This window comes from Miscanthus floridulus, chromosome 10, assembly GCF_019320115.1.
Source record: "Miscanthus floridulus cultivar M001 chromosome 10, ASM1932011v1, whole genome shotgun sequence".
In the NCBI taxonomy this organism is placed as follows: domain Eukaryota; kingdom Viridiplantae; phylum Streptophyta; class Magnoliopsida; order Poales; family Poaceae; genus Miscanthus; species Miscanthus floridulus.
This window is the reverse complement of record NC_089589.1, coordinates 123,168,369-123,309,373: the sequence shown is the minus strand read 5'-3', so window position 1 is coordinate 123,309,373 and position 141,005 is coordinate 123,168,369. Positions and strand designations below refer to the sequence as shown.

At 46.3% G+C, this 141,005-nt stretch overlaps 10 protein-coding genes, 1 long non-coding RNA gene, 1 other non-coding gene and 2 pseudogenes across 12 annotated transcripts; 7 read left to right on the top strand and 7 right to left on the bottom strand.

Annotated features, from left to right (window-relative positions):
* Nucleotides 1-1,973: 1,973 nt before the first annotated feature.
* LOC136485570 (uncharacterized) lies at nucleotides 1,974-3,532 on the bottom strand. The gene is made up of 2 exons (XM_066482422.1): nucleotides 3,419-3,532; nucleotides 1,974-3,178 (listed from the first exon to the last, which is right to left on the bottom strand). Exon 2 carries the CDS (start codon nucleotides 3,117-3,119, stop codon nucleotides 2,592-2,594), a length of 528 nt encoding a protein of 175 aa, XP_066338519.1. The 5' UTR covers nucleotides 3,120-3,178; nucleotides 3,419-3,532; the 3' UTR covers nucleotides 1,974-2,591.
* An 18,323-nt stretch (nucleotides 3,533-21,855) lies between these two features.
* Nucleotides 21,856-22,806, bottom strand: LOC136489495 (ribonuclease 3-like protein 3; annotated as a pseudogene).
* Nucleotides 22,807-23,603: 797 nt separating this feature from the next.
* Nucleotides 23,604-30,475, bottom strand: LOC136487101 (uncharacterized). The gene is made up of 8 exons (XM_066484234.1): nucleotides 29,933-30,475; nucleotides 27,246-27,965; nucleotides 26,942-27,037; nucleotides 26,778-26,865; nucleotides 25,033-25,263; nucleotides 24,796-24,956; nucleotides 24,234-24,515; nucleotides 23,604-24,100 (listed from the first exon to the last, which is right to left on the bottom strand). The coding sequence occupies exons 1-8, from the start codon at nucleotides 30,389-30,391 to the stop codon at nucleotides 24,041-24,043; spliced, it is 2,097 nt and encodes a 698-aa protein (XP_066340331.1). The 5' UTR covers nucleotides 30,392-30,475; the 3' UTR covers nucleotides 23,604-24,040.
* A 3,686-nt stretch (nucleotides 30,476-34,161) lies between these two features.
* LOC136487100 (uncharacterized) lies at nucleotides 34,162-41,549 on the top strand. The gene is made up of 11 exons (XM_066484233.1): nucleotides 34,162-34,401; nucleotides 34,847-34,914; nucleotides 37,186-37,267; nucleotides 37,370-37,453; nucleotides 38,885-38,924; nucleotides 39,449-39,494; nucleotides 39,934-39,992; nucleotides 40,113-40,180; nucleotides 40,376-40,480; nucleotides 40,555-40,619; nucleotides 41,120-41,549. The coding sequence occupies exons 1-11, from the start codon at nucleotides 34,346-34,348 to the stop codon at nucleotides 41,203-41,205; spliced, it is 759 nt and encodes a 252-aa protein (XP_066340330.1). The 5' UTR covers nucleotides 34,162-34,345; the 3' UTR covers nucleotides 41,206-41,549.
* A 208-nt stretch (nucleotides 41,550-41,757) lies between these two features.
* On the bottom strand, nucleotides 41,758-44,551 carry LOC136485569 (uncharacterized). The gene has a single exon (XM_066482421.1). The coding sequence runs from the start codon at nucleotides 44,131-44,133 to the stop codon at nucleotides 42,067-42,069; it is 2,067 nt and encodes a 688-aa protein (XP_066338518.1). The 5' UTR covers nucleotides 44,134-44,551; the 3' UTR covers nucleotides 41,758-42,066.
* Nucleotides 44,552-49,696: 5,145 nt separating this feature from the next.
* TRNAL-UAA (transfer RNA leucine (anticodon UAA)) lies at nucleotides 49,697-49,779 on the bottom strand. The gene has a single exon. It is a non-coding gene; the product is annotated as a tRNA-Leu (tRNA).
* Nucleotides 49,780-64,759: 14,980 nt separating this feature from the next.
* LOC136487097 (F-box/LRR-repeat protein 4-like) lies at nucleotides 64,760-69,845 on the top strand. The gene is made up of 8 exons (XM_066484229.1): nucleotides 64,760-65,236; nucleotides 65,630-65,896; nucleotides 66,307-66,713; nucleotides 67,204-67,389; nucleotides 67,758-67,950; nucleotides 68,102-68,178; nucleotides 68,281-68,431; nucleotides 69,300-69,845. The coding sequence occupies exons 1-8, from the start codon at nucleotides 64,907-64,909 to the stop codon at nucleotides 69,594-69,596; spliced, it is 1,908 nt and encodes a 635-aa protein (XP_066340326.1). The 5' UTR covers nucleotides 64,760-64,906; the 3' UTR covers nucleotides 69,597-69,845.
* A 79-nt stretch (nucleotides 69,846-69,924) lies between these two features.
* LOC136487098 (uncharacterized) lies at nucleotides 69,925-71,190 on the top strand. The gene has a single exon (XM_066484230.1). It carries the CDS (start codon nucleotides 70,267-70,269, stop codon nucleotides 70,993-70,995), a length of 729 nt encoding a protein of 242 aa, XP_066340327.1. The 5' UTR covers nucleotides 69,925-70,266; the 3' UTR covers nucleotides 70,996-71,190.
* Nucleotides 71,191-86,277: 15,087 nt separating this feature from the next.
* On the top strand, nucleotides 86,278-88,244 carry LOC136485568 (flavonol 3-O-glucosyltransferase UGT89B1-like). Its single transcript, XM_066482420.1, has one exon. It carries the CDS (start codon nucleotides 86,514-86,516, stop codon nucleotides 87,954-87,956), a length of 1,443 nt encoding a protein of 480 aa, XP_066338517.1. The 5' UTR covers nucleotides 86,278-86,513; the 3' UTR covers nucleotides 87,957-88,244.
* A 2,552-nt stretch (nucleotides 88,245-90,796) lies between these two features.
* On the bottom strand, nucleotides 90,797-93,631 carry LOC136487104 (laccase-15-like). Its single transcript, XM_066484237.1, has 5 exons — nucleotides 93,515-93,631; nucleotides 93,253-93,404; nucleotides 92,767-93,014; nucleotides 91,453-92,628; nucleotides 90,797-91,159 (listed from the first exon to the last, which is right to left on the bottom strand). Exons 1-5 carry the CDS (start codon nucleotides 93,608-93,610, stop codon nucleotides 90,942-90,944), a joined length of 1,890 nt encoding a protein of 629 aa, XP_066340334.1. The 5' UTR covers nucleotides 93,611-93,631; the 3' UTR covers nucleotides 90,797-90,941.
* Nucleotides 93,632-110,238: 16,607 nt separating this feature from the next.
* LOC136489494 (tryptophan decarboxylase 1-like) lies at nucleotides 110,239-111,846 on the top strand. Its single transcript, XM_066486112.1, has one exon. It carries the CDS (start codon nucleotides 110,239-110,241, stop codon nucleotides 111,844-111,846), a length of 1,608 nt encoding a protein of 535 aa, XP_066342209.1.
* Nucleotides 111,847-120,532: 8,686 nt separating this feature from the next.
* LOC136489492 (alcohol acyl transferase 1 allele RGa-like) lies at nucleotides 120,533-121,713 on the top strand. The gene is made up of 3 exons (XM_066486111.1): nucleotides 120,533-120,781; nucleotides 121,153-121,494; nucleotides 121,708-121,713. The coding sequence occupies exons 1-3, from the start codon at nucleotides 120,533-120,535 to the stop codon at nucleotides 121,711-121,713; spliced, it is 597 nt and encodes a 198-aa protein (XP_066342208.1).
* Nucleotides 121,714-121,973: 260 nt separating this feature from the next.
* On the top strand, nucleotides 121,974-133,514 carry LOC136487108 (uncharacterized). Its single transcript, XR_010767136.1, has 3 exons — nucleotides 121,974-122,187; nucleotides 133,002-133,167; nucleotides 133,263-133,514. It is a non-coding gene; the product is annotated as an uncharacterized lncRNA (long non-coding RNA).
* LOC136487248 (FHA domain-containing protein FHA2-like) lies at nucleotides 122,700-124,988 on the bottom strand (annotated as a pseudogene).
* Nucleotides 133,515-141,005: the final 7,491 nt, after the last annotated feature.

Here is a 141,005-nt window from a genome sequence, read left to right as displayed (position 1 = left end):
TAATTTTGAACTGCGACCTGGATATTTGGTACCAAGACATCTTACCTGGTGACATCTACGAATCTGCTGACAAGTGTGCTGGCCAGCTTTATTTTCTGGTAAAGAATTAAGGATAGCCTGATTTGATTTGGCGATCGATATTACAGTGTGGCTTGCAGGATCCTGAAATGGTGCTCTGTCAGAACAAACAATATCGCATAACCTGAGTTTAACTAAGCTGAAAGTCGTTCATGGAGGTTATCTATGGCTAACATTTGTGAGGGCCATGTACATTCTAGAAAAGGTGTAGCAGCAACAATACAATTTTTCTTCCTGAAAGGACTACAGCAATGTAAATCAATCAGCTAATATCTGTAACAGCTTGAACAGTACGGATAAATCAATAAGGAAAAGAGGGAAAATGGGATGGCTGCCGTTTGTGCAGGAGCTTAAACAAACCAGAGAAATGGAAAAGTCCATCTGCACATGACCTACAACACATTGAACTGCAAAAATAAAATCATTAGATGCACTGAATTATACTCCCAGGATGCAACACGTGACTTCAGATACAACCAGCTGTCTAACGACTCTAACCACAGATATAATAGACAGAAATAACAATTTATAGAAAAAACTACAGCTAGATTTTAACCCCAAGCTATATACATTATGAAGACCAGACAATGAATCTGATCCTATTCATTCAAAACTGGATGAAAATCTGGGACATATATGTTGCTACATATCCTACTACCATTCTCCAAGTCCTATATATGATTTGTATATCCCTTGCTTGCTGTATAAAAAGTAGTAATGCTGATTTGTTGATCTAATGACTACTAAATAAAGAAACCAAGCCACTTAATACCTGCAGAAAGGTGAAGATAACTGGTAGATACACATCAGATAGTTCCTTTAGAAAACAAAGTCATCGTCAGTCCTTTACCTGAAGAAAAAGTCTTCTCCAATTCCCTCTCAACTCCAGTCAAATTCGGCATTCTTTTTCTTGCTTGCCTGCATCAAATTGTTTTTTTTTTCTCGAACACGCAGGAGAGCTGCGTATCATTATATTGAGAAGAAAAAAAACGGGGGTTTAGAAACCCCTTACACCACCTTACACACCCCAGCCTGCATCAAATTGTTGGGAAAAAAAAGATCCAACCCACAGACAATTCACAATGTATAGGGATTCAATTGGGCGATGTGCTCGAAGAGCATAGGCCTGATGTCGAGTTGTCGACCTCACCCTTGCTTGCGGCACCATTGACAAACGCTGCATGGATGTCCATGTCGTTTTGACAGAGGTGACCTGATCCTAAATAGACGATGCAGAGGAGCAGATCACCTCATCAGAGGATTGGGCCTGGAGGAGAAGGATGCCGGTTTCGCGAGCATCACAAAACCGCCACTGTTGCAGAAGAGCTTCTCCTCATCGTCAGCCTTCACCTGCGAGGGAGGGGCGCTAGACAAAGGGTGGTGATGTGGCTGAGGCACAAGTAGGGGCGTCGACAACAGGCTGGGACCAGTTCGAGAAAAGGAAGTAGAGGCCGCAGCAGATGCGATTTGAGAAAATTGCGTTTGGGGGTGCGGCCATGCATATGGTGGGCTGTTCGATGAAAACCTCAAGCATTGTTTAGTTGAAAAGAAATAAGAAACACAGCTTATACCAGCACAAAAGACAAGAGTTTTACTTAACATAGATGGCAAATGCACATGAATAATGTCCTTAGCATAGGGAAGGAAGTACTGGAGAAGCAACAGTACCAGGAGGTTTGAGGGGAGAGGGAAGGTAGGAAAAAAAGTTGGCAGAAGGCGCTGATAGAAAACCTACAACCCCACACAACAAACAGTACAAATAATATTTCTGACTGCTGCACTGGGCAAACTTGTCCGGGTTTAAATATAATTGAGGCTCTAAATTCTGGAGGTCCAGCAAACCTTTTTCTAGCACTCTGAGAAAAAAGCATATACTATTAATGGCATAACAGGAAACACTGACGGTGAAACATAATTCATTGCAATTATAACTCAGGGAACAATTCATAGAGGTGCAAACCATCAAACCTACAATAGCATTGACCACAAAGACTAAGGTTTATACACTGCTGAAGTAAGTTCAACAAATATTTCTTTGATCACAAGACCATAGGACACAGCATAGTAGAGGTATAAAACAAACACCAAAAAAAAATATTGCCTAAGTGTCAAAACTTGTGAAAAGAACAGGAGACAAAATTTCTGAAAAATCTCAAACTAAGGTACCTGATGCAGAGGAGGTATGCTTTATAACTTTGGGGTAATTTATGGATAAATGTTATTCAACTGCATCTGTAAGATTCTTTTTTTGTTAAAAAAAAGTTCAATGCCGACGGCTAGGCCTAGGCACGAACCCAACCTCTTTCATGTTTGTGAAAGACAGTTCAGTTTTACTAAACTAAGATTCATTTGTAAGACTATGTGTCTTCTCATACCTTAAAAGAGAAATTAAACTTTATTTTATCTTGAAATTTTGCAAGGCCATAGAGCAAAACCTCCCCTAGCATTTGGTTTGAGAAATTTCAAAAACTTTGTCACCTGGTTTTCAGCTGTTTTGAACACTTGTTACAGGCTCAGTTTAGTCTTTTGACCGCTCCCCCTCTGCCGCTCTTGGTGACCCCAGGGCGGCGCCTCCGCCGTCCACCACCACCTCGAAACCTTTGATGTACCACATCCTCTTCTTCCTCCTCGTCGTCGTCCGTGGCTTTGTATGTAACATAACCTTTGGTCTCATACTCGTGCCTAGCCTTCTCCTGGCATGACCTCATGAAGTCATGATGATGCCTGGTAAATGTATCACAAACCATGAACAAGGTTCTCAGATCCTTGTACTTCTCCTTGTCCTCCTCCTCTAGCAACTCAAGGCCTTTGTGCTCATCTAAAGGTCTGCACTTGTAGTTGAGGATCATCTGCACCTTATGTGGTGGCATCACGCAGAGCTTCTTCTTCTTCTTCTCTTCCTTTTCCTCCCTCTCCTCCATTTTCTTGATATACTCTTCTGCTTGGGTGCAGTAAAACTTGCATTCGTCCGGGATCCGGGCGTAAAGGTCGTCTAGGTCAGCCATAGCTTTCTCCATCTCCTCAGCCGTACACTCTGCCATTGCAATTGCTCTCCCTTGCCTACAGCCAAACTTTTGATCCCTGGATCTCTCGCGAGACCCTGCAAATCAATTAAATCGATTCAAGGTTCAGCGAAAAGTCAGGACCCATCGGGGGATATATATAGCTCCCAGCCTGCACCGAGCTGGAAGATTGATTTTGACGCGAACTCCGCATCGGAGTCGAATCCATGACGCGATAGGAAGGAAACCGACCCGGAAATCGACCTTAATCGACGACTGTGCAAAAAGATATCGGAAATTACTTACATATACTGGTAAAACAAGGAGTATTAACGTACCTGCTGCCCTCGCCGCCGGCGAGTGTGGATGACCTAGCAAAGGGGAAGAGGAAGAGGCGGCGCACTGCGGAGTCCCGAGAGGCCGCCGGCTGCGGTGCCCATCAGATGGACCGGATCCTGTGCCTAGCTGAGGCCCATCATAAGAAAAGGCCCACTTGGTGGCCCTGGCTCGGTTGGCAACCTACGTTGTGAGGCCCTTCCTGTCTTTCCGATGGTCTCCAGCCATCAGAGTTCTGGAATTGCATGAGCCTTCCTTTTCCCTGCTTGAGCAAGAAATGCAGTTCAGTATTCCATTAGGCTGCTACTGCAATACTGATATTATAATTTTAATCTATACAATTGTTTATATCAATATTGTTTGTATCCGTCTAATACCGATAGGTATGCCTCTGTATTGTTTAGTTTTTATCCTCACAGTTATAGCTCGGTCCAGTTTTCCGAGACTGGGGATATTTATATGAAATGGTCATTATCTGTAAATCTGTTGGTCTTGCATGTGCCTATGACAGCTCTCTTTCAAAGTTTATTAATATTCAAGTTTTTCAAGTCTTACATTTTGTTTGTCTCCTTTTATTTTCTTTTTTCCCTTTCCGATGCTGGCGAGGAGTATAAATACCTACCATTTGCTTAGAGGTTTGTAGGTTTTTTACTGTTTATTTCTTACAGGACTATAGGCGCACGCCATGTGAATTCCTTGTTTCGATGTGTGTGTAACCAACAGAATAGCCTCCACGCTACCTTCAAGTGAGTTCTTTCTTTACCTACATGCTTACTTAAGCAAGTATATAGTGATTTGGTTGTCAGTTTACATAATACGTGTAGCTGTTGCATGGTTACCTTTCCTGGTTATACTTCGACTGTGTCTATATGGGGGAAGAGAACTGCCTGGGCAGGCGGCAAAGCTGTTGCAAAAGACAACAAAGAGAATAGAAAGTGCCCCATGTTGTTGACATATGAGTAGTTGGGATATGGGCTCTGTGCGTGGAGTTTTAGCTGAATCTGCAATGTAAATGAAGAATATATTTGGCTTTTGATTGACCTGAATGTTCTCCTCAGGAAACTCGAATATGAGAACATAATTCAAATGATTACCTTGTGCTTTCTCATCGTTGATTGTTTTCAATTGATTTGGGTTGTCCAACTTCAGTGAAAATGCACGAAGAATTTTTTTTTTTTTGAGGTGCTTGATGACAATAAATGCCTTGCCAAAATAACAGGTTCAGGCTATTGCCAAGCATCTGGTATGCACTACACTCTATTTTTCTTTTCCGCTCATCATGTGTCGCTCTGTTTTGCTTTGCCTGCCCCCATCTTTAGCCTTATGCTTTCATGATGCTTCAATCTTTTTGAGTGACATTTGAGCATGCCTTGTATTATGCTTCCGATTGCTTGTCTGGAACCTTGGATTTTTTCTTGCATGCTGATCTTTGAACATGCCTTTTTTGCTGTCTAATTGCATGACTATTTCAGATGCCTGAAGTTTTCATTTGGTGAACCACATACCTTTTTCTTAATTAATTTTCACTATACAGAAGCTTTAAAGTAACGTGTCCCTTAGATGCTGTTGCTAATCTATTGTCAAATTGTCAATTATTTATAATGTATCTCCAAGATGTTGCTGATGCTAATATATTTTCAATTTATTACATTCCATGATTCAATGCAGTTTGTTAATTCCATCTGTTATGTTTCTTACATTGTGATGTTAACTAGATGTGGCGTCTCTTATTTTCTCATTGATGCTGTACAGTTTTTCTCAAACAAATTCTTGGATATGCATTTGATGGCAACTTGCTTATAATTATACTGCATCTTTGGTCAATTTTCCTTTGATCTTTCTCCGAGGTGGTCTGTTTTTCTCAATCTGAGCTACCGATAAATAAGAACCGATGTCATTTATCGACAGTGGCTTATCATTATCTGGATGTAAATTTGGTAATGAAGCTAGATCTTTTTCCCCCCAAACTTCGTTATATATCTGAGCGCTCTGACCTATGATACAAACATGTGGGAAGGGGCTCTAGCTTTACTTTGCCATGTCTGCCTGCATATATACATAAAACATGCAATCTGCTACTCATGTGTGTATCTTGTAATATCCATTGGAATGGATGTGTGAAATGTGCCAATCAAACAATATAGTGAATGTGCCGAGTCCCAACTTGTGTTATAAAAACTATAGGAGGAAGTATGTCTACTAGGTAAAGTTTTTTTTTTTAATTACGGAGAGCACCGTTAACAACGATGGCATGACATGCATGCACGTGTTTGCTCAATACTTTTTTTGTTCCCACTTGCAGTAAACTTATGATTCTGTGAATCACTATTTAAAGCCTGTGTAATGAAAATATCATTTTTCTGTTAACATCAATAGCTTGAAAAAATAATTTATCTTGTTATTCACGTTTCTGTGGTCTATTGTAGTTAATCATCTATCAATGTTCCTGTAAATGACCCTGCATCGTGATAACTGTGGCATGACTCAAGCAAAGCCACCCATCCTCATGCTTTTGCATCAGGTATGCAACATCTTGACAGTTTTCCTTTCAGCAGACATGCATTGCAGGCCACATGCACGGTGGTCTGCCAGAACTTGCCCTGTATTTACACTTCTGTATTTTGTGTGGCCTCTTGCATTCTTGTTAGTGTATATACCTTGCTAAAATGAGGAATGTTATTTATCTATGGACGTGGAAATCTGTTGAACTTCATACTAAAAGATTTTCCTGAAAGTTTGTGTCCCCAATTCCCCATCTTTGGCGAGCGCCTCATTTTCTCGGTTGAGAAGGGTTTGGGGTGATGGATAAGTTTCATGTGTGGCTGGTCTTTGTGGGGCTATGATGCTCACATGGTCATGGTTCTTGTGGCTATTTTCTGTTTTTAGGACAGCATCTTAGACTAGAGGACAGCATCTTAGAGGACAGCATCTTAGACTAGAGGACAGCATCTTAGCTAGGACAGCATATTAGCATCTTAGACTAGCATCTTGGCATATGCTTGGCTGGCTAGCAGCCTATAAATATGTAACCCCAACCCCTTGGGTTGGCATGGCATTTGTGTGAGCTTGTGTGAGAAATAGATAAGAAAATTGCCCCAACTCCTAGTGTCATCCTCTCTCGATGAGAGTAAGAATTCTCCTACTACCAAGAGTGAGAATTCAGCGACTAACAACTGGTATCAGAGCCGTATTATCCTGTAGCCTGAGCATCTCTTGCTCATCTTCTCTCCCAGCCCCACAACAGCCCCAGCTGTTGGCAGCAGCAGCTCCTCCGGCCGCTCCTGTTCACTCCTCTCCTAGCTCGTCTGAAGCAGCCCTCTCCCCACACAGCAGCCCCCCGGTAGCGCGTCATGTCCGCAGGGCAGTCTCAGCGCTCGGTCGCCTCGAGCACGCGGCGTCGGCAGGAGGCCGAACTTGCCGCGGCAGAGGAACGCGAGCGAGCGGCGACAGAGACCGCTGCGGCGGCGGTAAGGGCGTCGAGGCTGGCAGCGGCGGAGCTGGCAGCAGCCAGAGCGGAGGCGGAGGCAGCGGCGGCGGCGAATGCAGCGCGTGCGGCGGCAGCGGATGTCGAGGCTCTGCGCGGCAGCATCGGCAGCTCCATTTCCGCTGACGACACCGCCGACGCGGACCTCGAGCTGCTAGGGAGGGAGGCAGCGCGAGCGCGGGCGGCGCAGTGGGCAGCCGCGCACGTCCACGAGCGTGGCGGTAGCCCAGACAGGCGTGGACGCACCGGCGGCGCTCCTGGAGGAGGCGCGCACGGCGGTGGCGCTCCTGGGGCAGCCGCGCACGCCCACGAGCGCGGCGGCAGCCCAGACAGGCGCGGACGCGCCGGTGGCGCTCCTGGAGGAGGCGCGCACAGCGGCGGCGCTCCTAGAGGAGGCGCGCACGGCAACGGTGGCGGACGGGTCGATGGAGAGCGCGGCCTTCACAGGCAGCGTGGCTCTCTCTCCCCGGATCGGTACCGACGGGTCGATGGAGAGCGCGGCCTTCACAGGCAGCGTGGCTCTCTCTCCCCGGATCGGTACCGTGGTTACCACGGGCTCCAGGCTGTTGTCAGGGACGTCGGTTCCGACGGTGGGTGGCCTACCCTCACCAAGACCAACTACGTCGAGTGGGCTGCGGTGATGAGGGTAAAGCTCCAGGTGCGGCACATGTGGGAGGCAGTCTGGTATGGCGACGTCGACTACGACCTAGATCGACGGGCGCTGGATGCTCTCATCGCTGCAGTCCCGCCCGAGATGCAGTTCTCGCTTACCAGCAAGCGGACTGCCACGGAGGCTTGGGACGCCATTGCTGCGGCACGCATCGGCAGCGACCGCGCCCGCAAGTCCACACTGCAGGCACTTCGCAAGGAGTGGGAGAACCTGGCCTTCAAGCCAGGTGAGGACGTTGATGACTTTGCTCTCCGTTTCAACACTCTGTTGCAGAAGATGGTGCAGTTCGGCGACGACACTTACGGCGAGGAGAGAGCTGTCGAAAAGCTCTTCCGCTGCGTCCCCGAGAAGTACAAGCAGATGGCTCGCTCGATCGAGTCTCTACTGGATCTCTCCACGATGTCGATCGAGGAGGCGATAGGTCGCCTCAAGGTCGTCGACAGCGATGAGCCACAGTCCCTCTCGGGGTCCATCACCACTGGCGGGAAGCTCCTCCTCACTCGGGAGCCGTGGCTTGCCAGCCAAGGTGACCGGAGGAAGGGGGAGCCTTCTTCCACGACAGGCGGCCGCAAGCGTGGCAAGCCACGCAAGACGCGCAGAGACGCCCAGGCCGGGGCGCGAGGACGTGCCGAGGGTGATGCCCGCGGAGGCGCCCAGGGCGGCGCCGCCGGCAGGCACAAGCCGGCACGAGACGACGCCTGCCGCAACTGCGGCCAGCTTGGCCATTGGGCCAAGGACTGTCGACAGCCACGACGCGGCCAGGCCCACGTCGCACAGGCGGAGGAGGAGGAGCCGGCTCTGTTCATGGCACATGCCAGCATTGAGCTACCTCCAGCGGCACCGGCCGCAGCGGCTCTCCTCCACCTTGACGAGCCAAAAGCACACGCCCTCCTCGGCGACAGCTCCGGCAACGACAAGACTGACGGGTGGTGCCTCGACACCGACGCCACCCATCACATGACCGGTCGATGGGAGTTCTTCACCAAGCTTGACTCTAGCGTCCGAGGCTCCGTCAAGTTTGGGGATGCCTCCGGCGTGGAGATCAAGGGCGTCGGCTCCATCATCTTCACCGCCGTGTCTAGTGAGCACAGGCTGCTCACCGGAGTCTACTACATCCCCGCGTTGAGGAACTCCATCATCAGCTTGGGACAGCTGGATGAGAACGGTTTGCGTGTGGTGGTTGAGGACGGAGTCATGAGGATTTGGGATTGTCGTCGTCGCCTTCTTGCCAAGGTATCCAGAAGCGCAAATCGACTCTACGTCCTTAACGCGCAGGTGGCACAACCCCTCTGTCTCGCTGCTCGTCGGGACGACGAGGCGTGGCAGTGGCACGAGCGTTTCGGGCACCTTCACTTTGAGGCCCTAAAGCGTCTCAATGCCACGGAGATGGTGCGAGGCCTGCCGTGCCTTGACCATGTGGAGCAGCTCTGCGACGTCTGCGTGTTGACGAAGCAGAGGCGACTCCCTTTTCCCCAGCGGGCGAGCTTTCGAGCCAAGGAGAGGCTCGAGCTCGTGCACGGGGACTTGTGTGGCCCGGTGACACCGGCCACACCGGGAGGACGACGCTACTTCCTGCTGCTCGTCGACGACCTCTCCCACTACATGTGGGTGATGGTCCTCGGCAGCAAGGGAGAGGCTGCGGACGCCATCAGACGTGCGTAGGCTGCTGCGGAGGCGGAGTGCGGCCACAAGCTGCGCGTGCTGCGCACCGACAACGGCGGCGAATTCACGGTAGCTGAATTCGCGTCGTACTGCGCTGACGAGGGCATTCAGCGCCACTACTCCGCGCCGTACAACCCGCAGCAGAACGGCGTCGTCGAGCGGCGCAACCAGACGGTTGTGGGGATGGCTCGGGCCCTCCTCAAGCAGAGGGGGATGCCAGCTGTCTTCTGGGGAGAGGCGGTGGTGACGGCCGTCTACATCCTCAACCGCTCGCCTACCAAGGCACTCGACGGCAGGACGCCGTACGAGGCTTGGCATGGGCGCAAGCCGGCGGTCTCCCACTTGCGGGTCTTCGGCTGCCTCGCGTTCGCCAAGGAGCTTGGCCACATCAGCAAGCTCGACGACAGGAGCACTCCGGGAGTGTTCATCGGCTACGCGGAGGGCTCGAAGGCCTACCGCATCCTCGACCCGAAGACACAGCGTGTGCGCACGGCGCGCGACGTTCTGTTCGACGAAGGGCGAGGATGGGCGTGGGACAAGGCAGTGGACGACGGCTCGGCTCCGACGTACGACGACTTCACTGTCGAGTACGTCCACTTCGAGGGAGCTGGGGGAGTAGGCAGTTCTTCTTCGGCGAGCGCGTCTACCCTAGTCTCCGAGCCTCCACCGACCTCGGCACCTGCTACTCCGACAGCACCACGCTCTCCAGCCAGGACCTCGGCTGCGATGAGCTCTTCGCCGGCTCCACCACAGCCGGCAACGCCACGCACTCCAGCACCGACAGGCACCACTCCGGGCACGTCTACACCACCAGCTCGTGTCGAGCACGGCCCAGTTGAGCTCGCTACTCCGCTCTCTCACGATGAGGAGCGCGTCGACGCGTACCACGACGGTGAGCCGTTGCAATACCGTACGGTGGAGAACCTTCTCGGCGACCAGCCGGTGCCGGGACCGGTGCCTCACGACCTGGAGGCGCAGTTGCACCTTGCGTGTGACGACGGCGAGCCTCAGTCGTTTGCAGAGGCCGAGAGACACGCGGCATGGCGCGCCGCGATGCAGTTGGAGATGGATGCGGTTGAGAAGAACCGCACCTGGGAGCTTGCTGACCTTCCTCGTGGTCACCGCGCGATCACCCTTAAGTGGGTGTACAAGTTGAAGAGGGATGAAGCCGGCGCCATCGTCAAGCACAAGGCTCGCTTGGTGGCACGAGGTTTCGTGCAGCAGGAGGGGGTCGACTTCAACGACGCCTTTGCTCCCGTGGCACGGATGGAGTCCGTGCGACTCCTCCTTGCGCTAGCTGCCCAGGAGGGCTGGCGTATTCATCACATGGACGTCAAGCCGGCGTTCCTTAACGGCGACTTGAAGGAGGAGGTCTACGTGCACCAGCCGCCGGGATTTGCGATCCCCGGCAAGGAGGGCAAGGTGCTCCGCCTGCGCAAGGCCCTCTATGGCTTGCGACAGGCACCGAGGGCGTGGAATGCCAAGCTGGATTCCACGCTAAAGGGGATGGGCTTCGAGCAAAGCCCGCACGAGGCGGCCATCTACCGACGGGGCAATGGAGGTAATGCCCTGCTGGTGGGTGTCTACGTCGACGACTTGGTGATCACCGGCACCAAGGATGCGGAGGTGGCGGCATTCAAGGAAGAGATGAAGGCCACCTTCCAGATGAGTGACCTGGGGCCTCTCTCCTTCTACCTGGGAATCGAGGTACACCAGGATGACTCTGGGATCACGCTTCGACAGACCGCCTATGCCAAGCGCGTCGTTGAGCTAGCTAGGCTCACCGACTGCAACCCAGCTCTCACTTCGATGGAGGAGAGGCTGAAACTGAGCCGCGACAGCACGACGGAGGAGGTGGACGCTACGCAGTACCGGCGTCTTGTGGGGAGCCTTCGCTACCTCGCCCACACACGGCCGGACTTGGCATTCTCCGTCGGCTACGTTAGTCGGTTCATGCAACGACCGACGACGGAGCACCAGCAGGCTGTGAAGAGGATCATCCGCTACGTTGCGGGGACTCTCGACCACGGCCTCTACTACCCAAGGTGCCCTGGGGCGGCACACTTCGTCGGGTACAGCGACAGCGACCACGCCGGCGACATCGACACCAGCAAGAGCACGAGCGGGATCCTCTTCTTCCTCGGCAAGTGCCTCGTTAGCTGGCAGTCGGTCAAGCAGCAGGTGGTGGCCCTGTCCAGCTGCGAGGCCGAGTACATAGCGGCCTCCACCGCTTCGACTCAGGCGCTCTGGCTCGCTCGACTGCTTGGTGATCTCCTCGGCAGAGACACTAGAGCGGTAGAGCTCAGGGTGGACAGTAAGTCCGCTCTGGCCCTGGCAAAGAACCCCGTGTTCCACGAACGCAGCAAGCACATCCGGGTGAGGTACCACTTCATCCGAGGCTGTTTGGAGGAAGGGAGCATCAAGGCGAGCTACATCAACACCAAGGACCAGCTTGCGGATCTGCTCACCAAGCCCCTTGGGAGGATCAAGTTCCTTGAGCTCTGCTCCAGGACCGGGATGGTTCAACTCTCCCACAAGACGACGCACAAGACTTAGGGGGAGAATGATGGATAAGTTTCATGTGTGGCTGGTCTTTGTGGGGCTATGATGCTCACATGGTCATGGTCCTTGTGGCTATTTTCTGTTTTTAGGACAGCATCTTAGACTAGAGGACAGCATCTTAGAGGACAGCATCTTAGACTAGAGGACAGCATCTTAGCTAGGACAGCATATTAGCATCTTAGACTAGCATCTTGGCATATGCTTGGCTGGCTAGCAGCCTATAAATATGTAACCCCAACCCCTTGGGTTGGCATGGCATTTGTGTGAGCTTGTGTGAGAAATAGACAAGAAAATTGCCCCAACTCCTAGTGTCATCCTCTCTCGATGAGAGTAAGAATTCTCCTACTACCAAGAGTGAGAATTCAGCGACTAACATGGGGTAAGGGTTTGGGCGTGGAGCTCCCAAGCTCCAGGTAGAGGTAGATTGTGTAGCTTATGTATCCCAAGTTTATTAGAGCATGTCCAATAATGAAGCTCATCACTACCTATTAGTTCTTTCTGTGTCATTCAGAACAAATACTGAAGTAAGTAAACATAAAGAGGTGACTCACCTATTCTTTCCATGCTTTTTTTTCTCTCCAATAACTATCACCCTCTTAGAGCACGTGTAAGGATGAGTTAAAATATGTGCGACACAGTCAGACAACAATCTTAACACCTAGGCTTTTATGGCCTGATGATAGCCTGCCAACTTCCCAAAAGAAAAGGTTGAAGCCCTAATGAATTCCATAAACAAGGGAGGTCACATTGTCAAGGCTGAAGCCCACTTTAGCAGCAACTCATTGGTCCCGTTGCTAAAAATTTTGCAAGAACTGCTTACTTAACAAGTCTGTAGGCAGGCCCATTTGCATTGCAAGAAATGCTAGCTTATCAGGCTGTAGCCCAGTTTAGGAGGAACTCCAAGATTTTATTCATGTTTAACTGCTCGAGTATTTCATGTGATCTTACTGATAATCTTAGTGCTGTTCCTTCCAATGTGCGCGTACTTCACTGATTGTTAGGATGTTGAATACAGGGCTTTGATCCAGTGAAAAGGGTAACATAAAAAAGTGCATTTGAGTATCTTATCCGCTATGATCATCATGTCTGTATGCTGATCAAAAGAGAAGCAGGGTAGAGGAGATTTGAGTGTTGTTCCGAGTACAACTGCTATTTGAGTGCTAGAGACTGCAAATGGGTCAAACCAGATGCTCTCTGATCTCTATCCTTTCGGTGTACAATGAGGAAAGGCTTCATTCTCTCAACTCTTGACTTAAAATCTTTGTGCCTTTTCTTTTCTACTCCATACATCCTTAAATAAATGAACATGTAGAGTTATCTTTAGTCGAACTTTCCATTGTGTGACTGAATTTATAGAAATGAGCATAAATATTTAGGACACCAAATGAGCATAACATAAAAATATATTTTATGGTATATCTAATCTAATATACTAATTTGGTGTTTATAGATCTTGGTGTTTTCTCTATAAATTCGGCCAACTTGAAAAAGTTTTTTTTGACTTAAAAGATAACTTTATTCAAAGAGTATATATATACCGATGTGGTTTTACCTGGGGTCCATCAGCGCCATCCGCGTCGGAGCTGGCGGCCTATTACAAGCTCTTCGGCGGCGACCTGACTGCGTCCGAAGCCGAAGCGCTGGACGAGCTCTTTTCTGCTGTTCGGTCCAGGCAGCCGCGAGGACGCAAGGCCACCTCCTAGGTCGCACCGTTGTGTCGGTATTGGTTGTTTTCTTTAATGTAATATCGAATCTAGCGGTCTCTTGCTTGGATGGTCCAGCTACGGCTGTGTTAGATTGACCTCCTTCGATGCTCGATACAAGCGCATTATATGTTTGTCTAAACTCTTCTACTTAATATAATGATAAGCAAAGCTTTTGCGTATTCGAGAAAAACATACCAATGTGGTGACGCGGAGGGTATGCTCGGAGAGCTTCTGCAGTCTGCAGATAGGTGGCAGGTGATACTATCTTTGTTGCAGCTATTATTTTGGATTATAGCATCATAAGTATTTGATTGTTATAAGCATGCATAATAATGGCGCTGATGTCTTAGAAAATGCAGGCTTATGCCAGAGCTTACAATATACAGATCATACTGCTGGAGGCAGCTTCCATCTGTGATGATAGTTGATAGAGACAAGGCAAGTCCAACTCTTTTGCCTTTTGTGTGCACAGCATGTAGCCATTTAGGAGTACACACCTTTATATTAGTTTCAAAATAGATGGCGTTTTAGCTATGAATCTAGATAAATATTTATCAAGATTTATAGCTAAAATGTTATCTATTTTAGGAGGGAGGGGTTATCAAGATTTATAGCTAAAATGTTATCTATTTTAGGAGGGAGGGAGTACGTGGCAGATTTACTGATTTTATAAGCAGTCTTTTAGACACCGGCAGTGTGCAGTAGCTGGGAGGGGACTGAGGAAGTGGAAGGAGAAAACCTCACGTGGTAGCTGTAGCCACTCTCTGGCGGGGTCCACCAGGCAGTGGCTCCTCCTCCGGGGTTGGTCTCCTCCCGCTCCTGCTCTGGCTTTTCCCGTGCCTTGCCCTGCTTGGATGCAGATACCCTGCTCGGGGCTCACTGGCTCAGGAGTCAGGACGCAAGGGTCAAGGGGCTGGCGCAAAGCACGGGGCGCGGCTCACGAAACTGCAAGCAACACGCTGGCGCAATCCCCGGGATGGCGCAATCCCTCTGTCCACAGCTTCACTTCAGCTTCCGTCCTCCTCCTCCCACAGATCCATGGCCAACCCTCCACGTCGAGCTGAGCCCAAAATCAGCTCCAAGATCAGACTTCCTAATCGTGTGTCCGTATGGGTTCGCCGGCAAGGTTTGGGAGAAGTCATCCGCACCAAGGAAAGCCAGAGGCAACGCCGGCCGCTGGCATCCGAAGCGTTTCTCGCCCCCATTCAATATCAATTTCTCGGCTTCTCGCCTCCCACAGGATTCACTGGACCGGTTGGCATCTCGCGAGTGCCGGTTAGATCCCGGCTTCGCTCCCCCTCATTTAAACCCTAAGGATAAGGACAGTCCCAACGACTAGTAATTTATATAACATGGGATACCGCACCAAAAAAGTACTACTTTTCAACCCATGATTTCTATGAATAATAATTATTTTCTCTTTCTCTCTCCCAACTCTATCTTCTTCCTCTAATGGGAGTGCGGCACGAGCCCCCTAGAAACTAGTGGTTTCTCCCAATGGCGATTTCATGGTTTCTTGGTGCATTGGGTTAAGAGAAGACCTGATTTCTTCATGAAGAAATCATTTCTAGGATTTTTGCTCTCTTTCTTCATTAATTACATTGCCATATCAACGTTTTGTCTACGTGGCAAGTCATTTAATGAGGATAGAAACCATCATCAATACATCATTGGGACTGCCCTAAGACCTACTTTGGCAGCCATAGGGTAATTAACTCTGGCAAGTAACGGGAGTGGAGGAATTTTTTTTTACACTAGAAACCCCGTCCAACCTAGGGGAGATATCCACGCCATGTGGGAGTTTCCCTGTCGCCCTTTCGCAGGAGGTTGGCCGTAGTCCAGAGTGCCTTTGCGTTGATGTTATAATTCACATATTGATGCCGGCTTTGCAATAGGTTTGCAATGATGTCTTAGAAAATCAAGAAAAAAATAGAATTTTGTGAATAATACGAGGAATCCACCACAGATCAATGTCAACCACAACATTTTCATAAAAATAATGCATGGAAAATCACAAGACCAAAATAATACAAATAATTGAATAACATGAGAAGCCCGCATCAAGAATATGGAATGATAAATTTTTTGACATAGTTCGATACATAGAAAATTTAATTCAAGTGGCAAATCCAACCTAGCTAATCCATTCATCACCAAATCACTGATCAAATCCATCCAGATATCAAGACATATAATCAAAAAAAATTATGGTTCAACTCCTTTCATAAGCAGTGTTCGAGAGAAAAAAAAGAACTCCTTTGCATAAGCTTCTCACATAGGCACTGCAGCTAGTAAAAACAATTTTCTTCTCAAATCATGTATTTGCTTCCACACCAAGAACCCTGCAGGTAAACAAGGAAAAACATTAGTAGCTACAAACATACCTAAAGTAAAATAATCTAGTGCTGCTAGGATACATCAACTTGAACCAAGGGTAACATGTGGCATGCCACAGCAAGCAAATTACAAATGTGGAAAAGTTGTTAAGTTTTGGTGTAGCTATAGGTTAGTCATCTAAGCTCCACAAGACCAGTCACAAAATGCATAAACAAATTCAATCAGACCTACATAGAACAGGACTGACAACAAAAACGACAGCCAAATTATCTATTTTAAAGCCAAAGAAATATGACCTACTATGCTTAACAATGCCAGACGCAGATGCAACACAAATCAATCTGATTCTAGAGTATATGCCTGCAACACAAATCAATCTGATTTTAGAGTACTTGTCATCCACTGAACTCAAACAACAACCCATTTTCATAATTGAGAAGGGCAGATTCAAATAATATACCTGCATACAATGACTGCAGCTGCGTTTTTCTTCTCAATTCAAGCATTGCCTCCACCAACATTGCCTCCACTAATAGCACTACAAGTAAACACAAGGAAAAGCATTAGCAACTAAGACATACCAAAGTAAACTAATTCAGTGGCACCTAAGCATTACCTAATCTGTTGTTTGAGCCAAATCAAGCGAACATTTTTGTTTTTTATTTTCATGAATACCTCCCTGTCTATCTCAGATTTGAAGATATTCATAGCATACGCCTTCTCCACATCAGTAAGTTCCATTGCATCCACTTCATCGAGACACTTATGGATTGAAAATTCTTCATCTTGTTTCTTCTTTTCATTGAGAGCTTCCATGATTTTGCTTGTTTGCATCTTCTTATACTGCACAAAATCCTCAATAGCAGAACCAATATGACTTTGCTTACGCTTTCTCCCACCCCTCGCTCCTTGCACATAATCTTAATTGGAAGGTGCAGATTGAGCTTCATTGCGTGCACTTGAGACGTCTAGCCCATCAAAAGTAGGAAATAGACTTGTGCTATCAGAGACTGCAACGGGAGCAACTGGAGCAGCGGGAGCAGCTGGAGCAGCAATAGGAACAAGAGGAGCAGGTTGCAAGTGCTCGGTTGACGTGAACTTTAGATCTCCTGTAGCAACACTTCCTATGCAAAAAAATAGTACACAATCATACTTCAAGTGCAGGCATACTATAACTTAGACTGAAAGCACTGCACAGTCATACTATCAAGTTAGATGGTGCTTTACTCTCAAGTAGAACAATAAGGCTACATAACCTTAGGGAGAAGTTTCAAATAGCATACCAGCATACAATGACGTACAGTCTTCATATAAAGGAAACGGCTTCTTCTGGAACCTAGCCATTTTTCCATTATCCTATTTAATACCAAGACAACAGCATAGTTAGTTCTTGTAACCAGAATATGGCAGCAATTTTTTGGTTCAGTGAAAAATTCTTACAATGATCAGTTTCTTCTATTTTTCCGGTTCCGCAATGACCATGGCCAATGAGTCATTCCAACCAACACCACTTTCCTGTCTCGCTACATGTATCGCCTTCCAACTGCCCTTTAACTCCTTTTCCTTCTCTTGTAGCTGTTGCTTTGTGAAGTGTGCAAAAGGAAACATCTGGTTTAACTTTTCTGAGATACTTCTCCAACCATCTCCAGTCCATCCATTCTGACCCTGAACATTGGGATGTTCACGTGGTCTCTCATAGTGTCAACAAGCCCTTTCTCATATCTCCAGTTCCATGTAGCCCTTTCCTTTGACATTGCTACAAGAAATAATTCAGGATTGTGAGAATACAGGATAGGGTGTATGTGTTCCAAAACATGATAGAAGATAACATAAATATTTTTTGAGCATGATAACACAAATATTGTAAGCAAGTCGAATCTAATTTTACAAGGTGAAAGTAGCACAACATTTAGGCCTCATCATCAAGACAAAGTATTACAGAAATACTTTGTTATTACAAAAATACATAACTCATAACTCATAAATCAGAAACAAAGTATTACAGAAATACATGACTCATAAAGAGATACAAAGTATTATTAAATTGCATTCCAAACACTACTATCCTACACATTGTAGGTAGCCCACATCTGATGGGCTATCTGGTCTCATAGGGTATTTCCATCGTTTGATTCCATCTCACTTGGGTAAGTTAGTGTCTCCCTCTGGCATGTTGACATAATTTGATGGGTTGATATTATTAGGTAGGATGTCTAGCCACTCTTCACTCCCATTCAACCCTCTAATGATATTGTGAAACACAGCAACAACAGCTGGAATCTTAACTTGACATTCAATTGGGTAATGTGTCCCCACTTTCAGAATTAGAAACCGCTTTTTGAGAACCCCGAAGGCCCTCTCAATGTGGTTTCGAAGAATCGCATGCCGATGATTGAACAATTCCTTGTAGTTGGCATATGCATTTCCCCTCTGGCCTCGTCTCCTGAACTCACTAAGATGATACTTAACTCCTTGGTAGGGAGCAAGGAATGATGGTGTGTTTGCATATCCACCGTCTACAAGATAGAATTTGCCTACCGGCATAGGAATACCTTGCCAAGAGCAGACCGCAACACTCCTACATCAGATGCGGATCCTTCCCAACCAGATGAGATGAAAGTGAACTTCAGGTCGAAGTCATAGGCAAACATTACATTCTGCTATAGTGTCCCTTTCCTATTTCTATATGGACTGGCATTGTCTTGTCCAATTGTGATAGGGACGTGCGTACCATCAATAGCACCGATGCAGTTCTGCAGGTAAGAAAAATTACTAAAGTTTTGGATTGTATTTAGGAATGGTATTAAGGAAAATGTACTGTATGTATGAACTGACCTGAAAGAACGGCATAAACCTAGAGTCACATGTAATCTTCACGTGTGTGTGGCTTGGATTCAGAAGTCTGATGAATTTTTGGGTTAATGTTGGAATGATATTGAAGACCTCATTTTATTTTCCTATGCACTATCTCACCACTATGTTGAACTCCTTCTTTAGCCTATCTGTGCTTGCATTATGAGAGAGCATGAACATAAAAAGACCAAGTTGCTCCTCAATCTTCATACCACGTGTGTCACGTAGCAAGTTCTCAGTCCTGAGAAAGTTTGCTATAGTTCTAAATATTTCAGCCTCCATCCTAAATTCTTCCTTGCACCAATTCTCGTGTCCTTAGAGGATCTCTTTAACCTTTTTAGCACCAGAAAAAGAAAAGGTATGCTCAGGTGTTTTCTCTTCGTCGAGAAAGGGCATTACAGTAGGGAGAAGAACAAAGAATAGCTCCTCATCTTCTTCTTCCTCTTCTAACAAAAAAATTCCTAGCAAGCTCTTCCCAAGAGCCATCTAGTGTTACATATATGAAATTATATTATTACATTTACATATATAAACCAATAGAGAAAACAAGTATTAAAAGTCTAAAGAAGTCAGAAGTACCTAATCATTTTCTATAACATTCTACGGCAGCACCTAATCATATTTATAGCATTCTACAGTAGCACCTAATCATCCAAGCAGCACCTACAGCAGCACCTACTCATCCAGGCATGTATGCATTATTTTTTTATAACAGAAGGACTGACAAGAAAAACTACAACCAAATTTAGACATAGTTTTGTATCTATATATATGCCTGCCACACAAATCAATCTGATTCACAAATTTAGACATAGTTTTGTATCTATATATATGCCTACCACACAAATCAATCTGATTCTAGAGTATTGGTCATCCACTAAACTCAAACAACAGCCCCTTTTCAGAACTGTCCCTACACAAGATGGAAAGAAATTATTGCTTCCTCTAAAAAAAGGAAAACTATTGCTTCCTCTAAAAAAAGGAAATTATTGTTGAACAGCCAATCAACACTATTTGGGAGAACGAGGACCAATCATTCAAAGTTCAGCCTTAATTTGTTTAGTAAAAGCTCATACTTTTCATAGCTATAATTAAACACTCCAATGGTGCTAAAGCAATGCACAAATTAGGTGCATTAACAATTTCCATGCGCAAGTCAGGAACTGAAGTCATAGTCAGACCTCAGCAACCTCCACGAAATGTGTAAATTCAGTGTTGCTGGATTGTCTAAAGATACCAATCTATTAAATTGCAATTATTATGTACAGTAAGTTGTCAGCTCAAGAGCATCACTTGGCCTCTGCATCATATTACTGAAGCTAGTAGCAACAAGTGCATTCATGAACCAGTAAATTGGATCTACCAGAACCAGTTAGTTCTAGAAACAAGAAATCCAAGAAACAAGACAGCACACTACCAGAACCAGTAAACCTGAGAATCAATAATCTACCGAAACCCTAGATCGACTATATTTGGGCACCTGTGAATCAACAATTTAGTGAACCCTAGATCAACCAGATCGAAGCAAGCAAAGTGGTTCAACCATGAAACAAGCACATCACATATGAGGACAACAATCCGAGTGGGTGCATACCAGATCGAGACTGCCTTCCTTCGTTCGGAGGGAAGACAAATCCGAGAATAACTAGAGTGGATCTTGGAGCCCACCTTTTAGCTGCTGCGGCGGTCATGTCTCACCCGCGAGGGGACGAAGCCAATGTGGAGGCGGGGACTGTGGCTGGGACGGTGATGGGGATGGAAGAGGAGAGTCGAGGTGAGGGTGGAGGGGCGGCAGCGGAGGAGAGTCGAGGCGAGTCGCGAGAAAGAGAGGAGAGACGAGTCGAGTCGGCGGGGAATGCCGCCCGATGTGACGAGGCCGGACAGGTTTCCCCGTCAAAATCCGGCTCCTGCGGGGCGGAGACCCCTGATTCGCGTGCTTCCAAACAAGTCGGAGTGCCGGTGCGTGGAAATTTTCCGCGGGGACTTCCTCCACGGGGAAACGACCGGGAACCCTCCGGGATCCCTGCTGCCAAAGTAGGCCTAACACATCCAGGCCAATCGGCTCTCACTGCCACCGCTGCCTACCGAACGAATGCATCCACTCGACGATGCAGAAACCTTCGTCGCGTTCGTCCGTGAGCTAGAAGCGGAGATGCTCTGGATAACTAACAAGTGGAAGCGGGTGTGTTGAATAATCTTATTCAACACACAGAACCAGTATGTAGTTTATAAACTTATATTAACATGGCATCTTGTTTTTGGTTTGTAGTATAATATTATTTGTTCTTGCAGGTGTGTTGAATAATCTTATTTATCTTGCTTGGTTGCTCGTAATTCTGTATGAATTACTAATTACAGATGGATAAATATTGACTGCATGGTCTCTGTTTTCTTATGCTTGCTCTTCATTCTGTATGAGTTACTAATTACATATGGATGAATACTGACTGCATGGTCTCTGTTTTCTCATGGTTGCTCTTCATTTTGTATGAATTACTAATTACAGATGGATGAATACTGACTGCATGGTCTCTGTTTTCTTATGGTTGCTCTTCATTTTGTATGAATTTCTAATTACAGATGGTTGAATACTGACTGTTACAGGTCTCTGTTTTCTTATGACTATGTTGTCTTTGCTATTCTAAACGAAAGAACAACTATATATGTCCTTTTGATTTGCTGCTAGTCAATGAATGACCACAACTGTTCTGTTAAAAAAAATCAATCTCTCAACTACTAATTGTACTGTTAAAAAATTCAATCTCTCAGTATATTATTATTTGTTCGTGCTGCATGCATCTTTATATCTTCATTTGGCGTGTTGAATAGTGTTATTTATCTTGCTTGGTTGCCCTTCATTCTGTATGAATTACTAATTACAAATTACAAATGGATGAATACTGACTGCGCATGGTCTCTGTTTTCTTATGCTTGCTCTTCATTCTGTATGAATTACTGATGCGCTTCAAACTTGTCACCTAAATTGCTGGTAACGACAGTGTTTGAATATCGATAATTACATATCAACATAGAAATTCAATGAAAATGGACCAACCTAGTGTTTCTATGCTTCACCATTTCACTAGGACTTAATTGTTAAAATGGTGAAGCATAGAAGCACATAACAGAACATGCCATTCATTGCACCTATGATGCATCTGTATGTCACTGACATTTTAGTGTTCCAGCTATGTCTAGTTCGTTCAATGCCTCAGAAACATCTGCTGATGCTGATTCACTTTGGGTCTATCCAAGTGTTTCCTTTAGCTTATCCAGAGCAGCCTTGGCAGCACGGTTCTGAGCTATCTCCTTCTTTTGACCATAAGTAGCACTTGCAACTAGCTCACCATCAGTCAACACGTCAACCTTCAGACTCTTATCCCATTCATCTTTCACAAATTTCACCCCTCGCCGAGTCTTTTGGCAAAACTAAAAAAAGCTCGGTTACCAGGTGCTTGCCTAATGTCTCTGAGCCAATAAGTGGATCAACCAAAGTTCGAAAGACCTAACATAAGAAACTGAAATATCAGCAAAGTGTTGACTCAAAAGCAATGATTAAGGTTTCTCAGTTTAGAGAAATATATACCCGCCAAACCTCCTTGGTCGAAGATGGAGTCCCAGTATATGGCACCAATAAGAGATTCCACAAGAGGATCCAATAGTCCATTTGAGTGAACTGGATATTTGCGAATTTCTTCTATGAAAGAACAGATCTGTAAACGCCAGAACATGAAGGATAAATAAAAAAGTTATCACTCAAAACAGAACAGAACTACAAATTACAGATGGATGAATACTGACTGTATGATCTCTGTTTTCTTATGACTAACTATGTTGTCTTTGCTATTCTAAACAAAAGAACAATTGTATATGTCCTTTTAATTTGCTGCTAGTCAACGAATGGCCACAACTGTTCTGTTAAAAAAAATCAATCTCTCAACTACTAATTGTACTGTTAAAAAAATTCAATCTATCGACTACTAATTGTAGTATATCTGAACTTTTGCGTAACTGCTTGCTAATTGTATCCTTTGACAGGTTGTTTGGAAATAGAGCTAATTGTATCCTTTGACAGGTTGTCTGTGAGGGGAAATTCTCAATTCCAATGAATGCCATCACTGGTAACAAGGCTGTTGAATCAAGCACTTGCTGAGACTTATACCCTGATCTCAAGGATGCTCCAGGGCAAGGTTGAGAAGATACTGGTGTCTGGGTTTATGAAATCTGATGCTGCCAAAGAAGAGGGTCGCGAGGCTTCGTACTGCTGGCTTTCTTCTGCGCCGTGAGGTAAAGCTGTTGGGCGGGGTGCCCTTGGGTGAGCCGCTGGCGTACTGGCGTTTCAAGTACCCAATCGTTGCCTTTTAGTTTTAGTGTTTTGTTTCTGGATGTTAGTTGTGGATGAACCAAGTTTTTCGTTTCTGGATGTTCAGTCGTGGGTGAACCTGATACGTGGATGAACTGAATCTGATATGTGGATGAATTGAATCTGATATGTGGTTGTGCGAAATGTTGAATCTGACTTCCGCTTTAGTTTTAATCGGAGTTTTTAATCTGGTTTTACTTGTTCTGTCGTCCAACGACACCGATGCAGCGAACACAACTACACAAGCCCAGCCACCGTCTTTATCCAAGGTCCACACATTTGAAGTCATGGCAACCTACGCAAGCTCCACCGCCGGCTCCGTGAGCTAATAGAACCAAAATGGCGTCCTGCCAATTCAATCGAAGTAGCAAACTTGAGTCCTTCAAATTAAGCACGTCACCAGCGTTCTCTCCACCTACCAATGTCCTCGCTCTCTCCAGTCTCCACCAATGTTCCCCTCCCCTGTACTTTGAGAGGACGTATCTCTGGATATATATCACCGGACGAGCATGCCTGGAAGAATATGGTAGGGGAAAGACACGTAGGTGCATGTAAAAAGGCCTTATTATTGCAACAGAAATACAAATTTTGTACAACAGCAACAGCAGTCCCTCAATTATACACTCAACATCGCAAAAGCATGCACCAGGTTCGGCAGGCACTGGGAAACATGGGATTCCTGGATCTAGCGCCTAAAGCCTTTTCAGTGTGCGAGCAGGCAGCTCGAGTTTTCCAGACAAGGTAATGGACAATATGCACAACAGGTACCGGTTGTCAGGTTCTCATGGTGCAAAAATGACAGTTGGCTCTTGCCCACCTGGAGAGATCAGCAAAAGCACACTGATTTCTTCCTCTTTCCTGATCCGAATATGGTGCCCATGTTCCACTGTTCAGGGCATATATTGGATCTGAAGTGCACTGATTTCCTCTTTCCTGATCTGAATATGGTTCCATAAACTTTGTTTGCCAAGATCAAATACTGGTTGCTCACATGAAACAATCGTCTGCGTTGTCCACGCAGTGTTCAAGCACCATACGAACTCTAAGCTGAAGAAGAGATTCAATGTTGCACATTAGGTTTATCACACATCAAGATTAGTTTTGAGAACTGTCAATTAGGACAGACTAGATACCAGTGATGCTAATCATCATAGGATCAAATTGTTTAAGAAGGGAGTACCTTGCAATCCAAGCAGGGGTCATTTATCATGCTTTTCACTTGTAGGATCACTCCAGCATTTTGTAGTCTGATAACTCTACCAGATGAGGTTTCACATTTTGGGTAAATCAAGTTCAGAAGGCACCACAGGGTGGCAACCCGCAACTGTTTATCCTTGCTTTGCAGAAAGTTCACTACAAATGATGGTTTGATGCGATCTGCTCTGTGAGGAAGAAGAACATTCATCACAGCTTCCTTGTTCAATTCGTTTCCAGCCGCAATGTTTGCAAGCACATACATACCCTGAAGAAAGGGAACAGCAAGATCAGTGACTTGCCGTACAATGGTTTTTGCATTCTTCTATAAAATGCTAATGCTAAGTCATAGAGAAGCACATGACATATGTCCAAAATATCAAAGAATGGGATAAAAACTATGCAGTTCACTAGAATAGATGTTTCTCTCTCCACTGTCCAGCTGTCCCTCCAAAGTTAAAAAATGCATATGAATTGACATACGGTTATATTATTACAAATCTTCAAAATAAGTAAATAAATAGACTATACTTTTGAAGAAAACTGACCTGAATGCACACTCCCGGGGCAGATGCATTGTTCAGTTGCCTTGCAATAGCATCCATAACCATTCCATCTTCGCCAATGACATAATTAGCAGAATCCACATATCCATCAACAAGATTGTGCACAAGTGCCAAGGTCTGTTCTTGAACAAAATGTTCAGAATCTGCATGACATTTCACAATTAGCAGTCAACATACTATGGCAGTTCCCTCATAATCATGTTTAGGCATTAGACTTACCACATATGAGGCTTGAAAGAGTAGATAAGGTCAACTCCTTAACAATGAAGTCTTTATCCTTAGGACTAAGAAGGAACATAATATTCCTGAGAGCCCATACAGATTTTAGCCTCAACATTGCATCCATGGACTTTGACAAATGAACAAGTTGTGAGACGACCCCAGAGTGAAGAAGAACTGATTTCCTGGGTGTCAAATTAACAGCAATATTGCAAATGGCACCAAGGCGCGGCAACCTGCTTCAAATCAATAAGTGAGAGATAAATTAGGAAACTTTTATTGAGTCATAATGGATTAACTTTAAAGACCTAAATAGTCATGTTTCAATGTACAGCTAATTGCCAAATTCATACTGACTTTAGCAACTTCAATGAGAAAAAGGTTGCTGGAACAATAAACCTGAGAATTGGTAGCCAGGGTGCAGATTACCAGAAGAGAAAGTTTGGCACTAGCTTTCAATTATTGTTGTGCAACTTTGCGTTGATAAGATAATGGCTTAAAGGCTTGATTACTGATGTCTGAAAATACAGCTAATTGCCCAATCGACACCAAATTTAGCACATCATAATGCCAGAAAGGTTCCTCCACCCATAAAGCAATGAAACGGTGCCCAAGCTACCAGTAGCCAAATAAGGAAGTGTACCTGCTAGCTTTCAAATCATTACTTTGCTACTGTACATTGGTATGTAAGATTCTAATCAATCCTAATGTCTAAAAGACCTACTGTAGTGATGCCTCACTAGCTAGTTGAATACTGCCTCCATTTCTTTTTATAACGCATGTTAGGATTTGCAGAAGTCTTTTGAGATATAATTTCACTAATCTCTTATTGTTGTTGACACATTTATCTGGAAAATATATGAGCGTCGCAGGAAGAAGGAACCACAGCATCCACAAGTAGCTAGGATAGAGTTTGTTCAGGAGTTGTTTCAGTTCACTCAGGGTTTGTTCAGTTCAGTTAGTTCAGAGTCTGTTTTATTAAACTTAATTTCATCTAAAGAGCCTGCTCAGAGCCTCCTTGTGAGGGCGATTACACCAGCTCACCATCTACCCTTCCATTCCCAGCTAATGAGCCAACTAGCCACATCACTTATAATATATTATGAGTTTCAATAAAACCAAATCGTATTGAAAGATATTTGAAATATGAATCCAATGAAATATCTTTTATGCCTTACACATTTATATAATTTCATAAACTGTTGGTCAAACTAATAATGTTAACTTTTCTAGATTCCAATACGCTATATCTTGAAATGGAGGGAGTACTGAATTTAGCATGGCTTCTGTAACAAGGTTGCTCCAATAACAAAACCCTAGCAGTGGTACAAGTTCACCTGCTAGCTTTTAGGTCCCTTTTGTGCAACTATATGTTGATGCACAAATTTATATTTCGACAACAAAACTATAAATTCTGTAGGGCACTTTACAGAAACTGGATTCCAAAAAAAAAGAGTAGGTAAAACTGCAACCACACCATGCCACAAAGGGGTAAGCTGCCTTGTAGTTTTAAATTCAGGAATCAGCTAACATGCTACATGATGGGTGGGCAAATACATAAGTTGCCATGCCATGCACTGAAACTCGATTTCCTTTTAGAATACCACATGTTCATAACTTAACTAGACCATTGGAAGAATAAAATGTACTTGAAGCATCTGCAATGCACCTTCCAGAAAACACACACACACACACACACACACACTATCTCAGGACTATGTTATTGTAGATTTGGCAGGATTCACATACCTGGACCGAAGTAGATGAGTCATTTAAAAGCTGGACTAGGGGACCAATAACTGTATCGCAGGATAATCGACCTCCACTGAGTACCTGGAGATTAAATACATCAATTGAATCATCTGGGATGAACAACAAAAGTCAAGATGGAAAGATGCATGCATCTTACCTTTGGTGACCTGGAGATATTCTTCAGACATGAACACGCTGCAATGCGGATATCAGCCCAATCATGCTTCAATGCCTCAAGGAGTAAGGTTGATACCTATTTTAACAGATTGTGTTAATAGTCATAAGTTATTTGTCAATGGACAACCATATGCATCCACTACTAAAAACTTAAACGTTGGGAGCTGACATTGAGACAGTTGATTGAGTTATCAACCTAACTGAAATTAGCAATAACAATAGGAGTACCCTACAGAGTACTGAACTAGAATTGACAACTTTGGAACTCTTCATACATGACATACCTCAACCGACATCAGTTGAGATCTTGACTCTTCAAGTTTTGAGCAAAGTTCAGATAACGCAAGCAATATGGTCACTGCTCGCCTTGTCTCCAATGGATTTGCTAGCAGATGGTTGCTGAGCTTCTCAACTGCATTAGTTGTAAGAGCTTGTTTCTGCAGTTCGAAGCTGTCTTTAATCAGGGTGGTTAATGCCAAGGGAGCTTCATCTCCTACGTGACCAGGTTCTTCAATTAGCTCAAGCAAAACCATAATCAACTTGGTCTTAATCTGTTTGTCCTGAAAATGACAGGGAGAAGCATGCCCAAGTGCAATCAAGCAGAGGCAAGCAAGTAGTCTTGTGCGTGGACTCCGATCATGTATTAACCCAACTACTGAACGAAAACCTTTTCCATGGTCCGTTGATGCAAATCTTGAAGCAACGTCTCTGTTATTTCGAATGACTGCAGTGACCGAACCTAAACAAGCATCCCTTAGATTCATAGATCCTCCAAAAAGGCTAACAAGTTTCTGTGGAACTCCAGCACTGCATAGTGACAATTGTTCTGCACTACTCTCACATGAGTGAGATATAATAGCAGCAGCCAGCTCTGTGACATTCTCGTTCTCACTGTCCAAAAGCGAAAGAACAAAATCCATGTTTTTTCCACTATTAACATCAAACTTTGGAGCTAATCTTGATTGGTATATCATTCTGAGAGCACGTGCACTTGCATCCACAACCTGTAATCAAGAGAACAACATTAAATAAAACATTTGCAGCAGCATTATCTACAACCATATCATACAAAACAATATGAATAATCATTAACCAAAATTGGCTCATAAGCACAATATATAAACATGTGTTCAACAAAGAAGATTTTCTTGGGTTCCCCTTCTTACAATTGTACATGTGCTACAGCTAACAAAAACACAATTAAATAATTGTTGAATTTAAGCAACAATGAAAACTTAAGATTTCAGAGAGATAACAATGAATTACTTGGTAATGAAACATAATGGAGATTTTGAAGTTTTCTGTCATAATTAGTTACATTTTCTGAAAGAGAATTTTGAAGTAAGACAATCAGGCGAAAGCTTGTTGATCAGAAAAATGTAGCAGGTAAAGGCATTAGCAAAATTCGCTGAATAGAGCCATGTTTATATCCTGAATATGCACAAGAACCATTTTCAAATATAAATATCAGAAATTACCTTGTCACAAACTAGAAAAACGGGAGAAAAGAAAACCAGCAACTGCCACATCATTATGTCAGAAAAACAGGCATGCTTATCCTTTTATAACAATCCCTATATAATTAAGGTCGATAGCGGTGGTTGTGATAAGGATGTTGAGATGTAACAATAGAAAAATACCAAAGTAATCATTTCATCTCCTTTATTTTCTTTTCTTACCCAGCTACCGTGTTATATTCCCCCCTTAATAGTCATTCTGTACCACAAAGGAGTGAACGTTGGCCTCATAGTCACCAAACTAAACAGTTTGTTCACTTGCAGACTACCTCCATAATTCACTCAAGCTCATATATCGATTGCATCACCAGTTTATAGATCATGTGAGCGATTATATATTGGTTGAAATTTTTGGGGAGGCAAAATTCTGACTAATGCATGTGGGGTTTTCGAACTGCAATCCTGGACTGAATGCTACTACTCTGACATCAGGAACCATACAAGTTCTAAGTTCAAGCATAAATATGAGCTCCAGTTGTGCCATAACTAACAGAAGCAATTTACCACAGATTTTTTAGATTGTGTTCAAAAGAGGAAGAAAAATTTAATCAATGAATATAGACGATCTCTACAGGAATCCAACATAAAAAGACAACTTTCCAGCACATCCTCCCCCACCATCACCAAACCTAACCATTGACCCGCTACCAAACTCTCCTGATTTCAAGCACAAATGAACAATAATTACACTACAACCAAATGATGAGAACAGCATAAAAAGGAACGGGCATAGAAAAGAAGAGAAAACGAAATGCCAACCGCCTCGCCCTGTTCGCTTGGCTTATAAGCCATACTTTTTCAGCCAACGAACAGTATTTTTCTCTCACAACAAATCAGCCAACAATACTTTCAGCCATGGCTTATCAGCCAAGCGAACAGTAGCTCTCACCTTAACTAAACCAACATATTCTCCAACAGTTTAGCTCAAATACTCCCTCATTCCAAGGCTTTAAGCACAAACCACCAATCATAATTCCCTAATGCAGAGTTGTTTACTTCTTGTCAACCAATCCGTAGTTATTGGCCATCAAACTTACCCCAATTTATTTCAAATTTTAACTAGAATCGAAACCTTTATACTACAGAACATGTTAACAGCAAATGGAATGATGTAGTTGCCAGTTGCCACACACCTCATCCCAAATTTCCAATTGCAGAAGGTAAGGTCAAAATTCTTCAACAATCCAATCAATAGTTCTCACATAAATGATGAAATGGACACTATTTGTACCCAGTTCAGGCTCAAAATTCCAAGCATAATTGCTAAGGTATCCCAAAATCTACAACAGGAACCAAGGCAAGCAGTTATTGCTGCTAGCTTCCGTCAACTCTGCTGGGCGCAACAGATCTTTTCCCAATTAAGCAAGAAACTCACTTTTCTATTACCAAAACCAATCAGATTCCCGCAGACACAAGCTAACGAGCAAGTGAAGGGGGCAGACCGCAGACGCTACCTTCTCGTCGGTGTGAGCGAGGAGCCGAGTGAGGTGCTCCACAGCGCCGGCGGCCAGCACGGCGCGCGCGCCATCCTCTACGCCGCACGCGAAGCTCCCCGCCGCGGCGGCCGCCTGCACGAGCGCCGCCGGCGAGGCTCCGGGCTCTGCCAGCGCCGCCACGACCGACGGCACGGCGCCCAGGCGGAGGTAGAGGAGCTTCTTGGTCCGGTTCCCGATGATCTGGTTCTTGATCTCGCGCAGCGCACGGACACGCTCGTGCTCCATCTCCTCTCCGCCGGCACCGGCACCGGCGCCGCCGCAGCCCGGGGCGGGCCCCGCCCCCGCGGCCGCCAGCCTCGCCGTCAGCTCCTCCGGCCTCGTCCCCATGCAGCTGGACGCAGACGACGTCGACGCGGGTGGCGCGGGCGACGCCTCCTCCGGCCGCGCGCCGCCGCCGCCGCTCGCCGTGGCCGGCATCTGGGTGGGGGTCGGAGGGGAGGTGGCCGAGAGGTGTTTTATGTAATTATTGATTTTTTGGGTATTTTTTAGCAGCTTTTTTTTTCCTGCTTGGTTGGTGTTTATAGGAGAGGGATGGTGATAGGGAAATGATGGGTGGGCCAGGGGCACGGCCCAGTTACGTGCTGCCACGTGGAATTAAGAATTAGTTAGTCTATTATTTAGCTTGTGACTACAATTAGCCTGTGTGCGTGTGACGTGGGACAGCTGGTGAAATCATTGGGCCTGAATTTTGTTGGATTTTTTTGAAGTCGCATTCGTATTTAGTTTTTGTTAGATTTTTTATTATGAAGCCGGTGGCTGCATTGGATTTGGTCTGATAAATGGACATATACCAACAGGTGCATTTATAAGTACATTTTCGTTTTTTTTTTTTTGTCTCTTTTGGATCATGGTGTTTTTTTTACATTGTTTTATGAATTTCATTGCCTTTGTTGCTTGTGTGATTCTTTTTTTTTTCTACAAATGTTTAACCTCAGTCTAATAAGCATAAACATTCTTATGCGGCTTTGTGGGCGTGATATTATTTGTTTTTAGTATTTCAAGTGTTCTATTCCTATTTGCGGTGTGTGGTGTGCTATTTGTCATGGTAGTTGAAGTTGAGGGCTCCAGCCTCCAGGGCACATTTGGCTTTAGGGTTAGACTGTCTTCAACATCCCGGACCTAAAAACGAGAGGCATTCGATGGTTTGGGTAGCGCACAGTGAAAAGGGTCACGGACAAAAAACTTCCATTTCCCAACAGCCGGCGCAAACGAGAAGCCCGCAACGTCGCCGCTGCTCCCGTCGCCTCCCCTTCCTCTCTCACTCTCCCTCTCTCTCCCGAGGTGGCGGCGCTGCGGCGGGTCCCGAAAGCGGCAGCCTCCCTGCGCTGCGCGTGGCCATGGCCCCCGCGGCGGGCGAGCCCGGCTTGTGTGGCGTGCCGCCTCTCTCTCTCTTCCCCCTCTCTCGGTGTGCAGGCGCATCGTACGGGCCCGCCGCGCTGGCCGTCCTCCGTGCGGGGTGGGGCGTCGCGGCGGCGGTGGCGCAGCGCGGGCGGCCCCCTCTCCTCTCCCTCACCCTCCATCTCGATCTACCACTGGGCCGTGGCGCGACCGGCGCAGGGCAGGGCAGAGGCATGGCCTTGCAGGCCATTCGTCCTCATTTTCCCCCCTCTCCCTCTCTCCTGATGTGGCCGCTCATGGTGCTCGTGCCCGATGCCGGTGGGTCTCGGCGGTGCCGCGGTTGGCATAGAGCAGTCTCAGGTGCTCCCGTTTCCTCTTGTATTTTGGGATTTTGCTTTTGCCTCTCTGATTCGTCCCTTCGATGACTTCGATTTGTGTTCTAGGGTTTAGCCTAGAATGCCTGTTGTTCTAATGTTTGCCTTCACCGGTGGTGAGCTCCGGCAGCGTCCTCGGCGTGGGCCCCTTCGCGGCGCGAGATCTGGCGAGGCGCGGTGCCGTCGGGATCAGTGGACACCGCCCTCGCCTCTGTCGCCTTTCTCGCAAGCGCCGCCGCCGTTGTCTGGGTGCTCCGCTCGGCTCGTGCGTTCGCATTGGTGTCGTCGGGGTCAGCGGGGGCCGCTTTCGGCTCCGTCGCCGCCGTTCTCCGCCGTGCTTTCCAGGTGCCTTTCTCCGCCATTCTCCGCCGTTCTCCGTCGCAACCAGGCATGGAGACGTAGAAGGATGGAGAGAGGACGCTTATTTGCTTCCCATGTCGGCTCACACCCAAAATGGGTCAGTCGTTTGCCTAGTCTGTTGGAGCTTGTTTCATGCGGATAAAACACTATGAACAACCTATTTTTGGGTTTGGGTCACGCTATGCCTGCTCTGTTGGAGTCAGTCTTAGATCACATCGCCTTGCTCGTCCGAGCAAGGCTTGTCTTGCTAGGCCAGGTGAACCAAAATGACTTTTTTATTAAAGTAAAGAAAAAAGGCTTGTCAGCACATGCCCTGATGCGATTCCAACTATAAACAACCTCTTCATCTTATATCTCGCTCTGTGATGTGAGACTATTTAATAGTTAAGGACTCAAATATACCTTTAGCAGCTTTCCATCTTGAAAAGGTATACGTTTATACTTTAGGTGTAGTAAGAATTTTTTCTCCCCCTAAGCACGAGCATGTTGAAGAGTGTGCTATAAGTTGGAGAGCATAAATATAGCATGATGATCTATAGAATCCATTTTCATCTCCTACTCTATGAATTTAAGATAGGTCTACTTGTGAGCTTGGAAATGTTATGCAATGTCAAATTCCAAGCAAAATAGCATAATCCATTAAGTAGATTCAAATTCCTCTAAAATGAAAAGATGCAAACGGCCCCTAAAATAAATAAAAAAAGTGTACATGTAACTCATAAATCACTATTATTAATGGAGCATAGCGTTGTGATCAAATTATAAGAACAGTCCTGTCTCAAACGGAGATGTATTAAACAATGCACACATAATTGTCCTGTAGCACGGCATGTCTTAAATCTTGGGTACATTTCCATGTCATGCTAGCCTGTTCGCTTGCTCGTAAATGATCGTAAATTTTCAGCTAGAAATAGTGTTTTTCTCTTACACCAAACCAGCCAGCAGTAAATAAACCACGATACGATACGGCCTCCCGAACATGCTAGCCAAGTTGTAGTACCAAACAAATAACAAAAGGCACGTCACGTTCCTTGATGCCTGCCAAGTGCCAAGCATCAAGTGTGGCGTCTGTATTACTTTTGTGGAATGAGAGCGCCAAGTATGGGTCCCAACTTCCTCCGTCCACCGCGCAAAAGGTAGGGACAAATTACAAATATTTGGCTACATCTTCAACTTACCGCACAGCGCACATAGTCAAGTTGCAAACAGCTTTAAAAACTCTGACTTATAACGCCTCCTGTCGACCATGAAATTGCCACTGAATCTAAGATTTTTTGCAGGAGGACTTGCAAACATATGGCAAAATTCATTTTGCCATTGAAAACACATGGCAAAATTACACGATACCGAAACACTCTCCAAAGAGAAGGACCGGGCACATTTAACTGAAAACCTACAACCGAACTGAAACACTCTCCAAACAACAAGAGATTGGGCATAGGTTTTAAGTGCAACAAACCAACTCTGTTTGTTGCAACAAACCGAATGCCCATGCTCCGCTTGTTGTAGCTAAAGCAACTGCAGCTACAAACTCTCTCACCAGGCAATGTAGCAGCAACGACCGCTACTTTAGGGGGGTCATTCGGTTGATCGAATTGGTTCTGCTCGCGAGAATCGTGTGGAACGGCGCCAAAATGCTTCAGACCAGAAACATTTCATGTATGTCGCCTAGACTCCCGCGCCGATTCTCTTCTGTTTTTGTTGCATCCATTTGTGCTATCAATTTTAGTATTTTAGTTATATAATCTTTTTTATTGCATCAATTTAAAATATGTTGTATTTAAGTTATTCTCTGCCTACAAATAGATTTTTTAAAACATGTTTTTATTTAAATATTTTTTTTAAAAAAATTCTTATAAATCAAAAAATCTAACCTACTAGCCAAATAGTCTTATAAGTTGATTATAATTTATCTCCTAAATATTTTTTAAAAAATCGTAAATCTAAAACGTTTCTTATGCACCCTATGGTAGCCGGGCTCAGAGTCAACACGCTGACTGCCATGTGCTCAATCCGACGGTACATCAAACATCGAGTGGGCCAAGATGGGCCACTGCGGACGCGGCAGGATGGTAACACGAGCGCTCCGGCCCACGGCCCACCTTGGCCCGCCGTTCTTCTTCCACCTCCGCAACCCTCAGGCCTGAGTCGTGGCCCTCCGGGCGACGCCGCCGCACAAGGTGCTCGCTTCCCAGCCGCCCCCAAACCCGAACCCCGGCGCGGATCCTAGCCGTGCGGCGGCTGGAGCTGGTGCTCGAGCGCCCGCCGCGGCTGTCTAGGGTTAAGGCGGGCGAGTGCGATGGCGTCGCTGGGGCGGCTCAAGTCCGCCATCTTCGATAGGGAGGAGAGGAAGATGTAAGCCTCTCGTGCGGCAATCCGCCAATCCCCATGTCGTTCCCGTGCCTCTCTTTACCTTCTTCGATTCGATGTGTCCGTTGTGTTGGCGCCCTTCGATTCTTAGATAGATTCCTGCGGCTCAAACTGGATAGAGAAACCCTAGCCTTTTTTATCTCTAAATTCCTTGCTATTATGGCTGCTGAAGAGCAATGTTTTATATGGTTTAGTACTCTTTGCGTCTCCACCATGCCTTGGTTCATTCGGTTGGGAAATGTAAAATTACTGGGTCCACGAACCCTAATAATTTACTTATTTGTCTGTAATTGCTTTGCAGTGGTTACTAGTTAGTGTAGGTTAGTGCAGAACCGAAGGCGAGGAATCTTGAGCTCTTACTTCAGTACTCTTGCGGTGTTTGTGCTGCATAGTGGTCTCATTAATCTGGATGGGGGTTTGATGGATGCAGGCAGTACCAATCGCACATCCGCGGGCTCAACGCCTATGATCGCCATAAGAAGTTCATGAAGGATTATGGTATGATCTTTGTCTGCAATCTTTTCTGGCAAAAGCATGCCAACCTTGTCTTTCCCCATGTTTTTCGTTGATTCATTTGGGAATTGTGTAGGTTAAGGTATTATCTGTTGCAGTGGTGGATCCAAGATCCAAACCCTGTGGGGCCAAGCTTGACATAGATATACAGAAGATAGATTAATTGCAAGTTAGTTAACAAATGTTACGTATGGGGTTTAACATGTTGTGGCAAAACCCACAGCTTAAGTGTAGATCCGCCACTGATCTGTTGTTGAAATAAATGGTTTCTAGAAAAGAATAGCATGGTAATGTAATAATAAGCTATGTAAGCCAAATTATACCTGGTAAACTGATGGTGTTCTCTATGTCAAAAGAAACAGGGAACATTTGTAACTTACAGTTCTTCTGTTACTGTAGGAACCAGCACATACAACATACTCATGATGCTCTAAAGTATATGCCGCAAGCTGCTGGCACTTCTGTTATCACTAATTACCTCAAATGCTGCATTATGTATGGAACGGAGCAATCGACACACTAAAAATCTTATTGAATTCCTTTATAGGCTTCTGCTTCGGATCACAACCATTCAACATGGTGGCATGACTGCTTTGGGCATAGCTTTAAATTTGATATATCAGTACCTTGTCCCACTGCAAATGTCTGGGCAGATTTGATTTGCCCTTTCATGGTGAAGAGGAAACTGGGGCAGTGGCATATAATGAGTTATTTATTTGCTTAACCTTGGCTTCCAAAATAAACTGAATGATGAACAGTCCCCTCTACATTAGAAAGAATTGGGGGCTACCTTCATTAATACATGGATTATGTAATTCAAAATATATCTTGTCAGCTAGCTTAATACAGAAAACATTTTAATGGGGATTTTTGTTTACATGGGATTTAAGCCCTGGTCTCCAACCTGGTGCAATGTTACTTCTCTGCCCAATGCCAACCCATGGATAGATCACAGATTCACAGAATGAACTTTTCATTGTGAGAAGGAAACTGAGATAGTGGCATGTAACGAGCTATTTATTTGCTTACTCTTGGTTTCCAAATGAAATAGGATGATGAACACTCCCCTCTATTGTAAAAAGAATTGGGGTCTACCTTCATCCATACATTGGTCACATACTTAGATCTGTAACTTGACATTCCCTAGTTGAATACAAAATATATTCAAATCTGGATTGTTTTCTTCACAATGGAATCGATGTCCTGTTATCCCAATTCTCAGTCTTGTGATGTACTGATACTTGACTAGATGTACATTTAGGAGAAGTATAAACTTTTGGAAAAACATGGCAAGTATAATATTAAGTGGGGTTGCTTGTATTTTGAAGGGTTTCTTTGGTTTGGTTGGCATACTTCTAATAGTGCAGTTCTTGATTATTTCTACATGGATATATTTATGAGCAATCTCGAATGCATGAATTCAAAACTATGAGAATTGTATTTTAGGTTTAAATAAATGGTTCCGGAATAGAATAGCATGGTAATGGAATAATAAGCTATGTAAACCTTACTTTTTCGCCCAATGCCAACCCATTGATAGATCACAGAATGGACCTTTCATTGTGAGAAGGAAGCTGAGATAGTGGCATGTAACAAGCTATTTATTTGCTTACTCTTGGTTTCCAAAAGAAATAGGATGATGAACAGTCCTCTCTATTGTAGAAAGAATTGGGGTCTACCTTCATCCATACATTGGTCATATACTTCGATCTGTAACTTACCACCCCCTAGTTGAATACAAAACACATTCAAATTTGGATTATTTTCTTCACAAAGGAATCAATATGATGTCCTGTTATCCCAATTCCCAGTCTGGTGATATACTGATACCTGACTACATGTACATCCAGGAGAAGTATGAACCTTTGAAAAGCATGACAAGTATAATCTTAAGTGGGGTTGCTTGGATTTTGATGGATTTCTTTAGCCACCGGTTTGGTTGGCATACTTCTAATAGGGTAGTACTTGAGTACTTCTACATGGATATATCATATATGTATGAGCAATCTCTGATGCATGAATTCAAAACTAGGAGAATGTATTTTAGGTTTCAAAAACTCTTGCTTTATGTATCCCAGTCTTCAAGAATAGTGGCGTGAAAGAATTACCCCTTCATTGTAGAAAGAGTTGGAGATCAGACACTCAACCTTACAGTTTTTTAAAACCCTATTATATTAGTGTAGATCACATCTATCCTTCCTTTCCTGTATGATGTATCTATGTGTTGCCACTGATACGTGTTTTGTCTTTAAACAGTTCAGTTTTATGGCCATGAGAAAAATGTGGATAGTAGTTTGCCCATCAAAACTGATAAAGATACACTGAGAGAAGGATACAGGTCAGAATGATGTCTGTTAAATGTTCATGGTACAACATATGCCTGTGGTTTTGGGAAACTTGTAACTCATAAGTGCCTCACTTTACTTCTATTGTGTAAAAGGTTCATTCTTTCTGAGGAAGATGACATGGATTCAACTTGGGAGAAGAGGCTTGTCAAACGTTACTATGACAAGCTTTTTAAGGAGTATCCTTTTTTTGGTATATTTGATATTATTTTGTTTTTTTCTGTAAGGACATAGTCCCAACGAAGTACGTCGGGCTCATTAAGGACATGTACAACAATGTTGTGACTAGTGTTCGAACAAGTGATGGAGATACAGATGACTTCCCGATTAGGATAGGACTACATCAAGGGTCAGCTTTGAGCCCTTATCTGTTTGCCTTAGTGATGGATGAGGTCACAAGGGACATACAAGGGGACATCCCTTGATGTATGCTTTTCGCGGACGATGTAGTGCTAGTTGATGAAAGCCGGACAGGAGTGAATCAGAAACTGGAGTTATGGTGGGAGACTTTGGAGTTCAAAGGTTTTAGACTCAGTAGAACTAAAACTGAGTATATGAGATATGACTTCGGCACTACTACTCGGGAGGAGGAAGCTATTAGTTTGAAAGGTCAAGTAGTACTTAGGAAGGATACCTTTCGATATTTAGGATCAATGCTACAGAGAGACGGGGATATTGATGAAGATGTTAGCCATAGAATCAAAGCAGGGTGGATGAAGTGGCGCCAATCATCTGGTGTCCTATGTGACAAAAGGGTACCACAGAAGCTAAAAGGCAAGTTTTATAGGACGGTGATTAGACCTGCTATGTTGTATGATTGAGAATGTTGGCCTATGAAAAGACGACATGTTCAACAGATAAGTGTCGCGGAAATGCGTATGTTGCGTTGGATTTGCGGTCATACAAGAAGGGATCGAGTTCGGAACGATGATATACGTGATAGATTAGGGTAGCACCAATTGAAGAAAAGCTTGTCCAACACCGGTTGAGATGGTTTGGACATGTCCAACGGAGACCTCCAGAGGCATCGGTGCGTAGTGAAATCCTAAGCCAGGATAGTAACGTGAAGAGAGGCAGAGGAAGACCGAAGTTGACTTGGGTAGAGGAAATAAAAGGAGACTTGAAAGGATGGAATATACCCAAAGACTTAGCCTTAGATAGGAGTGCTTGGAAAACAGCTATTCACGTGCCTGAACCTTGATTGCTTCTGCTGGGTTTCAACTCTAGCCTATCCTAACTTGTTTGGGACTTAAAGGCTTTGTTGTTGTTGTTTTCTGTAAGGACATGTCAGTACATGACATTTTTCAGATAAGTTTGTGAAGTAACATGTTCATATATGCTGAAGCTAATGTTGTTACATGAAGCTATTTAATAGTTTGGTGATATAAATAGGCATAAGTCATGTGAATGTTATAGAACATGCATCTGTCAGTGTCCTCTGCATTGCCACATTCTCTGCGTTACTTTCACCTCATGAACTTACGCATTCTGTCAGCTAGGATTGATTGATGCTTGTCTACATGGGAACTATATTTTATGGGGTTTTATTATTCCTTGTAATTTTTGTAAGGTTTAACTCTGTTGTGCTTAGGGTCCTTAACATGAGGAAGGTATTGCATTGCTGACATGACCCAGTACAAAAAAGGCAAGGTGTGTTCCTTTAACCATGTGTCATACTACCATTGAAAGCCATTTCTTTATGTAAACACTTAGCTTTTCCTTCACTCTTGAACACCATGGAACAGAAAGAATGTTTGTAGCATGACCTTTAGAGGGGCCATTATGTACTTTTAGAGAGTGATCTCTACGTACGGGCAAGATTGCAAGAATTATATCATGCCAATTGTGATACTTTTTCAACTTGATTTCGTATTTCATAAATTAATAAATGGGCAGTAATAGCAGGATGACTGTTCTCCTTGGTTTTGGATTTGTGTTGATGTGCATATCTCAGTAAGCATGCTTGCCACACCCATTATTAATGTTTAGATATGGTAGGCATGCACAACAGCACAAACACTGGTTATCAGAAGCGAAAACAAGTAGTAAGCATATGACAGTCATGCATACTCATGATAGGACGATGAATGAGTGTCCAACCACTTCTTTTGATTCTGAAATGATCTGTAGTTTTGGATGTGATTTGCATGTTATGAGGGCATTTTCTGCTGCAGATTGGATTGAGATGGAGGACAGAAAAGGAGGTGATATCTGGCAAGGGTATTATTCAGTAATCTTATCAGTTAAATTCCATCTACAATGGTTTACCTGAAAACTGTGGCTGAATTTGGATCATATGAGTATTCTGTTGCTACTAACAGACCTTTCAAATGGAAGTCCAGAACTTAAACGGGTATTTAAAGAAACTGTATCAAACTATCAATGTTACTGAGCTTAAAGGGTTGCTTGTTACACTTAGCAAAGGACAGGTGGGGGTTGCTTGCATTGAACAGCCTCAAACTCCAAAATGGATCAGAACTGAATTCTAGTTTTTGAAAGCCAGTGTTGTAGTTTTCTCATATATTATTATACTTATGTGTAACAGAACGCAGAAAGTTCCCCGAGAGATCAGAAATATAATATTCTTGCAAACAGGATCTGCTATTGTTGATCAATATCAATAATAATTTCGTAATAACCAGAATATGCTCTTATGCAGGGCAATTTATCTGTGGCAATAGGCATTGTGATGAAAAACATGGTCTAGGTAGTTATGAGGTATGCTATGTGCTAATATCTTGTTGATACTAAAATGTGTACAATGAATTTTTTTCCCAAAGAACTGTTTTAGCTGTATTTGTAGTCCTTACATTTCTTTTTTCTTTATCTCATGTTCAGGTCAATTTTTCTTATGTTGAAGCAGGGGAACAGAAACAAGCACTAGTGAAGTTGGTAGCCTGCAAAAGGTTAGTGAATCCATTGTTCCGTGATAGTATTTGTTTGAAACAGTTTTTAACTATCACTGCTGTACTTTCTTGTTATGATATTTGTTTAATTAAGCTTTTCCATGGACCACCGAGTCCTGCTGTCATTCCTGCCTTCTTTTTGTTCAAGCAAGCATTTAATTGGTTATTTAGCCTGATTGTAGTACATTATGAAAGATGTGCAGAAAAGCTTGCTTATAAGAGGCAAAAGGAGAAAGAGAAGGAAAATGAGCTCTCTGGTGAAAAGGAAATTGAATTGAAAGACAGCGACAAGAGAAAGAGGTACTTCTAGTTCTTCTCCACCCCCATTATGTTTCTTTACCCTATATTCTTTAATTCCACTTTTCATACTGCAGAAAACATGAGGAAAATGATGATACCTCAGAGGACGAGGACGAGAAATATAGAAGAAAGAAAAAAGGTATCCATGATTGCGGACACCTTTGTGTGTGGTTATGAACTATGATGCATTTTGGGGCAGGCATGCTATGCTTAATTAAGGGCTTGTTTGGCCCCAAATTTAAAAACTCAGGCTTATAAACCTGCAAACCGGCTTTTTATAACATCCCTGTTGCCTAACCAGCCATATGGTAGATTGGTAGAATGATAATTTTGGAGCGGTGGGTGAACCCCTCTGGCACTGAAAATAACTGTATAGAATACGGTAAGGAAAAAGAATTAGAAAATTAAAATGATAAAAAATGGTGTGGTTGTGGTGCCTGGCGCTCATCGAGGCAACAAAAAGGTGCCACATATCTGGAGAGAACATATGGCTGGCATTAGGCTCACTAGAACCTGTGATGGCATTGAGCTTTGTCGATTGTTCCATGCTATGTATAGTTGTGTTTTTTTTTCCTTGGGAAATTGAGGATGCAATAAATTCTGGTAGCCAGAAACTCACCCTTGCAAACAATTCTGCAGATCGGAGTGGAGCTTCTTCAAGGAGTTCAGGGAATAATGACGAAGGCTTCGAGGAGTACCTCGAAGGTATGTTTCCCGTGATCTGATTCTTAGTGGTTACTAAAGAAAAGGTGGCTAGGAAAGAAGGCTCCTTGACATCCATCGAAGAAAAAGATGCACGGATCTTGGAACAACACCTTACTGTTGGAGTAGCAAGTCAGTTGCAAACCCGACACTCTATGTGCTTTGACTACAAAAGTCATGTAAGTGTGCTGTCTGTAATTATGTGTGCCTGCGTTGTTTCGTTTTCGCATCACTTTCAGAGTAGTGGTTGATGCCTGTTAGTCAAAGAAGAGTGTAATGTAAAACTTCCCGGCCCTGCGTTTGTTGTTAGACTGAATGACACTTCCAGCAACGTCGCTTTCCATGGATACATCAATGTTCTGCCTTAGAGCTTCAGTGTTTTCGGTAGTTAGTTTTCTGCTGTAAGCATTGTGGTTTGTTGGCTTCTTTGGGTGTTAAAAGCCTAGTTTGCATAAAATAAAACAATACATTGAAGAGCTTGGAATTATATTTATACTGTATTATACCTCAATGATTGGAAAACAAAGAACTATTTTTTTTCAAAAAAAAAAACAAAACAAGAAAACAAAGACCTTGGAATTATATATTTATATTAAACCTCACTGTGTGGGAAAATTACTGATTTCTTGTAGTACAAAACATTAGAACCCTGAATTGCGTAACTTGCATGTATGTACTCTGATGAGACTTTTCGCTGCATCAGTGAAGGCAAGCAAACAGCCCTCCGATTCTCTGCAGCTGGCCTGTGCGTGTCGCTTCCCCGACCCCGTCGCTAAACTCCCAACGCTTCAGACACTGTCATGCCATGCATGCCCCGGGCCGTAAAGGCCATGTTTATTGCTGCGGTCGTTTGCGGCACGGTATGCTTCAGTCCGTGGTTTACATTACGTGTCAACGACGAGCTTGGCCCTGGCGTGGCCAGACTCCACCCTGTACTGGTCGCCGACGCCGAAGTGCGCCATGAGCAGCCACACCACGGTGAGCAGCTCGCCGCCCTGGCTGAGCTGCCGGGCGTGGGCGCTCCCGCCGCACTTGCCCGCGGCGTAGCAGAGCATCTCCACCCACACGCTGGCGACGAGCCGCCAGCGCTTGGCCTCCGTGGCGCCCTCCAGCTCCAGCAGCTGCCTCGCGAGCTTGCACGCCTGGAACAGCACCGACTTGCTCCGGTCCCCCTTCACGTCCCGCGGCTCGGCGATGGACGTGTCCACGGCCCGGAGCCTGGCCGCGCACCCCGCCTCGTCGCTGGCCTCGTCGGCTCGCCGGAAGAAGCTCTTGGCCTCCGCGCAGGTGTCCCCGAACCGGATCTGCCCGATGCTCGCCGTCATCATGAACGGGCGCATCACCAGGAGGAACAGCATGTAGCTGGATATCTCCCTGCTCAGCGCCGGCAGAGCGTCACCGCCGCTGCCGATACCGTCTTGGCTCGCGTAGAAGCAGAGGTCGGTGGCGATGTGCCAGAGGAGGATGCTCTCGTCGAACTCGCAGTCGACGCTCCAGCCCAGCTGCTGGTACAGGCCCTTGCGCTGGAGCGCCCACTGGCCGCGGTGCTCGCCGAGCTTCCGGTAGCTCTTGGGGTCCATGGTGCTGCTGGCCTTGCTCTTGAGCTGCTCGAAGACGAGGCGCTTCAGCGGCTCCGACACGGCGATCTTCTTCGTGTACCTCCAGCTGTCCCACATGGTCTTCACGCGGATGTTCCACCTCCACTCCAGCCACTCCATGAGCGCCTTGTACCAGCGGCGCTCGTCCCTGAGGCAGTAGCTGAGGAGGTTGTACTGCGACATCTGGTCCGACCACCTCGGCCTCGTCTCCGGCTGGAAGAACTCGATGAGCCAGAACACCACCTTCGCCGCCGGCCGGAGCCGCTCGCTGGCCCGCAGGTCGGCGTACGTCCAGGGGGAGATGACCATCAGGAGGATGGCGTAGGTCTCCAGGAAGACGGCGCCGCCCAGGAGCACGTAGGAGATGTCGACGTCGACGCTCGCGTAGCCGTAGCCTCGCATCTCGCCGGCGGCGCGCGCGAAGAGCACGAGCGACACGACGGGCGCGGCCAGGGTGAAGACGCGCAGGCCCCGGCCGAGCCAGCCGTGGATCACGGGGGCCTTGGAGTGGAGGGACTCGTACATGAGCACCAGCTCGATCTCCACGACCTTGAACGCCTGCTCCATCTCCAGCTTCCGGAAGAAGGCGAGGCTGTCGATGCGGTCCTGGAAGCTGAGGATGAGGTCTACGAAGAGGCGGCGGAAGGTGTGGAAGAGCCGGTGCGCGCTGTACACCAGGTCGCTGTACGCCACCCGCTTCACCTCGACGCGGGCGTCGTCGTCGGGAGGCCTCTCCGGCACGATGACGATCTTGGCCACCAGCCCGGCGTCCCTCCTCGACTGGCACTCCTCCACGAACTTGGCGTAGTTGGGGCCCGGGTCCGGCGGCGTCAGCATGGAGCTGCGCAGGCTGCCCATGCTCGCCGCCCGGAGCGCCAGCGTCCGCTCGCCGTACTTGGTCACGCCGGCCACGAACATGACGATCGCCGGGACCATGAGCCGGACGCCCGGGCGCGACTTCCAGTAGACGTACCCGGCGAGGACGACCTGCGACACGAGGCTGAGCAAGTGGCGCAGCCAGAGCTCGTTGTCCTCGACGGCGAACGCGGTGATGGTGTCCTGGCCGCCGAGGTGGAGGATGAGGAACGGGGCCCAGAAGACGAGCACGTGCATCTCGGCGTCCCGGGACCCGTCGCAGAGCTTCTGGTTCTGGGATAGGTTGCCTAGCGCGTAGATGGCGACGTAGTCGGCGAGCAGGTATGCCAGCCAGAGCGGCATGCGCAGCCACCACTCGGCGACGCGCTTGCGCAGGCCGCCGGCGAAGAGGAGGAAGACCTGCAGGGCGAGGCTGGAGAGGACCAGCACGCGGATCTCCCACTCCCCCCATACGTCCCAGGCATGCTTCAGCTTCATCTCCGACGATCCACTCTGTTTCTTGACTAGTATTCCTCAGCAACTCAGAGGCTTATCTGCAAAGTCGTAAAATAATTAGATCCATGACTCCATGTCATGTGAGCCTCATTGCCTCTGCATCGAGAGCACTGCACGCCAAAGGACATGGACGGCAACTCGGCAAGAGAAGCACGCTGTTTCCTCTTCAGGCAGAGGCGCAGAGCTCAGAGGTTTCCTGCCAACGGCTACGGGCTACGGCCATGGCGACCGGTAGAAGACGTCGACGCATTGCCGTTGACTGGCACAGGTCCTTGCAAAATCAGTTTACCAAAGCAATTAATTTCCTTCCGATTTATAAATAGGATATGTCTCCTAAATAAGAAATTAGTTTTGCTAGACGAAAGTTTTCCTTCCTACACTCAGAATTGGGACTTGCTAAATTCAAGTGTTTTTAGGCGATGGTTATTGCATATGTTTTATACTTAAACTGCAGTTTATACAGACATAATCTGTAATTTTTGGTTCTAAAAATGAAAAACCTTTTAGACAAAACTACAAAATCTGATATGTGTCAGTACAAAGACAATTGACAATCTATAGCAAGAAAAGGACAAAAAATTGATATATACAACAAGACGAATAACAAATCACAAAGTAACAATTTACTCGTACTAGTTGGTTGTACAAGATGTTCTCTGAAATTATCTTAAAATTCAGGCACCTGGAATATAGAAGTGTGAAAGAATGGGGTGAAATATTCCTAGATTTTTAGTTACATGTTCCTACCTAGAAAAATCAGATGAAATATTCCTTCAACACAACTGTGTTTTAGTTATACCAATTCTACCTAGAAAAATCAAGCGAAATATTCCTTCCCATACCCAAATTTCTAGTTACACCAATTTTAAGTAATAAGAGCATCTCTAAGAGTTTTGCCAAGAGATAAGTAGCTCCCAAAACTATCACACCAAATACAAGGTTTTTGATTTTGAGAAATACAAGTTCCTTTAATATGGATGGTAACCAAATTATTTGTGCAGTTGCATTTGCCATTGACTTATATTCAGCTTCAATACTTGATCGAGATACAATTGCCTGTTTTTTTAGCAATCCAAGAAATTAAATAATTCCCATAGAAAATAGCAAAACCACTCGTGGAATTCTGTCATCGACACATCTTGCCCAGTCTGCATCAGAGAATACACTAATAAGAGTATATTGTGACTTTCCGAATGTCACCCCTAAACCGATGGTTCCTTGTACATATTCTTAGGACTCCCTTTGCAAGTTTGAAGCTATCTAATGAACAGGGTTGGCACATGAAGATATTGACATATCTTGTTAACACAATATGCTATGTCAGGTCTTGTGATTGTCAAATGCTAAAGTGCACCCACTATGCTTCTATATATTGTACTATCTTCTGAGCTAAGCAATTCACCATCATAAGTAGACAATTTTTCAGAACTGATAATGGAGTAGAAACATGTTTGCAATTCTCCATATTAACACGTTTCAACAGGTCTTGTGCATATTTCTCTTGAGAAAGAACAATTTCATTGTGAGTTCTCTTCACTTCTATACCAAGGAAATAATGCAAATCCCCCAAGTCTTTCAATCCGAAGCAACTACCCAAGTCTTTTAATAGTGCTAAAATTGCCTGATCAGATGAGCTAGTAACAATGATATCACCAACATATATTAACATAAGTATTGTAACTCCAGACTTGTTGAAGATAAACAAAGATGTACCTGACTTGGATGACATAAACCCAAGTTTGTTGTAGCATAGAGCGCAACTGAGAATACCATGCTCTAGGAGCTTATTTTAAACCATTAAATAGCTTTATCCAACTTACATGCATAATGTGGAGCTTGTGAATTTCCATAACCTAGCGGCTGTCTCATATAACGTCCTCTTCCAAGCAAACATGTAAAAATGTGTTCTGCACATCTAACTATCGTAAGCTCCAACCTTTAGAAACAACAATAGCCAACAAAAGCATGAAAGTAGCAGATTTAACAACTAGGCTAAAAGTATCCTCATATCTATGGCGTACCTTTGCTAAAAAAAACTTTTTGCCACTAATCTCGCTTTGTAACTACCAATAGATCCATCTACTTTCCTTTGAGTTTATAGACCCAACAACAGTCAATTATGTTTTTATCACCTCAACGCCAAGTCTTGTTTTTCTTCAAAGCTTGATGTTCACATCTATGGCACGCTTCCATTTGTCATTATTTTATGCTTCCTGCAAGTCACAAGCTTGCTAGGATAGTTGATAAGATTGGAACAACGGCTTTAAATAAGTGATCTTCTAAGTGTTGCTGTGTCTAACACACATAGCAACACTTAGAAAATTTAATGCACATATAGACAAAACTTGTCTAGGTTTTTATAAGTGGTTTTTAAAGCCTATAGTTTTTGAGTGACCTTATTAACCCCCCTCCTAGGCATTATGGTCCCTTTATAATATACACCATTGTGCTTCCCTCCTCTTGTAGCATCCACCATCATGCTCCCATGTAACACCCTCGCTGTTACACAGTGAATCACTTGCTAAAACATGTCATGAGCATCATACTTAAGTGATATTGCATGTGGTGTGATGGATAGGTAAAGCATTGTAACTTAAATGAGTCGTAAAAATGTAAAACGAAAAGTTAATTCATGATTTATAAAGTTAGCAAGCAGATATGTTAACTAATTTTTATTGAACAAAAACGCTATAAAATATATATGTGACACCTTAATAAAGTTTGAAGTACACATTTTGTAGAAGATAGTGCAACTTTTGTTTTAACAAGATAATAACGCAAGCTAATATTTCTAATAGCTTGGAAATTGAATTTGAAGCAAATACAACTCAAGACTTAGTCAATTTCTTAAATCTGAAAACAGATTGACAAAGCTATGTTTGGTAATTTATTTTGTAAAAATTGACTTTAGGAGTGGTGTCGTTCTTTAGCTCTTGTTGATAGCCTAAGGTGCCCTATTTAGAGTAGTCTATGTGGTTTGGGGATTAGATCAACTGTAGTTGTTTCGAACGCTTTAAAATCCATGCACAGCGTGTTCTCGGGCTATTTTTCCTGGCGGGGCGCGATCACCATGCCGAGCGGCCTCGACGTCGTGGCGCTCGGTGCGCGCAAGCGCGCGCGTGGCCGCGCTTTGGCCACATCACTGGCCGCCTCAGGCTACCGCTGCGCGGAGCCGTGGCTACCCGACTCGCCACATCACGTTGCCCCTCCTGCTGCCGTTGCCGCGCGTTGCTGCCTCCCTCCGTGCCACGCCACGACAACACCGCTGCCGCTACCGTCGCATCGCTGCGCTGCGCCACTGGCCCGCTTGGACGCTGCACGCACGAGGCCAAACCGTCGTCGCCATGCGATTTATGGCACTGCGGCACGCGGGCCACGCCGACCTCGAGCGTGTGTTGTCAGCTAGTGCCAGCCGTGGTCGCTCCGGTCGCATCAACCGCGTCCCACCAAGCAAGCACAAACCGAGCCTTGACTATGTCCCATCGTCTCCCGCCCTCCCCTGTCCTCTTCTTTGCTACCGCCATCGAGCCGCGCCAGCCCACCTACATGCGAGAAGCCATCCCCCATCAATTCCATGTGCCTGCGCCTGCGCTCTCATGTCCTCTCGCTGCCCGCCCCATCCACACTTGAACCGTGCAAGGCCAAGCTCCAATTTGGAGCTTCGCCCCGCCACCGCGCCGTTAAGACCCATCACCGCCCTCACCGTGGATAGCCCCCTCCTCAACGTCTCGAGCCGAATTAGCTACACCACTAGCCTTGCCTAGAATGCCTCCTCGTCATGCGCACCTAAGCCGCACCTCTACCATTGCCTCCTCACCACTGGCACGACCGTGTCGCTGTGGTTCGCCGTTGAGCTCACCGCGTGCACGCGGTCAGGCTCGGCCGGGGCATCTCCGGCCGAACCATCACCTCCGCTAGGTCAGTGGTGAGTCCATGTTGCTCACCCGCTATCCCTACTGCCTTGTTAATATTGTGGCTCACCAGAACGCAGTCGCCATTGCCGTAGGGTGCCCGCCATCGTGGAGAGGCCCTTCTACTGTGTCTCAGTTCGTGCAGCCACCACCCATCGCTTCGCGTCAAACCTTAGGTGAGCGTCGGCCTCGTAGATAGGTCAGCGTGGGTTCCGTGTGGCCGGCGCAAGCACCAGTGCCACCGCTCGCCACGCCGGCGCGCGCGGGGATGGTCAAGGACCATATCATTGTAAAGGAGGGAGATTGTGCGCACAAGTGGACCGAGTCCGCATGGTTGTGGAGTTCGTGACCGCGGGCTAGCAAGAGTATGAGGAGGTGATCGATGAGTACAAGGAGGAGGTTCTCATACAGGAGGGAGCCCCGGAGCCACCAGTGACTGACTTTGCTGACACCCCCACTTGCCTAAGGCAAGCCCCGGTGCATAACCTTTATTTTGAATAATCACTATATATATGTGATATGCATTTACATTATAGGCTTATCGTTAAAACTACGATATACCTACCTATGAGTCCTACCAGCCAGCCGTGCTGCAAGAATGGGATATGGAGTTACTGGGTGGATTATGTTCTGTGCTGATATTCGGTTGATACTGGAATGGCCAGTTAGGGACTGTGTTTTCCTGCTGTCCAGTGGAATCTGGATTCGTTGAAGCCCTTAGTTTGTAGAGCCCGACTCTAAGTTTTTTAGAACCACATTCTGTATCTCTACCAAAGGCTTAAAATGCAACTAGATTTTGGTGGAAAGCTAATGAAAACCACTTTTTCATTTACAAATTGAACTGGGAGCTAAAAAACTCATTCTCCATTGCCCCTCATTCAATCACTATGAGAATCACTTCAGAATCAATTCTCACCTGCTCTCCCATCAGAGTCACTCAGTCGGAGAATAGAAAGTGAAACTCAAGAATTAGGAAGGAGAGCTCTACCGAATTAACCCTAAGATTTCATTTGAATTTTGTAGATGCATTGTTTTGGGACCCCTACCCACATGGCCGTTGAATACCATGGCTATGACTTGTGAGTAGAGGTGGCACACACGCTGTAGTCAGTAGATATAGCTTTTCCATTGTTGTTCTGGATGGATTGAGAACCAGGCCAGAGAAAATAGTTGTGCAGTCACAGTTTTACAGGAAAATGCTACAATTTCCATTCCAAAATAAAGACTATTAAAAAAAGATATACTAAAAGATGCTACAATTTCCATCCCAAAATAAAGAGTATTAAAAAAAGATGAAAACATAATTCTAGAGTCACAGTTTTACACAAAGATGCTACAATTTCCATTCCAAAATAAAGAGTATTAAAAATATTAAATAAAGAGTAAGAAACAAATATAAAAAGATTAAATTAAGAGCAAGAAAAAATATAAAAAGGATCAAATTATGAGTAAGAAAAAATAGTATTAAAAAATATTAAATGAAGAGTAAGAAACAAATATAAAAAAGATTAAAGAAAGAACATGAAAAAATACAAATAATTAACTAAATCCTGGCTGTGGATCAAAGTAAGAGTAAGAAAAAAATAGTATTTAAAAATATTAAATAAAGAGCAACAAAATATATATTAACTAAATGCTGGCTGTGGGGTTCGAACCCACGCGCACTTCAGTGCAGAAGATCTTAAGTCTTCCCCCTTAACCACTCGGGCAAACCAGCTATGATGCATTGAGGACACAAAAGACAGTATTTGTTCTATAAGTTACCGTTTCCCACGCACTAGGTATCTGCCGGATAGTGGACCATAACGAGTGAGCTCAGCTCAGCTTGACTTAACTCATTATCTTAACGAGACATAAGGTCACCTTGTTTTGTCACGAGCTTGAACTAACTCTTTTAGCTCGTGAGCTAAATAATAAAAATTACACATAGCGTATTATATATATAGTTATCTAAAACTTGGGGATAGTTTTTCTCAATCTCTCACAAACATCTACCGTATCAATCCCTCAATCAAAGGGGACATTGCTCGATTCTCTTTCCCTTTCCTGCAACACTTATTTTCTTTGTGCCACCCCCATCGTGTTCACATCCGCCATCAGAATTGAGCCATCATAGCCCCGATCATCTTCCCCGAAAATGTGTGTTGCTGGAAATGGTTTGCTTCCTGGGCTACTGCCGCACCTCACACCCCGTGAACCTCGGCCTAAGGTGTCCCTCATTCGGCGCCGCATCTGAAAGGATCAAGATGCCCAAGAGGGGGGTGAATTGGGCTAATTCTAAATTCTCTTGCAATAATCAAATCCTACGGATAGCCCAATTAACCCCTTGTGCCTAGAAAAGTGTTTATATCAAACTAATGCACAACAACCTCTCAACCTATGTTCCAAACTTACTGTAGCAAGCAATTCTATGGATGTAAAACAAGTATTGAATTGCTCAAAGTAAATACTCAAAGTAAGTGCTCAAAGTAAGTAGAGAGAGAAAGGAACGCGGCGATGTTTTGCCGAGGTATCGGAGAGTCGCCACTCCCCTCTAGTCCTCGTTGGAGCACCCACGCAAGGGTGTAGCTCCCCCTTGATCCGCGCAAGGATCAAGTGCTCTCTACGGGTTGATTCTTCGACACTCCGTCGCGGCGAATCATCCAAAACCGCTGACAACTTGAGTTGGGTCACCCACAAGCTCCGCCGGGTGAACACCAAACTCCCAATCACCACCAAGCCGTCTAGGTGATGGCGATCACCAAGAGTAACAAGCACGAACTCTCACTTGACCACGCGAAGCCTAATGAGAAGATGGATGCACACTTTGCTACTCTTGATTTGCTAGTGAGGCTACTCTCTTGGATTCTCAAATCACAAACACCTCACTAGGATCTTGCTCTTCTTGGCACTCACAAACGTGTTTCTCAGCTGTTGGAATGAGCAAAAGATACTCCACTCACGAGTGGAGCTTCTATTTATAAGCCAGCCTGAAAAACTAACCGTTATGAGCTTCTGCGGGATGACCGGACGCTCCGGTCGTGATGACCGGACGCTCCGGTCAGTTCAACCCGCGAACCAGCATTCAAGTGATGACCGGACGCTGTCAGGGTCCGGTCAGAACCGACCGGACGCGTCCGGTCGCTCTTGGATGCTTACTGTAAACGACCGGACGCTGGATACTCAGGGTCCGGTCACACTAACCGAACGCGTCCGGTCACACTTTTCCAAGTCTGGACCCTTACTGGAGTTGACCGGACGCTGGCCCTCAGCGTCCGGTCACATGACCTCCCAGCGTCCGGTCACACCAGACTTGATCTTCTCGGTCAAATGAACTGACCGGACCCTGCGGCCAGCGTCCGGTCGCACCGGAGCCAGCGTCCGGTCAGTATTTGACTCTCCATTCACTTCCAACTTCCGAACATATGTGAATAAAGTTTGCTCCAAAGGATCTTAGGCATTCATAGGAGCTACCTAGAGCTAGTTTTAACAAGTGTGCACCACACCTAACTCACTAGACTCAACTAGGTCAAGCTACCCGTTCATACCCCCCTTCATAGTACGGCCAAAGGAAAAACAAAGTCCTAAACTACTCTAAGTGTCTCTCCAACTCCAATCGACACTTAGAACTAGTCATCCTTAACCTTGTCGTCCATCCTTTGAAAACCGAAACGATTTCCATCGTAGGGGCATGACAACCTCGATTGCCCAATCGATCTCCATTACCATGACCTAACTTAATTGTCTCTGCAAAACACACGTTAGTCATAGTAATCTTTGTATTGACATTAATCACCGAAATCCAACTAGGGGCCTAGATGCTTTCAATCTCCCCCTTTTTGGTGATTGATGACAATACCACCTCGAGTATGTTATGGAGTGAGGTTTTTGACGGGCTTGGTTCATATAAGCTTTTGTCAATAAGAACAAAAGAGTTAGTCAAGCTTATATGACCCAAACCATCACAATGTACTCAAAGGATATGAATTAAGCATGAGTACTAATAACAAAGCTCATTTGCTTTGAAGTAAAAACGCGGAAGCAAAAGCAAATGAGCATTCCATAAGTGATATGACATATAGATAAAGCAAAGTAGAGATCACATATGTCAAATATCACAATCATGTAGATAGCACTATCACATGTATATATAATAGTATGCATGAAAGAAAACACACGAATGCATAAGTAATAGTGTATCACACAAATAAAACTCCAAATGTATATAATAAGCTAATACTAGATAACTAGCTCCCCCTAAGTCTACATACTCAAACCCTCTCCCCCTTTGGCGTCAAACACCAAAACCTAAGGGTCGGTCGGCAGGGCTGCAGCGGACGAGTCGGGCGCTGAAGTACGTGGAGCAAGATGGAACTGGGCGCCATCATCATCTAACCCTGAGCTCTGAACTGACTGACCCTCTGAAGCAGGAAGTGTCGCTGAAGCGGTCTGGGTCTGAGCTGGGGCTGGTGCTGCCTGTGAAGCTGCAAGTATGTCTGTCGTAGGATCTGACGAGGCGACAGACGAGGGGAGCCTCTGAGTAGTCATGATAGCTGAAGCTGCTGTAGACGGACCGGCAGTATGCATGTGAGGCGGAGTAGGCATGCCGGTCAACTCGCTGAATGATGCTCTAAGACTCCTGGAGACTGACGACTCAGGCACGAATAGCGAGGAAGTCTGCTCTGGTGAGAAACCCGTGTGATAAGGAGTGAACTACGGGGCTACACCAGGTGAAGCTAACCACTGGGACACCTGTACAGGAGGTGAAGTAAACTGAGCTGGAGGCTGTCCCTGACTCTGAAGCCCGATGGGCTGTACTGCTGGAGTTGTCGAAGTGGTAGGAGGCTGTGCAAGCTGGGGCGAAGTCTGTGGCAGTGGAATCCCAATGGCTGTCACTACATGCTGCATGAATCCCATGAGCTGCTGCTGCATAAGTAACTGCTGGTGCTGAAGGAGCTGCTGCTGCCGCTGAAACTCGTCCTGACGAGCCTGAAACTGAGCGAAGTTTGTAGCTGTATCCTGTGCCTGTCGTGTCTGATCCTGCTGCATCCGCTCAAGAATAGCAATGAGAGCAGGGTCTGTCTGTGGAGCAGGTGGAGCAGAACTGGAGCTACCGGCCTCTGCATCGTGTCTGCGTGGAGGCATCTGAGGTATAGGCTGGTAGTCGTCGTCGGAGCTGTCACTGTACTCACTCACCTCCTGCTGTGCCTCTAGCTCCGCCTCCTCAGTGGCTGCAATCCCTCTGATGATCTCGTCCTGCTGAGCTGCGGACTCTGGCACGTCGGGACGACGGCTAGGCTGTCTGGGTGCCGGAGGAGTGGCGTGTCTGATCCTCTGTGACAGGTTGTAAGCTGGGAACTCTGTAGTGGCACCTGTATACTCATCCATCATGCCATGGGGCTTATCAATCACAACTCTGCGGATGAGGAACGTGATCCAGTGAGCATAGGGAAGCTGCCTGCGACCCTTGAATCCCTCAGCTATAGTATCCTCCATCTCTGAAAGAAGGAGGTCCCAGATGTCAAACACTGTCATCTGCATGATGGCATTGAGAAGCCAAAGCTGTAAGCGAGTCAGGCCCTCCCTGTATCCCAACCTGGGAAGCAGTGTCCTCCTGATGATGGCCTCTAGTATCCTCGCTGTAGGAGTCAAGTCACTGGGGTTCCTGCTCGACCCCTCACCAAACGGCTCCTTGAAGCAATGGCGCACTAAGTCTGTAGGGGGCACCAACCCTCCATGGGGATGCCTGGGAGGCTCCTGATGTCCATAGCAAACCTCATGCATCCTTACAGGCTGCTCCTGTAGTCTCAGTATCTCTCTGGCCCTGCTACTCATCACTCTATAGTCTTTGCCGTTGAAGGCAAAGTGAATGAATCTGTGATGAGGATTGATGTAGAGCGAGGCATAAAACTGACGAACCCAAGAAGGTACATATATCCCTGTCCGTCCAATCAGATCTGACAGTCCTGGCAAATATGACAAGTATTGCCGAATGCCCTCTCCGGCTGCTGCCACAATGGACTCTATCGGACAGACCCTCTGTGATCTGAACACTGCCCCACTGTTTAGATATGCATTGTAGAAATCCTCCTGCAGTGGCGTGTAGAACCCCTCAGCTGCTCTCTCATCCCTCCTCGGAGGGAACCAAACCTCAAACTCAACAAACCGCATCTGCTGAACCTGCCTGGCTGTAGCGGCCCTCAAGTCGAGGTGAACCACTGGAGGCGGACCCTGTGGTCTGGGCGGAGGGCGTGAACCCCTGCGCCATGTAGCTAGCCTCGGTGGAACTGCAGCACTGGTATGACTCGAGCGGCGTAGCTGAGGTGCCGGCTCGGTCTCCTAACTCTCCTGAGTCTCCTGGGCTAGCTGAGGCTCTGCTGGTGGAGGCTGCTGCTGTGCTGACGGACCCTCCTCAATGGCAACCCGTCGTCCTGCAAACGTGGTAGTCCCAGCTGGACTACCATGACGACGCTCAACCTCCTCAATCGCAGCTCTGACTGCAGGTGAAACTGGCTGATCTGCAATGACAATTCCCCTGCGGGTGCCACCTCTCTCGGCACGCTCTGTGGCCTCTGCAACAGCTGCTGCTCTGGCTATCTCTGCGTCGGGGTACTTCCGCTTCTTGGATGTTACTTGCTTGGTTGATTTTCCCTTGGATCCGGCTGGCTGACGAGGCGGGGGCCTCCGATCATCATCACCTGGACCACCACCAACATTCTTGGTGCGAGCCATCTGAACTGACAAGATGGTGAACTGTCGCTGATGAAGATCAACTGTCAAACTGCTGCTTTCGAGGCTTGGCCTCGATCCTTACTCGCGAGCTTGGCTCCGAGTTTACTGCCAACTGCCAGACGAAACACAATGGAACCGACTCGCTGCACGATGGAATAGATGGATATACAAATAAATACCATATGTCTAATAGATGCGAAAACCTAGCAGAGAAAGTAATGTAGATGCGAAATTGAATCGAATGGCTTTCTACCTGACGATCAGCGATCCGAGAATAGATAAGACGTCACGTGGGGGATCACGGAACCGGTTAGGGTTAGGTCAAACGCCCTGAATGCAATGGGGAATCAATGTATTTAGAATTTGATCTAGGTCATTATTGGAGATCAAGATTGAACCACAAGATTTGCCTTACCAAACAATGGGAGGAAAGGGCAAGATCACTTGGTGAGGATTTTTAGCCTTGGCACCGATGGAACAACGAGCTTGGGTGCGGGAAGCTTGGACCACGGCGTGGAGGTGAGCAGGCGCGGGGCTCGGTGACGCGCGAGGCCGGGGCGCGCAGCTTGGTAGCGGGCCCTGGGGCGCTGCAGAGGCGCGGCAGTGAGCAGGCGCGGAGGCCTGCGGGACGGCGGCACGGCTTGGCGAGGGGACCGAGCACGGTGGCGTGAGGGACAGCGGCGCGGCTTGGCGAGGGGACGGCGGCGCGGCTGCTCGGGCTAGGGCACGGCGGCGGCTTGGGCTAGGTCACGACGGGTGACCGAGGATGCGGTTAAGTAACCCTCAAGAACGTGACAGAAAAGGAAACGGGGAAAAGAGTCCTTAAGACGCGCGAGATCCACTGACCGGACGCTCCGGTGGTAGCGACCGGACGCTACCACCCAGCGTTCGGTCGATTCCAGAGAGGTCCGAATTCTCTGAAATCACGACCGGACGCGTCCGGTGGTCCATGACCGGACGCAGGCAGGGTTCGGTCAGTACTGCTTGTCCTTCCTTCGATCGATCGGACGCAGAACCCTTCCTGACCGGACGCACAGACGCAGCGTCCGGTCACTCCTTCATCAGTAGTTCACCTCCTGTGAACTGACCGGACGCTGGACAGCAGCGTCCGGTGCAGCGTCCGGTGCACCTTTTACAGCAGTCCTTCAACATCCCTTCGCGCTACCTGTTCCCAATCAAGTCCCAACTTGAATAAGATCCAAATAAACACCAATTGGGACTGATGTGAGTGACCTCTCTCAAACCCTCATATTTTTCAAAATATTTTGCCTTAGGCTATAATTCTTTTTAAGAAAATAGGCAACAAGAGGGCAAATGGAACAAAACGACAAAACAACATTCATGCAATATGTAATACTTGTAAGTAAATCTAGTTGCTTGTCAAGTTTGATCCAAGGTTAAGCTTCTTCACACGCTTTTCGGCGGTTATCTTAACCATGTTAGACAAGCCCTATATGCATTGCCACAAATTAAACATGTTGTATATTACAATGAATGCAAGGGACAACACAAGCTCAATTTTTAGTGAAGTTACTAAAATCAAGTACATTGAGCTTGTTCCGCAATCTACAAAATGTAGCCTCATCTAGCGGTTTAGTGAAGATATCCGCTAATTGATCTTCGAATCTTACACCTTCTAGTGATATATCATTTTTAGCTACATGATCTCTTAGAAAGTGATGGCGGATATCTATATGCTTGGTGCGAGAATGTTGAACCGGATTATTTGCAAGTTTTACCGCACTTTCATTGTCGCACAAAAGAGGTACTTTCTCTAGAACTACTCCATAGTCTAGTAAAGTTTGTTTCATGTATAATATTTGTGCACAACAAGCACCCGCGGCAATGTATTCCGCTTCGGCGGTGGACAAAGCCACACTATTTCGATTCTTGGAGGACCAAGACACAAGTGATCTACCAAGCAAATGGCACCCTCCGGATATGCTCTTTCTATCAACTTTGCATCCGGCGTAGTCCGAATCGGAATAGCCAATTAATTCAAATAAAGCTCCTTTGGGATACCAAAGGCCTATGCTTGGTGTGTGCTTAAGATACCTAAGGATTCTTTTTACAGCAATTAAATGTGTTTCCTTAGGACTAGCTTGAAATCTAGCACACATACACACACTAAACATGATGTCGGGCCTAGATGCGATTAAATATAACAAGCTACCAATCATAGAACGGTAGAGAGTTTGATCAATCGAGTTACCTCCCTCATCTAGGTCGAGATGTCCATTGGTGGGCATTGGGGTCTTGATTGGCTTACATTCATCCATCTTGAATCTCTTGAGAAGATCTTTTGTGTATTTCTCTTGAGAGATGAATATGCCTTCTTTCATTTGCTTGACTTGAAAACCGAGAAAGAATGTAAGCTCACCAATCATTGACATCTCGAACTCCTTAGACATCAATTCACCAAATTCTTTGCATGAGTCTTCATTTGATGATCCAAAGATGATATCATCAACATATACTTGACAAATGAAGATATGCCCATCAAGCTTCTTGGTGAATAGTGTGGTGTCGACCTTCCCAATGGTGAAGCCCTTTTCAATAAGGAAGTCCCGAAGGCGCTCATACCAAGCTCTTGGGGCTTGCTTAAGCCCATATAGTGCCTTGGACAACCTATAAACATGATTAGGATATCTAGGGTCTTCAAACCCGGGAGGTTGATCAACATAGACTAGTTCATTAATAAAGCCATTTAAGAATGCACTTTTCACATTCATTTGATATAGTTTCATTTCATGATGTGATGCATATGCAAGAAGGATACGGATGGCTTCTAGTCTTGCAACCGGTGCAAAGGTTTCTCCAAAATCTAAACCTTCAACTTGAGAGAACCCCTTTGCCACTAGTCTTGCCTTGTTCCTCACAACAACACCTTGATCATCTTGTTTGTTGCGGAACACCCACTTTGTTCCAATGACTCTTGCATCTTTTGGTCGCTCTTCAAGATTCCAAACTTCATTGCGAGTGAAGTTGTTCAACTCTTCATGCATGGCATTGATCCAATCCAGATCTTTTAGAGCATCTTCTACCTTGGTAGGCTCATAGCAAGAGACAAAAGAGTGATGAGCAATAAATGAAGTAAGCTTTTGAGATCGAGTCATCACCCCCTTTGTTGGACTCCCTATGATGAAATCTTGTGGATGATCTTGTAGGAGAGGTGTACTTCTTCTATTGACCACTTGAGAAGGAGGTTGTGGAGCATCAACATCTTGTGCTTGTACCACCATTTGCTCATGGGAGATATGAGTATCTTCATTTTCTACTCTCCCAACTTTTTCACCATCTTGTGGTACATTTGATGAAGAAGGTTGGTTAATGACTTGTACATCATCTTCATCATCTTTTGGCTTGATGTCTCCTACCGGAATATTCTTCATAGCCTCCCTCAATGGTTCATCACCTACATCATCAAGATTCTCATGTGCTCCTTGGGAGCTGTTAGATTCATCAAATTCCACATCATATGTTTCTTCAACCAAGCCGGTGGCATGATTAAATACTCTATATGCTTTGGACTTCAATGAGTAACCAACAAGAAAACCTATATCACAACGCCTTTGAAACTTCCCTAGGTGTTGCCGCTTCTTGTAGATGTAGCACTTGCAACCAAACACCCTAAAGAAGGAGACGTCCGGCTTCTTCCCATTGAGCAACTCATATGGAGTCTTGACAAGGAACTTTTGAAGAAATAGGCGATTGGATGCATAACATGCGGTGTTGATTGCTTCCGCCCATAGAGCTTCGGGGGTGTTGTACTCATCTAGCATTGTCCTTGCAAGAGTTATCAAAGTCCGGTTCTTCCTCTCAACTACACCATTTTGTTGAGGAGTATAGGTTGCGGAGACTTCATGTTTAATTCCAACTTCATCACAATAAGCTTCTATATTTGTGTTGTCAAACTCTTTGCCATTGTCACTTCTTATCTTCTTGAGCTTCACTTCAAATTCATTTTGAGTCCTCTTGGCAAACTTCTTGAAACAAGATGCAACTTCGGATTTGTCATGAAGGAAGAACACCCATGTATATCTTGAATAGTCATCCACAATCATAAGACAATAGAGATTTCCTCCCAAACTCTTGTATGTTGTTGGTCCAAATAAATCCATGTGTAGGAGTTCTAGCACTCTTGTGGTTGACATGAAAGCTTTGGTTGGATGAGTGTTTGCAACTTGCTTGCCGGCTTGACATGCACTACAAAGCTTGTCCTTCTCAAACTTCACATCCTTCAACCCTCTCACCAAATCATTCTTCATAAGCTTCTTGAGTGAGCTCATCCCAACATGAGCAAGTCTTCTATGCCATAGCCACCCAAGTGTTGTTTTGGTGAATAGGCAAGTCTTCAAGTTTGCATCTTCGGAGGTGAAGTCAACTAGATATAAGTTGTTGTATCTAAATCCATTGAATATCACTTGATTGTCATCTACCTTGGATACAACCACCTCCTTCTCGGTGAATAAGCATTGAAAGCCAAGATCACACAATTGCCCAACGGATAGCAAGTTGAAGCTCAATGAAGCAACATAGAGCACATTGGAGATGGAATGATCATTTGATATTGCCACTTTGCCCAATCCTTTAACCTTGCCCTTTGAATTATCTCCAAATGTTATTTTCTCTTGTCCATCTACCTCTTCATCTAGTGAGGTGAACATACGAGGATCACCGGTCATATGTTGAGTGCAACCACTATCAATAACCCAATGACTTCCACCGGTCTTGTAGTTCACCTACACACAAGAGATTCAAGCTTTAGGGATCCAAGCTTGTTGAGGGCCCTTCACCTTCTCAACAAGTGACTTAGCCACCCAAATTTTCTTAGGCCTACTCTTGTTGGGGGGACCCAAGAACATGACTTTCATCTTTCCACTCGAATCTTTTCTAAGCATGTAGTGAGCATTGAAAGCAAAGGGTCTAGCATGCTTGGGCAAGGGTTGTGGCGGTGGAGTTTGACACTCATGAGCAAAGTGGCCTTCTTGTTCACATTCAAAACATCTCTTTGGCTTTAGCTTTGGCTTTGATTGTTGGTGTTGAGCTTGAGCCTTCTTCTTCTCTACACTTGCCATATATCCAATGCCACTTCTATCCATCTTCATGACGGTATTCATGAGTAGCTCACTTTGGAGATGCTTGCCCCTAGCAAACTTGCTCAATCCCACCTTGAGATGCTCTTTCTCTATCTTGAGCTTCTTGTTCTCTTCCTTGAGAAGATCATTGTTCTTCTCCTCCTTGAGTTTCTTGACTTCTTCTTTTAACTTCTCATTTTCAAGGATCACCTCTTTGTCATGATCAAGAGTTTCTAGCACAATGGTGTTGTGACTTTTCATTTCTTCAAGATCTTTCATGAGCTTCTCATTATTACTCTTGAGCTTGACATACTCATCATAGTCATTGCAATCAACCACTTGCTTGCCCTTGCTACTAGATCCATGCTCAATGCTTTCATCAATTAAATCATCACATGAGGTAGCTATATCAATCTTAACAACATGGTTAGTAGCATCATGTGGCTCATTTGGTAAGAATTCTTATGCAATAATAAGGGTATCATAATTGATCTTTAGAGTTGCATATTCATCTTTTAGCTTATTGTGACTAGTGATAAGCTCATTGTGCACCCACTCAAGTTTATCATTTTTATCTTTAAACTCTTTCTTAGAAGATTTGAGCTCCTTGAGTTTGGATGATATAGAATCATTTGTTTCTTTGAGCTCATCATTAGCCTTTTCTAATGTGTCACATTTAGCTAAGAGTGAGTCATTTTTAGCATCAAGTTTTTCATTTGTAGCTCTACTCTTTCTAATGATCTTAGTATATTTTCTTAGTATTTTGACAAGATCATCATAGGTAGGTGAGTCATCATCATCGCTATCACTATCATCATCACTAGCATGTTCATCATCACTACTATCATCACTCTTAGTTACCTTGCGTTCACCTTTGGCCATAAGACATAGGTGTGTAGAGGATGATGGCGATGGTGGTGGTGAAGATGCAAGATCAATAGCAATGGCGGCCACCTTTTCATCGTCACTATCATCATCGGATGATACACTTGATGAATCAATGTCCGTGAGCCAATCACCGACAATATAGGCCTTGCCACTCTTCTTCTTCTTGTAGAATTCCCTCTTTTTGCCATCTCTCTTCTTGTATGGCTTGTTCTTCTTCTTTTCATCTTCATCACTTGAATCATCTTTCTTGCCCTTGTTCTTGAGCTTGTCTTTCTTGGGCTTTGTGCATTGATGAGCTAGATGACCAAGTTCGCCACAATTGTAGCAATCCATCTCGGAGATTGGCTTTCTTCTTGAGCTAGTGAAGAACTTCTTCTTCTTGCCATCAAACTTGACGCCACTCTTGTTTAGCCTTTTTAGCATCTTGGTGGTCTTCTTCACCATGAGGGCAAGGCTTTCTTCATCATCTTCATCACTTGAGCTCTCATACTCAAGTCTTGCTTTGCCCTTGTCTTGGCTAGCTTTGAATGCCAAGTCCTTCTCTTTCTTCTTTGTAGAGGATGATCCATCTTGTGGTGTGATGTGCATGTACATCTCATGAGCATTGATCTTTCCCAAGATTTGTGTCGGTGTAGCGGTGGAAAGATCACCTTGATGTAGCACGGTCACAATGTGCCCATATTTATCAATGGGGAGGACACTCAAGATTTTTCTCACAACATCGGATGGTGACATTTGAGTAAGTCCAAGCCCATTGACTTCCTCTACAAGAACATTTAATCGAGAATACATCTCATTAGCACTTTCTTTGGAAAACATCTCAAAAGAATTTAGCTTTTTAATCACAAGATGATAGCGTTCCTCACGCTCACTCTTGGTTCCCTCATGGAGTGCACAAACGTCCGACCATAGAGCATGGGCGTCTTTGTGGTTCCTTACACGATTGAACACCTCTTTGCAAAGGCCTCTAAAAATGGTGTTGCGAGCCTTTGCATTCTATTTCTCATAATTCACTTCATCGCCTTGAAGTTGTGCGGCATTCCTAGGTGCGGGGAACCCTTGAGAGGCGGCTCTAAGAATTCCAACATCTAGAGCTTCTAAGTATGCCTCCATGCGGATTTTCCAATATGGAAAATCATCTCCCTCAAAGATAGGAGGAGGTCCATCCCCGTTAGACATCTTGCTCTAAGCGATTAAGCTTAAAAAGTGAGCACGAGGCTCTGATACCAATTGAAAGGATCAAGATGCCCAAGAGGGGGGGGTGAATTGGGCTAATTCTAAATTCTCTTGCAATAATCAAATCCTACGGATAGCCCAATTAACCCCTTGTGCCTAGAAAAGCGTTTATATCAAACTAATGCACAACAACCTCTCAACCTATGTTCCAAACTTACTCTAGCAAGCAATTCTATGGATGTAAAACAAGTATTGAATTGCTCAAAGTAAATACTCAAAGTAAGTGCTCAAAGTAAGTAGAGAGAGAAAGGAACGCGGCGATGTTTTGCCGAGGTATCGGAGAGTCGCCACTCCCCACTAGTCCTCGTTGGAGCACCCGCGCAAGGGTGTAGCTCCCCCTTGATCCGCGCAAGGATCAAGTGCTCTCTACGGGTTGATTCTTCGACACTCCGTCGCGGCGAATCACCCAAAACCGCTCACAACTTGAGTTGGGTCACCCACAAGCTCCGCCGGGTGAACACCAAACTCCCAATCACCACCAAGCCGTCTAGGTGATGGCGATCACCAAGAGTAACAAGCACGAACTCTCACTTGACCACGCGAAGCCTAATGAGAAGATGGATGCACACTTTGCTACTCTTGATTTGCTAGTGAGGCTACTCTCTTAGATTCTCAAATCACAAACACCTCACTAGGATCTTGCTATTCTTGGCACTCACAAACGTGTTTCTCAGCTGTTGGAATGAGCAAAAGATACTCCACTCACGAGTGGAGCTTCTATTTATAAGCCAGCCTGAAAAACTAACCGTTATGAGCTTCTGCGGGATGACCGGACGCTCCGGTCGTGATGACCGGACGCTCCGGTCAGTTCAACCCGCGAACCAGCATTCAAGTGATGACCGGACGCTGTCAGGGTCCGGTCAGAACCGACCGGACGCGTCCGGTCGCTCTTGGATGCTTACTGTAAACGACCGGACGCTGGATACTCAGGGTCCGGTCACACTGACCGGACGCGTTCGGTCACACTTTTCCAAGTCTGGACCCTTACTGGAGTTGACCGGACGCTGGCCCTCAGCGTCCGGTCACATGACCTCCCAGCGTCCGGTCACACCAGACTTGATCTTCTCGGTCAAATGAACTGACCGGACCCTGCGGCCAGCGTCCGGTCGCACCGGAGCCAGCGTCCGGTCAGTATTTGACCCTCCATTCACTTCCAACTTCCGAACATATGTGAATAAAGTTTGCTCCAAAGGATCTTAGGCATTCATAGGAGCTACCTAGAGCTAGTTTTAACAAGTGTGCACCACACCTAACTCACTAGACTCAACTAGGTCAAGCTACCCGTTCATACCCCCCTTCATAGTACGGCCAAAGGAAAAACAAAGTCCTAAACTACTCTAAGTGTCTCTCCAACTCCAATCGACACTTAGAACTGGTCATCCTTAACCTTGTCGTCCATCATTTGAAAACCGAAACGATTTCCATCGTAGGGGCATGACAACCTCGATTGCCCAATCGATCTCCATTACCATGACCTAACTTAATTGCCTCTGCAAAACACACGTTAGTCATAGTAATCTTTGTATTGACATTAATCACCGAAATCCAACTAGGGGCCTAGATGCTTTCACGCATCTAAGACGAGCCGGTCGCTGCATTGAGCCAGAGCAATCTTCGTGCCAAGCAACCGCAGTAAGTGCTAAGGTTGACAAAGAAGCCCGCATCTAAGCTACCGCGTCCAAGCCCGTCACAGTGCGGATGTTGCCCCAAGGCTCCATTTTTAAGTAGTCGTGGCCGTGCAAGACCCTTCTCTTTCCGATGAAAGGCGGCAGTGGTGCTGGTAGAAGATGGAACGAGAGGAAAAAGAGGAGAGGGAGAAGGAGGAGAGGAAATATGACCTTTTTACCTTGACACATCGACTCATATAAAGGGAATGTAGTTTTCTTAATCTGCTAGAGTACACCTTCCATTTAGTCTGCAATATCTTTTATACCCCGTTTGGACGTCACAGTATTCAAGGTTGTAATTTAGAATGGGAAATGGCAGGCCCAAATTCAAGTGTTTGGATGGTCAGGAAGTTGCTATCCAGAAACATTCTCCATTCTCACGTGGTATTTAGCCCAACGAGCACACCTCCATGGCGATTCTGATTAGAGATCCTCTGTATTCGCTGAAAATCACGTACACTTGATTCTCATCTCCTCAACACACGACCCGCCTAGTTCTCCACCCACACAGGATGACGGAGTTGGCCCTAACGCATCGGAGCTGCTCGTCGCATTCCTACTTCTCACCGTTGGCTCTCCCGTCGCGCAGAAGCTTCCCACAGCTCTCTTCTCTCCTTCCTCGTGGCCAATGCCCCTCCCGTCGTGATTGGAAGGAGAATGACATGAGGCTAGGTCATGGCATGTACGCATCTACAGACTACAACTCCTCTTCTTCCTCTAGAATTCTGGATTGCAGCGGTATAATTTATCCAGACAACATTTGGGAATGAATTATATCTCGACTGTTTTTTTGCAATTTCTCATGCCATCCAAACCATAGCATTGGATTTAATCCTCATTTCAATTCCCACTCAGTTTTGGTAATGGACCCATGCATTTCAATTCCATAGCCCTGAATATTGACATCAAACATGATTGAGTTTTTGAATCCGGTGAAAATACCTATGCCATTTTTTTATTATTAATGATGAAATACGTAATTTGTTGGAGATGCTAGTACTTCACTCGTGCTTTGGGGGACTAAACCGCACAACCACCCACCCTGCAAGCACTTTACCGCGCGAGCACGCTTCTCTTCCCTTCCCGCGCAGCTCTTGCGCTCCGCCCCCTCCAATTCGTCGAAACCCCACACCCGATCCTCCCTCCCACCGCTTCCATATCCAATTCCAATTTCCATTCTAATCCAATATTCCCATATTCCCGCACGGCCACGCCTGATCTCCGGCCAAATCCTCCCCGCCCGCGCCCCCGCCCTCCACCGGCGATGCGGGGCGCCGACCTCATCAACGCGGCGCTCCCGGACGAGCTCCTCGACGACGTGATCCGCCGCGTCGGGGCCAAGCGCGACCTCGACGCCTGCGCGCTCGTCTGCCGCCGCTGGCGCCGCCTGGAGCGAGCCTCCCGCCGCTCCGCGAGGCTCGCCGCGTCCGGGGACCGCGCCGACGAGGTGCTGCGCCTCGTCGCCGAGCGCTTCACGGCGCTCGCCGAGGTGTCGGTGGACGAGCGCCTCACCGCCGCCTCCGGATCCGGATCCGGATCCGCCACCAGGTCGTACCGCTCGGGAATGGAACGCGGCCCGTACCGCGCGGGAATGGTACGTCTCGCCTCCCCTTCCCTTGATCCGAGTGCTGGGATCCGTACGCTTGACGAAAATGTTGCGTCTTGTGTCGGCGTCCTATTTTGGGAGAAACATGGCGAATGTAGAGGTCCTGTCGAGGAATTTGTGGCACCAACTCCCCTAAGAAAACTAGGATTTCGTCTGCTGTGGAACTTCTAGTGCCTAAATCGCTAGAATTTTCCTTCCTTGGCTGCTGAGAAATTGCCAGAAATGCTAGACTGTGAACAACTTTGCTGCATAACACTGAGACATAACAACACAATTTAGTGTCAGTCTTCTAGTCCAATTTGTCAGGTTTCTTGAGAAACTCTTTCTTGAAGCTATTTAGCTCCCTTGTTACTATGCACTCAGTACATGTCTTGAACGCAGATTCATATGCCTAATCAGATCCGGCGCCGGAGGAGGCTGCCTCTCGCATCGAATCTTACTCTTCAAATATCCCCATTCCCATTGGACCAGCCAGTCGGTGATCAAGGGTCTGAGCGCAGCTGTTTGACTGATGTTGGCTTGGGTCATCTCGCAAGGGGTTGCAGAGGGCTTGAGAAATTGAGTCTGGTATGGTGCTCTGCCATATCCTCGACAGGCTTGGTGAGGATAGCTGAGAATTGCAAGAAATTGACTTCTTTGGATCTCCAGGTAATTCCGGATTGTCTACTCTTCAGCTTATGCATTGCTATTGACTTCATGAACTTCACATATCTTTTTGGTTTTCCACCTTGGAGACTTGAAACACTAGTTCTGTGAACAAAAGATTAATATTTATTGTAGAGTATCCATGTAATGTTGTACCTGCAATAAAACAATATATGTCTGTAAAAAGTTTGATTGAGGTTTTTGGTCCTGGTGAAGCCATAAATATTGTTTTTTCCTTATGTATAGGAGTTAAAAGTAAAGAGTTTATATGCATGGCAGAGTTGCAAACTGATAAGAACGTCATTTTGTCTAGTTCCACACACATTTTCCATGGTCGCAATCCATACAGTTCCTCTTTCGTAGACCCGATACATATTTATGGATAAAGCATGAAGACAAATCTTAAAATGCAGGCATGCTTTATTGGAAATCCAGGACTTATTGCTATTGGGGAAGGATGCAAGCTGCTTAGGAAATTAAACTTGCGATTTGTTGAAGGCACCACAGATGAAGGCTTGATTGGATTAGTAAAGAACTGTGGGCAATCGCTGGTCTCACTTGCTGTTGCAAATTGTCAATGGTTGACTGATGCATCTTTACATGCTGTTGGATCCCACTGCCCTAACTTAGAAATTCTATCAGTGGAATCAGATCGTGTTCAAAGTGTGGGAATAATATCTATTGCTAAAGGATGCCGACAATTAAAAACTTTGAAGCTACAATGTATTGGTGCTGGGGATGACGCCCTAGATGCTGTTGGTTCATTTTGTCCGCTTTTAGAAATCTTGTCACTCAACAACTTTGAAGGGTTTACAGACAGGTACTCAGTTTAGTTGCACTATCGACCTGAAGTCCCAGTTTTGTTTTATATATGCTGGTTTGTCCTCTATCAATTTTGTTGGACCTTTTGCTTTAGGCTAAAGAAATTGCTTTATTTTTCCTTAAAATTTCCCATCTTGGCTTACCTTAAAAATAATGAAATATATTAATAGGTAAACATGTTTGAAGGTTTTCTGAAATATATTGGTAGGGCTTATGAACCCCATTATTTACATAAGAGCGAAGAAAAAAAAAGAATTTCGAGAAGAATGGACATGAGAACACATGAGAACAATGAGAACCATGATATGCAGTATATACTATGTAGAACTGATGTAAACCAACTAGGATGCCGATTTGTTCTCATTGAATCATGTTTTCTTCTGCAACTGAAGGTGCTGATCATCCATTAATATCCTTGCTTGCACCTTGTGCTTCAGTTATTTTCTGAGTTTTCTAAATGATTAGCTGACCAACTTTTGCAATTTCAGGAGCCTTACTTCAATTGCGAAAGGGTGCAAAAATCTCACTGATCTTGTTCTCAATGAGTGCCATTTACTAACTGATAGAAGCCTTGAATTTGTAGCTCGTAGCTGCAAAAAGTTAGCACGTTTGAAGATCAGTGGTTGTCAGAACATGGAATCTGTTGCACTGGAGCACATTGGGCGATGGTGTCCGTAAGTTTCCTTGGTGATAACATGCTATATTGAAATTCCTTGCTTCAGTTAGCACTCCTAGACATTTATTCTCCTTTTTATTAACAGTTCTTTAATGTCAACTTGATGTGCTGTAGTTCAAGTAAATTAAACATAATTTTGGAGAGAAGGGACAGGCTAAAGAATATGTTAGGAAATGAACCCATTAATAAGCACAGTTTGGCTGTATATTAAATTTGAAACAGCATATAGGCTATCATAATCTTTGACTGATGGTCAATGTAAATTGTTGCACTTCTACAATTCTTTTCCTGTTTAGGTGCATTTTTAGCTATATTGATAACTTCTGTTGCAACAACAGTATATGATTTGTGGTCCTATGCAAACAGGGGCCTTTTGGAGCTCTCTCTAATTTTCTGCCCCAGGATCCAAAACAATGCATTTCTGGAGATTGGTAGAGGCTGCTCCCTTCTCAGGACTCTTTATTTGGTTGACTGTTCAAGAATAAGTGATAGTGCCTTGTCCCACATAGCTCAAGGCTGCAAGAACTTAACAGAACTTTCTATTCGGCATGGTTATGAGGTACTTGTTTTCCATTGGTTTACTGGAAGCCTAGCATGCATGGAGATGGATAGCTGCATTTCCCTTGCAGTCTATATTTGGTTGTGTTCAGTTTGGAACTTTAAATGATTTTTTTATGTTTGTATTCATAGTTTATGCATTTGGTATGCAGGTAGGAGACAGAGCATTGATGTCTATTGCTGAGAATTGTAAATCACTTAGAGAGTTAACGCTCCAGTTTTGTGAGAGGTAAATATAATGTATGATGTGATGTGCCTTATTTAACTTGGTATTCCAATCTGTATTGCCCTCTTTATTTTGAATTGTGAATCTTCAAGTTATTTTTTTCAGGGTATCTGATGCAGGGCTGTCTGCAATCGCAGAAAACTGCCCTCTGCATAAGTTAAACTTGTGCGGGTGCCAGCTAATCACTGATAGCGGGTTGACTGCAATTGCCAGAGGATGCCCTGATCTAGTCTTCCTAGATATAAGTGTTCTTCGGGTATGTATTTCAATATGATGCTGCATTCCTTATTGGAAAACTGTCCAAAATTTGAGTAAACAGAAAAATCCTCACTGCTTCACTTTACTTTGAGTACATTTTCTATCCTGAGATAGGATAAACATTTTTGTATTTTGAGTAAGAAAGCTACCTCCATTTTGCCTCAAAGAAGAACACTTGAAGCACATTTCACAGCACTAGAAAAGGTTGAACCCACATGTTTTATATCTAGGCTCTGGTATGCAGTAAGGCATACATATAGTAATTTGGCTATATTCTATAGGGAATCAATAAGTTCAATTGATATATGTAAATAACGAATGTGAAGATTTCGGGAACACAAAAGGATTTTTATCCCTGTCATAATACGATAAGAGTTGATAAAGCTGTGCAAATACAAAGTTTGGCAGCAAATGAATTCTTAATACCATCTTGCATGCAACGGATCAGCAACCTAGTCAGTAAGTCTAGGTGTTTAAAACTGGCTACCTGAAACCTGTCACTTTAAAAGAACCAGCCCCACCTTGTGATAGATTTCTGTATTCTTCATCAAAGAGGGTAGAAGGTAATGGAATTATCTTTGATTCTGCTGTTAGCTTCATAAACAGTTCTCTGCTGTCCATCCATAAGGAAACATGCTTTTATTTGCTCTGTATAAATCATAGTCACAAAGTTCCCAAGTCGATGGGGGTCAAGGAACGTGGTACTCTACTTGCGAGAGGTTTTACATGGCGGGGTTAAAAAAAAACCTTGTCTACCCGGGTCGGGGATGGCATTCGATCCTGTTTTCTGTGACTATGGTATAAATAACAAGCGGGGCATGCTAGTTCCTTTGTCTGATGACTTCTCATCTTGCTTCAACATACAGATCATAAGTGACATAGCCCTTGCTGAGATAGGTGATGGTTGCCCTAAGCTCAAAGAAATCACGCTCTCCCACTGCCCAGAAGTCACGAACGTCGGTCTGGAGCACCTTGTCAGAGGGTGCCTGCAGCTGGAGTCCTGCCAGATGGTCTACTGCCGGCGAATCACCAGCTCTGGGGTAGCAACCATCGTCTCGGGCTGCACCAGGCTGAAGAAGCTCCTCGTGGAGGAGTGGAAGGTGAGCGAGAGGACCCGGCGGAGAGCGGGACCTGTCTTGTCGTTCCTCTGCACCGGGCTTTAGGTTCAGAAGAAGGGAAATAAATCTGTGCAGTATCAACTCCTTTGTTACCCAGAAAGCTTCTGGTGTGGTTTCTTTTTTCTTTGGATAAACAAAGCTTCTATTGTGTTGTTGCTGTGCTGTGTACCATAGCATCATTACCTCAAAAGTGTTGTATGAACTATTTATTTACTCACAAGTGCTGCACAGAACAAAATGTTGTACCAACTGTTGCATCAAAAGTGATGACCAAATAAAGATCATTTGAATAAACTGGCAAGAGCTTCATCAAAAGCCTGGTAGGATCTTCTCCAAAACTACAAGCATTTTGACCAGACAGGATGCTTGCCTTATTCCAGTGGCCAAGGAAATACCTTGCTGCTTCTGTTAGCCTGTTTCTGATCACTCTTGGAATAGCTTTGGCCTGCAATATTCCGAACGGGTTGCCGTCTATGGCATTGGCATCTGGAATCACTTGCTGTCTTTCACTGCCCAAAGACATTTTCATCATCAGGTAAAACCAAACGAGACGTCTCTTGCAGCTGCAAGGAACGCATGGATTCTTTGCTGCTTCGCCCCTACGCTGTCGGCGACTTTGTTGACGCCCATGTCGAGGCATCTATAAAGTGTACGTCCTCCTTCTCGGCGTCAAGTAGAATCGTCAGCAGGTACAATACAATACAAGCACGCGGCGATGGCGAAAGGTGGCAGTGGCGGCGGCGGCGACGTCGAGCCAGCGACAAGCGTGGCCGGCGGCATGTGCGACCGGTTCTTGACGTTCCTTGCCAAGAACCTGTCGGTGAGCAGGATGAAGAGCATCGCCGAGGGCCCAAGGAACAACGGCGCCGGCGCCAGCCACCCTCCGCCGACGAAGGGGGGAGATGACGGTGGCGTGGAAGAAGACGAGTTCGCCATTCCCATCGAGAGGGCCGAGTTCGACTTCCAGTTGAGCGGCCATGACGATGGAGGGCACAGCAGCGTCGTCGCGACGACCATCCTGGAAGAGAGCGCCGCGACGACGACGACGAGGGATGTTCCTGATGAGCAGAAGGACGGAGCTGCTGCTGCGGCCGCCGCCGCTGCCGACGGCACGGCAGCGCCAGCGGTGCCGGCGGTGGAGGAGACGAAGGTGAGGAGGACGGTGACGATCAAGGAGGACCGTCCTGCACAGGAGGCCGGCGGCAGCGGCGGTGCCTCGTCGACGGCGACGGTGGAGAGGAAGAAGTCGCTGTTCAGGAAGCGGCAGGCGTCGTCGGTCGCGGGAGGGGAGGAGCAGGGCGGCGCCCGCGTGCCGAAGCGGAGCGGGCTCCGGCCGCGGATGCCGCAGGTGCCGAGGGTGCCGTCCAACATCAACGAGCGGTCCTCCACCTTCATCGAGGAGCGCAAGAAGAGCTTTGGCGGCAAGCCAGCGCCGGAGAAGTGAACGGACGACTACGTACGTATTGCCGGAGCACCGCAGCCGTTGCCGGTGCAATGCTGCCGCACCATATGTCCATATGTGAGTGTGCAGTGTACTTACGATTCGTGTGTACGGGTTTGATGTATTGTGATTGCTCGCTAATCGTGTCCAAGGATGGTCTCGATCTTAACCAAACTGTGTACGGGTTTACAACTTATGGAAAATATAATTCATCGCCCTTTGATAAGTTGCACCGGCATTCTTCAGACCAAAGGTCATCACAACCCACTCGAATAAATCAATTACGCCGGGCCACTTGAAAGCGGTCTTTGCTATGTCTTTCTCAGCCATGAAAATTTGGTTATATCCTGCGTTGCCGTCCATGAAGCTAATAACCATATGTCCGGCTGCTGCATCTACTAACATATCGGTTATCGGCATCGGATAACCATCCATGGGTGTGGCTTTGTTCAGATCCCTAAAATCGATGCAAACTCTTAATTTTTCATTCTTCTTATATACAGGGACAACATTCGATATCCACTCTGCATATCAGCACGATCGGATAAACTTTGCCTCCAGTAACCTTTCAGTCTCCTTTTTGATATCATCAAGCACGTTTGGGTTGAATCTCTATGGATCCTGCTTAAATGGCCGATATCCAGGTTTGATTGGCAACCGCTGTTCGACAATTGACCGGTCTAGACCAGGCATCTCATAGTATTCCCAAGCAAAGCAGTCTATATACTCCTTTAATAAATCAACTAATTCTCGCTTATACTCTGAATCCAACTTAGCACTTACGTACGTCGGCCTGGGTCTATCTCTAGAACCAATATCTACCTCTTCTAATTCATCGGCCGACGTGAAGCCATGTTAGGGCTTGCCATCTGTACCATCTATTGTATTATCCATTAAGACAAATGTTTAAAGCCGACTGCTTGGATCGGCTGTTGGCTTTCACCATTGACTCTAATGAAGCCTCCTTCCCATAACTTGCCGGAAAAGCATTCGAATTCTCCTCATACTCCGATTCATCGAAATCCAAATAAACTTCTTGATCTGCCGAAGCTTTGCATTCTGATGGCAATAGAAAAGCCATTTGGATATTAGCCGATGGTTGCTTTCTATCGGTTGTTTGTTCAGTACGCCATACTTGAGGTTTACCGGGTGCCTGAGCCTGTTCCAACTCTTTATTCCTTAAGCGTTGCACCCTTCCCCTCTGGCTTCTTGTTAAACCTCCTGAACACCATTGGCCTTCCTACCAAACATATTTTCTTTCGTTGCCTTCTTCTTCATAATCAGCCCAGTCTTGGTCAACAACTCGTTTTCCAAGCCGATCATGAACACTTTTATTTTTTAAGCGCCGATCCATATTATTATGATGATATGTATCTTGAGCATGGATAGACCGGCGATTGGTCTGAGATTGCCTAAACTCCCAATACTGATTGCTGCATTCTAGACAGTCATGTCTGGTAGACAACTTCAAACATTCATTCTAGCAATGTCTGAAGAAAGGACAGTTCCAATGCGATTCGGCTTGTTTTCTTTCATACATCTCTTCTTCCAGTTGATGCTGGTATGCTTGATCCTTTAACCAACGCTGATAATCATTTTTCTTCTGTCGCTGCCACTTATTCAATAGGATCCAAGATGTAACTCGTGACTTTGTCGCCCCATCTTTTGACGTCTCCCCCTGCTCATATCGGCTCTTTTGCTTGTCGCGACGTCTCTTAATTTCCCTGTATTCGTCGGCCAATATTTGTATCTTGGGATCGACTGTTCCAGCTTCCCTTGATTTGGTTAGTGCCAGGACCTTAGTCTTTCCTTTGATCAGCCTAGCATCAACCATGTTTTGATCTCCTAGGAAAGGATTATCATCAACTTTCATTTTTCGAGGCGTATCAAATTTGAGCTTCCCTTGCTGAATAGCCCTCTGTATATGCTGTCGAAAAATTCTGCATTTATTAGTGGAATGAGAAGTAGTGTTATGGAACTTGTAGAACTTTTTATTCTTCAACTGATCAGGGGGCAACATAACATGACCATCGGGCAACTTGATCTGCCCCTTCTCAAACAAGAAATCGAAGAGCTTGTCTGATTTAGTGACATCAAAGTCATAGCTCTCCTCAACTCCTCTTCCCTAAGGATTTGGCACCATTACTGTTTTCTTGCCCCAATTCCATTCAGCCACAACAACCTCTTCTTCTTCATCTTTATAGCCATCATCGACTGAGTATGGATTGTAAGCTTCGGCCACTGTGGTACTCTTCTGAAATCAGGTATCTCTGCGCGTACTCTGGAATTGGCTATTAAGCACTGCCACTCGTTGAGCCAATTGATCCAAGTTATCAAATTCTTGTCCTAGCAATTTCTCTTTCCACATTGGCAGCATTCCTTGAATAGCTAAAGCAGCTAGTTGATCATCAGCCAAGTTTAATGAGAAGCACAAGTTCCTAGTCTCTCGAAACCTCTAAAGAAACTCAGTGCCTGATTTATTAGTCTTCTGCCTTACAGTTGTCAAATCGGTTATCTTCTTTTCCCTAGTCCTAATGTAAAAATATGTATGAAACTTCTTCTCTAGGTCAGCCCAATTGGTAATGGAATTGACTGGTAGTGATGAAAACCAAGTGAAGGCTGGCCCTGACAGGGACAAGGAGAAGAAATGAACTCGATGGGCATCCTCAACTGATGCTTCGCCCAATTGTGTAAGATACCGACTGACATGTTCTATCGTGCTTGTACTGTCTTGGCCAGTGAACTTAGCGAACTCTGGGAGCCTGTAATTTGTGTGAAGAGCGACCAAATCATACCATTCTGGATATGGGCGTTTGTACGAGAAAGTCAGCCCTTTTGGCTTCAGACCAAACTAATTCTTCATCATCTCAGTCACCTTCAGTAGTAACTCATCAGCATTTGAATTTAGATTTCTCTGCACCTGCTGACCCATCTGTGGATTGAAATCCCGTGTGCCTTGATACCCTAGATTTGGAATCATGTGAAGCTTGTTATAATCTATGCCATAGTGATAACCCTGTGGATTCTCCATCTACTGGGTCCTTTGCTGGCTTGCTGCTTGTAGTCTATGATTACAGACTTGAGGATCTATATCTCTATGGATCCTTTGAATTGATGGTGCTATTTTTTGAGCCGACGATGGTATGTGGCCTGATGTGCCAAAATTGATCACCTGGCTCTGACCTTGCTCCACCGGTTGTTGCACATGCTATACTGGCGGTCTAGGATTATACTGTATCTGATTTGTAGTAGTTCCTTGAGCTTGTTCAGATAAACCCTGAACTGTCTGGACATCATTATTACCAGCTGGTGCTACTTCTTGATGGCTGGTGATTAGTCCCTTGGGTCGATGGATCTAGAATGTTGTAATAAGCTGGTCCGTCTTGACCAACTGGAAATCCATAAATCGTCTTTTTCATGGCGTTGTGGAATATGTCCAAGAAAGCTTCGTTATGGCTTGATATGGCATCACAAAAAGATTTGTCTACAATTTCAGTAAAGAAACACATGTCTTCAGCTTCAGCTGTATCTGTCTGCCCATGTAATAGAACTCTTGGTAGTGGAAGCTTCTGAACATGCCGGTGTTGCCAGACAGTCCTGAATATGCGGCTCTGAGAGCCGATATAAAAGGAGATCGACTAAATAGTCGATTCCAACATATTCATAAGAATAAATCAGTTAAAGCTCATAGGATTATGTAAGAAGAATCGGTTATCATTCAGGATGAATATCATTCTTTAGACAAATATTGGTCAATGGCAATAAGATGTCAATAGTAATTAGTTTATACTGAGCCAATGACTACAAGTAACCGAACCCCTTTATAAAAGAAACAGTTCATCATCATTCAACCATTTAATAGAGATAAATCTAATGAACATATTAGATCTCATCTATCGCTATGACCAGTGGGGCATGAGACAGAATCATGCAGGCCGTAGAAATAACAATAGACTCGACGACTCTAACTTATTACTAATATCAGTGGAGCATGAGGCAGAATCATGTAGGCCGTAATACAATAATAAGATCATGGGGCTCGCACATCTTTTAACCTATCCCTACTTCAACGATCTCGTAATGTGAACTATTTGTGAAAGCGCTCGATATCGGCTAAAACAGCCGATTTAGGCATAGCGCACAGTTAAGGTCATGCCCTCTCAGGAACAGATCTACCAAATAATGATCCTCACTCCATGGTGCTAATAGTGGGGTGTGAGGTAAAATCACACAGGTTGTGATAATAGGCCATGGAACAGTTTTTGCTAGCCAATAGATCTACTCAAGATCAAACATGCCTTAACCGCACGCTATGCATGATCAAGATTGATGTAAAACAGCCGATAAAACATAACTCATCGTTTAAAGTGTAGATTATATCAGTTTAGATTAACAAACAATGGGTTAGATCAATCCCAATCGGGCGAAGTGATATTGCTGTAATTAAATAAACAATGAAAGCAATAAGCAATATCAGTAACTTAATGAATTCATCCGAAGGAACGCCACCCTTAGATAGAGCCGATAACTTGACCTTAGTCTAGTTCGAGCAGTGGAGGTCGACCGGATCGATGCAGCCGTACTTGAACTAGACAAGAGTCGATAGCTAACTTATACCAGAGTCGCAGTGGAGGTCGACCAGATCAATGCAGCCATACGAACAGAGGTATATGCCATGACGGTACTTATAGACAAGCAGTGGAGGTTGACCAGATCGATACAGCCATACTTGCTGAAGAACTCGCCGAGATCTACTCTACTCCTACTCCTAAGGGGTGGCTGGAGCCGAAAAAAGTAAATAACTGGTATTTGATTGATTGTGTATCTCTTTACAATAGCCGGGGTTTGATATTTATACCCGAGACCTATGCATGACTCCCATCTAAGCATGACTCATCACAATCTTTGGCCCTAAGAGAAAATATTCCTAATTTAAAATAACTTGGACTCTAATCTTTCCCTTTTTAGCATCTAATATGTCTTGTCCCGGCGCCGATCGTAGCCTTTGTCGTTATCTGCTGGTGCTGCCTGAAGAAAGCTGATTCCAGTGCTGCATTTGAATCAACTGGTTCTGATCTACACGCAATTGATTCCTTGATGACATGATCTTGGGAGCTTTCGAGTCCCTGTGACTCTTCTTCCAAATTTTGGTGTAAACACTAACCCGTGTTTGTTTGATAGCAGCCAGGGGCTAGCGGGACTAGGAGTCTCCCCACCTCCCATGCGAGAAGAGTGGAGACCTAGCCTGCAGTGGGTCATGACGAGTGGCAAAGGAAGTAGGCTGGCGGTGGTGCGACCTTCATTACCGAGGGTTGCATCCTCCCGGCCAGTTGCGAGTACGGCGATAGTGGCGGCGGCGATCCCCGTGGTGATGGCGGAGGTTGGGTCAGAAGTGACCCTCGTGATCCCTCCCCCAATAGCTACGGAGGGGGAGAGGAGGGAAACTGAGCTCCCTGCCTCGCCCGGTGGAGGAGCGCACGGTTCGCCCTCATGGTCCGAGCTAGAGGGGTCGGGAGGAGACACGACCAGGCCAAAGGTCGAACATCTGCCGGTGAGCCATAGAGTCCAGGCAGTAGAGATCCCTTTCTCCAGCGAGGAAAATGCCAGGGTGTAGTCGCCAGTCATCCTGCCATCCCGGGAGCTGGTGATGATCCGGTCATCGCATGATACTATGGTGTCCAGATCTTCCAGTGGGTCAAGGGCGAGCTGCGAGCTGGTGTGGCCCTACCCTGGTGAGCCGGGAAAGGCTTGGTTCGCCCTTTGTGATGAGGAGGAGGTGAAGCTCTAGCATTTGCTTGGGGAGAGAGGACTATCGATGGAGTCCGATCTCGCCCATACCAAGGCGAGGCTCAAGGAAGCATTAGAGAGGGTTGAGCTCATCCATCAGGCCATGACAATCGACCTACCACACATCATAGAAGTAATGTTCTATATGTTTTTGGTGTTGTCCTTGACTCCTTGGCCCTTTAATGGTTGTTTTAGCATGTCTGCCTCTTGCCTTACAGAATTTAGAGGCAATGTCAATCCGCAAGTCCTGATTTCTTTGTGAGGAGCATGGTCGGATGGATTAGGAAACCATGGTGTCACGGCGAGTCGTTGAGCTTGGGCACTAGCCGGAGTCCGCCCCGTCGTGATTCCCAAGACCGGGCGGCTGAGGCGACGGGAGCATGGGCAGCGGAACTACGTGCGGTCGAGCGGGCGACTGCTGCCAAGTGGGAACTCTATGCAACGAAGGTCCACTTGGCAGTGACCGATGCGGTGCTTCAGAAGTCCTTAGAGGCTCTAGAGGTGGAGTGGAAGGCCCAGTCGAATGTTGAATAAGAAGTGGTCGTGCTTCGAGGTCAGGTGCTCAGAGCAGAGGAGTCAAACGCTCGACTGCTCGAGAAAGTGACCCAGCAAGAGGAAGGACTCTCCATCCTCGAAAGCACCACCTTGGTATGTATCTGTTCCACCTTTGGTTGATGGCTTGGTTTTTCCTTTCCTTTGCTTCTGAACTTGTCGTCTTCTTCCAGAACTGGGTGGAAAAATCGGCTCTCTGGAGCAAGTGCTGGAGACGGCCAAAGCGGTGGTCGGTCAGGGCGTGGAGGCGCTAGCTTGGTCCCTTGAGGAGCGACACACTCTTGAGGGAGAGCTCGACCAGATTTGCAATGTTGCGCAAGTGGTCATCTCTGAGGTGTTCGGGTCGGGGCCGAGCACTAGCATGCCCGCCGTCCAGCTAGCGAAGGTCTCGAATGAAGTTCAGGCGCTTATCTCCGACATCATGTTCTATGAGACGCCAGGGGTGTTGACCTCGGTGGTGACCCATCACCCTGATCTGGACTTTGCCGCCATCTGTAGAGGGTACGCCAATGGGTGGAGCGCAGATGAAATCCATGCGCTGGGGAGAGCTTGGTGCCATATGCATAGATGGTTGCTGAGCAAGTCTTCGCACAGTGGGTGATGGAGGCTCGCCGTTCGAGCATGGCTGAAGACGTGTGCTGGGAAGATGCCACAATATAGTTTAGAGTGGAAATAGTCAGTAGATGTAAATGAACGAGTTCGTGGGGAAGCCCCCGTGTGAACAGTTTTACACTTGTGACTATTTTGAGTTCATTTTTTGTGATGAAATCACTCGTGAGGGGAAGCTTGTCCCATCCACCCTTGTTTTTACCCTAGCGTAGCTTTAGTTTCTTGTCCTTTTTTTTTGCACCTACCCGTTGATCTGTAGGTTGCAACCTTAAGAACTTGGGCGTGGCCCATGAGGCTCAGCTGCTCGTAACCATTGGTCATGGCGGGGTGTGATCAATCGAGAGTTTAAAATGTAAGTTACATAGGGTGAACAAAGGAACAGAATGCCCTTTCGTTTGGGCGACGCCCTTTTGTTTGGGCGAAAAGTATTACTATATAATAGTAAAAAAGAAGGGTGGTATTGTACCCCCGTGGAGCCCCCGAGCGACCTAGGCTGAGAGTGCATGGGCTGGGGTGCTGTAGGAGCAAAATGGAAAGAAAATAGTAAGACCGAGCTTTAGGTGAAGAAATGACGTAACTGTTCGATGTTCCATGTGTTGGTGAGAATGTTGCCGTTGTCGTCCTTCAGCCGGTAGGCGCCTGGTCGGATCACCTCGGTCACCATGTAGGTCCTTTCCATGGTGGAGAGAGCTTATGTTTGTCTTTGTTGGACTGGGTCCTTCTGAGTACGAGATCACCGACCTCAAGGATCCTCTCCCTGATTTTTCTTTCATGGTACCTGCGGAGAGTTTGCTGGTAGCGAGCGAAGCAGATGACAGTCGTCTCACGAGCCTCCTTGAGTAGGTCGACCGTGTCCTGTTGAGCCTCCGTGGCTTGGACTCGGTCGAAGTCCTTTACTCTTGGGGCACCATGGTCAAGGTTGGATGGCAACACTGCTTCAGCTCCATAGGCTATAAAGAAAGGTGTGAACCCCGTAGATTGGTTCGAGATCATTCTCAGGCTCTAGAGAGTCACTGGGACCTCTACAACCCATCACCTAGCATACTTATTGAGTCGGTTGAAGATGCGGGGCTTGAGTCCTTGGAGGACCATGCCATTGGCCCGCTCGACCTAACCATTAGTACGCGGATGTCTGACTAAGGCCCAGTCGATCCTGATGCCGTATCCATTACAGAAGTCCAAGAACTTTTTCCTAGTGAAGTTTGTTCCGTGGTCAGTGATGATACAGTTAGGAACACCAAACCGATAGATGATGTCGAGGAAGAACTTCACCACCACGTCCGAGTGAATATTGGTGATTAGCTTCGCCTCTATCCATTTGGCAAACTTGTCCACCGCTATGAGCAGGTGAGTGAAGCCGCCCGGGGCCTTTTTGAGGGGTCCGACCATGTCGAGGCCGTAGACCACGAATGGCCAGGTGATGGGGATGGTTTGAAGCTCCTGCACCGGCAAATGAGTTTGCCGAGCGTAGAACTAGCATCCCTTACACCTACAAACGACCTCCTCTGCATCTCGTAGCACAGTGGGCCAGTAAAAACCTTAACGAAAGGCTTTCCCGACCAGCGACCTTGGGGCCGCGTGATGTCCATAGATTCCGACATGGACTTCAAGGAGAAGTTGTTTCCCTTGGTCGGTGGGGATGCACCTCATGAGTACTCCCGACGGGCTCCACTTGTAAAGTTCATCCCCAAAGGCGATGAATGTCTTGGTGCGTCGAGCGATTTATCGCACTTCAGTCCTTTCTAGTGGGAGAACCTAATTGAGGAGGTAGGTGAGTAGTGGTGCTCTCCAGTCGACCGGATCGAGCGCCATTATGGCAATGTCGGCAGGCGATGTTGCCATGAAGGCGCCCGGGTTAGAGCTGCCGATCCCTTGGTCGGGGTTGGGGCACATCGGGAGGCCAGAGCCTGATTAGTGTTGGAGTGTGTCTGGATCGGATCCTCTAGAATGCGGGCAGATGGCTAATGGAGATCGTTGATAAAGACCCCATTCGGAGACGGCATCCGCCTAGCAGCCAATTTTGTGAGGAAATCGACAGCATCGTTGTCCTTTTGGGGGACATGATGCAGTTCGATCCGTCAGAATTTGTCCTCGAGGTTGCACACCTCCTGGCAATATGCTACCATGAGAGAGCTCCTATAGGAGGACTCCTTCATGACCTAGTCAATGACCAACTCTGAGTCACCGCGGACGTACAGCCGCGTAGCACCGAGCTCGATGGCGATGCGTAGTCCGTTGAAGAGGGCCTCATACTCCGCGGCATTGTTTGAAGCTAAGAAATGGAGATGGGTCATGTAGCGGAGCCTGCTGCCATCTGGGGAGATCAGAACCACTCCAGCCCTCGAGCTGAACGCCATGACTGACCCATCGAAGTACATCGTCCAGTACTCGTGGGTGAAATCTAGGATCAGGAGCTGGACCTCCGTCCATTCGGTGATAAAGTCGACGAGAGCCTAAGACTTAATAGTAGTGTGAGGGATATACCTGATGTCATAGCCCATGAGCTCGAGAGCCAACTTGGAGATCCGACCCGCGGCGTCGCGGTTCCGAACGATGTCTCTAAGTGGGTATGAGGTGACGACCGTGACTTCATGGTTGGTGAAGTAGTGCAGGAGCTTCTGGGTCACCATCAATATGGCGTATAGAAGCTTCTAAACCTGGGGATATCGAACCTTGGCATCGGTGAGTACCTCATCGATGAAGTACACTAGTCGTTGGACCTTCTGGGGGTGTCCTGGCTCTTCTCTTTCGACAATCAGGGCGGCGCTCACAACGTGGTTGTTTGCCACGATGTAGAGGAGGAGGGGTTCTCCCTGTTCAGGAGCGACGAGGATTGGGGCTGATGTTAGTGATGCTTTGAGGCTTTCCAAAGCCTGCTGTGCCTCCTCAGTCTAGATGAATGCGTCTGTCTTCTTGAGAAGTTTATAGAGAAGCATCCCCCGCTCGCCTAGTCGGGAGATGAACCGGCTCAGGGCGGCCAAACATCCTGTGAGCCTCTGTACGCCCTTGACGTTGTGTATAGGGCCCATGTTGGAGATGGCCATGATTTTCTTGGGGTTGGCTTCGATGCCATGTTCGGATATGATGTATCCGAGCAGCTTCCCCTTCGGGACCCTGAAAACACATTTTTCGGGATTCAATTTCACGCTAAACCTTCGGAGGTTCGCGAACATTGCGGTCAAGTTTGTGATCAGGTCGCTGGCTTGAGCTATTTTCACCACTATGTCATCTACATAGACGGCGATTGTTGGTTTTGGCCGCTCGACTTGGTTAGGCTGGTCGGGCGGGTCGATTTGGTTGACGAAGCATCGCTGCATACACCATTGATAGGTGGCGCCAGTGTTCTTCACACCAAAAGGCATTGTTATGTAGCAGTACGAACCATACGGGGTGATGAATGAATTCATGACCTGGTTGGACTCTTTCACCGTGATATGGTGGTTGCCAGAGTAGGCATACAGAAAGGAGAGGATTTTGTATCCTGAGGTGGAGTCGATTATCTGGTCTATGTGTGGCAAAGGAAAATGGTCCTTTGGACAAGCCTTGTTGAGGCCAGTGTAATCAACACACATTTTCCATTTTCTTGTCTTCTTTTTCACAAGAACCGGATTGGCCAGCCAGTCGAAGTGGTATACCTCTTTGATGAATCCAGCTGCTAGGAGTTTGGCGATCTCCTCGCCTATGGCCCTGCGCCTCTCATCATCAAAGCGACGCAGGCGTTGCATGGTGGGCTTTGAGCCCATGACGAGGCATAATGTGTGCTCGGTGACCTCCCTTGGTATGCCCGGCATGTCAGAAGGTTTCCACGTGATGACATCATGGTTGGCGCGTAGAAAGTCGGCGAGCTCGCTTTCTTATTTGATCAGGAGCTTGGTCCTGATGCACACCATCTTGGTCAGGTCGACGGGGTCGATCCCCACTGCCTTGGTTTCCTCCATCGGGTGGAAGGCACTTGAGGAGGTCGGCATGTTGCAGTCTAGGACTGTAGGAGTCAATGAATTCCTGAGCTCCAGGAGCTCGGTGGAGTTGATGACGGCCGTGGCGAGCTCGTAATGCTCGTGGTTGCACGTATAAGCGTGCGAAAAGGTGCTACCTATAGTGATGACGCCGTTCAGTCCTAGCATCTTTAGTTTGAGGTAGGTGTAGTTGGGGATCGCCATGAACTTGGCGTAGCATGGCCGCCCCAAGATGGTGTGGTAGGACCCTAGAAAGTCCACCACCTCGAAGATGAGAACCTCCGAGCGGAAGTTGGCTCGGTCACCAAATGTGACGGGCAGGTCGATCTGCCAGAGCGGGTACGCCTAAGCCCCTGGGATCACGCCGTGGAAGGGAGAGCTCACCGGGCGGAGCTCCAACCGGGGGATGCGCATGGCGTCGAGGGTGTCGACGTAAAGAATGTTGAGGCCGCTGCCTCCGTCCATCAGCACCTTAGTGAGGCGCTTCTTGCGGACGATGGGGTCGACGACGAGTGGGTAATGACCCGATCGGCGACGTGGCAAGGATGGTCTCTCTGATTGAAAGTGATTGGGGAGTCCGACTAGCTAAGGAAAGAGGGGACGGCCGTCTCAGCGGCACATGCCTCTCTATGGCGTACCTTTTGCTGGTGCTTAGAGTGGATGGCATCGGATCCCCCAAAGATCATGAGGCATTCCTCGGGGTTGGGGAAGCCGTCATCATCCTTGCCTGCCATGCCTCCTTTTTTGGCCACTGCCTCCTTGCCCTTTCCCTCGCTTGGCTTGCTGGCCTGTCGTAGAAAGCGCTTGAGGAGCTCGCAGTCCTTGTAGAGGTGCTTCACAGGGTAGGCGTGGTTGGTGCATGGGCTCTCCATGAGCTTGTTGAAGTGGTCGGGCTGGCCCTGCTAGGACTGCTTGCCTGCACGATCAGCTATGGCGACCATGGCTGGGTTGGTCGGTCGGCGCCGATCCTTCTTGCTCTTCTTCCCCCTTTGTATAGAGGGGCCCTCACCTTGGTCCTCACGCTTGGCCTTGCCCTTGTCCCGACCACCGCTGAAAACCGCCCCTACTGCCTCCTCACCAGAGGCGTGGTTCGTGGCGATGTCGAGCAGGTCGCAGGTGGTATGGGGCTTTAGATAGCTGAGCTTGTGGATCAAGGACTCATAGGTTGTCCTAGAGAGGAACGCGCTGATGACGTCCGCGTCAACGACATCAGGAAGGGAGTTGCACTGTTTTGAGAACCTATGGATGTAATCCTGAAGGGACTCGTTGGCTCCTGCTGGCAGCTCTTAAGGTCCCAGGAATTTCCAGGATGGATATATGTCCCATGGAAATTCCCAATGAAGACTCTCTTGAGTTCTGCCCAGTCGCGGATGCTGTCGGGTGGGAGGAATTCGAGCCATGCTCGAACATGTTCTCCCATGCAGATGGGAAGGTATTGAATGATGAAGTGGTCATCATCCACTCCTCTGGCTCGGTAGGCAAGCCGGAAGTCCTCGAGCCATATCCTAGATTTTGTCTCCCCGGTGTATCTGGCGATGTTGGTGGGTGATCAAAAGCACTATAGGAATGGTGCTCTCTAGATGCGACGACCAAAGGCCCGTGGTCCCAGGTCGTACGGGCTGGGACTCCAATCGTCTGGTCGGCGACCATGCCTAGGGTGCGTGTCCCCGCACTCCTCGATGGTCAGGCCAGGGCCTGTATCGCCTGCTCTCACCACCATTCGGTAGGCGTCACCATCATGCCGGGCATGGTGTCGATTGTTGATGACGCTGCGAGCATCACGGTTTGGACCGAGGCGTTCGCGCACTGGTGGTCGGTGTGGAGCGGGTGCTGGGTTAGGCTGTGGTGTAGCCGTGGCCTCCTGCCCCACCTCCATCAACTGTAGTGGTGAGTGGACAGAGCGATTTGATGGGTGTGGTCCCTGTCCTCCGGTGGGGCAAGAGGTCGTGAGCCAATGTCGTGACACGGAGCTCTCCGCCTGTTGAATGGCAGCGGTCTCCACCATCGCCCAGAGGTTCCGGTGGATTGCTTGCTCCTGGGGGTCGGCCGGCTCGGGGAGGCCGCGCAGTAGCGATGTTTTGGCCAGCTTGAGCGAACTGAGGGGGGTCGTTCCCCTCATCCAGGATATTGCGCTGGACCTAACGGGTGCGACCCCGGGTGCTGCTTGCTGGGTAACGCGCGCGTGGCGCAGTGTGCTGCATCGAGCGTGCCGGTGCATGTGGCGGCTAGCTCTGCCAGCTTTGTCATAACTCCTCGCCATGCTCCTACACATGCGCGAGGGCCTCCACACGAGGGTCTAGAGGGGTGTGTGTCTGTAGAGACTCTGCTACCACCGGTGGCTATTCCAGAGTGTCCGCCATAGCGCACTCCTAGGACAGAGGGTGGCCAGGTGCCGCGACGTCACCGATGCTGGAGCCGTCACTTTTGACTTCGTCATCCATGAGGTCATGAAAGGAGGCAGGAGCGTAGCCCGCCATCCCCATGAATTCGGATGTGAGTGGGGGCGGCATCAGCATCCTTCGGAGCCCTCGTGCATATGCGTCCGCAGGGGACACGAAGCCATAGGGGAACCGGTCGTATGACGGTCGTGGTGGGGACAACGGGGTCCCTCCGGAGAGTCGGTGGAAGGTATCAAATAGCGAGTAAAAAACAATATGTACATCACTCACAGTGGGGTTCGAGCCCAGCCTGGGCTTGAGGCGAAGCGCGAGTGTCTCGACATTGAGGTCATCGAGCGGCCCGGGGCCGGTGGAGAGCGCTCCTCCTCCAGTGGGCGCCGGGACAAGTGCCTCCTTGCGGAGGCGAAGCACGCCGAGCTAGTCGGCGACGAAGTCTAGACTTCCAAAGAGGAAGGTCTGGAACGGCTCGAAGATGGGAGGAACCCACTTCCCAACAGGTGGGAGCATGGGATACTCTAGCGAGCCGAAGCGAATCGTATCACTTAAGCTCGCCATGCCGAAGATGGTGGAAAGGTGGGCCATCCGATGACCAAAAGCGTAAACGCATGGCGTTCTCCCCACGGTCGGCGCCAACTGTCAGTGCGAAAAGTGATCAACAAGTGAATATTTGTAGTTTTGTCGTGCGTTGTGATCAGATGTGGCCTAACACTCAATGACACATGATTTATACTGGTTCAGACAATGTGCCCTATGTCCAGTTTCGGTCGGTCGGTGACTTTATTTCTAAGCCCAGGTGCTCGAAGTTTGTTGTGGGGTTACAAACGAGTGGGAATAAGAAGGGGGTGTTAAAGGTCCGGTCAAACTCTGAGCCGAAGGGCCGAGAGTGACGGGAGCTCTAACGTGCGCTAAGTGTTGGAGCGTGTGTTCTGTGTAGCTTTAGAGTTCTAGAGCTATTCAGATCCTAGAATCGGCTAGAGAGAGTCTCAATCACCGTTCCTGTTGGGAGAGAGCGCATCCCCTTTTATAGGTGAAGGGGATGGTCTTACAAGTTAGAGAGAAAGAGAGAGAGTGTGTACGTGTGCTACCTAGTCTTGTTGCTCACGCCATCAGGTACGAGACGATTGTCGACGCCCACAATACTGTACACTGCCAGACGCGTCTGGCAGGTTTTACCGTGTTCACCTGATATGGTACATGTCGGCGCCTACAATACTGTAAGATAAATGTCGGCGCCCACAACACTATTTGGGTTCTGACACGCCTGGAAGGATGCATAGTACCCGTCTGGCATGGCCTGGCGGTACTGCCCTGCAGGTATGCAGGGTACGGTCCTCGGTATTGCGGTTGACTTGAGCGCCTTACCTTATCTGCTTCGCTTGATCCTTGGGTCCTCACTGAGGGGGCGTCCCCGATCGGCCATTCCCAGTCGGTTCCTACCGTGTCAGTCGGGGAAGAGCTGTAAGCAGAGGTTCGGCGTATTACCGGTCGGAAAAGGGGGTCGAAGTCGGACTATGTCCCCTCCTTAGCCAGGTCTTCCGGCCGGGGACTGGATCGTTCTCCAGGCCGGTCGTCACGTAATCGGGCCGGCCCAGGGAACGTGCATTGTTGCTACGCCGTCCTGCTGGGCTGAGTTTTTACAGGGAAGCGGGTCCATTGGGGACCCTTGGTTTATGAACCCGACAGATAAAGTTTTGATGATTTGAAATTCAAAAATTTGTCAAACAACCATCTGAAACGACCAAAATCAAAGTTGTAGATCTCGGTTATAATAACAAATTTGTAGTTTATGACTTTTTCATATGAAGTCGTTTAGGGTCCTAAATATTTATTTTAAAATCATAAAAAATCAATACTAGGAAAATTGATATGCTATATAAACACACGTGACTTAGAGGTGGAGTGATTGGAGGAGCTACGTGCGAAGACAAAGATCTCAGGTTTGAACCTAGCACCATGTAGCTCGAATCACTTGACGAGAGTATCAGATATTTACGTGCCATAGGTAAAATACGTGGATCACGTGGGAGAGTGACGGGAGTGGTTGGCATGCTTATCGCCTTTCGAACCATGACATTTGGCCGTCTCGGTCTATCCATCTATCTATTAAATCAGCAGTGGTGGTGGTGGCGGCCTTCAGGCTCTGGTCTCCCGTGCACAGCATCTTCTGGTCTCGTGGAATTGGAACTGTGAGGTCATCTGCTGGTTGCCATCCTGCACGATGGACACACCACCACCAGAGAAGCGCGAGGGCAACGATGGCAATGGCAAGCCACACGTTCTCGTGGTTCCCTTCCCAGCTCAAGGCCACATGCTGGCGCTCCTTGACCTCGTCGCGCTGCTCGCCACGCGCGGCGGCCCCGAGCTCTCGGTCACTGTGGCCATCACGGCGGGCAACGCCCCGCTCCTCGAGCCGCTCCTGGCTGCCTGCCCGTCCGTCGGCGTCGTCACGCTGCCGTTCCCTTCCGCGTCGTTGCTCCCACCGGGCTGCGGCGAGAACACCAGGGACCTCCCGTTCCACCTCTTACGGATGTTCATCCCGGCTCTGGCCGAGCTGCGCGCGCCGCTCCTCGCCTGGTGCAAGGCCCAGGTGCCCACCCAGCGCGTCACGGTCGTCGTCTCCGACCTCTTCACCGGGTGGGCGCGGCCGCTCGCCGCCGAGCTCAGCGCCAGGCACATCACCTTCTCGCCCTGCAGCGCGTTGCACGTCGCCTTCTCCCGCCCCCTCTGGCGCGACATGCCGCAGAGAACACGTGCCGACGCCGACGCCGACGAGGCCGTCATCACGTTCCCGGATGTACGCAGCGGCGCGCACAGCTTCCCTTGGCGCCGGCTGCCAATGATGTACCGGCTCCACAAGGTCGGCGACGAGCCATCTGAGATGATCCGTCAAATCACTCTCTGGAGCCTGCTGGACACTGAGTGCGTCGTCCTCAACTCCTTCGCGGCTCTCGAGCCCACCTACCTGGACCGCCGTTCGCCTTTGGTCCCGCGGGTGCTAGCCGTAGGCCCACTGTCCGAGGCCCAGGCCACCACCTCCGCTAACCGTGGCGGGAAGCCGGCGGTGGCGCCGTCAGCGGTGGCAGCCTGGCTGGACGCCTTCGTCGACGGATCCGTCGTCTACGTCAGCTTCGGGACGCAGCACGCGCTGTCGCCGGAGCAGGCGGCGTGCGTGGCGGACGCGCTGGCTCAGAGCTCGGCGGCCTTCGTGTGGGCCGCGGGGACGCTCACTGTGTTGCCGGAGGGGTTCGAGGCGGCCACGGCTTCGCAGGGCATGGTCATCCGTGGGTGGGCGCCGCAGGTGGAGATCCTGCGCCACCGTGCCGTGGGCTGGTTCCTGATGCACTGCGGCATGAACGCCGTGCTCGAGGCCGCCTCCGCCGGCGTGGCCATGCTCACCTGGCCTATGGGCGCCGACCATTTCTTCAACAAGATCGTGGTCGAGGAGGCCGGCGTGGCCATGCACGTGGCGGAGGGCGCCGACACCGTACCTGATGCTGGGCGGATGGCGGAGGTCATCGCCGCGGCCGTCGGGGACGAGGGAAAGGCCATTAGGGAGCGCGCCGTGGAGCTCGGCCGCAAGGCCGCAGCAGCTGTGGCAGAGGGTGGGAGCTCGTACATGGATTTCCAAGAGCTGGTTCACATGCTGGCAAAGGTCGACTAGTGGTCGGGTTCATAGCAGCCAAGTTCTCGAAACATTGGGGTCGTTGTAGGAAACGCTGTACGTGGTTTCTTAAGTCCATGAGCCCGAGAAGGTATATAGCTTATCTTGTTCCTTCGATTATTAATGGAACGCGTACCAAGTGTAATGGAAATGTGTTCCCTGAACGACGACCATGATCCTAATTAAATTGTTGATATCATGAATGAATTAATTAGCACAAGTGTTCACTAAATATAAAACTAAGAAAGTTTAAATAAAATAATAAAGATAAAATAGATAGTTGAATTCGTGGTCCGACCTCTCCTCTTTTTTTTTTAAGTTAAATGCATCAGTGGTCCATCAACTTGTATCCAAGTTTCACTTAGGTCCATCAACTCTGAAAGTGGGTTTTTGGGTCCATCATCTTTGTTAGTGGCGCATTCCTAGCCCATACCGCTTTGTTCTAGTTTTTTAATCGACGTGGCACCTCGGGGACGCTGCACACACGCATGCATGTGCATGCATCTGGAGCTGGAACACCGCCGCGAACGCGTTCCGCTGAGGTTGAGCGACGCCTGTCAGCCTGTGTGGCCGCGGCAGCAGCTTGCCCGCGCCCACAGCAGCGGCGGCGGCAGTACGAGACCGGCTACCTGCGGGCGTCCTGGACCGCCGTGCTGTCCCAGCTGAGGAGGGATGACGGCGCGTCGGCGAGGCCGGCGGCCGGGCACAGGGCGCCGCCGGGTCAGTCATCGTGGTTGCAGAGGCGGTCAGCGGAGTGGCCATGGTGCGCGAGGAGGTGCCGTCGCCGCCGCTGTGGGCGCGGGTGAGCTGCTGCCGCGGCCACACAGGCTGATAGGCGTCGCTCAGCCTCAGCGGAACGCGTTCACGGCGGTGTTCCAGCTCCAGATGCATGCACATGCATGCGTGTGTGCGGCGTCCCCGAGGTGCCACATCGATTAAAAAATTGGAACAAAGCGGTATGGGCTAGGAATACGCCACTAACAAAGATGATGGACCCAAAAACCCACTTTCAGAGTTGATGGACCTAAGTGAAACTTGGGTACAAGTTGATGGACCACTGATGCATTTAACTCTTTTTTTTTCCTTCCATCAATTGAATTTTGGGCCTCAGATTTCTGTCAAGTGGCCAAGCGTGGTTCTGTGGTGTGGATCACGTTCGATTGGTGTTCGTAACGACGTTCCATGATGTTTCCGTTCCACGAACCGGTACGATGTTTCCGGAATGCGTAACGTGCCCACGTTTCCGTTCCTAGGCCGTTGAGGTCGGGGTTACCTTTTGTTTGGTTTTATTAGGGGGTTTTGTCTTAGAATTGGAATTTGAGTTGTAGTTAAACTTGAATATAAGAAATTTCAGCAGATAGAATTGGAAATTTGAAAAGAACAAAAGAAAAAGGAAGTACGCGCGTGGAGGTAGGCTCGTGTTTTCGGTGAGCGGTCGCTGCGGGTGTGTTCATGGTGGGCCAACAGGGAGAACCATTTATGGGAGAAGATAATATGCTGGGAAAATAATAAAATAAATATAAAAAAAGACTGGTGCTCGTTGCGTGGCCCGTCGCCGGCATCTAGGTGCTCGTTTGAAGATAATATGGTGGAGTTGGACAGCGGCGGCGTGGCAGTGGGCGGCATCGAGACATGAGTACGTTCCACGAGATGACGACGTCGAGCGGGTCACCATCACCACAGGCGCTCGCGTTCTTCGTCTCTGACATCGACGCGGACCAACACCGCAGGAAGGAGTTCGACTCGGTAGTGCTGCTCACGTCTTGGAAGGAGCGAAACCGTCGAACTTTTGACAGGATCTCCAGAACACCGCAGGAGCTACTCCGCCTAATCGTCGACGAAGCACACAGCTGGGTAAGCGCAGGTTTTACCAGCTTGTCGTCCGTGATCGGCGCTGCACATCGCTAGCATCGTGATATATATAACCGCTGCTCCAGTCGCCCAATTGGTCTCTTAGTTAGTTACAACCAAGCGTATTCCACCGTCTAGCGGTGCCTTGTGTCTGTGTTTACCCAATCACCAATGGCACCTCGCCATGAAGTGATTTTGGACGTGTACTTATTTTCCAACTCCTCTTAATGAAATACGTGCTAAGCACGCTCTAAAAAAAACAGTTGTCGATGCCTGCAGCTATCAAGATGCTAGGAACCTGTAAAGCAGTATTTGATGTTGAATTTTTTTGGAAGGATTACCTGTAATCACTCCTGGACGTAGGCCATGTTTGCTGCTCTTCGTGGTCCGCGTTAATCTATCATTATGTTGCATCGGTTTAATCGAATCCATTCACATGGCAGCATTGTGAATTCGGGTGTTATTCCATCAGTCATGACTCAGAACAGGAGTTTTTGTATGCTCCTACTACTCAATATTCAAGACCCAATCGTACCTTGATTTCAGCATGACACAGACACACAGTCAACGCAACCTTTTAGTAATGGGTGTGCATGTATGTGCATTATCGAGCGGACCACTGTAAACAATGATGGATCAAGATCTCAATCAACTCCCTTATTTCTTTTTTTGGAAACTGAGTCGCACCTGAAGTTTCAAGCAAATGATGCCAAGCGTTCCAGCTGACTCAGCCATATGCGTTCACACAAGGCTCACGAGGCAGCCTCACTCCAAGCATCTCACCATGCTGATCTGCAATCCCAGCTTCTGGATCGGCATTATTTTTATACATTAATAAAGAACCACGCACAACATGGAGCTTCCGAGTGTCAATTCTTTGAGCTTGCTAGCTAACTGCTTTGTTAGGGACATAGTGAAAACATGCCATGCATCCATGGCTTATACCACACATTACACCCATGCAGGACTGATACATGATACCCAATGGACCTTCGGGGAGGAGGGTTCTAAAGCTTGGGTTGGGGCGATTGTGGAAATCACCTCTGCAAATAAAATTAAACCTAATCGTTTCTAAATGTACTTTGTATACTAGTACGTGCTAGTAACCAGCATGTGCTCTGACAGGTTCCTCCATCACTTGCCCGGCACTGTCTTGCGACTCTGTTCATTTTGGAGGTAGAAGAATTCCACTGGCGGCAAATCAAGGCCTCCTTTATTAGAGCCACATTTTGGTAAATCTTCAGGAGGTGGAGGAAGAGAGGTGCCCACTGTTGATCCATCCTCTACAATGAAAACGGCTACCATGCCCATGGACAGATGGAAATCAAAGTGGCAATGGATGTACCACGTTCCTGTACACAAGAAACAAAAATTTTGTATCATAAACATTAGTACTTTTTTGTATAAATTTAGTCAAACTTAAAACGGTTAGACTTAGGAGTTAGGACAAACGTAAATCATCACTTATTTTGCGACGGAGGGAGCAGTGTCAATAAAAGAACACCAATCCAAATCTTGGAGCAAAACTTTGGTATTTTTTAGGCACTTGCAGCGCAGGAGATCGTAAATAAAACAGGCATCGGCCGACATTGCAAGTTTGCATATATGCTGGACATGTAAATAAATAAATTGTGTAGGCATGCACCTGGATTATCGGCGACAAATCGAACGGCGACCCAGCCGAGCCTTGGGACGACGACGGTGTTCTTGAGCGGCGGATCCACCAGGTTGTAGCTGGCCACGTCCCTCGCCGCGTCGTAGTTGCCCAAGCCGTGCGCGAGCACGAACATGTCGTGGCCGTGCAGGTGCATCGGGTTGGAGTCGCTCTGCATCACCGCCGTGTCCTGGAACACGACCTCCACCACCGCGCCGTGCCGGAACCGCCGCACCATCGTCTGTTTCTCCGTCGGCTCCAGCGGCGCCTCTTTCGGCCCGTACGGGATGTAGGCAGGGTCGGTGAAGTTGAACACCCGCCGCGGCGCGTCCGGGAGCGTGCCGAGCTCCACGCCGGCGGCGCCCGCCATGTCGTCGCGGCGGTAGTAGTGCGCCTCCAGCAGCGACATCGCCGCGGCCGTGGGCGCCCGGAACGAGACGTCGTTCATGGTGCCCACGATGATGGACTCGTCGCTGTCGCTCCTCGCGCACGACTGTCCGCCGTCGCGGCACACGGAGCCCAGGCTGAGCGTAACGAGCATGTGCTCGTCGGCGCGCGCCGGCACCCGGTGACGAAGGCGAAGGCTGGAGAGGTTGCCGTGGAAGTAGTAGCTGCTGGTGGTGTCGTGCTGGTCAGGCATGTCGGGCATCATCACCGGAGCTGGAACCACATCATCGACGACGACGTTGCTGCTGGTGTTGTTGCTGTACTGCACTATCCCGCGCGTGAAGGAGAGTGGCACCTGGACGTCGGGCTCGGGCGCCTGTATGGCCAGGGCAGCGATGTAGTACCTGCCCGGCGGCGCGTCGGCGGCCACCAGGACGTCCATCGTCTCGCCGGGCGTGATGGCGACGACGTCCGTGGCGTAGGGCTTGACGTAGTTGGCGTCGGAGGCGACCACCGTCATCGTGTGGCCGGCGATCTTGAGGTAGTACTCGGAGAAGAGCGCGGCGTTCATCAGCCGGAGCAGGTACGTCTTGCCGGACTGCACTTCCAGTACGTAGCCATCTTCCTGTTCCACGGCACCTTCAGAGGCAGAGGCAGAGGCAGAGCAGTTGTAGAGGTCGCCAAGCTTGCCGTTGATTGTGCTTCCAGTTGGGAGGTCGACAAGGACACCGTTCACCGTGTTCCTGTCCAACTGTGCAAGATCCATATCCCACCATTCCCCTGATGTGGTGTCATTGCATTGAGAGTTTCAGACCATGCATTACAAATTTACAATTCACAAAAAACAACATATAGGACCCATAGTAGTTCAGAAAGCTTCAGAGAAACAATGCACCAAATGCTGCATAGTTCATGTACCTATGACAATGGGGATCTCCTTGTCAGGCTTAGGGAAGGGATACGAGGCGGCGCCATGTCGTGGGCGGATGATGAGAGCCCCGTGCAGGGTTGCGCGCAGGCAGGGGACATGAGCATGCCACCACAAGGTGCCTTCGTGTCCGGCGACGTTGAACCGGTAGGTGAAGTAGCGGCCTGGCAAGATGGGGCACTGGGTGATCATGGGCACCCCGTCCGCCCAGCAGTTGAGCCGCTGCTTCACTCCATGCCTGCAATGCAACAGCAACCAAATTCAGAAACAAAATGGGACCTACGGTTGAACCCAAATTCGAGTTGAATAATCCATCTCTGTTTCTACAATTGGAAGAAACACGTACAGGCGGGAAATTGATTTTGTTCTTTGATAGCGTGATTGGTAGGAATAATCCAGCTCTGTTTCCACAATTGGAAGAAAAAGGAAAGACCAAAGATAGAGTAGACTACTATAGGTGCTTATTAATCCATTACCAGTGGATCGTCATGTTGTAGGGTGACTCGTTGACGACATGGACGACCACCGAGTCTCCCTCGGCGACCTCGATCGCCGGGCCCGGGAGCTGCCCGTTCACCACGGTCACCAGCGTCTCCTTGCACAAGCGCGTCACATTCATCTGGCTCACCTGCATACATACATATTTGAATGTTCTAATAACAAATCACCCATGAAAATACAGTACAGGCCAGGGAGATAGGCGAAAGACACAGAATAGATCTCATGCATTGTGCTTACAACGAAGGTGTGCTCGACGACACCTGCCATGGCTGTTGGTAGAGCCGCCATGCCGGAGAGGAGGGGGAAGACGACCGCAGCGGCGGCGACGACCATTGCTTTCGCCGCAGGAGGGAGCCGTCGTCCCACCCAGACCTTCATAGTTTTGCAACTGTGTTCGGTTTGCATTGCTTTGCGGTGTCCTTGTACTCTTCTTTCTTGTATATAGTAGGCTACTAGTATGTCTTCACATTAGTGTTCTAGCAGGTAGGAAGGAGTGTTTTGGCCTGCTAAACACCGTCATTGTTCCTGGCAGGGCGTTGACGTCGACCACGAGCGCCATTAGTTGTGTGTCACCGTTCCAACCCGCAATTCCATCTTCTTTTTTATTTCACCGGCCATGTTCCTTCTTTCTTCTTTCGGGTACCTTGACACTGTCTCGTTCGTTGCATCTGATAAGCACTGTTTAGTTATATCATTATCAGCTAAGTAATCTCGTTAGATCTGATTAGTACAACACCAGCACATGGGATGCACATGACAAAGAAACCGTAGCGTCCAGGCATCGCAATCGATATCAGGATTTCCACAACAACACGTCGTCATTGCTGCAATTAATGCTTAGTTTTGACATTGATTGCTAATTAGCTATGTTGACCTACTGTGCAGACTAAATACAATGAAGAAAGCACATCAACCAAGACTGAGTCCCCGACTGTGTTGGCCAAAGATAGAACATGCTGCAGAGTGCAGACAAAAGAAATCGTTTTTTTGTTTAGGTATTATCTGGGCCTCGATGCTTGTAGCCTTGCAGTGCCAGAGAACTTTGTCTTGACTGTTGACATCGGCTCCAATGATCAATGGCACCATCGGATTTGTTTTTACGTGGTTCTAGAGATTTTTTTATATTTTTAACACTTTTTATAAATTAATTTTAAATCTAACACTGTTTATTTTTTTTTTCAAAACTAACACTTTTGGCCGTGCCTATTGCCATGGTGTGGCGAAACGCCTATGCCGCGGCATGCATGGTGGCGCGGCGAGAGGGGCGACGTGGCGACGACCGGGATGCTGACCGATGACGTCACAGGGTTTGCCGCGCCACCGATCTTGGCGCGGCAGTGACGCGCCAAGGCCCACGGCGCGGCAGGATCAGGTAAATATCATCCGCGAGTCGCCCTCCCTCCTGCCTGCCCTCATGCCTACCCGCTGCGCACGCATCGCCGCCGCCGCCGCGCCTGCCGCACCACGCACGCCGGTGCGCCGAGCCCTCACGCGCCCACCGCGCCACGAACGAAGGCGCGCCACGGCCACCGGCCGGCCGGCCGCCGGCGCACCACCCCCTCCGCCCGCCCGCCCGCCGCGCCCTCCGGCCACGCAAGGCGGCTGCCCGCCGCGCCACGGACACCCTCACTGCAATTTAACCCTCGCTGAGGTGAAATTTGGTGCCTATTTCTTCATAATCAAAACCCTCGTACATTCACTTCCTCTTTATATTAATCGTTAGACATTAGATTGAGAGATTCTTTTAAAATATACTTTAGCCGTTAATTTATCTTACATTGTATTATTATTTATATACTTTAATTGTTTATTTTCTTACAGTGTATTATTAATTATAGCAAAAACAAATGTCTAATTAAAAGACAAGTGAAATATAAATCTATTTATGTGTTTTTTGTGCACTAGACATACATATATATAATGTCAAATTTGGTTGGTTGAGTTTTTATGATTTAAATTGTTATATGCTTGTTTTCTTACCTGGAAACATTAATCCAAATGATCATTTTACTCAAGCATATATTGAAAGCACTAGAACCTCCAAAATCATGCACAACATTATCGATATCGTACTGCTATCAGCATACACAAATCGTAAAAACTTAGTGACCAAAGAGGTAAAATTGTGACTATCCAAGCTATCTCATATTTCTCACAGTAATTTCGACAGCACTCTAGTCTTGTGCTTCAAGCTATGAGTCCATCATAGCATTGTGCGAAAAAAGTAGACATCTTGTATTTTTAGACATATTAGTATAGAGTATAAGAATAAGTATGACACACATGATAGTTCTCAATCAATTCATCTTATACTGAGCTACTCATCCCTAGGTTAAAATTATAATGAGCTGCTCTAGCAGATGCAGACAAGCTATTATAATAATTTAATAAGAAACACCGGTGGACAGCAGGTCTATACATAGAAGTTGCTTATTTTTCTAGTGAAGTTGTTTAATATGTCTGTTAATGTTACTTTGAATATATGCATGTGCTTTCATATTGTGTTTCTATTGCATAACAAGTAGTTCAAATTTTGCAATGCTATATAATGTTAATTTGAATATTGTTAATTTGAATACTCTAACCCTTTGTTTATCAATTTGTAACAGGATGACCCCTTCCACGCAGCACCTGTTGTACCCCCTTCTTGAGGTGGAGTACGACGAGCCGCACCGAGCACACTTCTTGAGTGACACCGACGCAGAGGTGCCCTTGCCTCCTTTGAGACCCCGCATGCACACCAGGGCATACCAGTGGGACGAGCGTTACGCGCCATACATACGGCGTGTCGGCTTCCTCGTCCGTGTTGTCAACTGTGGTCTTCCGCTCCTTGACCCAGCACTACTTACTGTAGCTATAGACAGGTGCGAGTGCCTTCATTGTACGTAAACATTCTTATAACAAATTTGAGGCAACTAACAGTCGTTCTATTCTTATAACAGGTGGAGGCCTGAGACCCACACGTTCCACCTACCTTGCGGCGAGATGACCTTGACCATGCAGAACGTGAAGGCTATCTTTGGCCTTCGGTTGGGGGGACTTCCAGTGACAGGTATAGTTGACAACGATCACTAGAGGGAGTTGGTGGCTCAGTTCACTGGCTTTCTTCCACCGGACGACGAGGTTTCCAAGAAAAATAAGTGAGCAATTCAAGCCTATTTAATACTTGCATTGCTTTCCTGTAGCCATCGGGTCTCATTTTCTTTGGTGAATTTCAGGAAAAGTTTTGATGTTTCGTCGTCGTGGATCACAGAGCGCTTTGATTACTTGGACCCACAGGCTGATGAGGCTCAGATCGACAGGTTCGCTAGAGTGTGGTTGTGGCACTTCCTTGGTGTTTTCCTATTCCCAGACGCCTCATGCAACATCATCGGCTAGATCTTTCTTGACATACTACGCCAGTCGTGGGATAACATAGTGACGTACAGCTGGGAAGCGCAGTCCTAGCATGGACGTATCGACAGCTATGCGTTGCCTGTCGTCGCACCTCAGGGTATGCGAACCTTAGGGGTTGCTCCTACCTACTCCAGGTTTGGTGTTGGGAACGATGGTACGTTGGGAGGCCCCTTGCTACTAGTTTACCGGTAAGTACTTCGGTTCACTATATTCTTTGAGGCAGTTACATATGATTAAATTATTAATAGCTAATTCATTATCGTGTTCAATGCAGCATTGGAACGAGCAGGATACACTCTCTATAGCTATGTATATCTAGACGCAAACAGAGTTAGTTAGGAGGAATGCGAGATGCAAGTACAGGGAGTACATGGACGGTCTCAACGTCCTAACACAGCACCAGGTTACGCTTTCTTTGCTATCATACATGTGTCTTGTTCGATGTACCTAACTCAATTACGAAATGTTTACGTGCATTGGTGTCCTTGGGATGCTTCGGAGCTCGAGTACTATCTGAGTCCTCTCACTAGGGATGAGTCAGACGAGTATCGCTGCAACGTCTCTCTTATTTTCTTCCACGTGGTTGAGATTCACTTGCCCATCAGGGTTTGCGGACAGTTTGGAAGAATGACAGGCTACCCACCACCGTTTTACTCCACCAACCAAGATTTGCACGGGTGCGTTATCGATTAATAACAAAGCTATAATTTATTGGTGTGTATGGTACAACTAACAATCGTTTTATTGCAGGTATGACCGCAGGAAGAGGTACATGACTAAGGATTGGCGCATGACACACAACACGTACATCCAGTTGTGGTAGAACAGGAACTGGTAGTCGGTTGATGCGGGTCCCCCACACGACCAGCACACCTTCGACTAGTACCTGCGGTGGCTTCATAGATCTACGAGGACACATATCAAGCCCCCGTACACTGAGGAGGCGATTGACGAGGACGATGTGGAAGATGTGATCGAAGATGTGTACGACGTTGCCACTAGGGACGCCACACAACTATAGAGAGCCCCGCTTCAAAGATACGTGGTAAGATACTTGAATGGTACAATTTGTTATCCATTTGGTATTAAGTATGTGTACTAAAACTGTCCAACCGCGTTTCTGTACCTAGGCGACACAATTGTCAAGGATGTCCAACGAAACAGTTTTTTGGCTTCACGAGTCTAGAGGGCAGGGCCAGGCATTCTCGAGGCTTTTGTGGAGGTAAACATAAACTTATCCGTTCCAAAAATGTTTCTTTAGTGTATATGCATTTGGGAAATGCACTAACTTTAACGTCTATTTATCCAGAAGGTGAAGCGGAGCTGCAGGAAGCTAGCTCAGAAGCTGAGCTGCATGGACACTCCTTGGGTGGAACCGGTAGTCCCGGCGTGGTCGGGTGGCACGTCTTCTAGCTCTTTGAGGACACCAGCCGTCTCTTCTCAGCCGGTGAAAGGTGCCACTTTCGCAGTGCGTATACCACCACATCATAGCGCTGGGAAGGACCCTGCAAACGAGGACGACGAGGACGACGACGACAACGACCCCCCGGACTTCTGCAGACAGCACCACCAGTGGGACGATTGGCCATAGGAAGAGATCGACATGTCTCAGCTAGGTGGTGCCCCGCTTGGTACCCAAGGAGCCTCATAGGTAGTAACAAAGGTAGTTTCTTTAAATACGTAGGCTTCATGAACTAACGATCATAAAGATTATAAGTAATCGTGCATATCATATACTTGTAGGGTACAAGCCGTACACAGCGGCAACGTGACCACACCGACGTTGGCTACACTCCCAATGTGTTGCCTACAAATCCGAAGAGATAGAGGCATTCGAGGGATCCTTATACTCCTGGGACTTAGTTGGTTATGTTGAACTTATGTCGAACAAATATCATCGTCCGAAACTTACAGACTCATGAACCAATGAAAATGTTATGTGGCAACTTGTCAATTTGCGCACGGACTTTATTTATTTGCGTCATATTCGTTTCAATGCGTCGCGGCAGCACTGCCGGCGAGATTAACTAGCAACTAGTTCGGGAACCGGCAGTCCCGGCGTATCTCGCCGCCGGTGGCCGGCGTCTTACCCCGATCCTCCTAAGCTTGGTCATCGCCGCCACGAAATCACCGAAGAAGGCACGCTGGTTGGATGCGTAGATCACCTGGTCGGAGCCCAGGAGGCCCTTGCCGACCTACAGGTTCCGGTAGAAGGCGTTGTCGAAGCCCACCAGCGAGGGGTCAAGGAAGGCGAAGGCGTTGGGGTCGGAGCTATAGGTGCCGTTCAGCTGTGACGCGAAGCCGGGGTCCATGGTCGCGTCGCTGTGGATCCTCACCGACAGCAGTTGAGGCTGGTCTTCTGTCTGCGTCCAGGTCCTACCGCGCCGTGGGCCATGGCGCGTCAGTGCCGTGCCATGGTCTATGGCGCGGCAGACCCTGTCACGTCACCGGTCAGCGCCCCAGTCATCGCCACGTCATCCTCCCGCCGCGCCACCATGCATGACGCGGCACAGGCGTTTCGCCGCGCCATGGCAATAGGCGCGGCCAAAAGTGTTAGTTTTGAAAAAAAAATTAAACATTGTTAGATTTACAATTAGTTTACAAAAAAGTGTTAAAAATAAAAAAAATCGTTCTAGATGTCTGATTAAACAAAAGAGCTGCGTCCCCGCGGCCAAATGGCTCGCATGATGTAGGCTTGACCTCATGCTGATGTCATCAAGCTAAGTACGAGCTCGTTCGGCTGACGTCCAGTGCTCGCTCCGCGCGGCGTGGCGCTGCGCATGTGCAGCATGACAGAGTCCCTGTATTGTACATGCTTCAGACAAAAGAAAACGTTTATTTTATTATCTGGGCCTCGATATGCTTGTTGTAGCTTGATTGCTCAGTGCCACATGCCAGAGAATTTTGTGTTGACTCTTGACATCGGCTCCAACGATGATAGCATCGGATTTCGTTTTAATATGCTTCTAGACGTTTATAGGTGGTTATAGACTTTTGATTAAACCAAGAAGCTGCATGTGATCATGGTCATAGACTGTGTGCTCCCTCTTATACGGGCTAGTTATTATTTAATGCATGTTTTCAGTTTTCATTCACTTTCTAACTTTTTTTCGCGAACATGGCTATATACGCCGGTTTTTCATTAAGAGGAAAGGAGGTTTACAAGAATGATAATTACACTACTGCATAAATGATTTTGTGAGACGCTGTCCAATCATTAACAAAGATCGTCACAAAATTCAACGGTCCCCTAAAATATATGAGGATTTTCGGAGGTGAACATTTTAATTATGGAGACGGTCAAAAATTACTTGCCTCCTAAAATGGATTTACGGAGGCGGTCGAAATTACCAGTCTTCTAAAATAGTTTATCAAGGCGGGCCTCTTAAGAAGTCCGCCTCTGCTGCCTCCATAAATCGGGGTAAGCCTAGAAGCCCAAACCTTAAAAACCCTAGACTATATAAGCTGATCCTTCTCCCTCACACTCTCTCTCATTTTGCTCTCCCTCTCCCTCGGCCACACGCAGCACTTAAAAACCCTAGAGCTCCCTTCTCTCTCTCATCCTCTCTCTGTCGGTACGGGGCACGGGCCGAGATGGTCGCAAAGGGCGCGGCCAGCGCGGGGGATGCACTCTACCTCTCTGTCTCCCTCACCAGCGGCGCGAGGACGATGCCAATCCCGGCGAGGAGGACATGTATCCCGCGGAATCCATGATTATATTCCGGTGGCAACAACGATGCGGATCTCGCTCCGGCGGGGCTCATGACAGTAGCGCCGGCTCGCGAAGGCACGTGGAGGAGGCTCGCCGGCTCATTGGCGGGGCGGAGCAGGGCACATGGCACTCGGTCGCGCAACATAGGCCGCAAGCTCCACGGCGAGGAAGGCGGCGACGGCGGTGGAGTGGGCTGGTGGCCAGTGGGCTCCGTGTTGGGCTCGGCACTAGGATCCGGAATGGGCTCAGCAGGGTTTCATTTTTTTCCTCTCTCTTTTTTTCCTAGGCCTGCATTTGGCCACCTCTAAAAATTTCGATTTACACTGGCGTGGAATTAGAGGCGGACCGATTGCCCGCCTGTGTATATCCTTTTCGACCGTTTGCCAAAATGCAAGCTGTAGTAGTGTTACCTTGGGATTGCAAGAAGCATATATACCGCAAGGGCCACCGTACGACCACAATATATCAATGAAATGTGATTGCACAGGAAACTAAGCACGATTCATTTGCTGTTGGTCACAAAGGATCCAGGCCCCGACGGCCCCTTCCGACGGCTACCTGGGAAGAGCACACGCTAGGTTTCCCACTTTGAAGGGGAGAGTGGTGATGCGAAGGTTTTCTGAAACTTGTTGAAGTACGCAGATTCATGCTACGCCACTACGGCTGGGTTGATACTAACTTCTTCATGAGCACATTCAGTGCTTGCACTTCCGGCTTTGCAGCTCTTGCTTTGCTTTCGCTGCCAGCCTCCCACTTAATAGGATCTAGATGGCTAGAGAGGAGATGAATACGTCTGTAAAGGCATGTCTCTAAAGGTGCTTCTGTGACGTCTCTAAAGCCTATGTACAAATTTTCCTACAAACTCACAGATACTAGAGCAGTAATTTTGTGTGTCACCGTACCTACCCGCAATTCTATCTTTTTTACTTCACCGGCCATGTTCCTTCTGCCTTTTTTTCTTACCTTGACTTACTGCCTCGTTCGTTGCATCTGATGTTTTTTTTTTCTATCAACGTTGCATCTGATGTTTATTTACCATTATCAGCCAATCTTGTTAGATCTGATCACATGATGCACATGACAAGGAGAGTAGATGATTAGAGCAGCCGCATCGTGCAGGCATCGCATGCAATCGGTGTCCAGAACAACACGCCATAGCTGCAATTAATGCTTGCTTTTGACATGGATTGCTAACTTGCTATGTTGATCCACTTTGCAAACTAAAAACAATAAAGAAATTAGCACATCTGCCATGACTGAGTCCTGTGTTGGCCAAAGATAGAACATGCTGCAGACGAAAGAAATCGTTTTTTTTTTATTATCTGGGCCTCCATGCTTGTAGCTTGCTCACCAGTGCTAGAGAATTTTGTGTTGACTATTGACACCGGCTCCAATGATGATAGCATCGGATTTCTTTGTGATGCTTCTAGAAGTTTCACTACCGGAATCTGGAAGTTTGCCGTGTACCCACGGCACACGGCGAAGCCCAGAAAACACTCGGCAAAGGCTTTGCAGTGTGTTACACTCGGCAAACAGCACTCGGCGTACACAGAGTCAGTAAACGTTTCTTTGCCGAGTGTTTTTCATCGGGCACTTGGCAAAGACTTTGCCGAGTGCTAAAACCGACACTCAGCAAAAAAAAGCAACATGACGGCGAGAAGACGTTCATGGCGCGTTTGCCGAGTGTCGACGGAAAAAACACTCGGCAAACAATGGTTTTTGCGAAAATAAAAAAAGTCCGCTCGCGCGGTGCCCGTCCCCGACCGGCGTGGTCCGCACCGGTGGCCGCTCGGCGTCCAACTTGTGCGTGGCGGCGGCCGCGACGACGGCCACGGAACACACCGGCGCCGCCGTGTCCTAGTGTTCCCGCTGCCGTTCCCGCTGCTCGGCCGCTCCCCGGTCTGCCGCCCGCGCCCCCCGCAGCGGCCACCGCTCCCGCGGCCCGCGCCGCCCTACCCGTGCCGCCACAGCCTTGGCCCTGGCCGCCCGCGCCGCCCCGCCCGCTCGGCCGTGGCTACCTCCTGCCGCGCCGCCCACCGTGGGCCGCTGTCCCGCACCCGTAGCCACCCTGCCCGGGCCGCTATGGCCTCAGCCCTGGCCGCCCACCGCCGGTCGGTGTCCCGCGCCCATCATCGCCCTGCCCGCGCTGCTACGGCCTCGGCCCCGGCCACCCGCGCCGCCCCGCGCGCCCGACCGTGCCTGCCTCCTACCACCGTGCCGCGCCGCCCACCGCCGGCCGGTGTCCCATGCTCGCCACCGCCCTCCTGCCCCTTGGCCCTTAGAAGATGAGGTGAGATGTATGGATAAGGAGAGAGGGAGAGGGAAGGGATAAGAGGGGAGGGATCCAGGGAGAGGAGGTTTGGGCCAATGGGAGAGCTCGATTTTGGAGACACGGATCGTTGACGTGGCAGAGTTTGCCGAGTGTCAGATCTAGGACACTCAGCAAAGATGGCTTTGCCGAGTGTCTAGAGTTTGGGGCACTCAGGAAATATATTAGTTATTTTTTCATTTCCAAGGGATTGTCATGGTGCGGGATGGGCAAATATATTAGTTATCTTTGCCGAGTGTCTAGGATTTGGGGCACTTGGCAAATATATTAGTTATTTTTTCATTTCCTTGTTTTCCATAACGTGTTTTTTCTTTTTTTGTTCGATGTACTTTAAAAATATCTTGTCAAATTGACTCAACAATATATATATATGATTTTTCTACGAATATGATTATATTATTTTATGCAGTTACAGCTCAAATTTAATTTATATCAATTAAAATTCTATAATTGCACTTAATAAATTAAAATTATCAAACAGATCCAAAAAATTACCAAAATTTCACATGAAACAATCTATGTTCTCTATTGCCATACAAAAAGTTTTGAAGTCAAACCCCCAATTCAACCATCACTTTGACTCCAAATCTTACCGAATCATTCTCAACGCTACAATTCTTCTTTGGAGATGCTTCGGTTTGTAAGCACCATACATGAAAAATTATGCAAAACCTTCTAAATTTTTTTACCACAGCCTCCACGTATGATATCATCACATCATGACAAATCTCATGATTTTCAGACTTCGTTTGCTTTTTTCAAAATTTATAAACCATTTGGCCACACGTTCGTGGTCGTGTTTCCTGAACAAGATGTTCAAAATTTCTTTTCATTTTCCGGGTAAGGCCTCACACTGGACTCAATAACATGAATATCATTTTTCTACTCATTTTATTCTATTATTTGAATCACTTGCGGTTCAAATTTGACTTATACCAAAAAATTCCTAAAAATACAATAAATTAATTAAATATAGCAAACACATGCAGAAGTATACCAAATTTTTACATGGAGTACCACATGTTGTATGTGGAGAGTAGAAAAAGTTTCAAGGTCAGAAGAGAAAAAATAAAATTATTTGCTGAGTGCCAAGTAATTAGACTCGACAAAGATATTTATTTGCCGAGTGCCAAATAATTATACTCGGCAAACATATTTCTTTGCCAAGTGTTTTTGGTGCGTTTGCTGAGTGTATTTGTTTGTCGAGTGTTTTCACTAACGGACACTCGGCAAACGTACTAACGGACGGCACACAGACTGACGAATATCCATGTGGCGGTTCTTTGCCGAGTGCCTAGCTTTTGCCGAGTGTTTTTTTTGGTTTGCTGAGTGCCAAACTTAGCCGAGTGTTTTTTGCCTTTTTTGCCGAGTATTTTTTTACAGCACTCGGCAAAGAGCTTCTTTGCCGAGTTTGCCGAGTGCCTAGCTTTTGCCGAGTGTTATTTTTTGTTTGCCGAGTGCCAAACTTTGCCGAGTGTTTTTTGCCTTTTTTGCCGAGTATTTTTTTTACAGCACTCGGCAAAGAGCTTCTTTGCCGAGTGCCCGATAGAATGCACTTGGCAAACATTCTTGCACTCGGCAAACACCCAGTCTCCGGTAGTGTTTATACGTGGTTAGTGCAGCTCAAACAGATTGGCTTTTGAACTAGTTATAAGTATTTTTTTTCATATTTTAATATAAGAGAGAGAAAATTTAACTTTTGATAAAGAGCTAAGCTCTTGCACACATTTTAAAATTATGTGAGAGCGTCATGTAAGACTATCTATAAGCAATATGCTAAAAGTTAACACTATTAGAGAAGTTGTCTTATACGTAACTTGTAAGTAGCTCTTACTATTGCAGGTGCCCTTATAAACGATTGATTAAACCAAAGGGCTGCATGTGATCATTGTCATACACTGTGCTCCCTCTTTCTCATCAATTAGCTGCAATTAATGCTTGCTTTTGACATGGATTGCTAACTTGCTATATATGTTGAACTGTGCAAACTAAAAACAATAAAGACATTAGCACATCTGCCATGTCTGAGTCCCTGTGTTGGCCACAGATAGAACAAGCTGCAGACGAAAGAAATCGTTTTTTTATTATCTGGGCCTCGATATGCTTAGTGTTCTTCACCCATATCCTTAGTGTTTTTTCTTTGCCTGATAGCTCTGTACGTGTATCTTCAATATACATTTAGTTGAAATCTTAGCTTAAACCATAGAGGCTCTTGTTATCGTCCATGTCTTATGACCTTATAAATCAAAATTTTGATATTAAATTTTAACCTTATTAATTATTGCATACTTTCTTTTTATTACTACAAAATGAGCACAAGAGTTCGGACTAAGACCAAAGATGGGTAACAGTGTTATCTCAAGAGGATATATTAATATCTAAGCCTTATAATGATTTTTACTCCAAAGTAATCTCAAAGGCTAGAAAAATGTAGCCAACTGCGGTCTTCACTAACCTCCCCACTTCTCAAGGTGTTTAAATTTTCAGATGTTTTAGTTAAAAAATGTATAAACATTTCTAGACTAAGAACTTACATAACTTGTATGTCATGGTTATAAATATAATTTGAAAAAAAATGTTAGTATCATTAGTGTATGAGTTGTTAAGGAATATATTTTATTGCCAAAACATATCATATATATTTATAGCTTATATATGAATATGTAGTTGATTTTCTTGATGGCACAATACACATATGTTCACACGAATCAAATTTTAATATATTGATATTAATAGGAGTTGGTAATGTAGAAATATATATGTTTTATGGTTACATAAATGTCGATTTGCGGGGATATTTTAGTTTTTTCTAATAATGATAGAAGTGGTAATTTAGTTCAAATTTTATGGGTAACCAAGGGTATATCAATTATAATAGCAGGTAGGTAATTAGATGCAAATTTAGATTAACTTTAAATCAAGTTTCTTAATGGTATATAGATCGATAATTTAAATATAGATACAAGGGTTACTTTGTGCTGTTTTACACAATCATAGTAGTGGATAACCATTTTAAAAATATAATAGATCCAATTGTTATTATTAATAATATAATGGTGTTCAGAGTCTATTGAATTAATGAGCAGATGTTTCTAATTTTTGGGAGAATTTCTAGGATTTATCAATTGTTTTCTAAGGGGTCTTATGGAAATTTATGTGGAGGTTCCATTAGGACCTCAAGTTAGAATTTCTAAGATTTATTTTTTCCCCTAGCGCGGTAAGTTATATAATCTCTTGTTGCATCCTTTTTTCGACATCATGAATCTATAGTTTAGTTTTCCACTTTTAATTAGTTGTTGATTTTTTATCCACATGTTAAGTTTGAAATCTAGAGCTTATTGAATCTTTTATTTTATTGAAAATATTGTAGGTCCTATGTTTTCTTAATTCTTATTACAATGGTATAAATAGTCATCTCAGATTGCACATATTCCTCATCGTTTTGAATTTGTTATATCATAGAATATATATGAAGTAGGATTTTTTATAAAACAGAACGCTTAAATTTAAATTGACAATGTTGATATGATATGATATAATCAAAATGTATAAACTTATTTAAAATAATGAATTATGAAATTTATTATCATGTAGTACTAGTAAAAACACGAAGTAAATTTAAGTGTCATTGCTATGTGGTTTGTTAAGGGAACATTTTCCATGCTTGATAAGCTATTAAAATAAATATTCATCCAAATGTCTACATATTTATTAATTTGGTCTACATTGTGTAATGTAGCATTTTGTTTACTTTTAACTTTACAGTGGTATTTCCTATTTGGTTCTATTTTTAGTGCATTACAATATCACTAGTGAAGCTGCAGTTGGTTGGGAGCTAAATTGGCATATCCTTTGTCGGATTCCGTTGAACAGTGAATTAGAATGATTGTTTACCAGGAACGAGCGGTAGCTCGGACGACATTCGCTCCAGCCGGTCGTCCATGTTTCCCATTGGGGTTCTCTCCTAATTTTCCAGCATGTCACATGCCTCCCACGGATGGACCACAATTGTCATATCTCTGAGCCGTGTTCTTCAAGACTATAGGTTGTAGGTCTAGTGTGTGCATATGGTGTGTGGTGTGAGTTTAGATACTACAACTTGTATTCGAAGGTTAACTTGTATTCGAAGGTTGAGGCAATAAAAAAAAATGGTTGTTTACCATTTAAAAAAAAAAAGATCGACCGCTTATGTACTCATATATACTGCCTCATTGTGCCTGTGGCTGAATAGCAGCAAAGTAAGTATGACCATTCAAAGTGAGTATTGTAGCATCCACCAGGCCCAAGATTTGCTCAATTCCTCCTGCGACCGGCTGCTGCCCTTCTTTCCTCCCTTCCAACATCAGCATGAGGTCGACAACACATGATTTTTGGGTAATATTAATTGAAGTCGATTTTTTAGAAATTGCAATCTTGGTGTAACTTTTTTTATTTTTAGTTTTGTAAAGTAATTGCAGGCAGCAGTTGGTGCTCCATTTTGGTATATGTATCCCATGTCCATGAGTATATTGGCTCAGATGTACCTTTGCACTAACCTCTATTTCCGTTCTTTAGTAATTTGACCATAATTTTGTAAAATTTTCTATAAACAGAGTTTGCTGCATCTGAAATAAACAGTTGTGCTCTGTTGCAGGAAGGAGGATCTTGAACTTGTTGATTTATTTTTTTTAGTTGGCAAGGAATGAGTCAAAAAAACAAATGTATATCCCCTCCTCATATAGTCATTATCAGGTCACGTCCCTCCTAGTAAGGCTTGCAATATTTTGTGGATTATGAACCAAGGTCGCTTTGATGATATCTACTTCCAATTGTTCATACTCTATGTTGCGAGGGATGTTGAATTTCTGATTTTAATACTATGTGAAGTTTCTTCTTGGCTAAAGGGCATTGATGTTTCCCGTGTGAAGTGACAGAACCTATTGTATGGTGGATTCGTTGTGCTTCTCACTATATTCTCACAGTATTGCATATGAAAATTTCTTTATACAATCTCTTTAAACATGCAGACGAGTAAATGTCGTATTGCAGCTTTATAATCACATTTGAGTAATTTTCATGTGTAAGAGAATGTCATATTGTAGCTTTATAAAACATATTTGATCAATCCCTTAAGTTTGTGCATCTCAATTTGTGCCAACTTCCCTTCATGGATTAGAATTCAAAATTGAAGTATGTTGATAAATTGGTCAATGGATTGGCTGGCTCGGGTGGCCGGCGCGGGCGCGGACCCTGGCTTGCAGGCCGACGCGGGGGCAGTCCGACGAGAGGAGCGTTGTCCCCCAGTGGTCCAGCCTGAGCCAGCGAGAGGAGCGGGCGCGTGGGACGAGGTAGTCCTCCTGTGCGACATTGCGGGAGGAGACCACCACCGCCGGGATGAGGCGCGTGTGGTGGAGGTTGTCTTCTTTTAAATGTATTGTTCCATGAAGTAACCTATTATGTTCTTATTTACTGAATGTCTACATCTTTAGTGGAAAAATTATTCACTTCCATTGTCATTAAATTACGGTAGTCGATAGATGATTAGCTGATTCTCTTCGGTTGTTGATATTGTCGCAGCATATAACGTTTAAAATGAACCAAGTACTTGATATTGTATAATTGCAGCAAACAAGTCTGTTGACACTTCTCTTTTCAGTTGTTGTATTTTGAGCTTGAGGACAATGGTGGATTTAGCCTTTTAGTTATTTGATTTGTCTGGTTATGTGCTGCCGTAGCGTTAGCACGGGTATTATACTAGTAACCCAAGTTCCCCACACTAGAAACTCTCCTTTCTTGCCCTTTTTGGTGGATTTCGTAGTTTCTGAGATGTTCTTGGTTGGTTTCTAGGTGCTAGGGTAAAATATTAGGTATGCCCTTTAACAAATTTCGCACGGGCACCTCAAACATACGATTATCAGTTTTCTTGTTAAAACTCGAGTTTGAGAGAGGAAAAATCAAAGTTCTTGTTGAAGCCCAAGTATTTTTGCAAGATCTCTTGGGACTACTTTCACCGCGGGGTAGGCAAGCAACGTATGAAATTTTACAGATTTTAGAGGTTGTTCGCTTGGGTATTGCCTTTTTCTCTAAAATCTCCCAAACTGAAATCTGCCAAAACCGGCTAGCTGGGTTTGGATATAGGCTCAGCCCATTATTCCAAACAGGCTTAGCTAGATAAGAAAGTAGGCCAAACCGGCATTTATCCTGACTTGGCGTAATTAAAGATCACACAAACAAGTGTGTGGAAATGTTAATGTTGTAACTAAAGAGCTCAAGTATGGAGGTACGAAAAAGCATAAGATGAGGTGATGTATCCTTACCAAAATGTAATTTTAAGTCCACGTCAAAGCTCCACCGAGGTATGCTCCCTGTCACCGAGCCTTCTCTTGGTCTGGTGTTAGACTTGCCACAAAGACTGATGCCGACCAAAACAAGTGCCGCAGGACTCCTCGAACACCTTGGCCATGACCACTGTCAATAGTATTATTATCAGTGAACCACAAAGGTCCACAAAGGTCCCAAGGTTCTGACAGCGCAAATGTTATCTTCTCTCAGGTGACGTGGAACTCTTCTCGAGAGTGGTAAGCCATGTTTGCTGCACCTCGTGTCCTCCCTAATCCCATCCGTTGACATGCTTGCCAGCATTGTCAACTGGAGTGTTATTAATTACTCCGTCTGTCGTGACTCAGAACATTAGACTATCTCCAACAACAACACTCAAAATATAAGACCCATTCAATATTTGGGTAGTGCTACAGTCAAAGGGTTTAATACCCATTCGACATCCTCTACAACAACACGACCCAAAAGAGAATCATTTCTGCAAATGAGTTTCCAGGAGAGATGATACTCATATTTAGGTTGTGCCTCTCAGACAACCCAAAATGGGTCTTCCGTATATGTACTCTATTGGAGACTAATTTTAGGTCTCCTGCTACCCATTTTTGGGTTTGGGTGCCCATATATGGATCACCTATTGAAGACAGTCTTAGGCTTTCTTTAGTGGCAAATCGCTATTTAGATTTCAGCATAACCATCCTATAACACCAACTCGGTGGTGTAGTATATGGGTGCCTACTACATGGAATATTGAGTGAGCCACACCGTGATTAACGATGGAGTAGGCCTGTTCGGCTGGTATTAAAGCCGGCTGAAGCTGTTTTATTATGAGAGAAAAATACTGTAGATTCTAAGCTGATAAGCCGGCTGATAAGTTCAAGCGAACAGGGGTATCACTTTGTCGCTTTTTTCCTCCTTTGATTGAAACTGTGAGATCCACTTGAAGTTTTCATCAAATGGCTTCCTCATGCCATTTGATCTCCAAGCCCGGCATCTCCGTTTGGCTATAAACCATGCATGCACCAGCACCACAGCGTCCACATGCATCACACCACACAGCATCTCCCTTCCCCTAACTGCTTCTTCTTGCTCTCTTCCGATCCACAGACCACAGCTCGATCGATCGAGCTTTGCTGCATTGCTTCCGACAGATACTGAAATTTTACCCGCTAGCTAGCTAGGTCAGTAACGATCATCAAACCAACAGACATGGGCAGCCTTTCCACCAACCCTTCCGCCATGGCCGCTGCGTTCGCCGCCGACACCGACCGCTTCGATCCGCTGAACGCCGACGACGTCCGGTCCTACCTCCACAAGGCCGTGGACTTCGTCTACGACTACTACAAGTCCGTGGAGTCCCTCCCCGTGCTCCCGGGCGTCGAGCCGGGCTACCTGGTCCGCCAGCTCAAGTCGGCCGCGCCGCCGAACGCCGCCGCGCCGTTCGACGTCGCCATGCACGAGCTCCGCGAGGCTGTGGTGCCCGGGACCACGCACTGGGCCAGCCCCAACTTCTTCGCCTTCTTCCCCGCAACCAGCAGCGCCGCGGCCATCGCCGGCGAGCTCGTCGCCTCCGCGATGAACACCGTCGGGTTCACCTGGCAGGCCAACCCCGCCGCCGCCGAGTTGGAGGCGCTCGCGCTGGACTGGCTCGCGCAGCTCCTCCTCCTGCCCGACAGCTTCATGAACCGCCGCACCAGCGCTGCAGCTGCTGCCGCTGGGCGAGGAGGCACGGGCAATGGCACTGCAGGCACTGGCACTAGAGGCGGTGGCGTCATCCTCGGCACCACCAGCGAGGCGATGCTGGTGACGCTCGTGGCGGCCCGCGACTCCGCGCTGCGCCGGAGCGGCTCCGACGGCATGGCCGGGATCACGCGGCTGACGGTGTACGCTCCTGACCAGACGCACTCCACCTTCTTCAAGGCGTGCCGTCTCGCCGGCTTCGACCCGGCCAACATCCGGTCCATCCCCACCGGAGCGGACACGGACTACGCGCTGGACCCGGCGAGGCTGCTGGAGGCGATGCGGCGCGACGCGGACGCCGGGCTCGTGCCGACGTACGTGTGCGTGACGGTCGGCACGACGTCGTCGAACGCGGTCGACCCCGTGGGCGCCGCGGCCGACGCCGCGGCCGCGTTCGGCGCGTGGGTGCACGTCGACGCTGCGTACGCCGGCAGCGCGTGCATCTGCCCGGAGTTCCGGCACCACCTGGACGGCGTGGAGCGCGTGGACTCCGTCAGCCTGAGCCCGCACAAGTGGCTACTCACGTGCCTGGATTGCACCTGCCTGTGGGTGCGCGACACGCGGCGGCTCACCGAGTCCCTGGAGACCCGGCCGGAGTACCTGCGGAACGACGCCAGCGAGTCCGGCGCCGTCACCGACCTCAAGGACATGCAGGTCGGCGTCGGCCGCCGCTTCCGCGGGCTCAAGCTCTGGATGGTCATGCGCACCTACGGCGCCGCCAAGCTCCGGCAGCACATCCGCAGCGACGTCGCCATGGCGAAGATGTTCGAGGAGTGCGTGCGCGCCGACGACCGGTTCGAGGTCGTCGTTCCGAGGAACTTCGCGCTCGTCTGCTTCAGGATCAGGCCGAGTGCCACCGCCGGCATGACGGAGGAGGACGCCGAGGCGGCCAACCGGGAGCTCATGGAGCGGCTGAACCGGAGCGGGAGGGTGTTCCTGGCCAACACCGTGATCGGTGGCAAGTTCGTGCTGAGGTTCGCGGTGGGTTCGACGCTACAGGAGGAGAGGCACGTGCGGAGCGCGTGGGATCTCATTAAGATGACCACCACCGAGATCATAAAGGGACAGATGGATTAAGGCCGTTTGTTGACCTTGTTCTTCTTTTTTTAGGAGTTAGTTACAATGGTCCCGAGAAATGTTTGCTCTGTTTAGCAGATCTCTAGTTCTAGAAAATCTAGAGCTGATTATTCGTAGCTCTAGAAAATCTTAGATCTAGAGCTGCAGTGTTAAGTGCATTTATATAACTCATTTTGTACATTGTTTAGATCAGATCTAAATATTGAAACTACTTTAACTTAGCCTACAGACTGTAGCTCCAACATAATACAAACTGTAGCTCCGACATAGATCTCGGAGCTGGAGCTCTAGGAAACGGGCCTAAGACTGTTCTGGTAGCTGTAGGCCTCTAGCTCATGCTACAGTTGGACAAAAGGAGCTGAATTTGGTGAAGCCTTTCAACGGAATTCGAGGTACTAGTACAACTTACGACAATTATTGTCACCCGGTCTAACCGCCGGTATCAATGTGTCTAATTCCATTGAAGGTTGACTTAATTAGCCACTAGAAGAGATAGGCACTTCTACGCTGGTCGCCAGTAGAGATTGCCCTATTTATACTAGCGTCATGGTTATGTGAACGCCAGTACAAACGTGTTACACTAAAGGTTGGTACAACCAGCTAACAACACTATTTCTATATAAATTGATTCTTCCCCAACATATACTACTAGCTTCCAGGTCAAGCCATCTTTAAATGTTTGACCCCTTGATATTCATCTCCTCGAGAGAATTGCCAAATATAAGGGAAGGGAGGGGGTTTGATATTCATTTCCTCAAGAGAATTGTAACACCCTAGGTGTTTGGCTTCCACAAAATTGCATTCATTTCATAAACATAGGCATCATCTATGTCATCATGCCATTGTCACTGAAACATACATATGCAACATTCGCAATTCTGTTGTTTCATACTTGATTTGCTTGTGAATGGTAGTAATGAAACATGTGAATGCAACATGAGTTTCTCATACCTTGAAACATGGCAACATGGTAGTAATATGACATGTATAAAATAACAACAAAGTCATGAAATGTGTGAAACATGAAATTGCAACATTTGAGTGAATTGATTGTTTTGTTGCTTTATCACAAGTGATCATTAGAAATTGGTATAGCACTTGTGTAAAAGTGGTTGATTATGGTCTAATACACCTTAACTACACTTAGGGTAATTGATGGGACATTGTTCATGTAGATCAAAATGACCAAATTGCCCTTTAGGGGAGGTTTGACTTGAAATGACCCATTGGGTGACTCTGTTTGACTGATTAAAAAGTCCAACTTAGAGATCTTGCATGGCTGTGCACTCTTTACCAAAGTTGTAGCTAATTTATCAAGGAACAAAAGTTATTTTATGATCAACTCATAAAAATGTGTGGAACAGCCTCAAACATGGCCCACAAGTCATTATTGATGGTGGATTCAACACTGAAAAATGTTTCTAAGTTGGATCAAGCCAACTTTGGCTTGATGTAACTTCTGATCCATGGCGAATTAGATGATGGTCCTTGAAAAGAAATTGTAGATGGATGGTAGACCTACATTTTTCGTGTACACTGTTTTTGCAATGGATCAACGGTTTAGCCGTATTAAGACATTGAAGTTGCGCTATCAGCCGGTTCCCGTTGTCTGAATGTGAGCTACAGTAACTGACAGCCATCAGACAACGAACGCCACGTGTTTGCCACCCGTCGCCGGACTTCTGCTCGCGCTGCCACGCGCCACGGGCATCCTGGCGCTGCTGGCCGTGACATGAGCACCCCGCGCGCCTGCCCGACCGAGTCATCAGCTTCATTTGCACTCTTTCGCCTCCACCGCGCGCAGCACCGAAGCCGCAGCAGCTCCTCCATTTCCGACCGAGCGTTGCCATTGCCTTGCGCGCTCGCCACTGCAAAAACGCGTCGGCTATCTTGCCCCTAGCTTTGCCGTGATCTCCTCTACCACCTCCACCTTTCAGTCGGTCCGTTTGAGGCTTGGTAAGGGCGTATTCGCCATTTCTTCCACCGCCGCCATGGTGGGACCTCGCTGGAGTTGGCGCTCCACGCGGCCAACTGCCACCACGGCCTTCCCCTCTTCCTTGCTTGTTTAGGTTGGTAGTGAACTCCGAAAGCTCGTATCGAGCCTAGCAGCGCCCTACAGGGTCAGGCCTCACCGGAGCCGGCCAAGTCGTGGCCGTGCGCCGCCATGACCGTCGCCACCCCCTTTAGCCGTGGCAATAGCTTCAATAGATGGCACCATTAGATGTGCATGGGTGAGGCGAACACCGTAGCACCGATGGCCTCGCCGGAGCTGTCACCGGCGACGAGCTGCACCGCCGTCCCTTCTCCCTCCCCTGTCTGTCTCGCTGACGTGCGGGGCCCCTTTGTCAGTCGCTAAAGCGGAGGCGGGAGCGAGTCCTAGGCCGTGCCGAGGCTAGGCTGCGCTTGCGCGTGCGTCGTGGGCTGTTGTGTCCTTCGGGCCGGCCCAGCAGTAGAGTTAGGGTTTCAAATTTGTTTTGTTTTATTCTTTTCACAGATTTGTGTATAGATTCAAAAATATGTATCTTCTAGTTGGTAGATTCAAATGATGTGGTTCCAATTTTGTTGAGTTCATGATAATATCTAGTTTTTATTAAAAATATAATTTATGCCATGTTCTGTTATGAAAAATGGAGTTGCTAATTATCTCTTTTAATCATGAAGGAAATAGGGGTAATTATATCTTTTTCTATGTAGCTCCAAATGGCATGAAATTTTTATGGTGTATTGCTCATATCATGAATAGCTTGTAGTTAAATTTTCATACATTTTGGACACTATATGTAGAAGTTAGAAAATTCTCTTTTTTGCATGGATGGATCTTGTGTGAATTTTTATAATTTTTCTATAGATCCAGTAAAGGTAAAATTTGGTGAGTGCTATTCTTATGATAGAATGATGCTAGGAAAAATGTGAAATCTATTGCTTGACACTTTTCATTAGGATTTCCTAATTATGATAGAAATAGACATGCCACCTGTTATTTTGGATACAACAAGTTCTGCTTGCCCAATGGCTTTGAAATTTTTATGGTAGTCTATGTAAAGCATGAGATAGCTACTGTAATTTTTGTAGATTTTTCTGAATAGTTTTACTATATATTGCTTTAATCACCTAATTAACTAAATAAATTAGAAAAGGGCATTAAATAATTTATTTAGAAGTTGGCACTATACTTTCTGATGTTCCTCTAGCATGTGCAACAAGTTGGTAAACTTGGTTTGATACAATTATGCTTTTGCATCATCACTAAATAATTAATTTAGTAGACCTGTTATTTCTGGACAGATTCTAGGTTTACTTAAATTCAATTTGGTTAACGTAAGAATCATGCTTTGATGTTTACAAATGAATTGTAGAGAATTTCATAAGCTTTCCAAAATGTCCTCATGCAAGTCATTTGAATTTGTAGAACTCTTGTTGTGATTGAATTAAGGAAGTACTCGTGTGCATATGAAACTTTAACTGTTGATTTAAGTATGCCTTTACTATTCCTAAGCTTGTGGTAATGTTCCTAGGTGTTAGGCCTTTAACTGAAGATGAGCATCTTTATCTTAGGTTATGCAAGTTAGGTAAGTTGATCTTGTTCTTCAAGTTAAGTTAGATACATGCTTTAAAGTGATTTGAATAGAGCTATTCTTAATCGGTAAACGAGTGTCTAGTGATGTTTCGTTAAACACTTACTGTGATCCATTCATCATGAGCATCATGTCATTCCTTATGCATCCATGATATTTATCTTATACATCGGCATGCAATAGGTGTACCAGAAGGTGTGACACTACTGGAATTCGAGGAACCGAGCGGGGAGCAACAGCAGCCAACACCGGAGATTCAGGAGGTGTAGCCCTCGGGAGAGGTGCCAGACGAGGTCGTCGTTGAGTGCCCGGATCACCGTCCATGTAACTTTGTGAAAGGCAAGCCCGGGAGCATATTAAGCCTCCTAATTTCCGAAATACAGTTAAAGTATTATTGTTACATATATATATTGTTGCATTAAGTTTAGGTGTTGGATGCAAAAATTTGCTGCATTGGTTATCCAATCCTTGCCTAGATATTGATACCTTGAATCCTATATAGCTCAGGTTCGTGTAGTGCTTAGCCCTGCTTAAACGCGGTAGAAGTCAGGTGATTTCCTGTCACCTGCGAGATATAGGGACATACATATGGCACGGTTGGCTATATTTGCTATCGTAGAAAAGAACCTGTCTCAATTTGAATTGAAGACCGGGCGGAGGCTTGCCGGTTTGCAGTGACTCTGTTTGTGTCGCTTAAGGACTGAATCTTGGAGCCTTTCCTGTTCATGTTGAACGCATGCCTCTCTCTTAGTTGGCCGGGTCTGGAGATCGACCACGAAGCCGAGTAGCTCACCTCAGGCCAGGAGTCGATAAGTATAAAATACGCCTCGGAAGGAAGCCGTAGGCGTGAGTCAAAGGGCAGGTGATTTAAAAGTCCTGATCGTCCTGATAGAAGGGTAATCCCTGAGAGCGCTGGCGCTGATCGAACCCGCGAATTTGGTTCCTGAGTTGTACCAAAGGTGACCCATGGCTACCCTTGCAAAGTATGCCAGGATGAGAGTTAGGAATACCCCCTCAGCTGAGTTATAATTCGATTCGAGTCACCGTCTCTCCCGGTTAGTGAGAACTTGACGGGCTTATCTCCAATGTAGATACACTAAATAACATAATGGTTCAGAAATGATGATATGATGATGACAACCTTATTATACCTACTATGGTTAATATTGTTTGCTCCTAATAAGTGAGTGCTCTAGTACAGGTGCAAATCTAGCGGACAGGTAAATAATGATAAACTTGATGCGAAGTTTAAATTGGTTACTATATTCATAAGCTCTTTTATGCAACTGTGTCCAGCTAGCCCACCTCATAAGCCTTGCATGACCCTTGGTGTCCTTTATTTCTAATTTTGACGGATAAGTCTAGCTGAGTACCTTTACGTACTCAGGTTTTATCTCCCACCTGTTGCAGATGACCAGTTCTACTTTGGTTGCTGCAAGTATTGCCTTCTCCCGACTGGGGATGAAGACTAGACCGTTGGGCATGGTCTCTCCTAGTTCTCGTATCTGAAGATGCTTTTGTGGGATATGACTAAGACCTGGCAATGTATTTGAAACTATGAAGTTATGTACTAAACTATGTTGCTTCCGCGAAATTGAACTTGGTTTGTAATATTTTATTTGAACTCTGATGGATGTAATCCGAATGCTACTTGTGAAATGTTGTAACGAATGATGTGTTGTGTTGAATCACTACGGTCTTGGTTTGTATGTCAAGAGTTGGTTGAAATCCTTCGTGATTTCTGGACTACCGGGATTATGGGAGCTTAAGTACAGGAATTTGATCACTTCAGTGATTGTTTTTGTACTTACGTTCTTATAATTTGGTCGGTTCTGTTACTAGAATTGCTTAAGAGGTAAGTTTATGGCTAACCAATGTCTCTTTACAAGTTCTCTCCATAATTTGTGGCTTAATTGGAGCTGGTCAGCTAGTTTTTTTTTTCATGGTCTGTACAAAGAATGAATGACATTTCGCTATTTTTGACACCATATTATCCAAAATTTGTTGAATTGAGTAGCTTCACTTGTTTTTTTCAATTATATATCCTCAAATTCATAAGTATATATGGGTGCTGTGACTACCATCCATGAATGGTGAATAGTTTTGATCTAGATATAGATCTAGATCTAGATCTAGATGCACTACTATAAATAGTATTTCAAGAGATAAACTCCCTAATTAACAAAGATGGGCATCTTAGTCAGCTCAATAAATGGTCAGCCAGATATCATGCAAATATCCACCTTTGTTAACCATTTGTAGAGACGGGCATTGCCACCTCTTTTAGTCGATTATTTACAAAGTTTGCCATCTTAGGATGTCCACCTCCATTAATTGATTAAGAAAGGCAGACTTGTTAAGATGTCCTACTCTAAAATTTGTTATTACCAGAGGTGGGTATTGCTAGGATTCCCCTCCAGAAATTGAGCTAATAGAGGTGGCACTCTTAAGAGGCCCACCACTAGAAATAATTGCATTATGTGATGATTATTGTTTACTAAATTAAAGGCTAGTTGTTTCTAATCTTTTGAAGATTCTAGGACTTTAGTTTTATTCTATCACTTCTCGTACGATACTGCTAGCGCCTGGACATCTAAATGGATGAACATGTCCGGACGCCCGTGGCTGCAGTTCGTTTCTGCGCCTGACGCTATTGCTCCCAGGAAACTGCGCCCCCCCTTTGTGCCTCTGTCCGGATTGCACGCGCCCCTGTGCTTGCCACCCGCGCATGCTGCGCGGGGAAGCCTGCGTCCCTGACGCCATCGCCCTCCACTTTCCGCGCCCGCTGTCGAGTAGCGCTCCATCCCTCCGCTCTTCACGAGCATGCACGACGCCCAAGCAGCTGTAATAGGCGATTGTGGCAGGGTGGTCACATTGCAACATATTCAACATCTCGGTCTATTTTTAAAACATTCAGATAAAACACTTGCAACATACGTACGAAACAACTGAAACATTTACAACATGTGTCTAAAACACTTGCCAAACACATGGAAACTCTTGAAAAAAACCATTGCAAACATATGTAACATCCAGACAAAACACTTGCAACATACGTGTGAAACATATGCAACATCTAGATGAAACACTTACAACGAACATCTGTAAAAATAGATGAAACATTTAGAACAAACACTTGAAACATACATATATAGCCATTGTAACATGTGCAACGTCACGATCTACTTTTACAACATCAAGATGAAACACTTGCAACATCCAGATGAAACATCTAAAATACTTGAAACACAAGCTTGCAACATGCGCTACGTAATGTCACCTTGCTACTTGGACGAGGTAACCGAGCAGCGCGGCCATGCCAGCGAAGGAGAGCGCCGTGATGGCCAGGAGCTTCCACATGCCGAGGTCGAGGTCCCTACCAGGGAGGTCCGCATTGTTGAGCGCCTAGAGGAAGTCATCGTTGTCGTCCCCCGCGCCACCAAAGACGTCCGACTCGTTGACCATATGCCGGCATCGACGAGGTTTTGTAGGAGTGGGCGTGGCGTGGCAGCAGACGTGGCGAGCAACGGTGATGCGGAGTGGGGCGGGCGCCAGCAAGCATCTATAGGAGGAGTGGGCGTGGTGTGGTGGCAGATGTGGTGCGCAGCGGTGAGGCGGAGTGGGCGGGAGCCAATGCGGTGAAGCCACGAAGAGCGAAAGCGAATGGGGATTTATGTCGATGGGATTTTGTCGTGGGGTAGAGATGGATGAGAAAGCGTAGAGGGAAGAAGGCCGATTGTGTGTTGGGCCCAGTCGCGGCGCACCCAGGAACAGGGGCGTCTAGATGCACACGTCTGGACGGACACCCTAATCATAGCATTACCGCTTCTCGTAAGGGTACTGATAAAAAAAACTTATCGGAAGGATTAGGATTAGCGTGGAGCCTCATCTAAACCCCTACTTGTAATAGTAATTAGTAAGATGTTAGTATGAGCAGGAATATGCTTTTACCAACTGGTTGTTAGTTTTATTTCAATCGAAGGATGGTGCCACAAGATGTTTGACTTTGCATAGTAGTACGACAGTGGCACACCTTCTTCACAAACTTTACTCTCACCAATATTTAAGCCAGAGAAGGTGGACAGGTGGTGGCTAAGATCTACCATCACTTAGTACATCACCACTACCCAAAGAACAATGAGCGTGATGGTGAGGAAGTCCTCACCCATGGTCGACAGGCCAGCTTCGGATCTGGAGCTGGCTACGTTGAGGTGCACCATAAAACTCTTGTCTTTTGACAAGGGTCTGTACAAGGTGTCAGCCACAACATTGCTTGTGTTCGAGGATCCAATCCCCAACGCTGCCGAGGCCATACGCAGCGTGTTGTCCCGTGCATAGGTCCACTACTACCCTTTCGCCGGTCGAATTGTCGCCGGAGATGACGATGACGACGACAACGTCTACATCAAGTGCAGTGGCGAGGGCGTGGCATTTGTAGCCGCGTCCACCGACCATGCCATGAAGGAGGTCATATGCTTGGACCAGTCGTCACTAGGTGCAAGGACGCTTGCAGACGAACTTGCCGTGTATATAGATGGCCAACGGGCCAGCCCAGCCCGGCACAGCACGGGCCCGTGCCAGCACGGACCGGTAGCCAACGGGCCGCCATGGCACGCCGTGCCTCTCGGGCCGTGCCTCACAGGGCCATGGGCCTGGCCTTTGGTCCAGGCACATCCCTATGGGCTGATTTCTGTGCCGGGCCGGCCCGAGAAGCACGGCCATTTTCACAGGCTGTGCCAGCCCGAGGCCCACTGAGTGGCCGCGTGGGGAGGCGAGGAGGAGGTGGGCGCCGGGGCTGGGAGCGACGGAGCTCCGGATCTCAGGGGCAGCCGGCAGGAGCTGCGCAGGCGGCGCCCTCCCTCAAGCGATGGAGAGGAAGAGATGAAGAGGGGGTGAGCGAGATGGAGAGGAGAGAAAACAAGGAAGGGAGGGGTCGCTGGATCTGCCCGTCCGCGCGCCGCCGAGGGAGAGTGATGGAGGGAGGGAGGCAGGGACGGGGAGGAGGCGTCACGCCAGCGTCGAGGCAAGGGTGGGGAGCTAGATCCGCGGTGGAGAAGACCTAGGGTGGCCAGATCCACGGCGGAGATCCAGCGCCATCGCGGAGGCAAGGGATGGTGAGGAGGACGGCGGGCGTCGCAAATCTGGTGGAGGCGGGATCGAGGAAGGAGGCAACGCTCGGCCGGATCTACGTCGGGGTGGAGCTCGGGGCCGGCGCGCTCGCTCCCGCAGTGGCGTCGCTCGAGGAGAGGGAGGGGCAGGGGGCGTCGGCGTCCGCGCTCGGCCATCGGCGCTGTGAGGAGTGGAGTGGTCGCGCGAGGGAAGGGGAGGGGGCGTCCGCGACGCCGGTGCTAGGGTTCGGGGTGAGGGAGAGGCGGAGAACCGTCGCGGGCGTGCTCGGTGCCCGCTTATATATAAGGGGGGAGGCACGCCGGGGACGGCGGGGAGCGCGTGGGCCGCGCTGGGCCATGGCCCATGGGGAGGGGAGGAGGAGGGGGAGGGGGAGGGGGAGGGGGCAAGCCGTGCCGTACCGGCCCACATGCCTGGGGTAGGGCCCAGGCACGGCCGGGCCAGCCCGGTCCCGCTTGCCGCCGGGCCGTGCCGTGCTTGGGCTGGGCAAAAAAAAACAGGTCTTGGGCCAGGCCGACAGGCTCAGACTGCATGGCCAACTATAGCCGTGTACTACCTAGACATGGTCTGCGGCACCCCAAGTGAGCCCTTGCTGCTGATGCAGGTGACGGAGTTCTCGTGCGGCGGTTTCGCTCTCGGGGTGACCTGGAACCATGGCGTCATCGACGGCGCCGGGATGGCGTGGTTCTTGTGGGCCGTCGGCGAGCTCACCACCGGGATGCCATCGTCGTCGGTGGCTCCGGCCAGGTGGGACGACACACTCCCGAGCCTCCCTCCCTCCGTCCTCCAAGCACAAGAGCATCTGCTGAGCATGGATCCAGTGAACTGCAAGCACGTGGGTGCCAAGAGAGGCTACTACGGCAACTGCATCGTCGAGCAGCTGGTCCTGACGAGCAGCCAATTAGTGGCGGACGAAGTTGAGCTGGAACACGCAGGGAACGTGGTGGTTAGTCCATACAGGGGTGTGTTTAGGGCCAAATTTTGGCATCCAAAAAGCACGCAGCACCGTAGCGTTACTGTAGCATTTCGCTTGTATTTGGTAATAATTGTCCAACCGTTGACTAATTAGACTTAAAACGTTCGTCTCCCAAAGTACAACCAAACTGTATAATTAGTTATTTTTTAACCTATATTTAATACTTCATATATGTGTTCAAAGATTTGATATGACATGATGTGACAAAAAATCTTACACTGTGCAAAATTTAAAGGTGCAAAGTTGGTGAACTAAACAAGGGCCAGGATGGAGACCTTTTTTTTTTTTGAACGTGCCTAGTTCGACCCCCAGCGCAGCATACTTTTACTAGGTTTTTTGTTTTTGTTTTATTGGGCCAAAGCCCATTCTAGGAATCCAGGGTCCAGGCTAATCGACACCCTAAAGCCCACACACGACCACACAGCAGCAGCAGCGCCGCACAGCCACCCGCCGCCCACGCACGGGCACGGCGCACGGGCACCACCCACCACACGAATCGATGCGGCGGCCTCCGCTGCTGCCTGCGGCTGGCTTTGGGGCGCTTCGCCGCTTCCTGGGACGGCGCGGCGCTGTGGGGTTCACCGTTCGCGGGCTCGGCCCCTCGGCGTCCGGGCAGCCGGCGAGAGCCAAGCGGCACCAGCTAGCGACCGCGAGCGACCTGAGGTGTGTTTTCTTCTTCCTCGCACCCGCTTCGTTCCTGTGATGGCTCCTGTTTGCGAGTCGTGTTCCGCCGTCAATGAGGACGGCGTCCCGCCATGTTCCCATTCCGCGTTTGACAACGAAGTTCCTGGTAGGTGGAACGCGTCCTCGTTCCCTGGCTGCTAAGATCGTGCTACTAGCATATAGCACACATTTTATCACTACTGAAATGGTGGACTTTTTCTAGTGTTTTTAAGTAGGTAGTAGTAAAATACCACCACTTGTCATAGCAAATGGGAATCCTTACGGAGGTATTTGGTAAGGAAAGTTTATACTAAGTGTTGAATGTTAAAATATACCCAAAACTTCAAATTATTAATGTATATAGAGAGAGACATTCTACTATCACCCCAATGAAGAATAGATGTATATTTTATTTTGTATAATTTTGCACATATGGGTTTTCAACACTGCAACCTTCACATAGTCACCACTATATTGCAGATAATAAATATGGCCTAGAAAACATTACCACACTATGGCAGCCACTGCAACAATTAACCAAGACAAAAGGACAAATGGTACACTATTGTGCAGCATCTAACATATTTGCAAGACAAAGCCAAGTCTTGAATTTAGTTTACCATTGATAGAGTAATGATTGATAATTCAACAGTCCATAATAATGTCAAATTAAAGATGCCAACATATTTCATGTTGTTTTGTATCAATGCATGGTCAATAATCCAGAATATAATTTCTACAAAAAAATAGATTTTTCTTCTATGACAAACCTCTAAATGGAGTTTTTCCATAGGCACCCATCCTTTAGGACCAGATAGGTCAGATATCAGGGCTGCAAGACACGTCGCAGCATCCTTCTCTTCTAGTAGGAGCTGTTGATTGTCTATTTCCTTCTCTGCACTTATATCTAGCTTGCTGACTGCATAAATAAAACTAGTTAGGGATACACAAATAAAAATTTTGTATGAGAGCAGGTCAGTAAGATAATGCTCCTTTGGATGAGTACTGCCATCTTCAAGAAGGAATTTTCTTTTCATTATTAATTGGGCAAAGAAGTCCTATTTTCCTTTTTTAGAGTTATGACTAGATGCTGTGCAATCTCTTTCTTGTTTCATTTTTTCTTCTATCTTGCTACTTTGGGTTTTGATGTTTTCTCTTAGTAGGGGGGCAATCCTTGCTGCCCCCTCCAAAAAAAGGCATATGAACACTAGTAGAGAAATGACCTTTCATCCGCTTCGATTTTGGGCTTTAGTCTCGGTATTTTTTTGCGTCCGGGAGTAAAGGAAGAATTAGTCCCGATTGGAGCTACCAACAGGGACTAAAGGCCCCTGTCCTGGCACGCTTTCGCAGCAGGCCACCTTTAGTCCTGGTTGATGTTACCAACCCAGACTAAAGGTCCTTCAAGCTTTAGTCCCGGTTGATAATACCAACCAGGACTAAAGGGTGACCTTTTAGTCCCGGTTGGTGTCACCAACCCGGATTAAAGGTCTCCCACCCGGGACTAAAGGTACCCCACAGGTCAATTCAAAAGGAGAGTGTCCAGGACCCTGTCACATGTGGTGTACAGCTGAATTGGTAAGGAGTTTATGTGCGAGGAAAGAGGTTCTGAGTTCGAATCTCACACATCGCAAGAGAGGTCTCCCTACAATTTCGTTTATTTTTCTCCTGAGGATGGACCTTTAGTCCTGGTTATGTGACCCGGGACTAAAGGCTAGGACCTTTAGTCTCGGATTCGTAGTCCCGGTTGGAAAACCGGGACTAAAGCCAGTTACCAACCGGAACTACAACCCATTTCTCTACTAGTGGAAAAGTCATTCACGTTACACTTGATTCAAAACTAATTACAGCATATTCATATTTTGTGGCCAACAAAAATGAAACGCTCCCATTATCAATACCATTCTTAGTAACTAAACAATTTTTGACATCTATAATTAAAAAATAAGACAAGCCTGCACTGACAAATGTACTTTATTGCAAAGCATCACAAAAAAGAGGAAATGCCTGCCAACAATCAATACAGCAGTCAAGGTATACTTGAATTATTTGGCAAATAAACTATGTGGATAAAGTCATTTTGTGATTCCACACTTTCTGTTAGTATGCTAGAATGTAGGGAAAAAAAGGAGAAAAATGGATCTAGCATAAGACTATAGCAGAGATAGCGTACCGCATCCATCAAGCGTTCCAATGGGGTCAGCATTACTGATGCCATAGCAGTTAGATATCTCCAATTCTCCAGAAAAACTCCTGTTTTGTTTCACCAACTTTCCTTGCCTGTCATTGATTATTTTGGCCCCATTCTCACCATTGCTATGGCCAAAATCATTAGCATTTCGATGCCCAGGGTAATCAGCAGGGTGCAAAAGGGATGAAGATTGTGGAGGCAACGAAGTAGTATCCCGAGCAGCAAGAGTGGCAAAGATGGAGCGAGATGGTAGGAGAAAGTAGAATTTTATTCCAGCAATCTCAATGAGGTCCTGAGAATTCAATTTAATAGGGACACTACCTGGGAGATAAGAGACCTCCCGAATGGTGCATCCATTTCTTCCAATGACTTTAATGGCAAAATGGTGGAGTTTAAAGTCATAGAATATACATGCATGGCAACGGGAAACTCGTTGGCTTCCGCATTCATATTTTGAGAGATCAAAGTCTACAATATAGCTTTCAGTGTTGCGCCCCAAGATGACTGAATAAGTTTGTATAAAGTACACAAAATTTTCACCCTGAAGCTTGGCAAAACCAGGCACCTTTTGACCCTAGCCAATAGATGTTGCTTCAGAATTTGAGGCTGCCATCTCTGGGGTGTTCCTGGTAGTCAAAGAAAACATTATGTGTTTACTTTCAGTTTCTTCTATAGAGTAAATAGGTTATTTGTTAAAATGCAATATGGATGGATTATATTAGCTGAATTGCAATATATGTTTATGCAGTCTCATGCCAGACAGCTAAGGTCATGATGTTACATGAACTAATCATTGTAAAAACATATTGATATGATAAAATGGTCCAAAACATAGTGCAGAGTACAAATGAAACCAATTTTCACTGTGACTTTTTGCTATTAGAGAATACACTGGAGCTAGCTACATAAGTAGACTTTTTGCTTCCTTCAAATCATTCCACATAAGACATAGTGCAGAGTACAAATGAAACCAATTTTCACTGTGACTTTAATATAGTTCAGTAATGTTATAGATTTCATGAAGAAACAGTTTTAGGGGAACAAAATTAAGTTCCATTATTTTGTTCCAATATCTATCAGTGCTATTGATAAAAATATAAGATTATGTGTACAATTACACGATGCTTCTTAGATCCAGACAGATACCGTGATGCATGTATTTCCATGTATCTGACCGTACATTGCCTTTTTGTGTTTTGAAGGGTAACAACTACTCCTATCAGTATGAATGCCTTATCAAACATTTGTGTTTTGGCCGTACATTGCCTTTTGTGTAACAGCTAACAACACTATTTCCCCTATCATAATGTGTGGATCAACCTCTAATAAGGCAAAAGATGAATGCCTTTCAAAAAATGGCATGGCCCTAAAATTATATGTTAATAGCAACTCTCTATATCAAGATTCAAAAACAGAACTGTTGGAAAAATGATATATCAAAGTAATAATGTAAAAATACATGAAGGACCACAGTTAGCCTGTGATTTTGATTATTGATAGTGATGTCTACACAATAGCCTTGATGGTTGTGAAGCAAGGAGAGAAATAATATATACTGTACAAATCTTTTTGAACAAAAATGATGGGCTATACGAGACCATATGAGCTTATTTTCTGAAGATGGCCATCCATATTCATGGAAAATAATAATAATTTATGATAAAATTTTCTATATCCATATGATAAATTTGGATCCAAAATAGTCCAAAACATAGCATATAGAGCAAAATTGGCATGTGCCAACTTTCTCAACATCCGGGCTGACTTTCAAGAACCAAAAGAGGTATGTAGATTTTGTACAGATTGGACAATTTTTAGTTATAATTTTTGAACTAAACCAATGTGATACCTATTTTAAGAAATGGAAATAAACCTACATTTCCAATAAAACTATGAAATAGATCATCCACAAGGTGCCAAACTGTGAATAAATAAACTTGTATGAGATTGCTCACCAGCATGTAAATGAAACTTGTGAATAAAGTGCATTGCATTTGGTACCTACAAGGTTTTCTACCCGTTGATGCAATTGAATTTTGTCCACACAACATGCAGCTCAGCATCAAGGCGATTCAACAATAATATATTCTGGGACAAGCTGATGTGTCATCAAGTTTAGCACCAGATCTGCTAGCTTTGATATAGGCTCTGCTTGGGGAACTGTAGCTTTCCCAAAAGCTCCTCCGCCTGGAGAAGCTTTCTGTAAAAGCTCAGTAAACTGCTATGAGGGAGCTTCTCTGCTTTTAGTGTAAAATATAGCTTTTGGAACTTTTGTCAGCTTCAAGAAGCTACCCTGTTTGGGGAGCTTCTAGCTTTTCAAGCTTTTTGGAGAAGTAAAAGCTGCTAGAAGCTCTCCCAATAGGGCCACTAGAATAAAATAGGTGCACTTATGTAAATAGATATGAGTCCAAATATAGAAATTATTTTGGGGAAAACCCAACACATTCAAAACAGGCCCTACTAGAGACATGAATGCCCAAATAAAACAAACTCTTGTACTAAAAAAATTGCACAAATATGCCGTCATTATACTATCTCATGTCTTCTCTTTTGAGTAGAGAACACCATAGAAATGGGTCAATCAAAATAGGAATTTTTTTTCATCCCAGGCACATAATTACATGCCACTTTATCTGTGCTACTACCATCTCAACAGATACACACTTATACAAACAAAGGCAATCTCAATACTTATAAAATAGTTGCATGAAAATACAATCATTCTTCTCAACCTATTTGTTAAAGGATTAATTAGATCCTTGCCATTACAATTTTCTAGAATTAAAATATGCCAATACAAAGATTTTCCCCAACCTCTTCCCCTCTTGCATGGCTCAATATTGCTCCATGGCCACAAAATCATTCTTCTATCTGCTGGCAGAGCCCACGCAAGTGCCCATTTATTATAGTGCTTTTTCCTCTTAGAGTAGATATGCTCATGGTGATCCTACCACAACCTATGGCATATCTCGAATAAGAAGTAAATCTCAATGATATGTCTACAACTTCGATCTTAATTTGTAGGGGAACATTTAAAAAATATGCAAAATGGTAATGACATGTACCTAATAAGCCCTTTTGTAAAACCATTGCTCTAAGTAATATAATTGACGTGTTAATCCATAAGTTTTCTAATGGCAACTTACACGGAAACATGGTATCTTCTTTTGCTTACTAATCACAAGGCATGTAATGCTCTAATAATAAAACCTTTAGCATGTGTATATATTCACTATAATCCCATTTCAATCTTTGATTAATCCATTCCTTGGGACTAGTCGAGATTTGGGGGATAAAATCCCACGGAAACATGATATCTTCTTTTGTTAACTAATCACAAGGTATCTAACGCTGTAATACATAAAACCCTTAGCATCTATATAGATTCACTATAATCCCATTTCAATCTTCGATTAATCCCTTCCTTGGAACTGGTCAGGATTTGGGCGATGAAATCCCTTGCCCATGGGGAAAGGATTTAACTGAACAAGACCTTCAACAAGATAGATTTCTAAACAAAGCAAATAATGAAAGTAGGAGAGTTAACAATATTTAGTAAGTACCAGGAAGCAGGCGAGCTCATGCTCTCACTAGAGAACTCCATGATCACCTAAGAAGACTCTGGATTCAAGATTGGAATTGGCCCACGGTGGTGGTGGTGGTGGCGGAGGCGGCGATGGCGGCGGCAAAGAGGTGCGACGTGAAGAGGCCGGAGGCCCTTCCCAGATCTATTTTCAATTGTGGCTCAATTCCCTACCCATCTATTCCCCTTTAATCTTGCCCATTAAATAAAATTTTATTGCCATTTCCGTTTCATTCCTATTACTTTCTTTAAGTATCACACTCTGCTATCGCTAATGCCAAAACTAATAGCCAAAAGCTCTCTATCTCTATCTCTATCTCTCTATCTCTATCTCTATCTCTATATCTATCTCTATCTCATCTCTCTTTCTCTCCCCCCCAAATGATGCATGCCACACATGATCATCACATACAAGACTGGTGTCTAATCGAACAGAGGTAGATATTCGGAAGCCTCTCCCTCACTGCCAACCATTGTTAAAAATATGTGTCCTTTATTGCTACTATTGGAGAGCTTGACCTATCCCTATAAGCTCTACCATTTGCTCTTGTAGTAGGCTTAGCATATCCCTCCAATTATGAATATGAAAGGAAGATAAGAACCCAATTGATGTAGAAAGGGGCCAACAAGGTGAGGGTATGAAAGTATAGTTTGCAAAGGGATGTCTTTTCCACTAGTTCACACAAGCATGTCGTTGAAAGAGCTGCAATGACAACCCACCCATTCCTATCCATCCTAGTCTAGGTTGTCCCCCGCTCAGTTGATCTTGATCGATGGCATTCGCTCGTGAACCATCATTGCCTTCTATCTTGTGCAGCGGACCGGTTGAGGACTATTACCTACGTCATCTTTCGTCTAACATTGCCATGACGTCCATCACCACAAGTATGTTAGTATGATCGCCACATTTTTTGCAATCCCTTACCTACCTAGATTCATCACTCAGCGATACTACCAAGCCACATCCTCCCACTATTAGCCTTGGGGGTCCTCAACACTAGCAACTCACACCTTCTCCAACCACAACAGATGGGGATAAGAAGATAGTTCTTACCTAGACCTGTTGGAACTAGATGCGCCCAATACTTGAGCACATCATGTGCAGCATGTGGAGGAGCTTGATGTTGCAACACTGACCAAATTGGCCAAGCCAATTTCAAGATCCGGCTAGGATTATTTTAGTTTGGAGTTTCGATAGACCAAGAATCGCTAGATTAGGGGACCATGCCAGTGTTTTTGACCTCCAATGACTAATTCAACGAATCAATGCCAGTAGATTAGATGGGTTGCACCAATAATGGTTCAGGTACACTATGGCCTATGTCTAGCTAGGAGAGCTTTATTGCTTGTTGTCACACCCACTTTATATATCTCTTATAAAGCTAATCCCCACTACAAGTTATATTTGAACATGCAAGCCATCCGCACCATTTCCCACTATTTATTCACATCATCTCCCACTAATAGCCATGTCATTCCACTAACTTCCAACTTCTTAATGCAAACTATTCATGTCATCTCCACTTAATTTCATTCCAAATTCTTTGCAATTCTCGTAGCAACGCGGAGAGTATCGTCTAGTTTTAAGGATGAAACAAGACTCTTACCATATGTGCCTAGTAAGTCAATTCAAATGTACAGCGACAAAATAAGTAATACCAAATACAATGCATTTATTACAAAGATTTTAAAAAGCTATAAAAAAGAGACTTATTCTTTAACAAAATACAATTGAACATAATACTATTATCTTGACGAAGCCTCCATGGACATCAATTGGTGAACACATGCTTAGTACTCCTAAGGAAATTCAGTGACATCACCACCATCTAGTACCCATCCATTATTTTGAGTTTGCAAGTATAAGCATACTTAACAAGTACAACATGAGTTAGACGCATTGAACTACTATAATAAGTAAATTTAGTTGGTCATATTTTATTTTGTTCAACTTGAGTAACTAGATTGTGCTTAAGCAACAAGTATAAGTAACTAAATGTAACATCAAGACTAATCATAACCAAACCATAAGTAGCACTAAGTAACCAGAAAGGATTCGGGCCGCTCATGATTGAGAGCATGACTATTATAATAAAGACACTCTTTAGAGGATGTGCAACTTTACCAACAAGTCTTTATTTTCCGTGTGTCAGGGTTTATAACTCTCACATTACACTTCCAAGGTGTAACAGTAGGCTTTCACTATAAAGCTTTTCTGTAGTGGCTCTAATAAGTCAAATACCGCTAAGGTTTTAGTTGGTCATGTGTCATGGATGCCCTCCTCCAAGGGTGGCAGACATGCATGGTCGTTGAAAAGCACGCACCACGGATGGGCTTGGAACATGTGGAGCTAAGACCCTCGGGTCTTTGGGCCTAGTTCAAACACACTATTGAGTAAATAGAAAGGTTATCTTGTGTGGCTTCGGAACGTATGTGCATGAATTTAGGTTTGCCTAGCTAGATGTAAATCAATTTGAATCATCATCTCTCTCGAATAATGAACCTTGATCCATGCCTTGCATCATAGTAATGATATGAAACATGACGATGATATGATGCTTACTCATTATTATTTTGCTTGTTCTCTTAATGAAATGTGTTCTTGTAAGGATAGTGACAAACCTAGGACATGATAGACGAACTTAAGACATGATGCTTGTGTTGTAGTAAATCACTGAAGTGGGGGAGAATGTAAGGATCATGTGTCTTTTGCCAAGATTATATCTTTTAGTTTTGGTAATTGAGATGACCACACAAGCCTAAGACTAACATAAGTGCTGAAGATGCATTAGGCAAGTTATAATAGGTTCTAGGGATGCAATGTTAAAGTTTAATTAAGATCCAAGTTGAAATGGAGAAGAAACAACTAGTCTTCCCCACAAGGGCATTCACCGAATCACATGATTAGGCCCACTAGATCATAGGGTGTACTCTAGTATGTCGACCAGGAAGACACTACGCAATGGATGATACTGTAATACCCTAGCCCATGAGAAGCTTGTAGTAGTTGTGCTATTGACTCATGAGGCACATGAGGAGTTGTAGTTGATGGTTTTAGTACCACCTTGGAAGTTTAGGATGGTGAGGGCCAGCTTATAGTCCTAGTCATTCCAAACATAGCGAGGAGAAAAGGTATGAGAGGTGCTACATGTATGTGGGCCCGTTCCATGTGAGGAGCTGGGAATTAAGTAGATTTTGGACGCGGGGTGTTACAGATGGTATCAAAGCATCAAACCTTGATACATGTGCCTCTGAAGGGGTGTACCACTAGTAGAGAACAGACATTTGATCCAAGGGTCAAACCAGGCTCTAGTCCTGGGAAATATTGCACCCGGGACTAGAGAGACCTTTAGTCCCGGTTGGTGGCTCCAACCGGGACTAAAGGTCCCTGCCCAACGGCTCCTACGCCAGGCCGTTGTGGCAGGGGACCTTTAGTTCCGGTTGGAGCTACCAACCGGGACTAAAGGTCGACATTTACTCCCGGTTGGTGGCTCCAATCGGGAGTAAAGCTCTTGTCCCGGCTAGTGGCGTGGCCTGGGACTGGAAAGTGACCTTTAGTCCCGGTTGGATCCACCAACCGAGACTAAAGGTCCCCCTATAAATCCTGCTGGCTGTCTTCTTCCTCCCCGAGCCCGCCCGAGAGCTTCAGTTCAAATTTAAGCAGTGTTCTTGCTCTTTCTCCATCAATTCTTCGATTCCTCCGTCGATTCTTCAGTTCTAAAGGTTACCAATTTCATACTCTCATGTTTCACCATTGTCTTATTTCATTTTGTTCACTATATATATGGTTCTTTATTGTGGTTTTTTTCATTTGTAAGCAATTTGAGCTCAAAATCACTTCAAGCTTGCATATTTACATGAAGGAAGGTTAAAGTAGCTATTAAAAACTAGCATTCACTGTTCATTTGTAGCATGCATAACACACTTCATTGTTTAGAGATATAGAAAATTTTAAAGTTTTTTTAATTTTATTTGTTTATAAAATGAGAAATTTATAGTGTATTAAGAAATGAGTATAGGGACTAGTGCCTCTGACTGGTATGACAGATGCAATGCAAGGCCGTGCAATAGGAAGCAAATCCATTCCCTTTTGACGGTACGCGCAAACAGCCGGGCCTGACAGATTTGGTGGTTGAACGGGTCCGTCGGCCGTCGCCGTGTGACTGTACGACAAAGAACGACATTGATCGACCATAGTATTTTATTATTCGGAGTCTGGTCCGGGGTGCAATGCAACGCAATGACAATTGACAATGCGTTGCTAGGTCAAAATATGGTCATTTCTATGGACTTCGTGACTAAACATTTTATTTTAACTTTTTATGAAATGAAAAACTTAGAAAATAGTTAGAAAATTATAGAAAATCCATAGTAGTTGAACTTGCGGACCGTGTTCAGCTCGGCGAGCATGTTCTCTGTCGAGCGGTAATGGACATCAAGGAGGAGCTTTGATTCTATGAGAGAGAGCAGCAACGGTCATGGAAGACCGTGTTCCCTTCCTCGTAGAATCGGAGCTCTTCCTTAACCAAGTACGGTGCCGTCCAGTAGAGAAATGCTCGCCGTGATGATCACGTAAGCAAGGTCAACTAGTACGGATGGTTATTTATTGAAACATGTTTTTGAGCTATAAATCCTGCTGGCCGTCTTCTTCCTCCCCGAGCCCGCCTGAGAGCTTAAGTTTAAATTTAAGCAGTGTTCTTGCTCTTTCTCCATCCATTCTTCGATTCCTCCATCGATTTCTTCAATTCCTTCGTTGATTCTTCGGTTCTAAAGGTTACCAACTTCATACTCTCATGTTTCACCATTGTCTTATCTTATTTTGTTCACTATATATATATGGTTCTTTATTGTGGTTTTTTTATTTGTAAGCAATTTGAGCTCAAAATCACTTCAAGCTTGCATATTTACATGAAGGAAGGTTAAAGTAGCTATTAAAAACTAGTATTCACCATTCATTTGTAGCATGCATAGCACACTTCATTGTTTAGAGATATAGAGAATTTTAGAGTTTTTTAATTTATAGTGTATTAAAAATGAGTATAGAGAGTAGATGGCAACTGCTTTCGGGTCCTCGGCCTCTCATGGGTTTCGCCTCCCACTCATTGCATGCGGTAAGTGTTGTGATGAGACGAAGATTGTGATGGTGTACCGAGTGAAGAAGGAGGGTCCCAACAAGGGTCGCATTTTCTACAAGTGTCCAGATCGCAATGTGAGTTATTTTATCGTATTTAATGACTATGGATAGTTTATAACTATTTTCATGATGGTTGTGATTAAAGTTCTAATTTTCTATTTTAATTTCAGTGGGATGGCACTGGATGTTCAGGCTTCTACTGGGAGGAAGAGTATGTTGAACTCGTGCAAAAATATCTTGCACAACAAGCAGATATGGCGGCTAATGAGGCAGTGGTCCAGCCGAAGAAGCCCAAAGATGTTGAACAAATAGGGGATTTATCTGTTTTAGTTGGGATTGGTCACGAAATCCTTGTGCTGCTGAAGTGCATTTTAGCTTTAGTGTTTTTAGTGGTAGTTGGGATTGTCTACATTGTAGCGAGGCCTTCTTAAATTTATAGCTTTTGTGGTGGTATGCATGTTGTATAATTAACTAATTATGTTCTATGTTTTAATACGGTATTTATGTCATGTAATGCAGATGAGTCGGCACTGGATGTACAATGCTGATCGTCGCTCCTAAGAGTTCATGGATGGCGTGCATTCTTTGTTATGTGCGGCCGAGGCAAACAAACGCGATGGTTTCATGTGCTGCCCATGTGCCGTAGGTAAGAATATGATGGAATATGTTAACTCAAAGACTCTTCATTCACACTTGTTCAAGTCGGGTTTTAAGCCAAACTATATTTGTTGGACGAAGCACGGAGAAACCGGAGTTGTAATGGAAGAAGGTGAAGAAGAACAATGGGGCGATGATGACATTTTTGCTGAATATGGTGCCTTCAATGATACTGTAATGGGGGAAGCTGAAGAAGAGGTGGGGGCAAAGGAGAAGCCCGCTGAAGAAGAGGTTGGGGCAGAGGAGAAGCCCGCTGAAGAAGAGGTAGGGGCAGAGGAGGAGCCCGCTAACGATCTTGGTCTGCCATTCGTGACGCACAAAGAGAATGCGAAAGTGAAAAGGAGAAGATCAAGTTCGACCGCATGCTAGAGGATCACAAGAAATTGCTATACCCAACTTGTGATGCGGGGCAGAAAAAGTTAGGTACCACATTGGAATTGCTGCAATGGAAGGCAAAGAATGGTGTATCTGACAAGGGATTCGTGGAGTTACTAAAAATCCAAAAGAAGATGCTTTCGAAGGATAACGAATTGCCCAACACTACGTACGAAGCAAAACAGGTAGTCTGTCCTTTAGAATTAGAAATCCAGAAGATACATGCATGTCCTAATGACTGCATCCTCTACCGTGGCACGGAGTACGAGAAGTTAGATGCATGCCCTGTATGTCACGCGTCGTGGTATAAGATCAGGCAAGATGACCCTGATGATGTTGAGGGCGAATGTCCCAAGAAGAAAATCCCTGCCAAGGTTATGTGGTATGCTCCTATAATACTATGCTTGAAATGTCTTTTTAGAAACAGAGACCATGCAAAGTTGTTGCGATGGCACAAAGAAGACCGTAAGGTAGACAATATGTTGAGACACCTTGCTGATGGGTCCTAGTGGAGAGCAATCGATAGAGAATTCCCCGAGTTTGCAAGTGACGCAAGAAACTTAAGGTTTGCTTTAAGTACGGATGGTATGAATCCTTTCGGGGAGCAGAGCAGTAGTCAAAGCACTTGGCCTGTTACTCTATGTATCTACAACCTTCCTCCCTGGTTATGCATGAAGCGTAAGTTTATTATGATGCCGATGCTCATCCAAGGCCCAAAGCAACCTGGCAACGACATCGATGTGTACATGAGGCCACTAGTTGAAGAACTTCTACTTTTGTGGAACAAGTCAGGTGTACGCGTGTGGGATGAGCACAAGCAGGAGCACTTTGACCTGCGAGCATTGTTGTTCGTAACAATCAATGATTGACCAGCTCTAAGGGATATAATGCATGCACGCATTATAATCAAACAAGGGATATAATGCATGCACGTACTATTTCGGTGACATGAAAGGTATATTCTTAAAAAAGTGTCGCAAGGTCGTGTACCTTGGGCATCGATGATTTCTTCCTGTAAATCACCCCGTAAGAAAGAAAGGCAAGCATTTTAGAGGTAAGGCAGACCACCAGACCAAGCCTCGCAACCGAACTGGTGAGGACATCCTCGATATGGTCAATGATGTGAAAGTAATATTTGGAAAGGGACCTGGCAGCCAACCTATTTCGAAGGACGCCAACGGTCACGCACCCATGTGGAAGAAGAAGTCCATATTTTAGGAGCTACCCTATTGGCAAGTCCTAGAGGTTCGCAGTGCGATCGACATGATGCACCCGACGAAGAATCTTTGTGTGAACCTGCTAGGCTTCATGGGCGTGTATGGGAAGCCTAAGGACACAATTGAAGCACGACAGGACCTGCGGTGTTTGAAAGAACGAGACAACCTGCATCCAGAGAAGACAGATGATGGATGCCAGTACTTAGGTCCTGCTAGCTATACTCTTAGCAAAGAAGAGAAGGACAACTTGTTTGAATGCCTAGATAGCATTAAGGTACCGTCTGGATTCTCCTCGAATATAAAGGGTATAATAAATGTGCCAGAGAAGAAATTTGGACACTTAAAGTCCCATGACTGCCACATGCTCATGACTCAATTGCTTCTAGTTGCATTAAGAGGAATTCTACCGCCAAATGTACGTCTAGCCACCGTGAAGCTATGTGCATTCCTCAATACAATTTCTCAAAAGGCAATCGATCCAACGGATCTAGCGAAACTATAGAATGATGTGGTTCAATGTCTTGTCAGCTTTGAGTTGGTGTTCCCTCATTCCTTCTTTGATATCATGACACACCTCCTAGTTCATCTGGTCAAGGAGATTACTATTCTCGATCCAGTGTTCCTACACAACATGTTCCCCTTTGAGAGGTTTATGGGAATCCTAAAGAAATATGTTCACAACCGTGCTCGGCCAGAAGGAAGCATCGCCAAGGGCTACAGAATAGAGGAGGTCATTGAGTTCTGTGTTGACTTCATTCCCGATATTAACCTGATTGGTGTTCCTGAATCACGTCACGAGGGGAGACTAAGTGGAAAGGGGACACTAGGGAAGAAAACATATATTGGTAAGGGTGATGATTATTTCAATAAAGCACACTACACAGTTTTACAGAACTCCTCCTTGGTAGATCCGTATATCGAGACACACAAGAACCTCCTCCGATCTGAGTTCTCAGGGAAGTCTGAAGCATGGATTACGCATCAGCACATGGAAACTTTTAGCGACTGGTTGCGAAAAGAATGTTAGGGTGATGAGAGTATTGATGAGGAGCTGTATTTGTTGGCTAGGCAACCATCATGGCATATCCTCACATACAAAGGGTACGAGATAAATGGGAATACATTTTACACAGTAGCCCAAGATAAAAGGAGCACCAACCAGAACAGTGGTGTCCGCATAGATGCCACCAACCCTAGTGGGAACAAACAAACATACTATGGCCGCATAGAGGAGATATGGGAACTAGACTATGCATCTCATTTTAAGGTACCTTTGTTCAAGTGCCAGTGGGTAAAGATGACTGGAGGCGGCGTAGCAGTCGACAACCAGTATGGAATGACAATAGTGGACCTCAACAATATTGGGTACAAAGGCAAACCATTTGTCCTTGTGAAGGATGTGACTCAGGTGTTCTATGTCAAGGACATGTCTACAAAACCAAAGAGAGGGAAAAACGACAACCACCCAATCAATGATGAGCCAAAGCGCCACATAGTTCTTTCAGGAAAAAGAAACATCGTCGGAATCGAAGACAAGTCAGACATGTTAGAAGATTATGAAAAGGGTGACTGAATTTCACCCTTCACTATGAACAAAGACCCTAGCATCCAGCTAAACAATGAGGACACTCCATGGTTACTGCGCGATCATAACCAAGGGACATACGTCAAGAAGTTCATTACTGTGCCCGCTTGATATATATATTGATGTTCAATAATGTGTATTAGAGATATTATGTAATAATTGTGAATTTATGTTTGATGTTGAATTATGTCACGTTGAAATGATGTGAAAACAAATTTATGTTTGATGTTGGGATTATGTCTCGTTGAAATGATGTGAAAACAAATTTATGTTTGATGGTGGGATTATGTCATGTTCAAATGATGTGAAAATAAATTTCCAGTCGAAACACAAGAGTTTTTCTTAATTTAATTAAACACTATATTTTTGCATTATCAAAATAGTAATTTAAACACTATATTGTGTTTTAAAACTTGTTAAAAAATTAAAACTTTAGGTCACATAATTTTCCTGTGTGCAATAAAGCAAAATAGAATCTATATTTTTTTAAATATTTTTATGTCTTTTATTTAATTTTCTGTGTAATTAAGTATCCTTTTATCATTTGTGTAAAAAGAAATATATTAAAATCTTAATGAATTGGCGGGCAACGAAACTGCAGTTCGGTTGCTCGCCAAAAACCTTTAGTCCCGGGTGCCACCACCAGCCGGGACTAAAGGTTACAGTCCCAGGCGCCACCACCAGTTGGGACTAAAGTTGTGACCTTTAGTCCCGAGCGTTAACAGGGCCCGGGACTAATGGGCCTTTAGTCCCGGCAGGTGGTGGCACCCGGGACTAAAGGTCCTCTCCCTTATATAGCCTGCGCCCGCCCTGGCCCCTCTTCTTCCTCCTCCCCACTGTCGAGCCACGCCCTAACAGACCACCACCGCTCGTCCGATCCGCTGCTGACGCCGCACCTCGCGAGCGCCCGCACGCGCACCGGCGCCCCACCGCCCCGACGTCGCGCGCTTGCCGACGCGCCACTCCCTGACCACCTCGGCCTATCCCCGCTCCGCCGCAGGCCGTCCCCGCCCCGGCCCCACTCCACCGCGGCTGTCCCGGCCCTGCTCTGCCGTGGTCATCCCCGCCCTAGCCCCGCTCCGCCGCGGCCGGCCCTGCTCTGCTGCGGCCGTCCTAGCCCTAGCCCCGCTCCTCCACAGGGCAGTAGAGGAGAGAAGGGAGGTGGAGGAGAGAAGGGAGAAGGAAGAAGGAGAAGGGAGGAGAAGGAGAACGGAGAAGGAACAAGGAGAAGGGAGGAGGAGGAGCCTCGGCCATTGGCCACGCCCCTCACCACCTCATCATCACCGCCTCCGGATGCCCATCACCGCCGACCCCTACGTACGTCGATCGTCACCGCTGGCCACGCCCCTCACCGCCTCGTCATCTTCCGTTGTTGTATATGCGGAGCAACGCTGCCTCGTTGTGTTGTATGCGGAGCAACACCGCCTCGTTGTGTTGTATGCGGAGCAACGCCGCCCCGTTGTTGTATATGCGGAGCAACGCCACCCCGTTGTTGTATATGCGGAGCAACGCCGCCCCGTTGTTGTATACCCTAGCGAGAACAACGATTCGCCCTAGCGAGAACGACGATTCGCCCTAGCGAGAACGACGAATTCGCCCTAGCGAGAACGATGAATTCGCCCTGTCGTTCTCGCTAGAGCGAATTGTCATTCTCGCTAGGGCGAATTCGTCGTTTATATGACTTGTTTACATATATGACTTGTTTATATGACTTGTTTACATATATGACTTGTTTACATATATGACTTGTTGACATATATGATTGTTTACATATATGAATTGTTTATATATATGACTTGTTTATATGACTTGTTTATATATGTGACTTAGATTTATTTTGTTTATGACTTATTGTACATATATGACTTGTTTACATATATGACTTGTTTATATATATGTGACTTAGATAAATTTGTATATGACTTATTGTATATATATGACTTGTTTATATATGTGACTTAAATTTTGTTAAATTTGTTAGATATGGCTGCCCCGAGAGACAACATGGAGGAAGAAATGATGAATATTATTGCCAATGCTGGTGAGCAGGATGTTGATGACGGAAGTCAATACCTAGCTCTTGAAAATGAGCAAGAAAATGTTTTCAAGAAAATACAGGCAAGGTATATATACTAAATATATATTATATGTGAATATTGTATATATTTCTGTGTACAAAAGATATTTATTTATTATTTTTTTATATGCAGCCCTCTGGATCGGCGACCACAACGGCGAAGAGCAAAAATGTTCGAGGACCGAAGAAACCACTAGAGGGCCGGTACATAATATCGGAATTCAACATCGAGACAGGCAAACCACTTGGTCCACATAAAAGGAAATTCATGGAACAATGTGGGTACCTTGTAAGGGACAGAATTCCGATCAGTATCTGTGAATGGAAGAAAAAGATCAACGAGCCTGATGTTAGTTTTGTCTCTGATGTTGACAAGAATTTGCTCTGGAATGATATCCTTGCCCATTTCACGTTGCAAGCGGATGATTATGATGATATCAACGATGATGAATTGAAGGAGCTAGTTCGATCGTGGGCAATGAAGAAGATGGCCACACAATTCCAGACTTGGAAGAAACACCTATACAACACATACATCAAGAAGAACGAAACGCTGAATTTCAATACTGCTACGGGCCCAATCTCGAAACAGAGGCCCTATTGGAATGATTTCGTAGAGTACAAGACATCAGCAGAGGGTGAGGCACGGGTGAGAAGGAACCAAGAGAATGCCTGAAAAAAGGTATACCACCATGACATGGGATTAGGTGGCTACGATACTGCCATTCCGAAGTGGCAAAAAATGGAAGCAGACATTATTGCCAAGGGGATCGAACCAGAATCAGCCAAGTGGCCCCCTGCTCGAAGAATTGGTTTTTCGATCATGGGGGAAGACTCGACCCACAGACCGGCCTGGCAGTGTATGGGCAAAAACTTGAAATAGCAGCACGCCGATTGGCTTTTGCTATAGAAGCTAAAGAGATTGGTGTGTTCAAGCCCAATAGAGAGAAGGATGAGCTGACGTATGCCATTGGGACTACTGAACACACTGGTCGAACCAGAGGCTTAGGACGCAACACTCCATGGGTTCTTGGTTTCCCTAATGACAGGGAAACCTACCGAAGCCGCCAGAGAATCAAGGAGGAGCAAGCAGCGCGGGTGACAATGTTGGAGGAAATGGTGCTTGAAGCAAAGGAGCGAGAAAAAGCAAAGGAAGCAAGAATGCAGGAAGAAATCAGAAAGCAAGTGCAGATAGCAATGAGTGCCCAGAGGCAGGCATCAGAGCTAGGAATGAATGTTAATATTAGCCCCCCTGGTCAGTTGAAAAGCAGCTGCGCTTCCACTGAGCTGCCAAAGCAAGATGATGTAGCGCTGCGCTTCCCCGTGGATGATGTCACTACTCCAATGACATCAATTGAGCTACATGTTCCAAGGGGGAATGACACAATCAAGGTCGCTGTCGGTGTTTTTACTCCTCTAGACCCTACCAAGACACCAAGAATCCATAGGGCACCAATACAACCTGGATATGCTAGGGTCGCAGTGGATAAAGTGAGCAAAGGTTATGAGGATCTAGCTCTTGACATTCCTGGAGGTGATGGAGAGAAGACTCTAGGAGAAGCAGAGAAGGCATATATACTATGGCGCAAGCGCTACATCATTATCCCTAGGGCGTCTGCTCCACCGTCAGCAGACATTAGGTGCGGACAAAAGTTAACAAAACATTTTTTTGATAATTTTCTATGGGCATGACTAATAATAAGCATTTACTTATATCTCATTATTTTTTGTACTCACAAAGTAGGGACTCCGCCAACCAAAGTCCAGCTGTTGCTTCTCCCGACCATCATAGTGCTCAGGGCAATGATGATGCCTTCGAAGGCACTGCTGCAACCCCACCATCTCCAACTCCTCCGCCGCCTCCAAGGAAGTCCACAACTCCTCCGCCGAGGTCTCCAACGCCTCCGCCGCCTCCAAAGTCTGCATTGCCTCCAAGGCAGTCTCCAATGCCTCCCCCACCTCCAAGGAAGCTAGCCCCTAAGAGGTCCGCCCCGCAAACAAA

Excerpts from the sequence above, each read along its gene's own strand:
- LOC136487104 (XM_066484237.1), bottom strand. The coding sequence starts at position 93,610 with ATGGTCGTCGCCGCCGCTGCGGTCGTCTTCCCCCTCCTCTCCGGCATG. Across the intron at positions 92,629-92,766 it reads GGAGATCCCCATTGTCATAG|GGGAATGGTGGGATATGGAT; the intron begins GTACATGAACTA and ends ACACCACATCAG. Across the intron at positions 91,160-91,452 it reads ATTTGTCGCCGATAATCCAG|GAACGTGGTACATCCATTGC; the intron begins GTGCATGCCTAC and ends TCTTGTGTACAG.
- LOC136487098 (XM_066484230.1), top strand. The coding sequence starts at position 70,267 with ATGGCGAAAGGTGGCAGTGGCGGCGGCGGCGACGTCGAGCCAGCGACA.
- LOC136487100 (XM_066484233.1), top strand. The coding sequence starts at position 34,346 with ATGGCGTCGCTGGGGCGGCTCAAGTCCGCCATCTTCGATAGGGAGGAG. Across the intron at positions 37,454-38,884 it reads TATGACAAGCTTTTTAAGGA|GTATTGCATTGCTGACATGA; the intron begins GTATCCTTTTTT and ends AACATGAGGAAG. Across the intron at positions 40,620-41,119 it reads ATATAGAAGAAAGAAAAAAG|ATCGGAGTGGAGCTTCTTCA; the intron begins GTATCCATGATT and ends ACAATTCTGCAG.
- LOC136487097 (XM_066484229.1), top strand. The coding sequence starts at position 64,907 with ATGCGGGGCGCCGACCTCATCAACGCGGCGCTCCCGGACGAGCTCCTC. Across the intron at positions 66,714-67,203 it reads TTTGAAGGGTTTACAGACAG|GAGCCTTACTTCAATTGCGA; the intron begins GTACTCAGTTTA and ends TTGCAATTTCAG. Across the intron at positions 68,179-68,280 it reads ACGCTCCAGTTTTGTGAGAG|GGTATCTGATGCAGGGCTGT; the intron begins GTAAATATAATG and ends TATTTTTTTCAG.
- LOC136485569 (XM_066482421.1), bottom strand. The coding sequence starts at position 44,133 with ATGAAGCTGAAGCATGCCTGGGACGTATGGGGGGAGTGGGAGATCCGC.
- LOC136489494 (XM_066486112.1), top strand. The coding sequence starts at position 110,239 with ATGGGCAGCCTTTCCACCAACCCTTCCGCCATGGCCGCTGCGTTCGCC.
- LOC136485570 (XM_066482422.1), bottom strand. The coding sequence starts at position 3,119 with ATGGCAGAGTGTACGGCTGAGGAGATGGAGAAAGCTATGGCTGACCTA.
- LOC136489492 (XM_066486111.1), top strand. The coding sequence starts at position 120,533 with ATGGTGAGGAGGACGGCGGGCGTCGCAAATCTGGTGGAGGCGGGATCG. Across the intron at positions 120,782-121,152 it reads CGCCGGTGCTAGGGTTCGGG|GTGACGGAGTTCTCGTGCGG; the intron begins GTGAGGGAGAGG and ends CTGCTGATGCAG.
- LOC136487101 (XM_066484234.1), bottom strand. The coding sequence starts at position 30,391 with ATGCCGGCCACGGCGAGCGGCGGCGGCGGCGCGCGGCCGGAGGAGGCG. Across the intron at positions 27,038-27,245 it reads CTCAACTGATGTCGGTTGAG|GTATCAACCTTACTCCTTGA; the intron begins GTATGTCATGTA and ends CTGTTAAAATAG. Across the intron at positions 24,516-24,795 it reads CCCCGGGAGTGTGCATTCAG|GGTATGTATGTGCTTGCAAA; the intron begins GTCAGTTTTCTT and ends CCCTTTCTTCAG.
- LOC136485568 (XM_066482420.1), top strand. The coding sequence starts at position 86,514 with ATGGACACACCACCACCAGAGAAGCGCGAGGGCAACGATGGCAATGGC.